The sequence below is a fragment of the Amblyomma mixtum genome, chromosome 2 (genome assembly GCF_055824585.1).
Source record: "Amblyomma mixtum isolate Tamu chromosome 2, ASM5582458v1, whole genome shotgun sequence".
Lineage (NCBI taxonomy): Eukaryota > Metazoa > Arthropoda > Arachnida > Ixodida > Ixodidae > Amblyomma > Amblyomma mixtum.
In genome coordinates, this window is record NC_143013.1 from 290,449,477 (window position 1) to 290,593,655 (window position 144,179).

Here is a 144,179-nt window from a genome sequence, read left to right on the forward strand (position 1 = left end):
ACTTTGGCCTGTGCTCTCTTTTGAAACTTCGTCACAAGCTTATTGTTTCAGCACCACAATGTATTAATTAACATGTAGTACGATAACTGCACCTCAGTGACAACCGCCATATTGCTAGCAGGTTTGGCTTTTCCAGCTTAACACACCCGCTTGCTCTAGAAAACAGAAAATATTGCCACTTCGTTTTTTTTTTTGTGACTGTATCAGCTTGTTTGTTTGATACTTATGGACTATGTTACCTGAAAAGCCTGGGAATCAGGAGCAGTGTGTCTCTCGACCCTTATTAATAAAATCTTGCAAACATTGGCTGTTGAATGCAACTGCAGGTGTATCCAGTCCAATTCGCTTCCCGATACTTTAATTGCTGTGGTCTCTGTCGCTATTGGCCTATTTTTCGTTCGAAGTACCCATGATAGACGACGGATCATGGTTTTGCAGAGTAAAGTTCCGAAAACGTGATTGAAAATTAAACACCGTTACTTTGAAAGAATGGAGTGCTTACGACAGGAGGCCGGGCATTTATAAGGTTTTTTGCGTTGTTCCTATTGCCTTAGTGTCGACATGATGCAAAATTTATCGTTTAACTGTTTTGTTCATTTTTCTCTTGTGTTGGAAACGGTGTCGGCGTAACATAACGATCCATTCTGTTTTGTTAATTCCCGTCGTCTATGTACTTTCCGTCTCATCCCTGGCAGAAGCGACACCGCACTTCCGCTATCGATGTGCTTGAGCCAATAACAAGAATCGAATGCGGGGCATGGCCTCACTTCGGCCTGTGACGAAGGGCGGGAAATATAAAAAAGACATTGAGCTGGTTTCAGAATTTATTATTTTTTTTTTGCTATAGCAGCCCATCTTGTGGCAGAGCTACCGCATTTCTCGTAGACAGTCATTGTCTGAGGCCTCAAAAATACAAAGTAAAGAGGTGGCACACAAAAACCAAAGGAGTGGTTAAGACACCCGCTGTTCCCTTAATAAGTGTCGTGCCAACTATCTCACTTTTGTTGCATTTCTCTCAGTTGTGTTATTCCTATCAGTATTTTACATTCCACTGTGTCGTTCAGCTTCACTTTCTATCGATGCAGCTTTGGAAGCAGCGAGGGCTTCCTTTTGAGGCGACAGGCTTAGTTACCGAACCACATCGGCCATAAGCCTTGAGATGAGGATCCTGCCCGCCGGCAAATTGGATTATTTTACGCAAAACATTAAACATGAAATGAATATACAAACAATTTCCTGCATGCACTGAATGTAGTGTTACCAGGTGCGGTGCAGTTCGTTAGGGACATTCTTCCGTGCGCAGCCGGTAAGGTTTACCTAGTAGCTATACCGGTGCTGGCCATCCCGCTTCATTTTTACCCTTGCTAGGCCAAAGCATTTTCACAGGTGAGATCAGTAACGAGAGCCGATGGAGATGACTTATGTGGAAGCGGCCTTTTACCTTAAGCGACTAAGAGTTTCGTCTTCGGTAGTCGTGAATAAACGTGCTGCCACCTGTAATCAAGTGTAGTCACGATCGACTAAGCTCGATACTGCAGCGCTGGTCTCGCAAAAAAAAGCCTATCACAAGAAACAGATGTTATTGCCACAAACCTGTAGCTGAGTGATAGTGTTGGAAGAAGCCGTTATGTTCGCTGCTCCTAGTTGTCACGGCCCGAATTGTGCGCTTTGAACCTGCGTTTTTCTATTCGCGGTCGTGTCGTGACTATTACATTAGCTGGGCTCCGAATAGTCCCGGTCAGTACCTGTTCGAAGAAAAACAAAGGGGGTTTCCGAAACAATTTTTATACCTTCAGGGGCGAATTCGAGGAAGGCCTTCATTGAGTCACCCGAACCGCAGCTGCTACAGCCAATGTCAGCCCCACCTTCCCCTCCCCACCAATACAAAGGCCTCGTGGCCGTTGTCCGGAAAAAACGAAATCCCAATCACAGATCAAAGTCACATACTCCATTGTCACAGTCACGTGACCTACATATATAGCATACCCAACTGCTCCGATCCAAACACATTCTCTTCTCACCTTTTCTCATCCCCCTTACCAACACACTAGGAGCATGGAAATCTATTCCCGTTGCTTGCCTTCGAACTTTTTTCTTTGGACTTTTGTTAATACTGGAGACATATGTTTAGTTTGAGGACGTAACTGTCCACATAAAACGCCCTGGTCGTAGCTGGGCAAACATATTCCCGACCGCTGCGATTACGAGTACACCGCATGCAAGCACATTCTCTTCAAGTGCATGCAAAGATTATGCGTAAAAACCAATGTTTCCTATAGAACAGGACCAAATAATTGAATTGAGGAAATCAGATAGAGCTGTACTGCCCCGTGGTGAGGGGATGGCAGCTATAGGGAATACAAAGAGCTCGGAACGGATACTGTTTATTTGGCGAACTTGCGTCACGATAGCAGCACGTTCAGTTTTGGCAATCGTGTAAGTCATAGCAATGGACCGTTCAACATGCTGCGCGAACTTACAAAGCATCATCGCACATTATTGTCCACTGGTGCTTATCGCGATACGTGTAGAAAACAAGACTGTATAATGTGAGTGTGCCTTGAACGCGTTCGCACGTCATAACGAAAAATAAACAAAACATTCGGCAACAAAACTCAGAATAAAGTATGGCTTGGAGTAACAGATAATACATCCTCTTAATATACAAAGCATTGCCACATGCTCTTATAACCTTAGCTCATAAAATTATTTATGAAATGCACGTAGCAATTAGAAGTTTGCTTTTTTATGTTGTATGCGTTATGATCTCCGCACAGAAAATTCACTTCACCTTACAATTAGCGGAAACAGTAAAGAATACTAGTTCAAAACGGTGGAGCACTCAAGTGTTCAGTGTTCAGTCTTGCATTTGAGACACCACGCTCCACATTTAAAGCGTCTGACTACACAACACGGAAAGTATGCTCCCTAATAGCTGCGGTCACGTAGCTCGTTTCGATATTACCTCTCAGCCTACTCCTTAGGTTACAGAGGTAGGAAGGTGTCATGGAAAACTCTTCGCCTGATGCGTGTGCTCCGTAAGAAACGCGTCATTCAATTTAAAAATACTAATAAAAGAAAAAGCTTTTGTAGCATATTTGGTTTGGTTTGGTTTATGGGGTTTAACGTCCCAAAGCGACTAAGGCTATGAGAGACGCCGTAGGGGAGGGCTCCGGAAATTTCGACCACCTGGGGTTCTTTAACGTGCACTGACATCGCACAGTACACGGGCCTCGAATTTCTCCTCCAAAGAAATTCAACCGCCGCGGCCGGGATCGAACCCGCGTCTTTCGGGCCAGCAGCCGAGCACCATAGCCACTGAGCCACCGCGGCGGCTTGTAGCATATTTGGTTCGACGTATAGGCAAACATAGCTTTCTTTTCACGTAAAAAATCTTGTTTGCCGTACATATTATGGCGGCTCCAGGAGAACATTTCTGCTGGTATTAAATATATTTTACTACAGTATAATGAAGCCTACTTAAAAGGTTTCGCAGGATATGATCTCATACGTTGCGAAAAGCAATTTTGTCCCTCATTAAAGTATCCACCTAGATGTTGTGGGTGGATAATAAATACTTCGCAGCCGCAACCAGCGCCCCCAGCAATGTCTCCACTCTGGCGCTTGTGGTAATTGCAGCTCCGGTGAACTTGAAGGATCTGTAGACGACCCGGTTGCCCAGGCTTTGCTGCTTGCGCAGGTTTCCGGCGACCCTATTCTTGCAGGTGCCGAAGTAGTAGTACAGGTTGTTCCGCAACTTCGTTAGCTGCAAGCACACCCCGTGGACAATAATTAACGACGGTCGACGCAAATGAATTGACGTTGATCAACCCTTGTTTAATAGAAACATCTGCTCTTCAGGCCAGCACAAATACGCGGTTCAAGATCGACCGTGTTCATAAGTACTACACAAATGCATGCTCGTGCAGGGCTCACCATGCGCTCCCTTCTTATTATGCCCTACGTGAACTCGCGAATATGTTTTTGAGCGCAAATTATATTTTAAAAATCTGTTCCTTTGCAAACAGGTCTTAATAGATGAGATTGATTAGCGCACTACGCAATCCACAACGTGAGAATTAGGATGCATGCATGTATGCCACGAAGCGTGCAACGACATCGATGAAATTATTTTTAATAACATTTAGTCCCATCAACTTAATACTGCGGGTGTACACTTTCCCTGCATCATTTAGCACGAACCAGCACCAACCAACTTGTCCAGCTTCCCATCTTGAATTAGAAAATTCTTCTCACTGCCATGTCTTTGCTTTGATAGTTTTACAAATCACAGGACGTAAGTGACCTCTGTGAAGGGTCTTCGCCAAGGAAAATAACTCATGCCAAAAAAAGCAAACAAAAATACAGGTAAAAATAAGGATCTTGCTAAGTCGCCATACAGACGAAGTACGACTAATCCTCGCCATCGATGTTCAAAGACTGCAGTGAGAACTTGTTCAAGCTCACTACCCAAGCAAGACCTAGCAGGGAAGCTGCTTACCTGCTGCTCGCCGATGAAAACCGCGTTGCTGAAGACCACAACGAGCGCCTTGTTAGTGCATGGAGGAAAGGTGAGCGAGCCCAGGTAGATGTAGTAGCTCAGCGTCGTGTTCGGGAGAAGGTAGGCCATGGGAATCTTGGTCTCGGTCGAGTTGCCCCGGGACGTCATGTGTTCCGTGGCATTGACGAGTACATCCAAGAGCGGGTTGGGCTCTTCCCGTTTCTGCATTCGGGTAAAAAACAATGTTCCTGGACGACTTCATCCCATGCATATACACGATTTTAGTTTCGATACTGGGGCGCCGCCATGTTTGTTTTCCTTGAGCGCCGCCTACCGCTGACGTCATCGTGGGCTGATAATTTGCAAAGCCACCTAGACTACTCAAGGCCTCTCCGCTTGCTCCGTGACGTCACGCTAGTTGTCCGACCTCCGCTCGGGACTGCGGGGGTTCGCCGGCAGTTTTAAGCGCACTTTTTTACTATCCGAGGTACAATGGCTTTAGAAGTGAGTCAATAAATATGGATTAGCGACTAAACAACAGCTTTTTAACCGCGAGCATAATTTTGCTAAATATCTTCCTTATTAATTTATAATTTATGCTATCTTTCGTGGCCCTTACAATATACTTCGTATTGGAGCTAAGTGCTTCGTTTCTATAGCTGCATGATAATACTTGTGACAGAGCATTGCATAGCTATAGTTCCTGCTCTTCAGTTCATCGTATTTAGTTCATATTAACTTCAAAATATTTTTTTCCTAGACAGAAAAGCAGTAGAATGAAGCAGAATGCATGACATGCAGTACCTGCTACATCTCATGCATTCGGTTGCTTTTTAAATAAATGTACGTTTTTTTTGTTATGTTCGAAAGCGGATGGCGTGTTAGACATTAAAATAAACAAAATGAATGAAGTCATGCAAAACAGAAAACATGAATACTTTATGGACATTTTATTGGTCAGAGTGCTCTGCATTAAAATATTTCAATTCTTTAATTTTTTTTTAGTTTCCTGGCAACTGCCTTCTTCTGACTGCTGTTCTGAATGGCGTCATCCTTCAATTTACAAAAATTTACATTTTCCCGACGTGCCCTCATGAAGGTGTAGAAGGAAGATATGATGGGCAATTGGGGAACACGGAAGGCACTGCACCCTTTTGAAGTTGAACACGATCGCGGTTGAGCTCTATGGTTCTTCCTGTTTGTTTATCATCATGTGAGAGCTTGGTGATGAAGTCTTGCTTATGGAAATGGAGCTCGCATACCTGCATGAGAAAGCTTAATTATTTACATCCGGTTCTCCCGAAACTATTCTTCAACAACTTTTAAAGTTACAGAAGGTTTTTACTTTCTACCTTGGAATGTACGGTTGGCGTAAAATCCTTGCGAGGAACTGCTCTCATCCAAGCTTTTCTGTGAGCTTCATCTTAGGAAAAACCAAACACTCTAACTTTTGGGCCACCAACATAATTTCCGCGGCACCCCGGCACACAGCAACGGCCCATGTTGCAGCGATTACAAATGTGCTTTTCTTTAGCACCACATCATGATTTCAACGTGCACAAGCCAGGAGAATACGGTATGACGCACTGCAGCTCGAAAACCTAGAAGCCGGAAAAGAGAAATGTCAGCACGTTCGCTGCCTAACCTAACCACAGGCCTGCGTTTCTATGAGCCTGTGCTGTGTTTCACCGAACTCTCACCGTCGTTCGCGGTCGGACCGGTCGGGCGGGTCGGGCAACTAGTGTGACGTAGGCCCCTGTGGAGAGGAGGAGCGAACAGGCCTTGTCTAGTCTAGGTGGCTTTGTAATTTGCAGCCCGTGGGCTGCCGACGAAGCGGCGTGTAATCTCTGGAAGTGTCATATCCACCCGTTTTATTCCTGCCAGGCCTAAAAATTGTGCGTGGGGGTTCGCCTCGTGTTCATTCACGTGCGTGCTATGCTATTAGCACTTGCAACAACCAACCGGGAGCAGACGACCATTCTACGACGAAGCGAGCGATCAGCACCGGTGAGTGCTATGCTCGAAGTTGACGCGTGAAATTTTTGTCGCCGGTTGAGTGTAGGGCAAACATGGCATGGTGTTGCATGTTAGAAAAATGAAAGCAAAATCTGTTGAAACATAAGATCGCGAAGAGCAATCGAATATCTTGTTTTCCGTGGAGCACAGTTTCTCATCTGCGCTCTCGCTGCCTGCTTGGCCATGGCGAGTGTGATAATTTCTATGCAGAGCTTGGGACAGAGTACCCCGTTCACAAATTCAACACTTTGGAAACAACAGCGAGCACATGACCGAAACGAATCCAGGTCTGAGCATTGCAATGTTTGTTTGCGGAGAAACGTGCGATGCAAATGAAATTCGGCCCCTCCTGCCGGTTGCGTATGGCTGTTCGTACTACGAGCGATACAAGATAGTTCACTGAAAGCAATTCGCATTCTCGCTTACTCCGCTCCCACCAGTATTCACTGGTACAGAAATCCCGAAAAATGTGTAATTACACGGTCTGATAGGTTGAACGCTAATGAAACGCTATTACCGCTTACCGACAGGCCGAATCGCCGCACCTGTGTTGAGAATTCCAATCTCATTCGGGTAGGGGCATTGCTCAAGTCGTTGCGTTTGTTGCACATCTGGCACGGTTATGCATAGTGAACTTTTTTACAATCCATTCGATTTGATTTCAGTCGAACAAGAGTTTACCGATCTGCGCATACCGTGTTTTTTCTTACGTTGCCGTGGCTGCATTTTTGCTCACTTTGCAGTTGGTTAAAACTCCGTGTCGGCCATTCCATTCATGCCTTGTTGTGCAAATTAAATTAGTATTTTTGTACTAACGGCACGTTTTTCTTTTTTTCAGTTGACGATGCCCACACGCTCCCGATATTGGCGAAGATGTGGGATGGCGAAACAAAGTTGCAGCCAAATTTGTGAAGTCCTCACATCGAGTGCTGCTGAATTAGAACAGTTTTGCCAAGGCCGTCCAAAAGCTTCATCTCTTTAAATTATGCACAGAGTATAGTTTTGCAAGCCAGGCGCTGCGCTTCGTTCCGCGCCCCATATTAAGCGCAGGCAGTGGGTTTGTTTCTGTATGCATTTCATTCACAAAGTGCGCTGATACGTGAGCTTGTTGTTGGCGCGAATATTTTTTGTTCAACTACGTCCACTGCCAATGCAACTCGGGGCCGCCGGGAAAGCGGTGAAGAAATAGAAATCGCAGACGCGCTGAGACCTTTCCATTACATGGTGTGTGTACCACATACTGGCGGCGTTTTTTTTTCTACTTTCGTCGAGTATTGCCGCAACCGGCAATAAATCATTGATGCCTAGAGGACGTTGGCGTTCTGTACAACCTTGCTGCTTTTGTTGTACAGACGCAAACACGCGCTTGACCGGTGGCTAAGCAGGCGGACGTTGCTACACGCGCCGGATTATCAGCCCAGGGGAGGACGGCAACAGTGGGGTGTCGCGCAGCGCGCGTGTTTGAGACTATTTCTCCCTCCCCTGCCCACTCCTCGTAAAATGGTGGATATGACCAGCGACGTTTTGAAGCCAGCCACATTACTCAATCTCGCTAAGAATTGCCGCATAGAATCAATAAGGCTGCATGCAGACCACAGCTTTCAGCTCCGGAGGCCACTTCAAGCCGTCTAGAAACTGATACCTAAATGGCCCCCCTTCAGTTTGAAGTTTTCGAGTGCGTTTGCTTCAGTTTGCCTTGGAGACAATACTATGTCGTAATGTGCTAAGCCATTCTTCGATTCCGCTACATAGTAACACCAATGGGATAACCTCACACGAATGTCTAGAGCACCCGCGTGAAAAAAGGGGGGAGTCACTGAGGCTAAAGACAGCAATGAGCAAACTGTGCCTTCACTGAAGTTCCATGAGTGAAAATGCACAGGAAGGGATAAACAATATACTATTTCTACAAACGGGTGTCTAGAGAAGTAGTAGTTGACTACTTATCGCAGCAGAAACACTGTTTTCGTACAGTGCCGTTCGCCCAGTTTCTGCACCGCATCGCACAATCATTTAACTAACTACTGCCGCGCATAAAACTGTCACTGTCCGAGTTTGCAGGTCGCTGCAGTCCCACTGAAACGCACATGCATAGGGAAGAAAAATGCAGGGTCCCGATTAAGGGCGGAAACACTTGGCCTGGCTGCTACCATTTAAACCTTTTATGTACCCAGTGAAGCACTCCGCTGCGTCCTCCATGAACTCGCTCTTTCCTTCGGTTTGTTGTTTCACACTGTCAAATATCCCCGAGAAATTCAGTGGAGAGGTTGTTCTCATTAGCGTGCATTAAATCAAAGAAGCCGATGGGTCGAGACGCAGTGCATGACTTCGTTTACGGTGCCACGATGGCTGGAAATACAAATGCACGTGGTATGCACTAGAATCAATTCAAAACGGAGCGACCAGACTCATTCATCCTCCCTATTCTTACGTCATCAGTGTGTCAGCATTGAAAGCAGAATTCGGCTTATTACCCCTCTTAGTTCGTCGCCGTATTGCCAGCCTCTGCTTATTTCATTAATTTCTCCATAGTTCACTTAGCTTCCCACTCTACTTTTGTGTCTTGGAAGTCGAATATGACACCGCTGCCGAATAGTAACCAAACTCGGGTTGTATATTGTCATCCGGCCGTCAGATCGAGCGTCCCGCTGGTCAACGACTGCCCGTGCAAACAGACCCCAGTGCACTTATATCCAGATGCAGGGAGAAGGAAAGGGCGGCGCCTTAACCCCGACGCGTGCCAGTGAGTTAGCTATTTCCTTATCGCAACACAGACTCTTCTCCTACCTTGTCCCGCCAGTCCGCATATCTCACCGCAGTCGTTGTCACTTGCACATCTCCTGACCACTTTCCCAAGCTGTTACTTCTGCCGCTTCATTTTTCTTTTTCTTTTTTGGTGTGTGTGTGTGTGTGGGGGGGGGGGGGGGGGGGGCTGCTGCAGACTGGAGCGACCTACCCAAAAACATCGAATCCATCACGTGCTCATCAAATTTCGCCGAAATTGTCACCAATCATCTTTCGCTCAGTTAAATACTTGTTCCTGATGCTGTTTGTACCCACCCCTTATGTAATATCCCTCACCGGGTCTTTAAGGTATTAAAATAAAAATCGGGTCTTTAAGGTATTAAAATAAAAAGAAATGAACGAAATTAGAAGCCAGGCCGGCCTACCTCGAAGAGGATGACGAACATAGCCAAGCCTTTGTCGCGTCGGAGGCAGTCAGTGGGCGTTGGCTTCTCGCAGGACATCAGGAGCTGGAGCTGCGCAGAGACGGCGGGAAAGAACGTTCGACTTAACGTTTTCAAACAACACCAGGAAGTGGCGAAAGAAGGGCATCTCTCTAGTACACGGAAAAGCGGTAGCACTTCTTGAAACAGCTCACGAATTCAAGAGCATTGTGGAGCGCACCACATCGAGTGACAACTAAGGCCCTTTGTTATGCGATTTTATTTTCTTTTTGGAATTCGGGAGGTTAGAAATACGTGAGAAATTTTCAGTTCAATTTTTTTCACTGATTTATTTAAGAAAAATTCCTAATCGTCATCCGTAATCCGGGTTTTCCGACTATTTTCTCACGCAAAAATGACTATTAGCGTTCATTTTTGTGTAGGACATTAGTTTTTTGCTCAATATTTTTGTGAACCATCCAGAAATGGAAGAGCACACCAAGGAACTACCTTTTTAGAAATCTAGAAATCGAACGTTACGTTTTTCTAATTATATTTATGTCGTCGACAACATATACTATTCCCAAATCCAGTACTTACCATTTCAGCTAGTCGTGTCTGGCGATGTACACTGCAGAAACATTCATTTCATACAGCAGTGGTCATTTTAAACACACAGCTGCCTCAGAACAGGGCTTCGTTAGCGTCGGTAGCACATAATAAAATGATGCCACTAAGACTAATGGCCAATCGCAGTTTTACGGCTTCTATCTCTTGAAAAAAGCTATCCGAACCTATTCCCAAAATAGGTCAGACCTAGAATAACGAACACTAAAAGAGGAAGAAAATAAACAACAATTACTGCAAACCGTACATTAGAGCTAGTGCAAGACATCCGCCTTTGAACGGGCGTTTTCCTGACTTTCTTGCATTGCGGAACTGCATTTCGTTGAATGCGAACTTTCGGGCAAAAATCGGGGCTTTACGCGATCTTTGAGAAATCAACCCATGGCACAAGAATCCAGTGAAGCAGGAAATACGAGGGTCCTTAGTTACTGCATAGGAACACCAACTGACCACTATAGCACCTTCTCACTATCCTCAGCTGAACCTCGGAGATGCCATACAGTTTTTCAATGAATGTGTTTTTTCGAGAGCTTACCTGGAAAATAAATCGTTCGCATTTTATACATGCAGCTTTTGGTATGCTATAAGTTGCAGGTCTGACTGGGAAAATACAATAGAAGTATTTTTCTTAACAACAATACTTGACAAAGTAATTTTCTGACGGATTGTTTCTCCCAAGGTAGTGCCGGAAAATAGCTGGTAGCCTAACTTACACCCGACCGTAGCTGTCAGTCATATTTCTACCACTATTTGTACGACCAACTGTGCCAAATTCATCTTCGTGTTTCGACGCGTTAATAATTGCGCTGCGTATAGTGTCACCTCGGCAGCGAAGTCACGCCCGTCGAGTGTGTGCTCCGATCCCTTCTCGCTGGTCTCGTTTCCGAAGCGGAAGACTCCCTTGGACAGCTTGTAGCGCGCCGGCAGCGGGCCTCCGTACGACTCGAGGTGGGCGTCCTCGGGCGTGATGTACACTGCGTCAGAACGCAGCAGGCGACAGCTGTGCACTAGTCACAACTGCTGCATGGTCACGTCGTGCACCGGCGAGCTATACTCCAAACACGAAGACGGCTACATGGGAGTGAAAAGGGAGAAGGCGCTTCACTAGCACACCTCATTTTATAAAAGGGAGTGTCCGTTCTAGAGGACACCTTGCTCTCTTTTCCCTCCTTTGTGTTTAGAGTGTAGTTACCTTTTCGTGCTTGATTTGAACTTTGCACATTTATATAGACACTGTGAACTTTGTGGTGATGGTGGTGTAAGTTTTTTTTATTTATTCATTCCTTGAAAAAATATGCCCTCCGGCATAAGATGGTTGTAGGTACATGTGCAGGCTAGTGTCGGCTATGAACGCCAACAAAGCCCGGCACTGGAGCCCACGGGGTCCAGATTCGAGTGTCTACTGGTCGGCTGGGGTGGTAACCCTGAATGCCAAGGTGTCGCATTCCGCACAAAGTTTTAATTCACACAGAGTAATCAGAAGTACACCCCTATTTCCGTACACCGGCATCTTCTTTAACACATTGTTGAAAACCCAATCTATTCTACACTGCTTGTTTTGCTTCCAATGCGAGGAATGTGATATGCAGTGTGCAGAGGACGTTTCCAAGACGTTGTAATTTATCGCCGTTCCTCCGCAGTCGGGTGAAGCTTCTCGTGATTGATTTTACAACATTCTTGTTGGTCGTTTTGCGCTTAAAAATGCCAGCCCACTATTTTAGACGCAGGTACCTACGGCAGTTGCAAAATGCCGAATTTCTTTCACGGCGTAAGCTCCCTCATTCAGATGCGCCGTGCTTTGAGAGAATGGGTCTTATGCCGGGCCAGTGTAATTAGTGCGCAGTGTATATATAAAATAAATCTGCCGAGACTTTTATAGCGACGCTTGGCTCAATTTCGCGGTAGTTGGGCATAACGACGGTTATTACGCGATCTAACTTGATCGTAAAGGCTTCCTGCGTATCTGACATCTGTAATATTCAGTGACAGGAGCAAGGTAACGGACTGTTCACATACTGGATGTGCAATGTATATTTTATTGTGTTCTTCGCAGTGTGCAGCCTTCGTCAAAAGTTCAGAGCCCATGGGGTTTGTTTCCGGGCCATGCTGTATGGCTCGTTCTGCATCTCCAGTGTTTCAAATGCTTTCAAATGATGCCAACTCTAGTGCTTACCCCTCCGAATGTGGGGACCTCCACGGACTCTACAAAGACGCCACAGTGCAGTTAGCAAGAGAACCGCTCGGACTCCCTACTTTTGAAAAAAAGCTGTACACAACAGAATTAGTGTGGACGCTGTGCATCATTTATATATATTGCCTTTTTTTAATGCGAAAGCATTATAGGGCTCGGCCGCGTCAGCAAAACACCTCCGCAAATTTTGTCCGCACGATTACGTCGTTCTCGTAAGATGAAAGTGTGAAAGTGCTATTGTGACAGATAGTGTGAGATAAAATGGTGCGTGGGAAAATTTCGGTTGATGAGGTGCAGTTAGCTAATTAAGCGCGCAAAAAGGCGAATAAATACTCTTCGGCGTCAAAACAGTCATGGACGTGGATGTAGTGCATGGACGTCAGAACAGCCAAGGACGTCGATATAGTACGTGGATGTTTTACTTTCGCATTGCTCCAAAGCGGGTCGCCGCCGTGATCTCAAAGTTTTTGTTTGTTTTTTATTTTCAATTTTTATCAGGTCCACATTTCTTTGATGGCTATCAAATTTATTTATTAGCACCAATGTTTTACTGGCAATATAAGTCTCTCCATTTCGTTGTAAAGAATGTATCAAGCGACACACGCACGTTCCATAAGTTCACGAGTGCAGGGGCTCATCTACTTACGCGCGTGTCCCCCGTTCTCGACCTTGAAGCGGAACGGCACGTTGTAGCCGAGGAACGAGATGGGGGCGAAGCTCTTGAAGCTCGTCTGCAGGAAGTTGATGTTGACGGGCGACTGGCCGGGGTTCCCGCACGCCTTCTCGAAGTGCGGCCACGCATCCTGGTCTGCGGGGAACAACGCGGCATGGCTTTTCTTTTTTTTTTTTTTTGCCGCCACGCGCACTCCTACTCGCTCCGCTCATTCGGTTGCCACCTTAAAACGTGGTCCATGCAGCACAATCAATCGGCACAATATTGGAAACGTATCGGGAAAAGTTGGTGCCACAAAGTCCCAGAGTGGAACCATCCGTTTGCAATATTGGGCCGATTACACGTGCTGCTTGGGGATTAATCACGCACTCGTTATGCGTAAGCATGCGCTGTAGTCAAGTCAGTGGCTCGTAAATATGTTTAGCGCTTCCGTACGAAGTTTTTTCGCCGTATAGGCATCCTGAATCTGAACTTATCTCGGAATAAGCTACTTTGGAATTCCGCCTTCTATGTGCAGGTGAATATAATAGGAAACATAAGATTTAGTTCGCAATCAACAGCAAAATATATTCTGCTCCTGCATCGAGTTTAAAAGATATACTGAGAAGATCATCCGTTCAGAGAAATCTAGTAAGAAAAAAAACTTAATTCTTATTAATGCTTGAAAAATAACCTTTGGTTGGTTGGTTTATGGGGTTTAACGTCCCAAAGCGACTAAGGCTATGAGAGACGCCGTAGTGGAGGGCTCCGGAAATTTCGACCACCTGGGGTTCTTTAACGTGCACTTTTGCCGGCACACTAATGAAGTGTTTATTTCTTGCTGATTCGGCCTCTAAGCAGTTGTATGGAGTTCATGATGTGCTTAGAACACAGCTGTCCGCATATTTTTTCTTTACTTATTATGAGTTGATTCATGATAAATTCGTTTTTCTGGAATGAATTAGCAATTAGGTTGGCTATGAAGGTTTACTGGGATTGTACTTAATCTCAGTAAAGAAATAAAACTAACCGTTCATTTTCTGTTCGTTTTTTTCTGGCAGGAAATGATAACGAATCGTAGAATCCACACTTTTCTCACCAATCGCACGTACTGGAATGGTGATGCCACAAGACTTTTAGAGACGAGTATCATCAGTGATGTTATGTACGCCTCGCATACCTTACAAGAAAAAAAAACCATGACATAAATGTTTACTTACTTTCTGAAAAATTGGGGTCCACATTCGTCACGTTTCCGCAGTACGGTGACTTGTGGGCCCATCTACCGCCATCGCAGTACTCGCGCCCTGCGAACAGTGCCCACAGTATCAGCAAAGATACACAGGGACATCCGATTCCATTACGTGTTGGCAATGCAATAGCACCAGCAGCTGTTGATGCCTTTACCGGAAGTGACGTCACTTCCCTCCTCCTGCCAATGGAAATGATCCAGTCTGGTGACATCACTTCCCACCAGCCAATCAGCGAACTGCTTCCGCCGATGCCTTTTCTTCAAATGAGGGTTCTAATGCTATCGCATTAATATCTTGTGGCAAATACAACAGCTCACAGAGCATCGTGACTTTAAGCATCACAGCTGCGCGCTGCCAGCGTCCCCTTTCGTAATGCTATACAGAGCTTTGGAATAATTCAAGCTTGATCTTTACGCGCTTAGTACAGGTGAAGCATGAATGACTCATTTCCGAATCCATTGCATAAATAATCATATCACTGTAACGACACAATCCTTGCATTAATCATTCTAGAGCGTATCAAAGCATACGCCACTCACATCCGGCCACCGGTATGATGTCCCCCATAAGATGGTGGAGGGCAACCCTGTGGTATAGGTCGCTGCCGAGAGCAGGCCCCGGTACGCATGCGCATACCAGCCAGGTGGTCACCAACGCAGGGCACGCTGGAGAACCTGGCTTCCGAGGCGTAGCCGCACCTACAAAAAGGACACAAAGCGTTCCCAGTTTTGAAGAGCAACGCAGGCTTGTTTCAAGTGTCCGTGACGATTCCCCAAAGCAGCGAACGTGACGAAATTCGCGAGCGCCTTCTCAGCGGCACATAGCTGCGTGGGGAATAAATGGGAGAGAGGAAGGGAAATAACCCACCTCCCCGCTATTTAAGGAGAGGAGCCAGTCTGACTCCCGCCAGCAACGTGTACTGAAGTTCACGGGGAGCCTTTTCCAGAGCCCTCCTCAGGGCACGTCGGTGACCCGTTTCGGCATTAATTTCAAGGCTCACCTACTTACAATACAGATGACAGTGTCCTAGGAAGTAAACTGGAACTTAGGTCCGTGAGCTGTCACTTCGCTTTTCGACACAAGCTTTGTTAACGGCAAATAACTTTTCTTTAGGATGTAACCATAATTATGAAGACGACGATGAGACCGCCGACGACGCCGGATTTTACACAGAACGGGAGCCTTAACGCTGTCGCGTTAATACGCAACTATTGTAAATGCAAATTGTAAAATGTGGGTTTCAACGTTCCGAAGCGACACATGGGCCATAAGGGACGCCGATATATTGAGTTCGTATGGAATTGTGAAGACAGTGTCTAAGGTATTATGCAGCCGTGATGGCTCAGTCGTTACGGCACTCGGCTGCCGACGCGAAAGACGCGGGTTCACTACCGGCCGCGGCGGCCGAATTTCGATGAAGGCGAAATTCTAGAGGCCCGTGTGCTGTGCTATTGTAAAACAGCAAATTGTGTTAGCTAGGTTAAAAGTGAATCTCGTGTCCACCACAGACAATAGATTTCTGCCTTCAGCAGCGACACGACAGCTATAAGCAAGCATTGCTGATTACACGGAATGGGCTTCACTTTGAAAACTAATTGGAACGAATATATTGTTGTTCCTCTTTTTTTTTCTACAAGAAAAATCCCTCTCCGAGTATCCAAACGCGCAAGATTGTGCGCGCAATTTGTTGCGTGTCAGTTTAAGTTTAAATATACTTGGATTGTCTTAGACTTGTTGGTGTATGTCTTCTTGAGAATGCATATATCTATCTTGTGCTTGTCACGGGTAACCAATTGATGCTCTTATGTCGTTTTAGAATTCTCTCTTTTGTCATAATTTCAGCCAGAGATTGTCAGCTCTCTCTACTCCGCCTGCCTCGGGCCGTCACCACTCATTTCTCACTGCATATTTGACCTATAATATATTTTAAAATTCTCAGAAGATATGTTTCCTGTGGTTCATTTGGTCCCAGTTATAAAATACGCCAGAAAACAATTAAAAACTTAGGCAGGCAAGAGCCACTTATTTTGTTGGTGTCGGTTGTCACAAAACGGCATATCAAGGTCACAAACAACTGATGTCATCTGTGTCTACTGCTGGCTAAGTTTATCTGTGCCAAGAAAAATATCAGACGCATGTCAACTAAGAACTGTATTAGGTCCGACGTTACGCTCTGACACGCACGTATAAAACTCGCCAGTGATGTCCGAAACTAATTTCCTATCCAATATTTTTAACACTTGCTTAAGTTAAAACATAATCACAGTTTTCGCAAAAATCTCTGCAGTAGGCCACTCAAAGCATATCGATGGGCTGCGTGTTATTCTGAAGCTCTGAATAGTCCTACGATGGCAGGCTGAGTAGATCTTGTCGCAACGTACGCCCACACAACCAAAAGCAGGCGTTAACGGTTCGATAAGCGATGATGAATTCTAGAAACTGTTAACGCTTACTTGAACGTCCCATGCTGTCGTAGAGGACGCCGTCACACTCGCTGGCTGGTCTCTGGAGGCGATGGAACGGCGACCTTAACGCCTTAACCGTCTTCTTCTTCTGTGCTGGCATGAGACAGAACGTGATTTGAGCTGGCCATCTTCTTTCTTCTTGTGGCATTTGACGCATATATCAAACACTGAAACTCATTGGACAGCACAAGCAGCTGGGCGGCAATAACAAAGAAGTGCTTTTAAAGCATATTAATTATCTATGATATGTGATAATATATTAATGTACACGTTGCGTGAAAAGTAAGGACAGCGAAGCAGTTCCAGTAAGAAACCGGATCAAACATTGCGTATTCAAGTTCACAGGCTGTTTTGTGAGTCGCTTCGAGGGCTCATGTTGGTACAGAGGGAAAATCCAGGGCAAAAGCGGCTCATCACAAACATCAGCACGGAAAAGCTCTGTGCCACGCGTGTGTCATTTCAGCTGTGTTGTTCCGCCTCTAGCTCTATTTCTTGTTTGTTTACTTTCTTTCTCCTAAAATCTTGAGAAAGTCATTGCTAGTAACGAAACATATAAGTTTATCAACACGGTTTAGAAATTTTATCAAAAACTTTTCCTTCACAGAGGCGTTTTCGTTTCAGTTGGTCTGATTGCCAAGCTCATTGCCGTCATCTCTAGCGCTTATGAGTTTCACATGGTTCAGCCATCTTCACTGCATTTGTTTCACTCTTCTTTATCCTCTGTCATTTCTTTAAGGTTATTAGCCCTTCCGCGGATGCGCGGCTCAAGTTAGGTTGCGGCGTTCCCTTTAAGTGGAAGAAGTAAGAGTTCCGCCCTGCTCAACTGCTCGCCGTGACATCAGTACACTGTGATCTTACTGTACTCAGTAGTCAGCTGGTTCAAACGTTCGTTTCAGAAGTTTATTCTGAAGGTCTCTGAAATATTCCTAATTGAATCCTCCAAAACTTTACACTTTCGGCTGTTAACAAAAATTCTACTCATTCGCGTCGCTCATTTAAATAATTAGCTCAAGTTCCTCTGACCTGCACCCATTAAACCTCTTTTGAAGCTGTTGTGTTCTTTTCTGTGCATAGGTTCACGCGAGAAAGTGTAGCCAAGCAAGGCCATTCAACCAATAGCAAATAAACTAAATCAGTATAATTTATGCCGCTTATTACCGCGCGGTTTTAATACCTTTCTCTCGCACGGGGAATGCTCGTTCATTTAAACGACATTAGAGAAAGAAGGAAGCGGTATTGCCTCGCAAGCCGCGTCGCCTGGCGATTCAATTAGATAGCTTGGCAGCGACATGTCCCTCATAACAATTACGAAAGCACTACACTAACGGGCTCCACGTAACGCATATGGAGGAAGTTCTTGTTCGTAATTGAAATCTACATAGAGAAACGCCACCCAGATAGCATCGTGCAGTTCTACAGCAAGATGAATACAGAATGACATTAGCGTTGAAGCTATCTTCGAGGCCTGCCAGTAAATTCGTCATTATGATAAGTGTTACCGGAGACGCTTAAAGAACTTGATTGCTTAAGTGTCCCTTCACCGTGAAATACCATTTTGATGTCGAATTTATTTCCATTCCTCTCCCGGTAATCATTACTACATTTTGATATATCACGTTAATTTTCACTCCTTAGGCTTGTTGTGTTTCGGTTATGAACGTCAAACTGGGGATGAATTTTTTATATCCTATTCAGCACTATTTACCTTTGTTGTATTCCTCGGCCGTCGCAAGCTCTAATCTCAACGAGACCGGCGTCATTTACAGTCATTTCATTCAACGTTAAGTTAACTTTTCATTAGCCGGGTTTAGTTACGACAGTTTCATATTATCCGTGCGATTAAAGAACCACATCGCCAGAACAGGTCTCCTCGATTTGACTGCACTTTCTGCACTAACTGACGGTGCAGCACTCTCACAATTGTCAGTGCAGCTAGCGCCCCTTGCAGTTTGGCATTCGATTTGACATCGTGCTGCACGAGTTCTTCGCCTGCCTTCCCGTGAGTTCTGTTCTCGAGCAAGCAGTAAGAGAGGGATGCTTGGCGTCCACCATGGCATGCGACTTAGGAAAAAGCCATAGAACTATTTATCACAAAGAACTAAAGTTAAACGGAGTTGTCTTTAAGATCCAAAGACGACATTAATAACCGTATAATTGCGTAATAAATTATGCGACTGAGTAAAATGCAATCTCGGTGCTACGAAAATCTTCCAATACGTGAGAAGACACCTGTGTCATACGAGAGATAAAGTTTATTTTCCGGCTCAAGTGAAAACCTGGAACAAACTTTTAAACAAGTAACACAAAAGCAACGTGCAAGCAATTTTCCTTATTACTGTAAAACAAGAATACAAAATTGAAGAGCTGAGCGTCATGTTACAAGCCAAGAAAAGATGGATGGTTAGCATGAGAACAAGGGTTTGTTGTTAGTGCGCAAAGCTGACTAAGCAGCGACATATAGAAAAGTACACTGGCGTATGTACGCAGAATAATGATGCTTAAGCTAAAGAAAACTATGCAATGTTCTTATAGCTATGCCGCGAGCTGATCTTGATACCAAATTCAAAAAATATCCTCCTCTGCTCAAAAAAAAAAAAAAACGGAGTGAGTGAACGTCGTAAGAAATGGGTACTTAAAAATACGAGCACTTCCTAAATGGTTTAATAGGGGAACCTGTCTTGCAGTGAAACACTTCTGAAAACTGGCGCGAGTGCCGCAGAAGGGCGTTGCAGTTAACGGCGGGCGAGCGACTCTCGTTCACAGAGCAGCTGTGAAAACATAAGGCCATGAAGAACGTTTTCTATTCGTCGATATCGCGGCGCATCTCCAGAAGCGAGGTGGTGTTACGCAGACCCCTTGACAGCGCCTTGTAGACGACCTCTAAGGCAGCGATGTCGGACAAGTCGACGGGCTCTGCACCAAGACATCCGGCCTTCGACTTGCAGGCAGCCGAGGCGCTGTCCGATAGCCAGGACCAGCGACCCGTTTGCACGATCTCTCCGTTCCCGTTCACTCGGAGGCCCGCTGTATCTTGCATCTTCATCATCTCCCTGGCAAATGAAAACGGCAGGCTTCCGAAAAACAGTCCCGAAGTCGCTTGCGGGCAGTACAAGGGCCTTCCGAGAGAGCTAATGGCCATGTCAATCTGGTTACTCAGATAGTCGTAGCTTCCACCATAGTGGTGGATGGAATTCCACCACCTTGTGCCCTCGATAATTCTCAAAGACCTGTTCCAAGAGCGCTAAAAAATTACGGAACGTCTCTACTCGTTCATCTTATTCATGCGGTAATAAATACGCATGCACATTAACTGCATTCGCCCTGCCAATCAATTCAAACGTCACCGGATGTAGGATTCGAACGCTTACGTGAGCGATCGCGCAAGCATGCCTCATGGAATTTAGGCGAACTTTAGTAATCCGGTCTACATTCCCTGGGCCCTGAACTGCAGCCCAGACTTCCACCCTGCCTACCGCGACGTGAAGCAACTCTGCTGTGCGGATTGGAGTTGAAATCACAAACCGATAGACCTTTCTCACCGGTATGGTTTAGAGCCTTTGCAGTGGTGTATATGGTAGAACGTGTGCTCTGTAAATGCTCTGCATTCAGTGACGAGAGGCAATCGTTGTGCTGTACACTAGACCTATTAACCTGCGCCCGCTAACACAGATGAAGATTCTCGGATTGTGACCACTGTCATTGTTGTGTCTGAAGACTAGCCAGAAACTTCCGTTTCTTGGGGGTGTCGTGGCTGTTTGAAATGCTATGTATATGCCGTACGTTCGATCCTTGCTTGACAGTCTTTAACTTAGCTGCTTTTACCCTTCCCCTTTGTATCCCTTTTCACTTCAGCAAACCGAAACCTTAATCTGGTTAACCTCTCTCTGTCTCTCTCTCTCTCTCTTTCTGTAATGTCAAATATATGAAGATATTCTACGAACTAACAGCAATAATACCAAAATAATGCTGTTTTCTCGTGCTTTTATTGCCTAGATATCATTAAGGAACGAAACAGCGCAACTAAAACGAAGGACCAAGAAAAAGAGAGACACGAACACGCGAACACGAACACACGAACACACGAACAGCGCGTGTTCGTGTCTCTCTCTTTTTCTTCGTCCTTCGTTTTAGTTGCGCTGTTTCGTTCCTTAAAGATGCAATACCAACTCGCCCACTATGCTATGTTGCTAGATATCATATACTCAAAATATTACAAAAAACGTATTCTAAGCAACATACTTCGCTGAGCCCTCCAGCTTTGTGTGCCAACTAAACAATTCGAAATTGGAACTGAAATGAGATGCAAAACCACTGCAAACGCTCTATATTAAATCCCAAAATTCTTCTCAATGTGCCACGTACGTCACGCGTTCTACAATGTCATGCTGGTATCAAGTTCTACACCAATGTGGTATCATGTTGCACACGGACTTAACTCTAGTCGGTATGCTCTTTGTCGATCTCCGCCAAGAAGTGCCAAGAGCGTAAAGTTTAAAATAGCCCTTCTTTACGCACAGTTCATTCTAGAACGCTTTTTAAAATCAAGACAACATGAAACCATTGCCTTCGCTGGACGACAGAGGACGCCAGGGACACTCTGAATTGACCTTGACGTCTGATTCCCGCAATCTGCGTTCCGAGCGTCATGTCCAGGTTCCAGCGCGAAGAAAAAAGAAGCAAAGATCTTTACCAGCCAGCCATGAAGGTTGCGCAAGCAAAGTCTCCATACGCTGCAATAAACCGCTTCCTTAACGTTTCGCCTTACCGCGTCGCCTTCCTCCGTAATAGTTACGGCTCAAATGGCGGGACTCAGACTGCGCCTTTATACGAGTTGGTGGCTCTGAATGCTAAGAAGGAAACGAGAGGGTCACTGGAATTCGTTACAGCGTGCGATAAAACGCGCCGAGCTGTGTGCATGCCTTGAGCGTCACGCTATGACGGTAACTTCACTAAAGTAGTGCGGAAAAATAAAGGAAAAACAATCAGTACTACTGATGCGCGCTTGAGAAGTGGGGCGGCCTCAGAAGCAGGCTCAGCTGCGCATTTCGTCGTCCAGAAACGCAGTGGCCCTTTGACGCCCTTGAAAGAACTTCCTTCCCGGGTGCTGAAAAGGAAATTACGACTTTTTGAGTGCAGGCGGCGACGGTGACGTTTTCTTTCGGTTCGACCAATTTTATTTGGCGCCTCTGAGAGTCCTCGATTCGTAGGCTTTTCCTCTTTGCGACCATCGTTCCTTCCATGGCGTCAAGCTAGACTAGCATAGTTTCCCGGCTTTATTTATTTTAAGGTAACTCAGTCGGTTAAACTCGTTCGAATGATTGTCATTTTAAGTGAACTGTCGGTTTTGTCGATTGTGGACTCGTAAAACTCCGTGGCGTCAGGAGCCACTCAAGGATTTTGAGAAACCGCTTACCCCGCACGCGATATGTTCGTCCTTCGCTTTGCGTTAGACCTGATACAAAACTCCCACGCGTGATAGCATTGCTCATACTCTACTCTAATACATTCACTGAAGGCAAGGGAAGTGTTCTTCCTTTCAGCGAGATGACCACTACTTCCTTTGAGTGCTTACTGAGCCTCGGGATGACGAAAGATGCGATCCGTAAAACATATGTTTTGTCTGATTGTTTTATTTTTTTTTTCTCTCTTGCTCTCCACTTACTCTTCTTTGCTTGACTCACGAGCGAAAATTTCTGCTGAGGTGAACTCAAAGCATAGCGATGAGCAATGGCAAGAAAACCAGATATGGATTTGATTGTCGCCTGACGGCCGACTGCTGCTTGATTCAAAACAAAAACCTTTTGGTATTCACCTTTCCGAAAACTATACACACAGGAGCTCTACGCATAACACGCCGGAAGTTATTATGCTTAGCCAACCTGTGATTGAGTTTTGCTGTATGTTTATTTTTCTTCGCGTCTTCATACCGCACTCTGAAGACACTTTGTGCTGACGTCAACGCTTACGTCACTTAGCCGGTTTTCACTCTCGGCTCGCCTCCTTGAGCATTGCCGAGGGCGAAGCAACAGGACGCCGCTCCTAAGAATGAAATAGATGAAAAATATATTCTGCTAGATTGTTAGGTCCTTCGTCCAGCAGCTCGAGGTTTTCGAATTTGACAGACCCTTCAGCTTCTCCTTAGGAGCTTCGTTCAGGCTAGTTGTGAGTACCTCTATTAGTTATCTTAACCTTTATTCATTATTTTAACCATCAATATTTTAGTGACAAAAGGGGGCAGTGGACAAAGAAATATCCGATAAAACTATATCGAACAACGTCGGCTAAACTTGGGTATTTCATGCTACCTCAAAAAGAGGTGGGCGAAGAGCCTGGAGGTGAGGTTCGTAGTAATCGCACATTTATTTTTTTTTTTTTTCAAAACTAGAACTTGAAGTAATCCTATCTTCTCCGGTTTTCCTTTTTTATCCCCACGTCACATTTTACAACGGTGGTAGACAACAAAAATACGACTCGCTGACTTAGCTATATGAGTCGCTAGAGAACGACAGTTACCGTGAGCAAAAAATGCGTCTACAGCACACGAAAAAAAATATCAAAACGGCGACAAGAACAAAGCGTTCCTTTCATCCACTTACAGTGTCATAAAGAAGTACTGACATTTCCCCCACCGTTAAGCCATAGGTCATAAAGTTAAATTCGTATTCATTGTGAAGAACCGTAACGTGTTGTGATAACGGCTGTAGTTTCCATGAGTAGTCCATAGAATTGCTCATAACGAATGGTGCCAGCGAAGTTTTACGGCTGTAGGTAGATGCATGCTTCTACTCAGGGTGTTTGTAGCGTGTGACATTGGCGCGCATTGGTGCGGGTAGGCCCGATTTTGCAATATCTGACTCGCCCGACAAGGTTCGGGAATTTGGACCAAAAGTCGGAACGGTTGGCAACCCTACTATCATAACGCAAGCCTGGTTATCTCGTTCCTCTTTTTGCCGCTTGAAGCAGTTTCACCGTCTCTCGCTCCGTTGACCATGTACTGCGTTTGACAAGCGCGTGTCGTGAGTTCTCACACGACTAGCAGAGCGTTACGCTAAACGCTGGCTGGCCAAGCTCGACTCAGCTATACATGGAGCAATGAACGAGTCTGATATCGGCACCCCAGAACGGCTCTGTGTGCGTTGGGCAAGCATTATCTGTGCAAAGAGGCACGTGGAGTTGCGTATTGAGTTGCAGCGCTTTAGTTGCTCGTCTTGTATTGCGCTAACGACACCCCAAGAAGCGTGACAACTAAGCTAGAAGAAATTTTGAATGTGTATGCAGACTCACATGTGCATTTTATGCGCGGAATTCAGTAAAGAGCTCGATAATAAAATAAAGGGAGCTTTATTATTGGATGACTACAGTAGCAATCGACCAATGATAGGCTGCTCGTCAGTGATGAGTGGTATTTATGTTTAATTTCTGTGTGGTCAGTTACAATATAGGGCAATGACCTCTTAGCGAAGAAATTCGAGTGCAACACGGGCTGTCAATGCCCGCCTAACCTCGTCTTGCATACGCACGAGCCCATGCGCCACCACAGTTACCCTTTCTGGTATTGCCACGTGTCCTGCTTTCATGTCATAAGACCGTGGCCGGTCGATGTTGTCATCTGTCTTTGTTGGCGAAATCGTTTTCGAGTTGTCTAGTTTGTTCCTTTCCTTTCTTTCTTTTTTTTACTTTCATGGCATTTTGCATGTCTTCCATACACACGTGCCCTGTGTCCGGCATGTCTGTGTTTGCACAGCGATATATGCCCTAAGGTTCTGGCTTTGCAGTGCAATACACGACGACGAGCCAACAGGTCGATTCAGCGGACGTGTCGATCGCAACAACGCAAACTGCTTTTGCCTATATTGGCCCGCCTAGGTGAGGTCACCGGTGTAGTGAGGCTTTTCACGAGGCGTAGAGGTGGTGCCTTTTTCAGTGAATTGCCATTTAATTTCGTTTTCGTTTCACATAAGGTCAACGCCCATGTCTACCTTTCTCTCTCTATCTCTCTATATATATATACACATATATATATATATATATATATATATATATATATATATATATATATATATATATATATATATATATATATATATATATATATATATATATATATATATATATATATATATATATATATATATATATATATATATATATATATATATATATATATATATATATAGAGAGCGAGAGAGAGAGAGAGAGAGTGAAAGCTCCTGGAGTTTCCGCAACCGAGAGAAGGCGAAAAACCAGTACGATGCTTTCTGTGATCGTATTGCTGAAGAGTTTTTCGTTTTGATTGCCTGAACAAAAGCACACATTCTGATTCGACCACTGCGGACGATATTGAGCGGCCTTACAGGTACCTTTGGTGTTGAAAGCAGTCACAACGGGCACATCTTGCAATTTACCGCTGGAACGCGAAGAAGTGCCAGCAGGTGCAATATTCTTTGCAGGAATGTTTTCAGCCGGCCCCACGGTCGCGCAATCGCGTTGTCAGCACTGGCGTGTTAATTCGAACGTTCGCCTCTTCCTACGTTCTGGCACAACCTGCTCGATATGAGCAGGTCAAGATGGGTGATGCGTCGGGTGAAACGCTAGTTCAAAGTACTAGAGGCGGCATTGTGACAAAACTGCGCCAAATTGTAATAACGGAGTTTCGCACATTGATGTATAGTCATACGTAGCGGCTCTGAACGTTTTATATTCAATTACATTCTATTTCAATTCAATTGATATGATTTCCAAGAACACTCGACGCAACCGCAGCGGTGGCCTAGTCGTTGAGCATCCGCCTCGCATGGAGGAGGTGCGGTGTTCGAACCTCAACGCCGCCACGTACCTACCGGTGATACAATGGGTGCAGGCTTTCCCCTGGTCTGGTGCTCAACTTCTTTAGGGTTAATTGCTTGGGAAATGGGTCTTTGACCCCACCTTGAGTAAAAACAATAAAATACCATGTGCCATGGCGCTGTTTGGCCACATACGCCCTTGCGCCATAAAAAAAAAAAAGTCATCATCAGAAGAACACTCGACAATCTGCACGGGGCCCGTAACGTTGCTATCAAAGGAATACGACAAGCCCCCGGGGAACCGTTTCACATGGCAGCAGTGGTCCTTTTCTGCATGTCACAATTTTCTTACATGACGCTAAGGTTAAGAGATGCTGTCCTCCAAAACTCTTTGCACGATACGGCAGCGAATAGGCATTCGCTAGGGGCACGCATTCACGTGGTCGAGACGCTATTCTTTCCAGCGCTACGTTGTGATGTTTCCTCGAAGCACTAATAACAAGGCAACAAAAGCAAGCTCTACATAGGTTATGTAGCACGTGTGGCAAGGTCAGGGCCATTACGACGGGAAAGCCGGCAAAACAAAGGCGCCAGAACTCGCCAAAGAATCACGGCAAATCGCCCTAAGCGAGTTCGGCACAGGGTGCAGAATGCGTCGTATCGCACGCTAGCTCAAAGCGATGACGTTAGGGCGGTAATAATGCAAGGCACGATCTGCACCTACAAACACGACGCCGCTCTACCAAGACCGCATGCATTGGTGCAGCGGTGCCTCATGAGAAGCCGTTCATTCCGTTGAAATGACCGTATACCGGGGCCGAGCAGTGGTAGCCCGTGATGGCCGTTAAGGCTCTTGATACGCGCTTTGTTGGCGCAGTCGGCACACTAAAGGCGCTCGGCGAAGCTCGCAGTTCGTGGTTAAGCGAGCAATGGCCATTTCCTGCGTCGCGGCGTGACCGTCGTCATCACCAAGTGCTGCACGTGGCTTTTTGCGTGATGCACATACAAAATGGATTGAGCGGCCATCCCAGCCCGGCAAAGGTCTACTTTTGTTTGTTCGAGCCAAAAATACGTTCATTCAGCTTTAGTTCTGTCGTGTGCCCGAGTAATATGCCCACCCTGGTACACCTCACTAGAGAACACCTTTCAATAGATAGATACAGAGAGAGTGTAAAGGCCGGGATGTTAACCAGAAAGGATTTCTGTTGGCTACCCTGCAATGGGGAAGGGAATGAGGGGATTAAAGAGGGAAGACAGAAGGAACGGGAAACAGTCACAATCAGTCAATCAAGGCAGTCTCTCTCAAAAAAACAAAACAGTGCCTTGTAAGCCTTGATGACACTCGACTGTTGTGGCCACGGACCGAGGATCTTGGCCTCTCTGAAAGGGCGACGATCAAAGCGGTCCAGAGCACAACGCAGCTAATGTCTTTCGGTCACAAAGAAAGAGCACTCACACAAGATATGAGTGATTGTCTCTTCACAGGCACAGCTTACACAAGGGCTGTCGGCCATCGCGACCCGGAAAGCACCGTACATGTTTAAAAGAAGTTAAAGCTCTACAGCTTAAAATGACCTAAACGTCAAATTTTTCTTTTTTTTCTTCCTGAAAGTTTTCGTCACTGTAGGAATTTTTGTCTTGGCGCTACGGCTGTAGCAACAAGGTTGTCTTTGGGATTTACATTTTTTCTCCTCACCGGCGTATGGTACAAGGCATATGAGATCTCGTCAGCAAGAACAGCTTCGACGACACCGACCTCACCGGTGGACCCAAACGGATATTCATTATTCTTTTTATAGCTGCGAAATAAAGTGCTCTCTCTCTTTCTCTTACTCTCGTAGCAACTAGCTTATTTATTTATTTATTTTTACCTACTGCAGCCCCTATTGGGGCTATTGCAGGAGTGGGGTTAACAATTTCGAAAAATGGCAATGTACAATACATGCACAAAAAGATTACATCTAACATGATTGAATACATAACGCGAACAATGAGTAGGCAGTAACTAATAAATTGAAGCAATGTACAATGAACACAAAACAAACAAAACATTATGTGGCACCCATAGCTGTTAAAAATGAATTTAATGGAAGAGACCGCGTTATGACAGGAATAAAGTTCCAATGTTCAATAGTACGAGGAAAAAAGCTGTTTGAAATTATTATTATGGGTGAAGTATGGCTTAACATTAAGGCTGTGATGTCTCCTGGTTGGTCAGGGAATATCAGGGGTAACGTAGACATTAGGTGCGACATGATAAAGTGAATTGACGATGCAGCGCAAGAACTTCAGTGAATCCGCCTACCGGCGCACGGACAAGGGGGTTAGATTCAAAGCGGACAAGGCACAAGAAGGCGAAAAATAGCGATCATATCGACGATGAATGAACCTGATAGCTTTCCTTTGGATGCTCTCGATTTGATGAATTTCACATTGTTTATGAGGATTCTAGACGGGAGACACGTATTCAATTACGGTACGAATTAAGGATTTGTGCATTAATAGCTTAGTTTCTTTTGGTGCTGTTAACTTTCTCCTTAAATACGACGGGAGACACGTATTCAATTACGGTACGAATTAAGGATTTGTGCATTAATAGCTTAGTTTCTTTTGGTGCTGTTAACTTTCTCCTTAAATACCCAAGTGTTTTTAGTGCTTTTGTATAAATGAAATTAATATGTTTCGCCCAGGTCATGTTAGTGGTGGGTATAACGCCGAGATATTTATATTCGAAAGTCCTATGCAATGGTGAGTTATTGAAGTCATAATTAAACAGTGAAGGGGACGTGTAGTTAGTGAAAGACATCACTACAGTTTTAATAAAATTTATAAAGTCATTCCGGTTAGAACTACTTAACAAGGTCAAGTAGCTTTAGTATCAGGCGTACGACTAGGAATTAGTACCTACTAAAGGATCCTGCAGCTAGCCGCGTCGTTATTATACACTCAAGGAGCTCCAACATTTATAGAAGTTAATTGTTTTTGCTGGAGCGGTCCATGTGACTGGAAGCCACGTGCAAAAATGATTCATGAAGACCACATGTGAAGGCGAGCAGAGCTGTGGTGATTCCCAATGCACTTCGAAGAGCCCACACATGGCAACCTCCGCCCCTATGCGAGCTTTCAGAGGCTAGGCTACGCTCGTATCATCGATGTTACCGCTTCAAAGCCCGACTAAAGCGTCCAGGGGTGCCCAGGGCACATCCGTTTTCTTGTTTCTGAATAATTTTAGTAGAAGTGTCATTATGAAGCTTGTCAGCGTTTCTGTGTGTTATTGCTCATATACTTCTGCATGTGCTGCAACCAATCTGCTAATTTTGCTGTTATTATTTCTTCATGGCGTAATGCTCTATCAATGGTCCTGGTAAAGTCGTTTGACTTTGGTACCTTCACATTTATAGTTTACTTACCGTAATAATTCTTGAACCAGTAAACCCTGGTTTGATTTGAAAAAATTAAAAACAAACTTGCAGATGTTGCCTTTAAATCTAGGAATGCCGAAGATGTCTCTGGCTAGAAAAGTTGTCATTGTTTCTGCTGGTCCTCCTTGGAGGCATTTATTTCTGGACGACTAGATGGTATATATTTAAGATTTTCAGGGCTTTCAGCTTGAGAAAGCTTTGAAAACTAATCTTTATACGCTGCCTAGAAAACGCCCGGGCTAGACATATGTGCAGCGCTTCTGCAAGATGCTGGAGTCGTAAACTCTTGCACGGTGTCCATGAAACCTATCTTTAATGCCGGCTGTAAGGGATCTTTTCCTACAAGTATGGAAGATATTCCATGCAGTTCTCGCGCAGAACATTGCAAGCTGGCTAGAAGACAAGTGGAAGATAATTTGGATAAAATTTTCACGTTCAGAATCATGAAAAAATCAAAAAATATTTATTGAAGTTATTTCAGCCCAGTTTTGCGCTAACTCAACGGCGTATATACACCTGCCGGATTGTGCTTCAAAAATGTAGCGTAAATAGCAACAGCAGTCATCCAGATAACTTTACTTATCAACAGTTTTCCCCAGTGATGATTGGGGGACACGTTGTAAGAATTCTGGTAGCTGCCTCTCAAAGTAATGCAGGAGATTCTTAAATGGGTTTGCCCAAAGCGACTCAGGCTATGAGGCACGCCGTAGTGGAGGGCTCCGGAAATTTCGACCACCTGGGGTTCTTTAACGTGCACTGACATCGCACAGTACACGGGCCTCTAGAATTTCTCCTCCAAAGAAACTCCACCGCCGCGGCCGGGATCGAACCCGCGTCTTTCGGGCCAGCAGCCGAGCACCATAACCACTGAGCCACCGCGGCGGCCTTAAATAACCAGTAGTATCCATCGAACATTATTTAGGTGGTCGTCCTGGTACAGTACTGCTAATGGATATCGCGATCTGTCTATGCACGCATTGTACTGTGCATTATGCAGTGTATCGAGGTGATCGGAAATGCACTGGTGCCTCTAACGCGTTATAAGTCCGGAAGAAAAGCCGAAAAGCACCACCCCCTCCCCCCCCCCCCCCCCCAACCAAAAAAAAAAATGCCGCCACAACTTCTCGCTTTCGGTGAAGGCCTGAACCACGCCAGGTGCCGCTGCTGCCTCGGCATGACATTCCATGAGCCCTATGAGCGCCAACTACAGCGACAGTTGCAATGTTACTGCTATACGTAAACCGGCCATGCCTTACGCGAGCACCTAAGTGAGAAAAATGAGCTACAGACAATAAAGGGCACGAAGAAAGCTGTGAACTTTACGAAAGCTTTGTCTCACTAAAGATTTAAAACAACATCTTAAAGCAATCATCACATGAAAAGGGGAATGATGGCTTAGAGATCCTCATTAGCACAAATTCTTGCCCGTGGAGCTGCACTTGCTCCGACAAAGGTGGCGTACACAAACACGCCAAGCCTATACTAAATGTAAGGCGATCACGTTCCAGACTATCCCCCCTCCCAAAAAAAAAAGTTAAAATTCAGACTTGGAACAACAGCTCCTCGTTAACAAGGAGACCGGCTGAGAACCGCCACCCTTTAGACGACGAACGCTTTTCGTGCTGACACTTTCAACACCACCCTTTTACGCATATATTTTTACTTTCGGCGTCTCAACAAGCTGTAAATGCCATCAAAATTGTGTCTAGAGATTTAAAAGACGTAGAGTAACAAAAAGCAGGAAAAATTCCATCGACGAGAGGGAAGAAATAACGTAAAAACTAGAATTAATCCTGGTAAACTTACGCTCATTACTTTTTACTGGGAAATGCATAAAACGGCGGCACCCGGCTCATTTTGATCATAACCATAAACCAAGCGCTGTAAACAAACCAGTCAAGGAAAGCAGAGATTAGCTGCAGTGTTTATTTGGAGCGCTGGAACGCAATGCAGGGCACAAGAAGAAGCCAGGAGGTTATGGCGGTTACCTGCGGAAAAGCGAACATGATCAATAAGTTATAACACGAAGATGCAGGCAAAGTAGAGCCAGCTTCAGGTCTGAGCCAGCCCTTTTCAATATCATGTCTTTTTTTCGTTACTCCTTTCATCACTTCATACTTGACCTTCAGATCTTCCGCTTTTTTTTGCTGGTTCAGTCTGGGTTTGAAAAACAAGTGGAGGTTTTTTAAAACTCATTCGAAGTTCAACTTGCTCGTGTACGAGAACTAGAGAGCCTAGCCCATCAGCTAATAAGCACTGCTCTCATTGCTCTTATTTTGCTTTTATTTCCTCTTCTCAAATGCAGTTTATCTCGTGTTTGGTGCAAGTGAAAAGCTCAGTATGCAGGTTGGTAACTCTCCGGATTACAAAAATAGTGGGGCACTTCGTGTATTCACTCTAACCTTTTTTTTTTTTCCTTTAATGTAGCGAGATTATTTTCTTAAGCGACTGTCGGTATATTTTAGCGCTGCTTTTTGCGCATACGCTGGACTGATTTCACGCAGTGCACAGTACATCCGCTAATACTTATAGATTTGGCGCCCTGAGGTTAAATAAGGTTAGCTTTGTAAAGACACTTGCTAATTTCCTGTAGTAGCGTGTTAGGCTAACAACGAGGCAGGCCTCTCCTGTATTCATTAAAGTCTCGCTCCTTCTCTCTCTCCTGCTCATTTGAAAATTATACCACGCGCAACTCTCCCAACGTGCACACCCTTCTTAAAGGCCTGTATGCACCTTCCAACATTAGTGCAGACAGTCAAATCCGTGGCAGGTTCTGGATATCTAGTTTAAACGGACATTATTCCGTGCATACGCTGGTATGTTAGCTTTGCAGCGCAATTTAATGTTGTGCATAAAGCCACAGTAAAACTAAAAGTTGAGCTAGCTGGTGCATATTTGAGGAGGAAAAGGTTGAGGCGGGAAACTTGATTAGCCAAAAAAGTAGTTGCTTGAACTTATGGATGGGGGGGGGGGGGGTCAACTGGCTTGAGCTGCCCTGCGGACCAGTTGTATAAGGGTCCGTTGGTACCCCAGGTTATTGCTGGTCACCAGCGCCTCCCACTGCTCGAGAGTCGTATTCTGCGTCTGTTGATTGTTTAGTTTGGCTCCACATCCCCACGAAATGTGCAACAGTGTAGGGCGGTCCTGGCAACAGGAACATGTGTATGAGATGTAGTCGCGAGTATGTTTTTGCAGGCTAGTTGGTGCCTAAGCATTGTGGGTAAGCATTGTGGGCAAGACACACAAGGATGCATGCCCTTTCCGAGTGATTGTTTCCGAAAAGGGGTCCTGGCAGCAAGCCGTAGCCAGGTTCTTGCAAGAGAAGTTGAGTGTTTTAGAAATTAACGATGCCTTTAGGGTAAAAAATTCGGACGAAATAATTGAGTTCTTAAAATCAAATAACAACAAACGCATGTCAGCCCTGTCAGTAGATATAAAGGACTTGTATTATTCCATACCTCACGATTGTCTCTTAAAAAATGTCCGCGATTGTATTGACAGCCATGGTGCAACAGCCTTCCAAAATAATGCAGGTTTATCGGTTGACAACTTCATCGAACTGTTAACAATGTACCTGACTTCTACGTATGCGCAGTGGAAAGATATGACATTCATTCAGAAACAAGGAGTATGCATTGGATCGTGCCTAGCACCATGTCTTAGTGACATCTTTTTAGCGATACGTGACAAAATGCTGCATGACTGCCTTCGCGACACTAACGTTTTAAAGGTTTTTAGATTTGTTGATGATTTCATTGTGTTCGTGGATTGTGACAAAGATTCTTTTTCGGCTAGTGTACATAAGCATCTAACGACGTTTTCAGAGTGCCTAGCACCATTAGAATTGACGCACGAGTTACCGGAAGATAATTTCATCAGGTTTTTAGATATAGGGCTTCATTTTTCAAGTGAACACGTATGTTGGGCCTTTGAGCCCAGAGGCAACAAGCCCCTGCTTCCCTTCCGCTCGGCACACTCCAAAGCCGTGAAACGAGGCATTGTGAAATCGTGCCTTTCCAACGCTCTGAGCAAGTCCTGCCTGCATTTGGTAGGACGCAGCTTTGACATCCAGTTGCAGCGCCTTTCGAGCGCAGGCTGCCAGACGGCCTTGCTGGCTTCAACTGCCGTGAACCTGCTGAAGAAACCAGCCAGCAAACCCGACCAAGTTGACCGGAAGAAAGTGGCGGTTATTCCGTACATTCACGGAATCTCGCATAGTATTAAGAAGATCGGTGCTAGGGCTGATGTTAGAGTGGTTTTTAACGCTCCTGAAAAACTCTCCAGGATTTGCAAGAGAGTGAATGCGGAGGATACGGCCGTCGCTTGTTCGAAGCGGCACCAGCAGCGATTCGTGGCCTGTAAAAAGAGCGTTGTATACTCGATACCACTTGCCTGTGGTAAGCAGTACATTGGCCAAACTGGCAGGTGCCTTAATGAAAGGCTGAGGGAGCACGCAAGAGATGTAAAGAACAAGTCAGGTAGCAAAATGATTGACCATATTCGGAATTGCCGCAACTGCACTCCCGCGCTCGAAAAAACTTCAGTACTGCGCCGGTGCAAGACACAACTTGGAAGAGAGATAATTGAGGCCAATGAGATAGAAAAATCGGGTAACTCGTGTGTCAGCAATCCTTCAATCTTGCTCTCAAAAAAAGAAATCAGTTATCTTGCGCAGAATTAGAGCTCGAAACATGCATTCACTCGTGCGATGGTGGGATCTGTGCTGATCTGATATATGTATGCTAAGTCTCTTCTTTCCCTTTTCGTGTTTGATAAGAGCAGCTGCTGTATTTAAGCAAATGTTATGTCAATAAACACCTGAGTTGTTAGTAAGCGCTTGTCCTGTCTACCTCGTTTCTTTGTGTCGTGTCGTTTGCGCAAAAAACCCACAATGAGATGTAGTCTATGGAGGTTTATGAAGGTGTTGGTCTGTAGCTGCTGCCAACACACGGCACCTGAGGTGTGTAATTTTTTATGAGGTGGACAGAAGTGCCAGCGTTGAAGACGCTGATGCTCGAGATGTTCGTTATACGTGATTACCACTCCACATCTCTGAATACAAAACCATCTCTTCTCCTTCCTTGGGATGGCGTTGCGCACACGAACAAACGTACACAGGAAGAGGCAGAAGACAGAAAGAGCGCAAACTATCAACTAGATTTATTGCTTTCGCAACAGAATATTCTCCTTCCTTCTTTGTCACCTGTCTATTTTTGTATTCAAGCATGAAGCCACCAGCTTCGCTACACCCTGACGTGCTCAACTGGCCAACAATTTCGGTATTATTAACAAAGACCGCTGCAGAGGAATGGTCCATTATTAAAGAATGTGTCGACAATGTCTATAGGGGAACGTTTTACTTAGTTATATGTGGCCGAAGCCTTATTATCAAAAATCTAACACATGTAAGTAAACGTTCAAATGTTATCTGGCAACGTCGCTGCTCTATATCGTTCTTCTCTCACCACTTCTTGGAACAAAGGTTGAGCGTAATATATAAGACAAGCACGTGAACAAGTAGACAGACAAAACGGGCGCTCACTCGAAAGACGGCTGGACAATACGAGGTGGGCTTAGTCTATGAGATCCCTTTCACCTGTGGCAAAGTTTATATAGGGCAGACGGGAATATGCGTGAGTAACCGCGCACGAGAGCATAAAAAGTTTCTCAAAAACAAAGGCACTTAGTACCTGCGTTTGCGCATTCAGGAATGTAAAGACACTACATGGCCAGATTAGAAGAAATTAGAATTTCAGGTAGAAGCCAGAATGTTGTTGCGCGCGAGCTCTTTGGAGTCCATCATATAAAAAAAATGACGCAGCGTGTTAGCTACACACCTGTACTGCTGCGCGGTAAGCACATCGAGCTCTTTAGAAAAGCGCTTTAGCCTTCCTGCTTCCTGACCGCACACTTTTCATTTTGTTTCTGTCTTGTTTGTCTTGCGCATGCATTGTTGCGCTCGGCCTGTCCCTTTATTACTATATCTTAAGCATAGCTTTCAGCATTTGTTACAAGAAGCAGTCAACCAACTAACACAACAGCGCACCTTACCTAAGTTCTTCAACCGCTACACCACAAAACTGCATCGCTGCAATGCATGTAAATATTTCAGTTTTTTTACAAGAGGCGAGCGCTTGAGCTGAATATATTTTTCGCAAAAGTCCTCGGTCGGCGCAATCGCACTCAAGGGAACCTGAGACACTCGTGGAATCCTATTTCCCTCATGTTTCGGTTCGGCAGCTATGAACTGGATGCAGTGAAAAAAAAAAAAAATGTCGTTTTTAAGAAGGCCGCAACGTAACTGCCTCCGCGGAAATAAGTCTTTTATTGTTGTGGATGTAGGGATGGCAAGCATTTGTGGTTGCCGACCACTTCAGAGCCATCCTGCGAAATCTTCACTTGAAGATATACTGCGGCATGTGTACCGCCGCCTGTGACCGGTAAAGGAGCTCTAAGAGGTGAGAGGTTTAACTTGTTCTGCAGATATTTTAAAGAAAATTCTGAGCAGCAACTGCAGCTGCTAGTGCCGCCTGTTTATCTAAAATGGGGGAAGATCTGCGTGTTCTCTTTTTTTTCTTCTGATTCTCCTCTTCCTCAGAGAGGGAAGTTTGCATGAAAAGAACCGAACCTGCACTCAAATTTACGCAACATAAGTTGTCAATCCGATGAACCGTTCCGACCATGCCACTGTTCAGCAAGGCGACGAATAGATGCAGGAGGTCCTCTTTTCTTTCATATTAAAGGCATTCAAATTTCTTTTATGCGGCAGGGCTTTCACACAAGGGCATGCTGAGGAGCAACCAGAATAGCTCATTTTTTGACGGTATGCGCTGTCAAAGCATGCGATTCGAAACTGCAGATCAAGGTCCCCGTTACGGGCCTACAACCCTAAAGTGTTTCTTTTGTAGCAGTCAATCAATATGAGAAATACGATGACTGCTGCCTAAGACAGCCCATAAACTACTATGCATAGGTCGACGCCGACACTTCCCTAAAGCCTTGCCTGCATGAAGCGTTTTTTTTTTTTTTAAGGCGAAAGCCTTTAAAGGGTCAGTCTACTGAACTTTATCGACCATATTTTCTTTGCGGCAACCGATAGCTCTTTAATCAAATTACCGTTTAGCCAGCTGTGGTGCCAAGAAGTGCGGTAGAACATTTTAAAATATAATTTATTGATGTGGGAACACATCTGTATGAGATGGTAGTCTCATCTGGCAACCATCTGGATTTCCGCCGCGCGGCGGCAAACATGGCGGCGCCCGTCGAAGCCGGACCTCTCGCTTCGGACTGAATTCTCATTGTTGCTGCCTTTTTCAGTGCGTTCACTGGCCATAAATGGGGCGCCGGTCTTTCGCTTCGTCTCATCTCGCCTATAAGAAAGTATATAAGAGATAAATTTGCTTTATTTTAATTATTAGAGTGACGATTCTGCCGCTCCTAGGCTTAAGTGGAGAGTCGGTTTGTTTACAGCAATGGTTCCCGTCCTGACAACAAGATGGCGCCACTATAGGCTGAGTTTATTTTTGTGTCTCTGCTAGCATACGCTGAACTAAAAGTGAGAATGTGCCTGCGTTTTGCGTACGTGTAGCTATAAATATTCATGTGATTCACAGGAAAAGCGAGCGGTACGCCTTCTACAGTTTATTAGAACAAAACGTGCGTTTCTCTGACATTGGGCCATACAAACGGTACGTAGTATATTCACTTATGCTTCTACAAAAAAAAAGACTACCACCTTCTTGAACAAAATGAACGTTTGGGGTCGCCACCATGCATTTTTACGCGACTTTTAACGCGGAAATAAAATATAAATTCCTGACTAAACCAGGAGCAGTTCCCTCGTTATTTATGTTACAGGGTGCCAACTATACCAGAATATGCCATTATTTATACACTCATCTCGGTGAGTAGACTGATCCTTTAAGCGCTCATACTCGCAACCATGACTCTGTCCGTCTGTCCGTTACGTTTGAAGTGAAAGTCGTAACTCGTCCTTGTTAGTCATGCCTGGTTAGTTATGACTATTTAGTCATTAAGCAGTCATGACTAGGCAGTCATGACTGATTAGTCATGACGAGTTAATCATTAACCAGTCGTGACCAGTTAGTCATTAACGAATCATGACTAGTTAGTCATCAACTAATTAGCCATGAATAATTAGTTATTACACAATTATGACTAGCTAGTCAATAACCAATCATGACTAGTTAGTCATGGGTCATGAATCATGCTAGCCAATCCAAGTCACCCCATAGCCGCGTCGTGCGTGCCTACGACCGTGCATCCAGTCACGTGGAAAGGCTTTCGCATCGCGCACTTTAGACCGTCAAAGTGCCCTCTGAATTTTTTTTTCGCGCTAGAACTTGCCGCGTGTTAAACGCACGCGGCCGCGCAGCCGAACTTGCGCTGTTATGAGCATTTATCGCGCCCCTTTTTTGCGCACATGATGGTGCAGGTTTGGCGGAACAGCCGCGTGCGTTTCATGGGCGGCGCGTTTTCGGTTGAATAAAATAAAATACCCCTCGCGGGCCAGGATTACGCCGTAGCTGCGTCGGCGTCGAGAAACATCGAAAGTTCAAGGTTGCATTCAAGGTCTGCATTGATTTTGACAGCAGTAGCCGCTAAAGCGCAGCGGAAGTGATCAATTTCATCGGACGCGTGAGAGGTTAGCGAACGGCGTATATAAGGTCACCAAAAAAGCGGAAACAACAATATTGTCTAACTACAGCAGCGAGTGACTTACTGGCCGGCCCATTGCTAGCTACGTCATTACCAGAAATGTTTCCACATTTCCTCAACCCAGTATAACTTTAAAGGCCAGCGAGCCAACGCGCACGGCGGAAGTTGGCCAACCACTCCGAATTCAGAACTGGGCCACTGTTTTTCTTCCTTAGATAATGTGCGGGCACACATTCGGCGTTTACTAAAGAAAATGTCTTGTGCAAAATTGTTTGGGCGCACCAGATTTTCGCCGTTAGCTCAATTGTTTGCTCTGAAAACAGGGGTGTATGGGGTGTAAATGCCCGTCGAACTTCGTGAAAACAGCCCGCAGGTGAGACTATTCCCGGCGGCAGAGCGCAATTCGAAGCAATGGACGGATGAGTGGACGAAACCATCGTGCAGGATGTGAACTGGAATGAGGCAAGGATATGAGATTGAAATGTCTAGTGGGGATACTGTTTATTTACTTTCCCACTCAGACATAGATGTCGAAAGTTCACTTCCGATGTGTCAACATCAACCTATCTCCGCGCTCAGAATAGCATCTAAATATAGGCTGTCGTCTATTTGCGGTTTCATTGCAGATTTAGTAGAGGACAGGGGCACTTCACTAGCATCGCAATGTTTGGGTTCACAGGAAAGTCAAGTTCCACCGGGCGCTGACAACCCTCGGACAGCCATGCAGCGCCTGGTACCCTCTTGTGTTGGGCACGTGAGTATTTCTTTCCCTATCTGGTCTCTCGCAGCAATTCTTCCACATTGTGAACCAACTCGCCCAGTTGAAAGTACGTCGCTTGGCGGCTGCATATGTCACGAAAAAAAATTCGAGATCACTGCGGTAACCCGCATTGGAGTAATGCTGAAGTAATGACGCCTCCTCATTTCTAGTTGCTTTCTTGTTATTAATTGGCTCCTTAAAAACCCACTGTATTCACAATTAATTCATTTTGATTCACCTTAATTTGCAATTATTCCACAGTTAATTCACTTTAATTTACCTTAATATGGCATTAATTTACATTTAAATCTCATTGATTCCCTTTAATTCATAATAAATCTCCTTAATTCACAATTAATGCATCTTAGTTGACCTTAATACACGCGACACTTCACTGTCCCGGAACTTCACTGGTGCGCGCTCGAGTTCTTCAAGAGGCAGGACTGTCTGCAAACAATGACTCTAGTTTGAACGTGTGGGTAACTAAAAACATTTACGCCCGAACCTTATGTGACTTTTTACACGCAACCGCGCTTCATGCACTTCTGTAACTTATTCTACCTTTCGTGACTAACACCACGTTTTATGCCGCTCGGCACACTCAGCGTCACAAATAAATAATAATTCACGCGACAATTTTTATAATGATTACTTATTGATTTGAATTCGATTAACTGCACATTTTCCTTCGTTTAATCTCAGTATTCATTCCGGAGTTTCAAATTTGGCGCTAGGCTCCGCCCACACTGCCGGTCACGTGGTCCCACACTTCCAGCATTTGCAAATTTGGCGCCACTTTTGCCCTAGCCCCGACTATTTTTTGAAGATTTCTGGCTCCAATTAATTAACTATTCATCCAATTTAGAATTTTTTATTTTTTTGCGCAGTATCCTCACATAATCTTCTTTAGATTACAACCACTCGTTTGACGCTACCTCTTCTGAGTTGCCCATAACTCCTGCCGATACATTTTGCGGACACGACCCCGCCGACATAGCCAAGTAGGAATTCGCATTAAAAAGAAATTCAACTTATTAGACGGCTGAGGATTTGTTAAAGAGTGCAAGAAAAACCACTTTTATACTCTCTTACGCGAATCTCCGCACGGTCAATTGCCGCTCGTCGGAGAAGCAGCAGCCAAATTCGCTTAATTACACTCATTTATGTTAAGTTGACTGTATTGTCCCTAACGACTCTTATTCTGAGGTGGGGTCACATACATTACAATACATGGCTATTTCTAAAATGAGTTGTGTTATTTCTTGAGAAAATCTTGAACAGCAGGCTGGATGACTTGAAGGAATTAACCAAGCAGCATTCGTAATTGGCCCAGTATAATGGATAGTTTCACTGTGCTCCTCTGTACGACCAGTTTTGCCAATACATTACCAATATTGGGTCTATTACCTGTGCTGCCCGGGTATAGCTGCGCTGACAGACGGAAAAGCGCCGCCCTAATGTTATGACGCGATAGCGTAATGGGTGAATGCCCATATATGCAGAATTGGTCATCCTCTACTTCGCATTCGTAGACCCCTGGGAGCCCTCACGCCACTTGTAGCGCAGAGGTGCAGATGTTGAGCGGTGGGCCCACGGCCCCCCTGCGATGGCAGCTGCTGCCACCGGTGAGCCTTGTGCGGCCCAGGTTGCTTTTCCCGAGCAATCTCTCGCAACCAGTCATTAATTTAAAAGCCACCAGTCGGCCGCCGCGGTAGCTCAGTGTTTATGGTGCTCGACTGCTGACCCGAAAGACGCGGGTTCGATACCGGCCGCGTCGGTCGAATTGCGATGGAGGCGAAATTCTAGAGGACCGTGTACTATGCGACGTCACTGCCCGTTAAAGGACCCCAGGTGGTCCAAATTTCCAGAGCCCTTCACTAGGGAGTCCATCATAGCCTGGGCCACTTTGGGACGTAAAACCCGCATAAACCATAAATCAAACCAAAAGCCATCTGCCACGGTGCCCAGTTCTCTCTGAATCCGGTGAGCAGGTGGCCTCCGGTGAATCCGGTGAGCAGGTGGTCAGGTTGCCTGACCTGGGTGGCCCACTTGCGTCCAAGATCTTCTCTCGGTATGTTTCGTCAATTTTTAGCTCACGATCAACGACCCCGACGCCGACGAGGCCGACGTCGACATCGGATTTTCTTCAACACGAGCTCCTTAACGCTAGCGTGTTAAAACATCATACATCCAAATGGGCCCGCATTCTTCTCCATTATTCTACTTTCATAGTAATTCTATGCAACACCGTTGCGGCCGTTTCCATCCTAGAGGACTTCGTGAGATATTTCCCTACTTTCTCCTTTTATATCAGGCTCTACGGCTTTACTTTCGCAGCAGCATTCTCGAATGTCTCTAGTTATAAATATGTGACTCTTCCTGCTTTGTATCCAACGGTTTTAGATGATGTTTATAGCTCGAGGCTTTTCTCTTTGTAACGGGCCGTTGCGACATACTTATTCTGACCGCTATATTAGCATAACCTAGGCATTATTGCTTGGGATGCCTTGATGCAGCGTTCCTTGCACCGACGCACCCCAAAGTTGGCAAAGGAAGCTTCATCCAGACCACAGTGATAGAGACAGCCTAAATTTAATAGAAGCCCCCCACCACCTGGTGGCCGCACTGAGAACTATAAGGTTTTGTTTCCTGTTAGGCTTTTTTTTACTATCTGAAAGAGAGCAGTCCGCTGTTGTTCATGAACAAAATCGCATTCTCACTGTGTTCAGTGCTCTGGGTACTCCACCACGACCCAACTGCAACCAAGGCTGCGTTCCAAGTGCCGTATGAGAACGACCGATGGGCTCGACATCTCCAACAGGGCCATGGTGCGCGACTGCGATGGCTCCGCTATGAGGTCACGGTTATGTTCCAAAGATATGTTGAGGTGACAATATTTTCCTGTAGTTTATGCATAAGCAAACGCATTCGGCCTTCAACGCAAACACATAGGTAAAGTGCACAGGACCAAGGCCTGAGCAATCGAAAAATGGTTTATCACTAAACAACAAGTATTTTATTGCGTAACAAAGGGAAAGTGGTTTCAAAGATCAGTTTCACTGTTGAACTCACGCTGTCACACACTCACGAGATAGCAGTTGGGCGTTTATTCATCCCGCCCTTTCCTCTTTTTCTGTCTTTACGACGGTAGCAGTAACGGGATCATTATCCACACTCTAAACACGAATGCGCTCATATGGGAGTAAAAAGGTAGTAAGTTGTCCTCTAGCGCACTCTCTTTCAGGAGCAGGGTATCCTGCCCGAGTACCGGAGTGTATTTCAATCACTAAATATCCGGAATGATCACTCTTGACAGCGGAGGTGTATAACCACTGCAAAGCATATTAGCTTGCTGCCGTTAGCAATAGGAGGCGGCTTTTAAACGCGTCATCGGAGGTCCTGAGGTTAGCAAATAGGAGAGGTTGAAACCTCGGTTAAAATCTTCGTAGCAGCTCGAACCTCGTATGTTTTGAAGAGGGAATCTGTTTCCGTTGCCAACCTTAAGTATTCTGTACTTTAAGTGATGGAAACCTATCACTGGGCTTGGGCAGCATACTCTCCAATTAAAGGGAGTAATCTAGAGGACAGGTTACTCTCGTCTTACTCCTTTCATGGTTAGAGAGCAGAGTGGACAGGGCTGCTCGGATACGCATTTCCCAATAGTTTGTAGTCAAAAGCAACGATGGGACGAAATCACATGAAAGTAGTATCATATGCGAATTTGCTCATACGTTGGCAGTAATGGGATACAACGATGCAATGACCGCCAAGAAAAAAAGGGCCTTTGAGGGAAGGAAATTACGCATTAACTATCTCACATATCTCGGGGACACCCGAACCGCGCCGTAAGGGAAGGGATGAAGGAGGGAGGGAAAAAAGAAAGGAAGAATGAGGTGCCGTAGTGGAGGTCTCCGGAATAATTTCGACTACCTGGGAATCTTTAACGTGCACTGACACCGCACAGCACATAGGCGCATTTTGCGTTTCGCCTCCATTGAAATGCGGCCGCCGCAGTTGGGTTCAAACCCGGATGCTCGGAAATACTTCATTCCGTGGAAAAGTTGTGTTTTTTTTCTCCTCTGAATTGAACTTTAACCGATAGTAACCACACAGGTATTTGTTGTCCATGAAGCACGGATTCATTTAAACCTTTCTGACATGAAAAATGTTCTAATGTCTAGAAAAATCAGAAAATTTGCGCGTGTATATTTAGAGCCCTCTATTACCGCAAAAACAACAGGAACGCCTCGAAAAGTTCAGGAATTCACGCATTTTCTAGGTAGCGGAATTTCAGCCATATTCTTCTATCAAACACATTTACGCCGGGTCAATTACTTTAGTTGGTTTCTTTACCATCCGAAGTATTTCCCGCAATGAAATCTCAGCTGCAGCGTCCTTTAGTAGAACAGTCCACCGCGTCAGAGAAGGAAGAAGTGATAGCATAACACTGCTTTTTCCTTTCCCTATTTTTTGTTTTGTACACATTCTAGCTCTAAGTCCCAAAATTATGAAAATACTCGGCTCCTTGTACATGAGTGCGTTTGTAACCGCTATGAGCCCTGGCAAATCCCCTGCCGTGGGTATAAGTCATTAAGACTGAGGAAATCATCATCATCAGTGCACCTCTTGGGCGCGCCGTAGTACTTCGATACGCCCATCTTTAGTTCTTGTCTTGGTGAAGCGATTCTTTTCGTAGCAAAAAAAAAAATGACGCCTTTAGTCTGTTGAGCAGGAATTTGAAATGTAGCCGACTTCGAAGAAAAATTTAGAAAAGCCGCGCGCACAATCGTTGGCGCCGTGCCGACAGCAAAGGAATATATCAAAATAAAACGCTAGCAATTTTTTTTTATACCCATGGATAAAATTGCGCGCTTTTTTTTCCTCAGCCAAGACGCTGTCGTCAACGTCACAACGACCATCATCAGGAGCACACATCCTCGAGCGCAGGGGCGTGGCCGCGAGGCGATTCCGCGCAGAAGAAGAATGGAAAAGGTTCTGAGCAGCCCGATTACGACTCAGGCGGTGCAAGTACCCTTATAAGCTATTTACTTATTGCGCCAAAATACTGCGCACTGTTCACGTGACTGTGATTCTGGTTTCTACAGAAGCACTGCACCGCCAAGCCAGATTACTGCACCGCCAGACGGGGAGGCAGAAGACTGGGATGAAGACCAACCAAAGTGAGCGTTTGTCCTAAATGTTGACAGAACTGGGGAGGGATGCTTCGTGTTTTGGGAGAGTAAGCGCTTAAAGAGCTGATGGAACTCAACCGGCGGCGTCTCACTTGACGTTATTTGCGCTGTATTCTTCGTGCTTTCATGTCAGAGACGATTGTTGCTGCATAGGTGTTCGTCGTCCCCACGAATGGATCGTTGCAGGCTTGCAGTGATGCGTCGGAAAGTGTCTAATAACAAGTGAATCTTCGTTGGCAGGGACGGGAAAGGATAACGACACCCCTAACTTGCATCGGAAGGTGTGTAAGGCAAATATGCGAGCTTCCGTTTCAGAGTGAGAGCTATACTCCTGGGGGGCAGGTTCCAATTTCGATGTGGATGACGCAATGCCCTTCAATGCCTCACAGGGTCAAACCGAACTTAACTGCGTGGTGGTATGGCCCAAGCTATGGCAGTACGACCACGTGATCATGTGCTTATGACCAATGGGTACCTTACCTTGACTCTTGACCTTTGACCTTCACATTTTATTTGAGGCACTGAGCACACATCGACAATGACCTTCAATGCCTGCCTCGCAAGGTCAAATTGAACTTAACTGCGTGGGGATTGACCCAATTTATGGTAGTATGACCCCGTGATCATATGACTATGACCAAGGGTGTATGACCTTGACCTTTGACCCTTTATCTTGGCATTTGTTTTCAGACAGCGGAGGCCCTGCTTAACAGGGCTTTCGCTGGCATAGCTAGGTTCCAGCTACGTTGAACACAAACCATTTCTGAAATTTCAGAAACGCCCACGCAAAAACGGAGGTGACACTCGTCGCACGCTCTTTTCAGTGAGGTTAGTTGAAGGTATACTTTAAACACAGCTCCTTCAAGAACTCGCACCGAGCACAATTCTATCGCAGGGCCTTTCGTAACTCTGTGAACGTTTACTCAGCACGTGAAGACGCTCCTATTTCTGAGAAATTCGAAGTGAAGATTACAATTTTTCCCGCAACCACGATTTAAAATTGTGACATCCGTTATAATGTCTGTGTTGATTCTTGACACGTTAACACTTTTAGTATTTCGAGTGCGGTGAGTTTTCAGGCGCTTAATTTAGCATGTGAAAACGTGCACTAGTATCTCGTATCTACCAAAGATTTATCTTAATACTCGGGCACGTAATTTTTTAGAGTTTTATTATATTCAACAAAACAGTTCGCTTCACATTACCGTATGGTGTACCTGTGGAAGCGGCCGGTAATGGCAACATCTGCCCTTCATCTATCGCTCCTTTCTCTCTCATAAGAGGTTCGTCTCTTCAGACCTGTTTTGATAAAGCGTTAACGCTTTAAATCAAAGCCAGCCTCAATTTGCTCTCAGGGTCTCTTTATTAAGGGAGATGTGTGTATGAAATCTGCTTTAAAACAACGCTAATATTTCTCAGGTCCAGAATCAAGCTCGAAAAGTACGTCCATGGAATAGGCTTCTAGTTCGTGGCTGCTGCCTCGAGACTTTCAGGCGGCTATTGCAGGCCGATGACCTCAGTGTCTGTGTGGTGAGGCTTTGGTGACATAGCGTGAATCACCTGGAAGTGTTATACCGTACGGGAAAGACTGTGGACCACCCAATGACGAAGGCGGTGTTATGTTTGCTTGAGCCCGCCCATGCCGCTCTTTTTAAAGGCATGGATATGTTAATCAAGTTTAACTTTGCTGGCTGACAACGGATGATTTCATTTCAAAGTAATGAAAACTTCGCCGCCGTATAGGTTAGAGGCATCGACAACGGCATAGTTTTGTTTGTGGGTGCTGGTCGAAAGGCGCTGGCTATGTCACCGAGGAGGAGGAGGAAAATTTGTTGTTTCAGAGGTTTCCCCGAGACAGATACTCAGTCTAGGAGTCCTTCGACCGTCCCTTCCAGTACGGCACGCCTATTAAGAAGAAGCTGGTCCATGTGGCCAGAAGGGCGACCTCTCAGGCGAAACTTTTGCGGTTAGGCAATGGGGGCACTCGTGTGGGGTAGGGGACATTCTCCCCACCCCACCCTAGACATCTCGTCGTTGGTGTCGTCTGCACGAGGTAGCATCATCACATAGTGAGATCCCATAACCTAACTAAAAGGGTCGCGTGACAAGCTATTGTTATTCGCAAGCTACTCCTGTCTTTCGGTTATTGTACGAGAAAGCCATTCTTGAAGGAGCATAGACACCTAATTTTGGTGGCACGTTTTCTTGTCTACAGTGATGCGGAAGACACTACTATGCATGAATCACCATGTGCTATTCGCCTCCGACCAATAAATAATTTATAATCGAATTTTTCTGCCTTGCTGTTTCTGTTTCCGTTTCAACAGCCAGATGATGGCTGTGACGTCACAGTGTGGTTATATGTCGCATTAGGCACGGAAAAACGCCCATATAATCGCTGCTTCATCGTTTTAATTCACTACAGTGCTGAAGCCAGGATTCCTCAAGAGCCGGAATGGCAGCGAGTCTAGAAGCAGTGACTGTTGCAGTTTTTCGTGCCTCACGTGACTTATAACCACACTTGAACGTTACAGTCATCGTTCGTCTGTTGGAACCGTAACAGCAAGAAAAAGAAGTTCGACTATAAAGTGTGTAGCGGTCGCCAGAGGATACCACGTGGAAATCCATGTATAGTAATGTCATTCGCATAATTACAAATAAGAAAACAACCCCCAAATGTTAGGTGTCAATACTCCTTTAGGACTCCCTTGCCTGTACACACAGTCACATTGCTGATCGCGCAGTATTTCCTGGAAGCATCTCATTCGCACGCAGGCAACTTCCGAAGCCGGGCCTCGCGAAAGCCAGGAAGAGCGTAAGCAGGGCACCTTCGAGGAGGCTGACCCCGGCAGAGGCCGTCCTAGCCGGGTATGTGTGTCCCGTCATCCTTGTGTATCGAGAAGCGTGGTCCGATTGAAGCACGTGTCGAGTAATCCTTTCAGCGTCGAACCATGCTTCAGCCGGAGCAGCATCGCTCATTATGCGTACAGCCTGCCAAATCTTGAGCTGGCGTGCGCGACGGCCGCTTTTTCTGTGCTCCTGATCTCTGGGATGAAGCAAACTTGCGGAAAGCTCTATATTAAGCACGGGCTTAGTGAGCCTCTGCTTAAATTTGATATTTGCGCAAGTTTGCTCCGTCATAAGCTACAGGAGCACGGAAAACGCGGCCGTCACGCACGCCAGCTAATGATGTGGCCGGCTGTACGTACTGGGAACATTTCTAAAGACGGTCATTCTAACGAATGCACCGAGGCATCTATTGTACTTCTCTATAACGAAATATCTAAAAAGAAATTCTCTAATACCCATTTCGTTTCCTTGAAATTTCCGGTCTCATTAAGAGTTGACACATGGTTCCGATGAAAGATACGCTGTCAGTAATACAAGTAATCGCGCTTGTGACGCTAAATGTCACTCGCCATGTGCCCCTATATCGAAAACTTCAGCACTCAGCTGCAGCAGTGTTGGCGTCATGACTGTCTCAATAAAATCGGTTCGTCACTGTAAACTGCATGAGCTCTGCTACTTGCTTCGTTGTGCAATTACGGCTGCGCACAGGCGCTGCTTTATTCCTCACCGAACGAATGTCACTTCCAGCGCTGTCTTGTTCCCGGACACTGAGGATGAGGCATGGTTCGAGAAGACCATCAGCCTCCCCAAACAGTTCGAAGGGGTGTCGCCGCCAGCAGTCGAAGTGTGAGTGGATCGGCAGACGGTCCAAAAGGCATCTTTTTTTTTCTTCTTTTTCTGTCTTATGTTCTGCGATGCCCGTCTCGTTTCGTATATCGACTTCTTAAACGGTTGTAGACTTCACTCCATACTCTAAACATATAGGAGTGAAAAGGGAATAAGCTGTCCTCTAGCACAGTGCCTGTTATAAAAGGGGCAAAAGATAGTAAGAACCCTGGAGGGTCTCGAACATTTTCAGAGGCATAAAAGGAAGTGCGTAAGAGCAGAGTTTACTGCATTTTTACTCCCATATAGGCATATCCCTGTGTAGAGTGTGCGAGGAGGGAGCCTAGGATCCTTTTGCAGAGAACAGAGAGCGAGGGAAGAAAGCTTATACCGCTGAAAGTGTTCGAGACCCTCCAGAGTTCTCGAACATATCCTTCATGTTCGGTTTTCCTGCCTCCAGATGGGACCCATTATTTATTAATGTATTTATTTACAATACCCCTAACAGCCTTCGTGCGAGGGTATTAGAGAGGGGGGTTCCTAGGGTGCCTTGATATCCGCGCGCCATACGAGGCACCCTAAGTGCTCCAGTATCTGCAGACGTCCGGGCGGCCCTTTCAATCAGTTTCCGCTCATCTTCAGACCGGTAGATGGACAGAGCACACTCACAGGAGGCAGGGATGGGGTTTCTATTGGTAGCGCCTTTGGTGAGGTGCAACCAAATTCTGGTTTTGAGAAAAAGGGATAAAAAATTCCGCAAATTTCGTCATCTCGCCCCCTTATATGTGAAAGCAACATCTCTCAGTTTAATCGTCTAATATAATTCCCACATCAAGAAATTGAATGCATGTTTAACGTATCTCGTGCAACAAAAAATTACACCGAGAAAATCCTTTTCCTAGTTACTCTTTTTTTTATACTGCGAGAGCAGTAAAAGTGGCAGTTGGCATAAATGCCGACGTTATCTGTGTAAAGATAAGGCATTCTCTCCGTGTGAAGCCTCGATAGGTGAAGCCTCTTCCCTCCAGAAACGCAACCCCCCCCCCCTCTCAACCCACCTATCTCTACCCTCAACAAGACCTCCACAAACAAGAAGCCCACACAGCAGAGGAAATGAAAAAGCGACGGCGAAATCGTATTCAGAACGCATTGAGATGGCCAGTTGCCCACCAGAAGCAGCACCCACCAGCCACCTTCCCCCGCCGCCTCCAACCACTCAGTAAAAGCATTCATTTGAGTAACACGGCCAAAGTAATCATCGAGGGTAATTGCAGCTGTTGTCGTAGCTTTCTCGCATTAGGTATCGTGATCGCCCTGCCAATTCTTGTAGCGAACGCTACACTAGGCTAGTGAGCGGCGCGTCACGGGCGGTCGTAGCAGGACAGTACTGCGCATGCGCCGCAACCATGGCAACCCTAGCAACCGGTTGCCATAGTTGTTAGGCACCGAGCATGTTACGCTTGGCGCCTAACGTATCTTTCGCTATGTATATCCTGGCCTAGCTGAGCTAAGCCACAGCAAATTTTTTATTCCTCTTGCCCTCAACAAGAACCATGTCCAGATTAGCGGAAAGCGCAACCGAAGTAGACCCCAATGCAAACTGGCATTTTGTTGCGGGAAAAAGAATAACAGAGGTGGAAAGTTAAGCGTCGATCCGTCGATGCAGGGAGGACGCTTCCGTGACTCCATTCTCGTACATTGTGTACGTCATCTTCAGCGGCTTCCTCGTGGTACTCGTGCTCATCGCTATCCTCGCCTACCTCATCTCTTTCGCGCGTGAGTGCCTGTTCTCCTCACTTCCTTTATTTGTAACTTTATTTAAATACGCCGTGTTATATTGTTTGTCCCTCGGTGTGCGATGATGGCATGATACGGTATGGTATGGCAACGTATGGTATTGTATGATAGGGTATGGTATGGTATGGAAAGGTATGATATGGTATGGTAACGTACGGTACTGTATGGTATGGTATAGTATGGTGTGGTATGGTATGGTATGGTATGGTATGGTATGGTATGATATGGTATGGTCTGACATTATATGGTATGGTATGGTATGGTATGGTATGGTATGGTATGGTATGGTATGGTATGGTATGGTATGGTATGGTATGGTATGATGTGTTTAACGTCCCGAAGCTGCACATGAGCTGTGACATACTCCGTACTGAAGGGGCGCTTCTGATCAATATCGACCACCAGAGGTGCACTTCCTTTACAAGGCATAACATTACATTACACTTTTATTGCAAATGAATTTGCATTTCGTATCGTCAGGAGACGCAGTGCGAACAGCCCTTGATGACAAGACGACAAAAGCTGAAAACTGCGGTACTCCCATAGCGATTGTTACAACGAGGCAATTAAAGAACCGACAAGACAAGTCAGTTGAGTGCTTACTCGTTGCATCAGGTCTTGCCCTAGTCACTCCTTCGTACTCTTTTGGCGCCTTTGTATCGTGCTGATTCCCGCAATGAAAGTCTCGATCTCTGAGCTACTGTTATCTACAAGTTCGTTTAATGTGCCGGCCACGGCGCGAGAATGAGTCCGTGAGCCATGGGCACTCAACACAAATACGTCCATATGGAAGTAAAAAGGGAACAAGCGGTCCTCTAGCGCACTCCCTTTTACAAAAGTGAGTGTGCTACAGGGCAGTTTACACCCTCTTTACTCTTTCCAGTTTAGAGTGATGGTTGCAAAATCCCCGGAATATAAAGAAGAAAGCCCTTAGGCCAAGGAAACGGGGAGAAGGGCATCTCTAAGAAACACAGTGCAGCTGTAATGCCTTAAAAGGTTGCTGCTATTGCCATCAGCATGGGCCCACCGTGAGCGAGCAGTTACAGTATACAAAAGGCTAACATGAACTGGATGCCCATCGTTTTATAGGGATTGTCCAGTCACCTGCATCACTGACTGGTTTTTCGCATACGAGCCAGTACAACTAAAAAACACTCTGGAACATGAAATGCGATAGGGAAATAAACATTAACAAATTGGAAATGATGCCTCTCCTTACTTGATCAAGGTGCCTCGTTGTGTAGAGCGAATAACATTCCGATTTAGCCTAGGTACATTGGATTAATCATTCCTTCAACTTTGATATCCTTAGTTCATACTCACGAAGTGACTAGCAACGCTAATGGCACGTTAAGGTTTTGCAACGTAAGCTCATTAGAGCTACTATTTCCTTTTAGTTGCTTCTGTGTACAAGCCTTGGTTGCCGCAAACTATACTGCTTACCTTAGATACCGGTAGCATTATGATGATGCTTCTGCGGTTGAAATGGTCTGGAATAATGCTATAAAGCTTCGCATTGTCTAACTATATTCCAACAGCCAACATAACATCAATGCGGTTTAGAGACTTAGCGTGTCTTTCATCACGTCGTAAACGTTTACTTCCTGTTCGTTAAACCTGCTGCAATCACCATTTGAATCGTGTCATAGAGCTCGTTTAAAGGTATATTAGCAATGCAAATAAAAGGCTAGACCCGAATGAAGACCAGACTACGTGGCGTCTCATTCTTCATTTAGGCTGTTAATTTACCTTTGGATGACATGAACCAACTGCAGCAGCTTGTCTTATTGTCACCTATTTATCGTTCCTCAAGTTCCGATCACGGACGAAAACCGCTCTTGCTAACTGCCGCGCAGACACCTTTTAAAAATCGCTCTTACGAAGTATATGCTCATCAATCAGCTGGATGCACATTCCCACAATTAAGGCATATTATGCGCATTTTCTCAGGCATTGTTCGCGCTCCTTTGAGATGACGCTATCTCAGTGCTAGTTTATTGCTTTGTTTCTTTTAATTTTTGCCGCTATGATATTGTACACCCCATTTATTCTGAAGTGTATTTTCTATTACGCATTCTTGCAACTACTACGCCGTATATTCCTTCTTATAGTTCACTGACCTCTCCAATGCTTCGGCGGCTGAGCAAATGTGAAATGCACTATCGGGTATTTTTCTCCTTGTGTTTTATTCGCAGCTTCTCCACCACGTAAGCATGCAGTCACTTCATTTTTAACTACCACTTTTTGTTTGATGATGGCCGCTTGCTTCTGGGAAATATTAATTTAAATAGTGAATTTGCACACTTTTTCTCGTGCTTATGCCTTGCCGAAATAATATTTCAGTATATATTTAGGGGCGCCTTATTTATTTTTAGTTCATTCCTTTGTTGCTAATTTAAACTCTCATGCATTTTTTCGAGGCCATTTACGAGAGGATAACGCAGGTAGCGCATTACTAAAATGAAAGTGACATTATACAGCAGAGTAGAATATTAAAATGCAACAAAACTCATTAACATAAATCTGTGGGACGGCAAAAATTGCCTAATGAAGTAAAAACTGACCCCGGAAAGTATGTCAATGTGGCTAACTAAATATATTTATACCAGGGAGAAAGAAGAGTATTACTTTCGGTTCTTCATCTTTGACTATCCGCAATACAAGGAATCAGCCACTCGGATGATGGTGATGATGATGATTATGATTATTTGATCCTAATGTCGCAAGAACCCCTCGGCCAAAGCGCGCCATTCCTAAAGTAATTTGGTCCGTACAAGTTGTCAAAGATCCATTTTTGGGAGCACTTTACACAAGAGAATCCGACCACCGAATCAGAGGGAACCTTTGTAGCCATTTAAAACCAGTCAATACCCCGCAAGAGAATGGAACAATATGCCACGCGGAAAGACGATAGGAATGAAATCAATCCGGAAGAACACAATCCTTATCATACAGCTGTCCAGGTAAAGCAAGTTTCTCTGCCCGTATCGAGAAGGCCTTAGGCAAAGTACAAGTGGCGAATGAATAAATAATGCACTTTCATTGCTTTCCAGTCCATCAAGTTTGAACAAACGCTTCTGTTTTACGCGCCCACCACCACGTGTTGCAGGGTGCGGAACATCGAAAATTGTCGCGGGAATTTTTGACCGTTTGGTACCAATCATTGATTTCCTATGGCTGATTGAATTAGTCGATGCGAGCGCGAAAAGAATTTTAGAAGTGGTATTGTGCAGCACATAGGTAGAGAAGGTGGCTCAAAAGCAGCGAGGTGACATAAGGTTAGAAGCGTCGCGCACCATTTCATCGTACTCTTTAGTCAAACACAAGTGAAAACATACCCATCGAGTTACGCGGTGTTCGCTACTGGCAGCCGACAGATGGCGGTAGTTGGTGATGTGATGGTATTGAACAATTGAATTGAACACCTCATAATCAAATGTGATAGAATCCATCCGGTTGTCGATGCAGGCACAGTCACTCTTCCTGAGGCCCTAGGGTTTAAAGATAACAATGGTCATGTAAATAGATCTGCAGTGGAAGTTAGCAAAAAGCGATTGGAGGATTGGTGGCTGAAAAGCAGAGATGTGACATAAGGTTAGAACTGTAGGAAACCGTAGGCAAAGATGATGGCGAATCTTAATGAGAATTGCCAACACAGTAAACAAAAAATAGTAAAGAAAGAAAAGCTGAGCATGGTGGCAATTGCCACCACCCCGTTTCAAAGGGGGCGCTCCCATCCATCCATCCATCCATCCATCCATCCATCCATCCATCCATCCATCCATCCATCCATCCATCCATCCATCCATCCATCCATCCATCCATCCATCCATCCATCCATCCATCCATCCATCCATCCATCCATCCATCCATCCATCCATCCATCCATCCATCCATCCATCCATCCATCCATCCATCCATCCATCCATCCATCCATCCATCCATCCATCCATCCATCCATCCATCCATCCATCCATCCATCCATCCATCCATCCATCCATCCATCCATCCATCCATCCATCCATCCATCCATCCATCCATCCATCCATCCATCCATCCATCCATCCATCCATCCATCCATCCATCCATCCATCCATCCATCCATCCATCCATCCATCCATCCATCCATCCATCCATCCATCCATCCATCCATCCATCCATCCATCCATCCATCCATCCATCCATCCATCCATCCATCCATCCATCCATCCATCCATCCATCCATCCATCCATCCATCCATCCATCCATCCATCCATCCATCCATCCATCCATCCATCCATCCATCCATCCATCCATCCATCCATCCATCCATCCATCCATCCATCCGTCCGTCCGTCCGTCCGTCCGTCCGTCCGTCCGTCCGTCCGTCCGTCCGTCCGTCCGTCCGTCCGTCCGTCCGTCCGTCCGTCCGTCCGTCCGTCCGTCCGTCCGTCCGTCCGTCCGTCCGTCCGTCCGTCCGTCCGTCCGTCCGTCCGTCCGTCCGTCCGTCCGTCCGTCCGTCCGTCCGTCCGTCCGTCCGTCCGTCCGTCCGTCCGTCCGTCCGTCCGTCCGTCCGTCCGTCCGTCCGTCCGTCCGTCCGTCCGTCCGTCCGTCCGTCCGTCCGTCCGTCCGTCCGTCCGTCCGTCCGTCCGTCCGTCCGTCCGTCCGTCCGTCCGTCCGTCCGTCCGTCCGTCCGTCCGTCCGTCCGTCCGTCCGTCCGTCCGTCCGTCCGTCCGTCCGTCCGTCCGTCCGTCCGTCCGTCCGTCCGTCCGTCCGTCCGTCCGTCCGTCCATCCATCCATCCATCCATCCATCCATCCATGGTATTCATCCGGATTTCGATACAGGCACAGTCACACTGCCTGAGGTCCTGGGGTTTAGAGAATGCTTGTGTGAATGAATCTGCGGTGGAAGTTACAAAAAGCGATCGGAAGTTTGGTGGCTCAAAAGCAGCGAGGCGACACAAGGTTAGAAGAGCCGCCGCGGTGGCTCAGCGGCTATGGTGCTCGGCTGCTGTCCCGAAAGACGCGGGTTCGATTCCGGCAGCGGCGGCTGGAATTTCTTTGGAGGAGAAATTCTAGAGGCCCGTGTACTGTGCGATGTCAGTGCACGTTAAAGAACCCCAGGTGGTCGAAATTTCCGGAGCCCTCCACTACGGCGTCTCTCATAGCCTTAGTCGCTTTGGGACGTTAAACCTCATAAACCAAACCAAACCAAGGTTAGAAGTGTCGCATTAAAATTGTGCGTAAAGAAAATGGCGAATTTATAGACATATTTAAAACACCTGTAAAGGAATATATAGAAAAAAGGCCGAGGATGATAGCAACTGCTGCCACCCCGTTTCAAAGGGGACGCTCCTATCTTTCATTCATCCATCGAGCATGTCCCAGAAAGCTGGCCGTGTTCTTTTATGGCGCAGCGCCGGATAACGCGACGAGCACGAGTCCTGCGGCTCTGTGCTACTACGACCCCACCATGAGCACCAAGCACAAGTTTCCCTTCACTCGGACTCAGCTGTGCGTCGAGTGTTGCTCCTACGTAGTCTACGACGGCCTCGACATCGACGCCACGGGGAGCATCCAGGAGCGGACAGGGGCCGCAACGCCGCCCGGTGAGCGCCGTGATATTAAGGCATACGCCTTTAATGGCTCATAGTGGCGGCCACCCATCCACATGCTACGTCGACTTCCAGCCAACGCATATGCAATGCTCCTTGTCGAGCGTAAGGACTCTGGAGAGCGTTGCGGGAAAGGCTTTCGCCTCACCGAACTTTAGATTACCAGAGTACCCCCTCTAAATTTTTCTGCGTCCGTATGAAGAACCTGACTCCAAGCGCCGGAAGCCACCAGCAGCACTCAACATATTACAGAACATTTTCATTGTAGAATTTTCTAACGTTTTGTGTTTTAAAGAAATAGCTGTAGCTGAGACTTCCTCCTGGGTGAGCCGAGTCACCATCGACGTAGGCTGCTGAAACTAACCTCTCCCTCGTTCACCTATTGGTCAGTGAGTTATCCAGAAGGTACTGAGACGAATAGGACATGTCAGAACTGGGTCAAAACTAGGTGGTTGGACTATCAAGACGCCTGTGGACAGTAAAATCGACAGCGTACCGGTTATAAACTCCGATATGGTTGATACCACTGTGGTGTCTGCCAACAAAAACTGATGAAACAGACCCAGTAACGAGAAGGCTAGATCCATCATCATTATGATCCACCTGACTACGCCCAGTGAAGGACAAAGGCCTTTCCCATATCTATCCAATTAATAAGGCCCTGTGCGAGCTGCGGCCGCCGAATCCCCGGCGACATCTTTACCTCAACCCTCACCACCCTAATTTCTTGCCACCCCCGCTACGCTTGCCTCCTCTTGGAATTCAGTTCGTTACCCTTAATGAGCATCGGTTATCTTGCCATCTCATTTCATGCTCTGCCCACGCCCAATTCTTTCTTTGATAGGTATTGTACTCCAAAAGAGAAATTAAAAGGTAAAACAAGGAGCCCATAGCAGCATTTTTGAAGTTAACGGAGACGAACAATTATAGTTCTTGTTTGACGTTCCCATGTGCTGTCTGTCCGCTAACCTCCGCGATGTGTTCGTACGCCACCGGTTGTGCAAAAATAAAGGCCTCAAGAAGGTGCGTACTTTAGGAAGTTGAACTCGCGGCCGCTGATTAGGAAGACCACTTTATGTGGAAGACACATAAAAACAACACCGGTGCCTGGTTCATTTTCTGCACGAAAATAGCCCCCAGGATATTACCTGATGCCGTATGATAGTCCATGAGCCACATGGCAGGTCATCTAATCGAGGTTCCCTTCTACACTCGCCCGATGAGATAGAGCCATCACAGTATACCACGCTGTACCACTTTACCACTGTCCCCACCCCTCTATTACGATTGCCGACCGGTTTCCCTCTCGCCACCCGTCTCCTCCAACCCGCTCATCCTCAATCCCTTCCTGACTTTGAATTCTGTCCCTCAAGGCTTCACGCGCCGCCATAGCTGGGAACTTTCTGCGCGCTTAGGCGTATTAATGCTGACGCATAAAAAATCTGTAGAGAGCTTTATCGGCTTTTGTGCTTAACTACCAAACTACTGTAACTATATATATGTGCAGTGAGCAGTAGCAGCTCGTTGGAACTAATCGTCGGCCTTGCCCTCGCAGTGGACGGCATCGCCGACTGGCTGGCGCTGAAGCAGACGGCTCACCTGAAAGTGCTGGCCGGTCTGCGGTTCGCGGCACTTCCGCAGTTCACGACGGCGGCGGACCCGCTCCTAGTGGGGCTCATCAACACCCTGCGCACCAGCTACACCGGATGGGACGGGGCCGTGTTCACCAAGCCGCTCGGGGACGTGGCAAAGGAGATCGTCCTTTACGAGGCAATGAGTGCGGCGCAGGCAGTGCGCGTGCTACTAGTGAATGCTACTAGCCGCATACAACTCAAGAACAAAGCTGCAGATGCACCTTAAAGTAGCCCCTCCAGCCAATGGCGTCGACCGATTCTCCCACTCTCCTCCTTCACCGATCCCCGTGGACCTACCAGAGTGAAATCGCATGGGGTGGGGAGATTAATGGGGATTAACCCATTGTCTGGAGAGCCTCTTTGAGGGTCATCTGCTGCTTCGTTCTTGAGTTGTATCCGACGCCTGAAGACTTTTCCCAACACTGTACTACCGGTCAGCTTTCTGTGGCACTGCATCAGAGGCTATGACCAGGAAAAGGAAAGAAGCGGGCCTTTCTCCTTATGTGTGGTGAGTGGGCTACCACAGTCCTAGCGACCCCGCACCGTCTCTCCAGCCTCCCTCCGAGCATCCGACGAGACCTTGGAACTCCCGCCAGCACCCAGGGAATACTCGGCCATACTACAAAACTATAGAGGCAGAAGAATGCGATATCCCCCGCCGCATAAATCTCTCATCAGAGAGGAAGCTGTCACTTGGAGGCAATTACAAACATGCTCTTTCCCAAACCTACATATACTAAACAAAATGCACCCTACGATATACGCGGACAAATGTCCCTGGTGCGACGAAAAACCTACTCTATATCACTTCACATGGGCCTGCCAAAACATAGACGTGGTCCCGAAAATACAAAACCCGAGTGCGGAGCAGTGGGAGACTGCTGTCCAGCGACCGCTGTGAAGACCAACAAGGTCTGGTACAGCGAGCTCAACGGGCGGCAGTGGCCAGCGGAGCCCTGGACTGAGGGCAACCGACCATTGGTTAGAGGAGGACGACTTCGACAGAGAAGGCTCCTGGGGATAGAACCGAGACGTCTCTGAAGATGCCCCCAAACCGCAGGAAAAAGCATTAGTGAAAATAAAGTTTTCCCTTCCTTCCTTCCAGACCCCCCCCCCCCACACACACCCCTCCGCACCCATAGCTCGAACAATGAACAATCCACACCCCACGGAGCGGGGACAAAGACCAGTCGTCTTCCCTTTCCTTTCTGGCCTCTGCTGTAGTGCCACAGAACATTGACCTGGAGTATAGACACCCTGTACATATGTTATTGTATATATAGAATACTTGCGTGCACTGCCTCTCTCCTCGCTATCATTTCTGGCTTTCCCCTCACCTCTTTCATTCCACTTCTCCAGTCTGCCAACAATCCCTTTATTTTTGCGCTGCCCCAGCTCAAGTGCTTCCAGTAGCGATGGCAGATGCCGGGACTAGCAAAAATCTTTCCTTTTAATTATTATTTTAATAAAACACTACTAATATAGACACGGAGAGTACCAAGACACACACACACGGACAACGACAAGGAACAAACACTTGGGCGGACTAGCAACTCTAATCGCTAAACAATGAGTAAGGAATACTAGTTGTTGGCGAAGGAATACTATAGTCGGATACAACTAAAGCTCGCAATGAAGCTTCGCCCACATTCAGGCGAATAGAACTCCTCCGTGACGGAACGTAGTCCACTGTTTAATTATTTGTTACCTAAACAAGAAGCTAATCACGAGTCGAAATTGTAAGCTTAACAAATGTGATGCTTCTGGCTTATTTGATACAGTAAAACATTTCAAACTAATTTAATTTACTGTTGTTAGTCAGCAGAATAATGCAGGGCGCCGCGACCCATGGTCCATAGTACTAAGTGCTGTTTTTTTTTTAAGTTTTATCCTACTGTAGACGTGCATCATACACGTTATCTGCGTGCATTTGTGGGGAAAGTGCCTGGTGTCGCTGTTTATGCGTTCTTGTGATATACGATCACATTTCCTATACTCACTCCCTTCCTCACGTATGACTCATTCACTCTTGTGCTCGCTCAGTTACTCACTCGCTAATTAGTTCACTTCGTCCCTTCATCTGTGACGCGATCCCGCAATCTCATTATCGCTTCTGTGGAGTTTCACGATATTAGTGACACACAGAACAGCTATCGCGGCTCGCACTCCCTAGGCACGGGAAATGATACGGACTCCTATGTCGTACGTTTGTAGGCGCTACACAAAGACGTCGCCAACAAGGGCTTCAAGATATGGGCTCACGTACTGCCAGCCTCCATCGAATCTTACGACTGGACCTCCTTTGGCGGGTTAGTAGCGGCTGATTTGCCTCTACTCACTTTGAGGTGTCGCCTGACTCACAGTGCTCTGAACGAAGAGCGCGAGGAATGAAGCGCGATCGTCCTAATCAATTTTAAAAAAATAACTTTGCAATCTGAGATGAGCCAGTGTTGCCATATTTACTACTCCTCAGCACCAAATTAACGCTTCCTGCTGCTTCCATCGGGGAATATTATGGCACCCAGCTTTGGTACAAATAGCGCCAGGGCAAACTGAAGACACAACACTGAAAACAAAGTATAGTGGATTGTTTACTGGGAGATTTTAACGCCCCGAATTGACTCAAGCTATGAGGGACGCCGTAGTGGAGGGTTCTTGGTTAGACTCTATGGGTTTCCTTAACGTTCATTGACGCTGCACTCCACGCGGGTTTTGTTTTAATTCGCTTCCGTCGAAATACGCCCCCCCCCCCCCCCCCCCCGTGATCGGGATCGAACCCACGACCTTGCGGTCAGCAGGATACAAAGTAGACGGGACAGGAGGCGGGACGGAAGAGACCATCTACTCTGAATCCTGTAGCGAACCCCAGGTGGTCGAAATTTCCGGAGCCCTCCACTACGGCGTCTCTCATAGCCTTAGTCGCTTTGGGACGTTAAACCCCATAAACCAACCAACCAACCAACCAACCTTCAGTTTGCTTCGTCAAATTCTATATGGCAGCATGTGTAGCATTCAAGCCAACAGCATTCTTCATTAAATTTGTTCTGCTGACAGCAGGCACTCCTGACACCTTTTGCTTTATGTTCATCGCTCAGCGACTTGGACGCCATCGTTGTGGAGACTCACAACTTCGTGGTCCAAGGAAGAGCCTACCCGCCTTGTATGTACGAGTCGGGCGGCAACATCAACGCGCTCAACAAAAACCTGGTGCGTGCAGCAAGCTCATCGTTCTCGTTCTGCTCGCGCCATCTCGCGTGCATTCCCGCCATGTCTTGGCTTATCATTGCGTTAGCATTATAACGGTCTCTGCAAGCGTAAATGGCGACCGCTGTCATGTTTGACACGTGACGTGATGCGAACCTTGTGACGTCATCACAACCTGTCCATCGGGTTGTGGGCAAGCTACCCACCGTGGCAGGCAGCCGTTAAATTAATGATTGGTCGCGAGAAGTTGCTCAGGAAGAGCAACTGAGCTTCACAAGCCCAACCGGTGGCTGTGTTTGAAACAGCCACCTGCCGGGGCTGTGGCGCATCGTTTAACCGCTGCACCACTGCGCAAGGAGTGTTACGAGGACTCTCAGAGATCTATGATACAAAAGCGGAGAATAACGAAATCCGCATGTATGGGCCTTAACCCATTAACGTTACCGCGTCCTACCCTGTAGGCTGAGCAACAACAAAATCAGCAGTAACAGGAAATGCTAACGCATTCGAATGATCCACCGAGAACAGCCTGAGAAGTTATAGCAAACAGATCAGTTGAGTGCAAAGCAGACTCCTGTAAGTTGCGATACACTGCTGAAAAGCAGCGCGATGTTGCCATTCAATGCCGTTTACAAATGGCTCATTCCAATCGGCGATCCGTAGGAGCTCTCCGAATCCGCGAAGGAGCACGATACCCGTAGCGGTCCAATCAGAACTCAGTATCAGGATCCAAATAGTCCGTTGAAACACGTTCTTCGGTTTCGCAAAACAAGAAAAATTGCTCCGTATCGTCGACTGGAATATGTCATAACTCACTAATATGTCACACTTGTGCGCTTGGAGCCCTTGTATAACTTTTCTAGCGCAAAAAGCAAACTAGACAGCCTAGATGGCGCACCAAGACTGCGAAAACGACCAATTTCCTTGCTCGTCGCACACGTGGGATAAGATTGTTTTATTTGTTCTAAATTATTAGCAGGGCTGGGACAAACATTCGGTGTGCACACATAGATGTGTTGCGCAGTGGATGACGTTATAGTCGAAAACCTATTACTGGGCTTCACAAAGGGATAATGTGCATGGCCTCTCCGGTGGTGTACCGGCGATACCAAAATGATGATCAGCGCACTTTATAGTTTTTGTTTGTCTGATGGCTGGACACGCGGCTTTTTAACGCATGCATACTGTATACGTATATACCTGCCTCTCAACGTCTACGGAGACCAGCCTAAAATTGCATTTACTTCTACGGAGTGGACATCCGAGCCATTTGCAAACATATTTACGATTCATAAAGTCAACCCTTGTCTGCACACTCTGTGAACCTGTCACTCAAGTTAGCAAACAGCGAGAAAGAAGCAACACACGAAGAAAAATCATCTACAGAGCGCAGATTGGTATTTGTCCACTAGTTTTTTTAGCTACTGTCCAACTCGTGTGCCAGCAGCTCATGCTCTCCATTTTTTATTTAATCCTTTTCTAAGACAAATGCATACCAAGCAGCCCAACTAGACTTTCTACTGAAGCTAGGAACTACGTTAAACAGGCGCAGCAATGCAGTAATTTTGCCAATCGTGCCTCCTCAAATGCAGCGCCCTGCGTGAGCAAATCGCCGCGAATGCTGCGCGCACAGGAAGGCTGTAGAAGCGCTTTGCGAGAGATGGCGGACAGTTGAGACTGTCGCATTTTACAGCGAAAGCTGTTAAAGGCGTGTTTCCCGGCTATGCGGCGTCGGCGTCCTATAGCAGCGCGCCTCGTTTATTGGTCAGCATGCAGCTTCATCACGCGTTACGCCACCGCAACGCGCTACGCTGACTGATCATCATGTTGTGACGTCATGCATGACGTCTCTGCAATGTACCATGGCAACGCACCACGCTGAGTGATTCGTACACAGTGATGTCATGAGTGACGAAACAGTGACGTCATGCACATTCTACCTAAAGAGAAGACCAATAGCGAATAAACGACAATATATTCACCGCAGCAAATAGCTGTTGCTAAACCTCACTTTACAACGGTAACTGTTCTGCGAGTTTCTCTATTTTTTCTACAGGTGGACGTCCTCAACCTCATCCTGGGCCCCGCACCGCACTTGAGCAGCAAGTTGGTGCCCACCGTGTCGACAGTGGGCAAAAAATACGTTTTCGCCGACCCAGCCAAGGAAGACATGGGCGACCTGGTTGTCAAGTCGACGCCCGACGACGTGCCCCTCGTCGTAGTACGTACTACCACGTCGCGTGTACAAACCTCGTGACGATCGACTGGCATAGGAACATGCGCTAATTTGGTCCGGACCACGTCAGGACGTAACATGTGGCCGCCATTTTCTTCCTTTCAAGAGAAGCTCAATTTCGCAGCATGGATTTTGTGAGCGTCTTCCCCTCGCGTCCCACCGCAGCGATCTGATCAACTGTGCACTCTAGTACGTCTCCGCTGTGCTTGACCTCTCTCTTTCTCTCTCCCTCGCACACGCACACGCGCACGTACACACACACGCGCACGCACTCACGCACGCACGCACGCACACACGCACACACCCACGCACACACCCACGCACACACCCATGCGCACACACACTGTGTGTAAAGTTTAATTATAGGAGAACGCAGGAGAATCCTCTCTTGTAGAGAGTTTTAGCTTGGCAAGAACGTACAGGTGAGGTAAAATACTACGAAGCAAGCTTCAGCGTTTCAAATTTTCTCGCCAGTTCTGTAGAGAAGATATGATGGCTAACGCACCAGCCTACCTCCTAATTTTTCTCAAGGTAAGGTGCAGCAAGAGTTCGATCGCCGATGCATGCTCCGTAATATTATGACCGGGACTGTACGCTTCTGTACATTGTGGACTGGTCTGGTGTTGTGCACATGCGTAACGGCGTGTTCGTCCCTGCGCGTGGCATCATGCCGGTCCGCTGTAGTACGTACAGAATGTACGCTAATACACCTGCGCTATGCTAAAACTCTATATTATCGCATGCAGCGCGGCATACTAGTTTTCACCGCAGTGACACAGTGAGGCGTGAATTTGTACGTGGAATCACAGCAATGCACGAGAAGTGGCACTGCTTCGAGAAAAATATGTTTTCCTATCCGCAGTATAGGTTCCGAGAGTCTAGGCAATATCGGAATAATCCCAGCCCTCAGAAAACGTAGCTAGTCCTGGTGGTGTCTGCCAAGTAAGCCTCGGTTACTCTGTTATGTACACAACGCCGAACATAACTGAAACAGCGTTTTTGAACATAACTGAAACAGCGCTTAGGGGAATTTAGGGGACCCTGAGCGTACGCGGTTTTGGTGCTGGAGCTCAAGCTTTTGCCTTTGAAGAAAGAAGCCTGAGATGGGGAAAATAAGCAACTTCAGCGTTGTGTTAAAACTCTGCCGACGCTGCCGGCTGCATATCAATTGTTCTTCGCTTTTGCGTGCTATATTTTTGCAAAGTCTCTGGCTAGCCACTTATTTTTCTGCTATACCTGCAAGTTTGCTACGCCTGCCTGCTGTGCCCGTATAGGGGCAAATGCGTGACTGATGAAATTATAGCTTGAAGGAAACATGGATCCCCCAGCCTGTTTTTGTGGCCTAGTCGGAAACACTGCAGCTCAGCACTTTATACTTTTTCCACCCCACCTCGTTCACTAAATGACATTCTGCGCCGCGAGCCACGTAAAGAATGTCGCATATACGAAATTTCAGTAAGTAACCATATAATCCACCTTTTTCACAAGGCCGCCGTGCGCAAGCGCGCATCTTCAACCCCAGCTCCACTGGTTGAAAATAAAACCGCCAGCTCCTATACTGCGCTGCGAAGTTCATGTTAGTGACAGGTGCCTGCGACAGATGGCGGCAGCTGTCAGGCACACAAACTTGCCACTTCGCAGGCTCAGCTGCCGCCTCGTGGAACCAGATCGCACCTGGGTCTCCCACATGTATTTGCTTTCAACCAGTAGTAAACGAGTTATCACCACTCCCCACGGGGCGCCACATCTTGTGAAAAGGGCGGATTCAAAGGGGCGTAAGGTGGCTTCGTGCTCACTGGAATTGCAGCACGCGAATACCTAAACCGCCGGGTTCAGAGTCTGACGTAAACACTACTTTCTTCCATTGCACAGTTTTGCCAAGAACTGGCATCGTGGACGTTGAAGTGGGAAAATAATACGAAATGTGATACGGCCTCCAACAGCAAGCATGAATGGATTGGCTTCGAAAGCGCGAGGTCTGTCGTCCTTAAGGTACGTCAACGCCAACGTGTATAAACGACCGTTCTGTGATAACGGTGCGCAGTAATCAAGTTAATAGGAGGAAGAGCACGATTTATTGAGGAAGGAACACGTAACTGAACGATGGTTACCGTGGAAGGAACTGGAGGACGGTGTGGCGAGGGCGGAGGGTGTTTACCATGGAAGGAGAAGAGTTATTGTAAAAGCAAGCATGGCCGAAAGTAGGCTATTGTGGAAATAGGAGGCATGTCGAGAGCGGAGACATGTGCCACTCTACCTCTACGGCATCTGCTACAAAACTCACCGCCCAATGTGAGGCTCCTGATTGTAGAGGAGTGCTAGTCTAAGAACGAGTATGACTGAAAAAACTGGTGTCCAACTGGTACATATATGCATGTCGCTCTCAAATTCTTGACTTCAATATATCGCGAAATTAAAATGCCTCAACATCTGTCATTCAATCTCGTGTTACACCATGGTAACCGACCTGTGAGATGCTTTGTTTGGTTTTTCCAGTACCCAGCTATGAACAGAGCTGTGATGCTCTCGCACACTCAGCCGTCCTGATTCTCGAGTTGTTTTTTTATTTGTTTTTTGTATCTGTGATAGCTCAATTCTCTCCCCAGCATAACCGCTTCATTTTTCTCTTCCATCGATCCTCTAATCCCGTCTTACTCGCTTCCAGTTTCTCAAAACTAACTGCATCTTAACTGTAACGTAGCTACCCACCGAGCGTTGGTCCCTTAACCTTGGCTTTTATAGCTGAGCGTAATTCACTGCGTCTTTACGTAAACTCTGTTGGCACAGCTGCTATGGTGATTAGGTCTCAACGTGGTGTCTTGCTTGCGTGAAACTGCAACCTTTCTCGCAGACAGAACTCGTCAAAAAGAAACACCTGATGGGCCTCGCTGTGCTCAACGTGGAGCAGGATGACCTGGCCGCCTGCAGCCAGGACACGTCGTACCTTCTCAGCGCTGTGCACCGGGGCCTCACCACCGGCTGAGAACCGGCGCGGCCGGCGTTTAAGAACAGTTCCTCCGGAGTGACCTCATGATCACTTTGAAGACTTTTTAGATAAAAGTTCTTCCTTCCGCCGAGAAATAAGACACAGAAAACTTTCGTCATGCACAACGCGAGTAAAATACTACGCAAAGTGTCGGAAGTCGCTCTTATTTCCAGGTATTGCGTGAACTGCTTCTGTACGCACGCTTATTTATGACCGGTATGCAGTTACTGCGAACATAATACCGAGAGTTACTATTAAATTTGCTCTCCATTTTTGTGCAAAGTTCCCCGTACTGTACCTACTCACCTAACACCAGTCGCACCCTTTGTAGACTGTAGGTGACATTCGCTAAGTACTGTACCTACTGTACCTACTCACCTAACACCAGTCGCACCCTTTGTAGACTGTAGGCGACACTAGCTAAGTACTGTACCTACTGTACCTACTCACCTAACACCAGTCGCACCCTTTGTAGACTGTAGGTGACATTAGGTAAGCCAAAAAACTTTTAATGCGTTAGCATCAGAGCTCCAAGTTAGTAAAATCTGTCCGTACGTCCGTCTGTAGCCTCGGTTGGCCAGCGGCAAAGTTAAGAGGGAGAAATCTCCACTTTCAGAGTGGCAGTGAAAAAATCGCTGTCCATGTTCAGTAAGTGTACTAAGTTTTCTTCCCATGGAGGCAAACATTAAGAAAACTTCCACAAGCTCCTTATGTTTCATATCCTCTGTTGAGAATCTATCCGTAGTTGTTGAATGAACAAAATAAAAATTTGCAGTTGAATTAACCGCATTTTGTTGTAATTTAGTGCACGTTAGGAACTATGGCCACTGACATTCCCTGCGGCCCCGCTGATGCGGTGAAACAGGTTAAACTCGCGAGGTCACCGTATATGCACGAGATGGCGCCACAGGCTTAGTGTCTCCACCTCCCGCTGGGAGCGCGGGCTTATCGGTGTTGTCGGCGCGCTGAGACAACGAATAAAAGGAGGCGCAGTTTCACTTGCAACCAAAGCACTCGCATATGCACACAGTATTTCCAAGAGGCACGTATCAGGTTCGTGTCCTTAAGAGAATTTAACATTGCTTTTGTTCCATGTGATGCCGAAGGTTCGCCATGCCAGAAACCAAGTACACGCACCGTTCACCTAGTTAGATTATTTTGATGGCATTGAGATAGCATTTGAAGCAGCTGATGCCTTTACCAGAAATCACGTCACGTCGGGTCTGGTGACGTCACTTCTCATCAACTAATGGGAATTATCCGGTCTGGGGACGTCAGTCCACTTCATCCAATCAGCTAATTGTTGTGACTGACGACACATTTTTTTTTCAATGCGACTTCAAATGCTCTCGCATTAAAAGGTCTGGAAGAGAGCATCAACTCGAGGGGTGGCGTATATGCTAGGCTTCCCGATGCTAAACGCAACTTACCAGCAGAAACGACGCTCACTAGTCAGATCGTAAAGGGAGATCTTAGAAGTAGTCGCCTCCCGCACCACTGATGTATCGTTGAAAGAGGAGACAACAGGCTACGATACATATAAACTGGTTATTACCAAAAGGTAGTTGGCGACCAAAATACTTCAAAGGTGTATTGTTGTCGGGAGAATGAGGAATTAAAAGAGGAAAGAAAAGTAAGAAAAAAGAAAAGTAAGAGAATACAATGAATAAGCCACCAGCGACTCTCCAGCCAAGGAAACGGCTCGCGCTTTCGTCAACGGCAGATTGTACTGCCGGAAGGCTTAAAACCCTATTTATGGACCACGCGACTGAAGAGTGCAAATGTGGCTTACCTATGACCTAAAAGGAATAACAAACCACAGAGAGCACGTAAAATATATATCAAGCAGGTAATTTTCACCTTAGAACCCAAAGTTGATTGGCCAACCACGTGGCCAATTTGTGAGGACAGACGGCAGAGAAAGTGCAGCTCAGAGCTTCCTAAACTATGTTATAAATCGCTAAGTAACCAGATTTCCGACATAGAAGGTTGAACACACCCAGGGATAGTTATGAGTGAAAAAAAAAATTTCGCTAAAGAATAAAGAATCTATCTGCCGTCCCAAAGCGATTTTGGCATAGTGGGGGAATCGGTCATATCCACCCAGGTTTGCCGGAAAAAGTGGTGATACATTCTTAGCGTTCTTAAGCTCTTGAAATATGCAGGTTTGTGTGCCCCTCTTCATGCCATAACTCGTTTCATTTGTCTAATACTTGCTCTCTGAACTGTTACTTTATATATATAAATCCCTTAGTAACCGGAACATGACGATGTTTCCTTCTTCTCAGCTAATCTGACTGGTATATGAGCTGATACGTTTCCCCTAATCCCACTGTGCCCATTTGTATAAATAACATTGAATTCATTGACTTTTTGAAGCTTCTATTTTACCCAATGAATGAATGAATGAATGAATGAATGAATGAATGAATGAATGAATGAATGAATGAATGAATGAATGAATGAACGAACGAATGAATGAATGAATGAATGAATGAATGAATGAATGAATGAATGAATGAATGAATTATTTATTTAGAAAGGGAGGCTTGAGGCCGTTTGTTGGAGATATTTGTTTTTTCAAGGAAAACAAATACGCGCGTGTGTGCGGGTGGGTGGTGTCACACATAGAAAAAAAAAATAGACTCATCGTCTTAAATAAACTAAGTTCGTAAAACGCAACCAAACGTCTACGTCTTGCATCCACGACATGCTTTCGCATTCCGACACGTAGGCAGTGATAAGTGTCTCTCCGAATTTTTTTACTTTACCTTTGTTCATTTCGAAGCGCTCCTCATTATTTCTCCTCTGCCAGCCAGCTAATCTAACGAGAAAGAAGAATAGCGGTGTCCGGTACCGCGTGTGCAGCTCTTAAGAAGAAGAGAAGGAGGAAGAATGGATCAGCCGAACAGCCCCAACAGCTCTTCGCCTGTAGTGTAAGCACACTTTATTTTATTCAGTACGGCCAGTCTGCTCGTTTTTTCTTGCTTTTTCCTTTTCATTAAGTGTGCCGCTCTTTCCTTCCTTGCATCGCAGGAGCGGACAACAAAGCCAGGACACCCCCAAAGATATATTTGTCGACAAGAAGGGGTAAGCATGCGAACGAGTAGGAAGGGGTCAACATGCGCATGCGTTAGAGGCATTTTCAAGCATCAGATAGTACGGCGCAGTAAACTGTAAAGTGAGCCTCTTGCTGTGCGCGCTTTCCCGGCATCCCTGCGTTTCTTGTCGCAACCAGAGCCCGCTGTGGCAGCTCAGCGGCTATGGCGTTCTAGTACGATGGATTTTTAAGTGTGCCGCTCTTTCCTTCCTTGCACCGCAGGAGCGCACAACAAAGCCAGGACACCCCCAAAGATATATTTGTCGACAAGAAGGGGTAAGCATGCGAACGAGTAGGAAGGGGTCAACATGCGCATGCGTTAGAGGCATTTTCAAGCATCAGATAGTACGGCGCAGTAAACTGTAAAGTGAGCCTCTTGCTGTGCGCGCTTTCCCGGCATCCCTGCGTTTCTTGTCGCAACCAGAGCCCGCTGTGGCAACTCAGCGGCTATGGCGTTCTAGTGAGATGCAGTTCCATTCATGTCGCTTGAGTCTGTTTGGGCGAGTTGGTTTTCTCATCACCCATAGAACAGCGCGTAGTCAGCATACTTATGTGGCTCTGTAGCGGTACTTGTGTGTGCTGCTTCTTGCCGTCTGCTTCCCTCGTGCTGTTCTACAAGTGCTGTTATGCTGTTCTGCTGCTATGGCGCTCTGCCGTTATGGTGTTCAGCCGCTATGACGTTCTACCGCTATGACGTTCTACTGCTATGGCGTTCTGCCGCTATGGCGTTCTACTGCTCTGGTGAGGGTGGCTTTGTTAGTATATTTCGCCGGGAACGAAATGTAGAAAAGTCTCAGACTTCCGATTTCCTTATTTCACTCCAAATTCCTGCCTTACCTTACGGTACGGTTCGGGTGTCCACCGAAATGTAAGACAATTACTGCTCCATTTCCTTTTTTTTTCAAAAACTAATTCTTGGACTTCCCACGGGGCAAAAACAGAGAGAGAGAGAGGTAACTTTTATTGTAAGCAACGAGACCGGAGCGGATTGTGGGTGGAGTCCTCGGTCCAGATTTCCAGTAGCTTCCGTGATGGCGCCTAGCGCCCCCTGGTCTCCCAGAGCGCCGCTGTCCAGCGTCACCTACCACAGCACCAGCGCCGCGTTGGGCGACTTTAAGAGGTTGACTTTAGTTGTGCATTTCCATGTAATGTGTGTGAAAGTACGAATATCACCATATCATGGGAATGTATCTGAGTACAATGTATAAAACGTACAAAAACTTAAAATGGCGTGAGCTGTGCCACACCCCTACAATACATGTCATTGACTTAGATCACGACATGAGTACCTTCTTCTCTTCCCATGTAGCTCTCAAGTGTCCTTGCGCATGTGGTTAGCGCTATCACTGGGAAGCAGATGGGCTTGGGCACCAACGTTCTTGGGTATTTCAAGTGTTTTCTACTTTTTTCCTGATGGACTCGCCCTTGTGCGTGACCAGGACCCTGCAGATCGGTGTCTCAAAGGACGGCAAACCTCCGGAACCACCGCTAAAACTGACGCCAGCAGAGGCCGTCCTAGCCGGGTACGCGTTATCTTTCTAGCTTGGGAGCGCCTACTCAGTTACAGCTTTTTTTCTGTCATGGCTACTTAATGCGCAAAACGATTTACGTTGGAAACTGCACGGCGTTTAGTTATAGGTAGTTGTATTGTTACGTAGTCATGTAACATGCGCAGGATGTTTCGCGTAAAGTAACTCAACGCTTCCAAATACATGGTACGCAAGTGAAGGTAAAGCATGATTGTTCACTCTCACAGTATAACTTTATTTCTTGGCTATATTACGCTAAAGCTCCCTATATCGTTTGCGTTGCGGCTGCACACACCACCTAGTGCACTATTCTAGAGATTCATCATCACCATCATCATCATATCCAGCATCGGCCACACTAAAATCCACTGCAGGGCGAAATCATCTCCCATTAATCTCCAATTCCAGTGAAATCATATTTCCGGATGAAGAGGAGCCATGGTACCAGCGCACGGTCAGTATGCCCGAAGAATTCGAAGGAACCACACCGCCGTCATACATCGATGCGTGAGTACCAAAGTTACACGTTCGGGTGTCCCTCTCATACGCCTCAGTCTCTGCGTTGTTACTAGTATCAGGAATTTAAGAAAAGTGCTTCTAGTTCCTTTGGCTACCACGACGTGGCGCGTAGCTTTGAACATTAAACAATAATGCGTTCACATCATCCGTGACGAAAGAAAGAGTGGCCGAGTGGCATGCAGAGCTGAACGTGATAGGCCGCTAGGCTTAGCGGTACTGGCTGGGCGCTGTCCCGAATTCCTGGTAATGAGGTGGTGATTTATTTTCTTGGTCAATGCATAACGTTGTGGAAGGGTTGCTTGAGTACTTCTGGTGCTCACGGTGAGTTATGCCACTTTAGTGTCCGACCTGTATGCTGTGCTCGACGCATTCTCTTTCTTTGAGCGCGTCATGGTGTCTTCTTGTGAAGGTTACATTCTGACTCTCTCGTTGTGCACAGGTGAACAGTTCACCAAACTGCTTTCGTAGCAGTGTATCCAACATTCCTTTTGGCTCCAGATGCCACTCTTGCCTTTCTTCCGCGGCCTTAACTATGTACGCCAAATATGCAAGCCAAGACGTGTGCCAAGAGACGTGCCTTCAACACTGTCAGTAGCTAATTCCCCGCCGATCTCCCTTTCCGACCCCTCCCTTCAGCCGCCTTCTACTGACCGCACCGATTCCATTTCAGCATTGCGATTTTAACTTCACGCATCGACAGAAGCTACAACACGCATCGCATCGACAGTAGTTTACTGACTGGGGTCCTTGTGGGTATATGTGTGAAGTGGCGTTCGCACGATTACCAAAGAGTAGTGTAGATAAATCGGGAAATAGAGATCCTTACAGGCGCCAACGTTCTAAGCGGACTTTTAGCTCTCTGGCCACCCGAATATTTATTAAGCCTCAGAGTCGAGCGCCACCCCTTCTCTGCCGCAGGGAGGAAATGTCAGTGCCGCCGTTCACATACATGGTGTACGCCGTCTTCAGCGGCTTCCTCGTGCTGCTCGTGCTCATTGCTGTCCTCGCATACGTTATCTCTCTCTCCTCAGGTGAGTGCTTTTCGCAATATTTCTTTCGTAAATAAGTGCAGTTTCTTACCCCGTTTGTCCCCGCGTATGTTCTTTGTTACATGTTCGCTTCATCAAAAGAAAATGTGCGCTATTTACAAGGAGCGTGTCCCTTTAATGACAAGAATTTATTTATGCTGTAAATGATGACTAGCTGGTAAAGTGGCTATAACGATGTCCTAGTCACCCGCGGCAGCGTTTAATCATGTTATGAGGGGCGTCTTATGAAACTTTTGTTTGAAAAATAATGTAACACTACAAGCGAAAGCAGTGATCGAACGCAGGCGCCTTTCTGCAGGTGTGAAAATGTTGATTCGCTGGCAGAGTAATTGTGGCGCATCGCCGGCGCTGTGACCAGCCAGTCACGAAGCACGCTCATGTACCAGCGGCCCCGTAGACTCGGCATCCGGTTCGTCGTCGCCAGCCGTAGCTTCCGAAATGATGTTCAGTAGTCTGTTGCACGTGCACTTTTAACCTCCCTCCTCTTCTATAGGACGTCTTCAGGTCATTCGTGAACACATGTCCCTCTAAAACATACGCAACGGTTGAGGGACATCAGAAACCGACCTATACCGTTATAAATAAAGAACTTCCTGAACGTTTTCTGATAAAATGAGTTTACTGCGTACAATCGTAAAATTTTGAGAGGCACGGCCCGCTGCATATGTCGTGTGATCGACTGATATGTGGCGTCCTCTCTGTTTATAGCAGAGCAAATGCAGGGACAAATGGTATATATCTGTAGGTGCGGCAAATGACGTCACTGTATTGGTTTCGCCCGACGCTATAGTGAACGCGCTGCTAAATGAGGCCGGAGCAAAGGGAGCGGAACGCGAACTCAGAAGCGTACTCAAAGGCGAGGAGCGCCAGTTGGCGTGGCACCCATCAACCGTTAAATTAATGCCCGCATTGCCTTGTTCCGTCAATACAATGACTGCCACCTTTTTACGACATAGTGCACAGGCTACTTTTGTAATTAATCGTGTGGCAACTTTCCTGTGGTATGCCAAAACCATATATTTATTTATTTATTTATTTATCATCATACCCACAGCGCCATTGGCTGGCATTACAGTGGGGGGGTAGAAGAAAAAGTACACAAATGCCACCGCGTGCAGGTGGTTACAAAAAAAAAAAGATAACAATGAGATAGAAAGAACACGGAATTATTATACACAAAAAAATGTCACAGCATGGAAGAAAATGAATCATTTGATAATATGGACACTACTTCCTCAGGCAGCTTGTTCCATTCCGAAACCGTTTTGGGGAAAAAAGACATTTTAAAAAGGTCAGTCCGGCACCTGTATTCTTTAACTTTAAGTGAATGATCTCTACGTAAAGACACGTAATCAGGGTTGGCTATATATTTGGTTCTGTCTATTCCAGTTCTAGAATGAAATATATTATGAAATAATTTTAAACGCAGTACTTTCCTACGTTTTTGAAGTGAGTCCCAACCCAAAGATTTTTTCGCGCTCGTTACACTAAAATATCGCCCATAGTTATTGAAAACAAAACGAACAGCCAAATTCTGAACTCTTTCTAGCTTTTGAACGTCAAGCAAGGTTTTCGGATCACACATATACACATGTATTCTTGTGTATTTCTTTAGACATGCACATTTGCGCGTCATTATACTTCGTCATTTTACAGGTGACCGTACAACGCGTAAGTGTCTACTCTTCCGACCACGCTCTCTACTCTCGCTTCATTCATAAATGACTCGCAATGTTTCACCCTCCCCTAGGCAAAAATGTGACAGCGGTACCTACTCGGCATACCCCTCCCATGCCAGATTGTTTACCGGAGGCCTCCCTAGACAGCCTTGGATTAGGCCGCCTGAGTCACATGATCATCCCACGGCTCACACTCCCCTGAGCGGTCTTTCCTTCCCCGGCCCACAAGTCTCACATGGACCGCGCAGCCACTCATGAAAAATTTCTAGTCTATCTGCTTCCGGGTCACCTTGATAACATTGTGATTAGCTAACAAGTTAACGCGGAAGCCTCCCCTAAACAGCGTTCGCTGTGAAAGTAGTTAATTCCGCGAACAGTTGGAGCATCCTTCAGTATACAGCAGTCTGGGGTCGGCAGTGTTTTCCAATGGATAATATCTCGCTCATCGCGCCGCCTCCCTCACCCTTCCATTAATTCCACCCTATACTCTAAAATACACAAGATGGGCACTACACTTGTTTCTGGGGATTTTGCGTATATTCTGTCGAATAAAAACTCACCGCCTGAAAACTAGATGCCCTATCCTATTACTAGCGCAGAGTGTTCAATCCGTGCTTTAACATAACCTGATAAGAATTCTTGCATAATTTTGCTTGCACGGTGAACGCAGTGCCAACTCCGACGCCAAGTCCCATGGTGCTGTGCTACTTCGATCCGACGATGAGCACGACGTTCTCGCCCCCCTTTACGCGCTCCGATCTGTGCGTCGAGTGCTGCTCCTACCTCATCTACGACGGCCTCGAGGTCGACGTCCAGGGGAACATCAAGCAGAGAACCGGCACCGGAGCGCCGCCTGGTAGGAGTCACGCTGAAAGCGGAGCAATTGTTAGGAACTGGGCCGTTGCTCCTGTAGGACGGCTGCACAGTTTCTAAATCATGCTCGTTACACTGTTTCGAATCGAAATCTGCTCACAACTGTAGCAACCGCAGGCTAGCTTCTATATAGTTAGCCGACAAGGGCGCCGCCTGTGATGTGAGAAGTCAGCTATACTATACAATGGCGCCACGTGATGTTTCTTTTACCACAGTAATTATGAAGCACTAGGCTGTTTTTTGTTCACTGGGATGCCGCGAGTGGCGCAACAGTCAGGTGCCCTACGGGACGTTTCGCAGTGGCTGAGATCAAAAACATCTTGACTGCAGCAAATAGACGGCGTGCCATTCAGTACAGAGAGCAGGCATAGATGGGAGCTGTAATCATGTGTTTGTACTGACAGACAGAGAGACAGACAGACGGCAAGCAGAGGCGTTTTAGTGACACACCTGCTCCTTCTATGCAACTCCTTAGCGACTTTCCGAATGGCCACGCAGTCGGTCTACTATACGAATACATCGGCACCCGATCAATCATGCAGTTCATTTCCCATGATAGTCACCGGTGCCGAACTTTCACTGGCCTGCAGTTATTTTTTGGCCCATTTTCCATACAAAAACGGCCCGTCTATGGAAAAAGCTGTGGCCTTTTATTATGATCTATACACGCCCAAAGCGGTACTTATTGCCAGCTATCGAAAAATCTATGCCACTAGAGCTATAGCTTCGGAACCATACATATGTTTTTAGTTGTCTTTAGAAAATTATATCCGCCTGAATCTACAGGTGTAGGCAGCCATAGGAAACGTTTCTGGTTTTGGTTTGGTTTTGTGGGGTTTAACGTCCCAAAACGACTAAGGCTATGAGAGACGCCGTAGTGAAGGGCTCCGGAAATTTCGACCACCTGGGGTTCTTTAACGTGCACTGACATCGCACAGCACACGGGCCTCTAGAATTTCTCCTCCAAAGAAATTCTAGCCGCCGCGGCCGGGATCGAACCCGCGTCTTTTGGGCCAGCAGCCGAGCACCATAGCCACTGAGCCACCGCGGCGGCTGGAAACGTTTCTAGTTATTTGGGCCAAGTACCAATAGCCGGCCATAGGCAGTGGGTGGAAATATCCGGGTGTTTCCGGTGCTGCGAAATTCTCGGCCTTTTGAATCGTTGGTTGTTCTGCAACGGGGCGTACGAGGCCGGCACTTTGCTCATTCCTGGTCGCCCATTATTAAACTGCGCATACACCGCCGCTTTCTCGTAGTGGACACCGTCCAGGACTGGCTGGAGCTAAAGCGCGCGACGGACCTGAAGGTGATGTTCGGCCTGCGCTTCCAGCCTGCACCTTCCGCGGGTGCGGCGGACCTGCAAGTGGCGCACATCCCCCAGACGTTGCATAGCAGCTACGCAGAGTGGGACGGCGCCGCATTCATATGGACGACCGTCGACGCTCAAAAAGAGATCACCTTATACCGGGTGAGCCGCGAAAGTGACCTTGTGCATACGCGCACCCACAGGAACCTCGGTGGACTGTAGGGTGCCTTGATACCGAACACTGCGCAGAGTGTGTGCGTCGCAGTGAAGCGCGCAGCAGTGGTCTACCAGTTTCAACGTAACTTCGCATCCGAGCCACACGTTTAGTTCTGTGGAAAATTTTTTAACGTTGGAGTTACACGCATGGCCTATTCAAAAGAAACTGGAACTACTAATTGCCTTTCAAAAACTGTTGCCAGTGGACCGCTTTATGTTCAGCCCACAAGGACCACTATAATGAATGTGCTTCGTTGCCATGTAAAAAAAGTTTTCTCGGGGTTTCAACTGCTTGCTCAAATTTTATCGTTCGTGCAGATCAGCACGTCTTTTGTACACTTTCTCTTGGCAGTTTTGCCTTAGGGCTGCGCTTTGGGCCGCACACTGTCTTTGCAGGACAGAAAGCCTGCACCCAGAAACAAATTGAAATGCACTTTATCAGAGCGAGTCTAGGCGCACACGTTATTGGCTGTAGGCCGGTAAACGGTTGTTTTACTTTCCGTTCCGCTTGAGGCTTGCGGACCATTCTTGCAGAACCTACAATCTGAGGCCTGTACATAACGGCGGAAAAAAAAAAGATACGATATTTATCATTGCGGTAATCCGAAATTCAGCGACAGCTTGAAATGCCGATGCCTGGCGGAGTTTTCGGTAACTCTGGGCGCTAAACAAGCACGGTTACACAATGTCCCCTTTTCCTCCATCCATATCTGTTCATAAGGATATGGGTGGACTCATTAATCAGAACGTAATGACGTCACGTTATTGTATTATTATCGGACCTGTCAGGTATTGCCATTCTGACCGGTCAGAGTGTAGCGAGAGCATGACCTCGTGCGTGACGTCACTCCGTTCTCACTAATGAGCGCGATGAGTTGTACCTGGCGTGTGATGTCAACGGCACCGACACCGACACCGTATAAACATGAAACATGGCTTAACCGATGTAGCTGTAAGAAGCTGAGAGCCGGATCGTAACTTACACTGATTAAATTCCGTGTTCATGTTTTGTCCTTCGAATCCGCGGTGGCTCAATAGTTAGGTCGCTCGGCTGCTGAGAACGAAAACGTGGGTTCAGTCCCGGCCGCGGCGGCCACATTTCGATGGAGAGGCCCGCGTACTGTGCGACGGAATTGCTCGTTAAATAACCGCAGGTAGTTAAAAAACAATCCGGAGCCTTCCACTACGACATCCCTCGTAGACCACGTGTCGCTTTGGGACGTTAACCAATATACCATACCATTTACTCTTTGGTCAGCTACTTCTTGGCGCCTGAGCTGGCGAATCGCCAGCTTACTGGGCTATAAGTTACAAGGCATCAGCCATAACGTCACAGGCAGCAGCTGGTAATGATAAACGTTTTTCGTTTACGGGGTTTAACGTCTAAAAACGACCCAGAAATTTCGATCACCTGGGGTGCTTTAACGTCCACTTACATCGCACGTACACGAGCCTCTAGCATTTCGCCTCCATCGAATTGCGACCGCCGCGGCCGGGATCGAACTCGTGTCCTTCGGTTCAGCAGCCGAGCACCATAACCACTGAGCCACCGCGGCGACATTAAATGATAAAGGGGGGAGAGTGTGTGAGAAGTGGATCACCATTCGTTTCCTCAAATAGCAACCTTCTGGGCACTCTAACGCTGAGTTTAGATTAAACAGCGTACTTATTTTGTGAGTGCGAAACTGTGTATAAGGAGCGTTTAAATTTGCAACTGCACGGGAGCAGCGAACCGGCGAAGCGGGCGCTGTAAATAGACGCGGACGTTACACTTGCAGCGAAGGGGTGACGTTATGATAGATACAAATGTGTACTCGTTCTGTTACAGGCGGTGCGCAAGGAGTTCGGCGACGCTGCTTTCAAGATAATAGCCCACATCTCGCCGACTGTCATCTACGCCTACAATTTCACCGCCTTGAAAATGTAGGTCGACGCATGACGCATGCATTCACTATATCGGTTGCCACTTCATGGCAGACTCGCCGGCAGGTGCGAAGCGGTAAAGGATATACACTGTCTTTGGACATCTGGAAAAAAAAAAAATGGCGCACCGTGTTTCACTTGTGTTCCGTAATATATGAGAAGACATTCAACTTTCCGGGTAGGCGTTGATCAAACCCAAGTTCATTCATTATTTCCTGACGCCCGTCGGTAATCACCAGCCTCGACAGCTGTTCGATATTAAGAAAGTGATTTTGTATTGTTAATCAGCCTTAATCACTAAGGCATTAAGCGCGCGGCACGCGCCTCATATGTGCACTAGGCTTAGTGCTACTTACAGCCACAGAAGCTTGGCATGTTATCTGTCACTTGTTTTTGTACAAAAGAATAGCGCTTCATGCCGTATTTTCTGCTCGATCTCGACCTCGATCTTTTCGAACGCAAGAGAGTGATTTCTTTCTTGTGTCTCGTTTATTCCTTTAAAGTTTTAAACCCTCGAGGAAAGGTGGTTTGGTTTATGGGGGTTGGACATCTCAAAGCGACTCAGGCTATGAGGGACGCCGTAGTGAATGGCTCCGGAAATTTCGACCACCTGGGGTTCATTAACGTGCACTGACATCGCACAGTACACGCGCTTCTAGAATTTCGCCTCCATAGAAATTCGATCGCCGCGGCCGAGATCGAATCCGCATCTTTCGGCTCAGCAGTCGAGTACCATAACCACTGAGCTAAACCACCACGGCGGCTAGAAACTGCGCGCATCCGAATTGTTTTTTTTTTAAGAAAATTGTAAAAATTTGAAATGTTGTGCTAAAGCCAAAGCTAAGCTGAGCTCTCCTGTGATCTATACTTGCGTCCCTACCGCTCAGATACGCTGACGTCATCGTGGTGGAGACGCATAATTTCGCCGTCCACGGAAGGGCGTACCCGCCGTGCATGTACGAGTCTGGCGGATTCATGGACGTCTCGAACAAAAATCTGGTGCGTACCACAGTGTCATCTTGAATGTGCTGGTAAGTTGCCCCGCATTTAGAGAAGAGCGACATCGTCTATACATCTAACTTTTGGATACGTGTTTTCTTCTTTGTAATGAGGCGTAAGGCATTATTATATACCGATTACCAAGTGGTATCCTCCTATTTATAATCTAATTTCTTTATCGTGCTGTTTTCGTTTCGGTTTCAACAGCCAAACGATGGCTGTGAAGTCAAAGAAAGGTTGTAGGTCATGTAAGGAACAAAAACCGGCAATATAATTGGTGCTTCTACATACGTTGTCATTCCGGCTCTTGAGGACGGCTCGCTTCAGCCCTGTAGTGCATTAAAACGATGAAGCAGCGATTATATCGCAGTTTTTCCATGCCCCACGTGACCTATAACCTCTCCTTGATGTCACAGCCATTGTTCGGCTGTTGAAAACTAAACACCATAACGGAAAAATTCGGTTATAAATTATTTAGCGGTCATAGGAGAATACCACATGGTAATTACTGCATACTAATGTCTTATGCATCATTATAGAGAAGAAAACATGCCACTTAAAATTAGGTGCCTATACTCCTTTAATGCTGGTGAATGCGGCGACCATTGTGGATTCGCTTTCTCTCAGCGCCCAGCTGCCCCGGGAAAGCCCACCTTAGAAGAATGGAAGCCATGCACCCATCAAGGTCGTCTATTGGGAAATAATTTTTCCTAGTCCTCACTTTCGGCACACACAACTTACACGCAGCTTAATACTCGCATAACAAGAGAAACCGGCATGCGTATATGCAGAGAAGTGGTCACCACGAATCGCATCCTACCCTTAGAAAAATGGTCTGTGAACCTCCTGTAGATTTCCTACAAACTCTGTTGCCTTCCTATAGACCTTTCCTTTTGCCTATTAATAGTATATAGACTGCCTATAGAGCGAAGTCTACTGAAAAAATGGGAGAGGACACTTAAGCTAGTGGGTAAGGCTCTCTATTCTGAGAGCCTCGTGGTGACACTTTGAATGGAAGATAACCGCTGGTCCTTAAGGGTAACGGAGTGGATTCCAAGAGAAGGCATGAGTAGCAGCGGGCGGCAGAATGTTAGGTGGGCAGATGAGATTAAGACTGCTGGGGTACGGTGTCCGCAGCTGGCAAAGGACAGGGTTAATGGAGAAACATGGGATAAGCCTTTGGCCTGCAGTTGTCGTTGTAAAGGTGATGATGACTACGATGAACGCATTTTTCTTTTTTCAAATGTTTCAATTCACTTATTGATCAATTACGCACTCTAATTCATGAATCAATTGATCATTTACGCACCTATTGCAGAAGCACATTCGTAGAACATTAACGGAGTTACTTCTTGTAACTCTTCTTGAACTGCATAATTTTTTTCCCAGGGACAGTTGATAGAAAATACTATCAACAAATAAATATATTTTTCCATATAGACGGCTGAAGAAACGGGAGTCAGAGTAATGGGTGCGGAGGAAGTCAGATGTGGATCGGCGTGTCGGGGCAGAGGTTAAAAAAAGCAAGCTTCTCGCCACTACCATCTTATCTTTTTTTTTTTTTTGGAGTGAGCTGGTCTTGTGCACCGTCCCCGATTAACACTATACCTCCCTTGGACGTCCTGAAGAGTTCTGAACGTCCGCAGGACTTTTAAGGGAGTTTCGATGCCCATTGGAAACTATAGCCCCCGTCTCAATCGCTACGCTCCCTGTTAATGGCGGTCGGCCCTGCTCGTCGGCAGGTTGACGTCCTCAACGAAATCCTGGGTCCCATGCCGCACCTTTTCGGCAAGCTGGTGCCGACCGTGTCGACGGTGGGCAAGAAGTACGTCTTCGCTGACGCCACCAAAGTTGAGGTCGGCGACCTCGTCGACCTGTCCGTCCCGCCCCAGAATGTCCCACTCGCCACCGTAAGACAGTTCATTTGTTCTTTTCGCTTTGTCTCCGTCATTTCAGTTTACACCGAGAGGTGTGTTGGCAACATGCGACAGCTTTAGAAGCTGTTGATGCCTTTACCGGAAGTGGCGTCACTTCCGGTCTTTTGACTTCACTTCACTTTGGCCAATCAGCGAATTTTATGGCAGACAACACACTTTTGACATATAAAACCAGCGGGGAAAGCCTTTGACGATAACAAAAAACATTGATAGAAAAAAAAATGCCAGACTGACGTCGGGTGATCTGCAGGTATGTTGAATGTTAGTGAAATCTTACATTGTATAAAAAATTGCGTTCATTAAAGGTTTCCCGCTCAAAAATGCTTTTGCTCGGAATGGCAGGGTATGGATGCTCCTAATGTTATCATTTAATAAATACTGCTTTAGACATTAAATACATGGGTATGCACGGACACACTAGCATCGAATGGGCTTTTGTAGTGTGTCATAATTATCGTGTCCTGCAGTCCGATTCGATTTTTAAACGGAGGTCCCTCACCCGCATTTCGTACTCTCCTTTCTGGCACCAAGTCAAAATCCGCTGCCTCAGTTGTGAAGCAAGACGTCCGCGTTACATATATACGCCTCTTGGTATTGACAAAGGGCGCCCTGTCGTGTTGCAGAAGCGTTTTCTTTCGTACATTCAGCGCACATTGAGGTTTTATTTCATGATTTCTTAACTGAATAAACTGCTTGACTGACAGATTAAACCGTTGCGTTCGTCTTAACGCATGCGAATTAAGACGAACAAAGCCGAAGTAGGCGTGCACGTTAAGACGATTATAAGGGTGAACGAGACAGAACATGCGCATTGAATATTCATTATGCAAATGCTAGAAAGTTGTACCAAACCGGCTAAGGAGTACTTAACCTTCTACTTCTGTAATGCTCATTTTGTTACGTGCGGTCTTGCGATCTTCTTTCTTTTTTTTCTTACTCGCATCTTCAGCAGAGCATACTGGTGTTACTTCTGTTCAGTGCTTGCCTTTAAATTTATTGGCCTACTTTTTTTTTGTTCTGTCCTTTCTTTTCCGCACAGCACTGTTACAATATGTTTTCGTATTACATTTAGTTATAGTACAACATTCTGGATAATGTTACTTGTTCTTCTGTAACTGTTAATGGGGATAGCAACTGCTGACGTGCAACTGTTGCAGCACCGTCGCCGCCCTCTGAGGCCAGAGCCTAGTCAAGAGGACATGTTGAATTGAATTGAATTGAATTGAATTTATTTTTTCAGAACAACTGGAAGGATTTCCAGGCAAAAAGCTGCTTTCGCAGCTTGACTGGGCCCGGAAAACCGTTACATACAGTGGCTTAGACTTTTAAGGTGATTGAAATAAACATGCCTCAAGGACAAGAACTTTGTATTACCTCAATAAACGAACAATAAAAACTTAACGAATTATTATCCCTCTCTCACAGGGGAAAAAAAGGTTCAGCCTTACGAGACCAAGCTTTTATTGACAGCTGTGCCCTAATACGACTAGCTTAGCCTTGACAGGAAGACAATATTCTGCAAACGCATTTGTATTTCGTACATGCGCTCTTAACGATAAGCGAAGCCCGAGCAGGGTTGGGGGTCGAAGGAACAAATCTGCTAAAGAGGCACAGGCTAGGAGCGTGTTATGGAGTCAAGTGCCATGCGCTATCCGAGGAATCACTGACCCGCTGCTAGCCACAGACGGTCAAGTATCAACCAAAACGCCGCGCTCCCTTTGAGGACGCCATGATGGAGCGGTCACTGTGTGATTTCTACATAGCTTTTTCCCCCAAGTCCGATCCACCCATTGTCTAAGACGGCAGGGTAGAGCTGATACTAATCATTGCTGCAGCAGCCGGTTGGCGCTGTGCAGACATATCACACACCTTTAGCATAATAAGCGCCGTGTTACCGTTGCCGGTACCGGCGTACCGGGAGCCCGCACGCAGCCAATGCGCCGTGGCCTCCGCGGTCAAAGCGCGCTGCGCGCGCCTGCGTTACCGTCACCGAAGTACCAGGAGGCCTGCCTGCGAGCCTCGTGGTACTTCGATGAGGGTAACACGGTACACGGTATGCTAAAGGTGTCTATTGAATACGAGCGAGACTCGTTTAACAACTTATTGTGTCTCTTTGTTGTCTGAGTTCAATGTAATTGTGTCTTATATGTGCCCTCTTTCTTTCTCTCTGTCTGCCAAAACGCAAAGATTTGTCAAAACAAGGCGGAGTGGACTTTTAAGCTGGAAAATAAAACCAAGTGTGATTCAGCCTTCAACAACAAGAAAGAATGGATTGGTTTCGAAAGCCCGACATCCGTCGTGCTCAAGGTAAACGAACACTGAACGTGCTCGGAATAATTTCCCTCTTTGTTTCGCTCATATAGGCTTTAAACGGGTACACACACACAAAATTTCTAACGCAAACAAACGTTATGATTTATTTAATGGGCGTAAGGAGATGCTTTCTATACCATGTTTCAGTCGCAGGCGTTAAAAGGCAAATAGTTTAACATAATTTTTAATGTTGTCAAAGAAGCCACTAGGAATTTCCACCTGCATCTAGTGATGTCAAAGTGCCCTTGCCCCAAGTATTGTTACGTCACCCAACCTAGCGGTTGTGTTCACTGAAACAACCAGTGCTTACCGGCGATGCCGACGTCATCAGGAGTATGGTAGTCCTGGTTGGCTGATCGACAGTGACGTCATGCCGCACTTCAGCTCTGGCACCGACAGGGCCTGCCGGTGCAGAATGGTTAGTAATTAAATATTAACGCTGTGCATCCGTGTTTTGAGTTCATTTTGATAATCACTTTGGCCGTAGACCTTTCTGAAGGCAAATAAAAAAATAAACGAACACCCAAAAACTTTTTACTGGTGGAAAGTATTGGATGACCGTTTTTTTTTTTTTTTGCCTTGAAAGAGGCCTTACGACCGTAGTAATCATGAATATAAACTCTAAAAAGCAGTGTGCAGTGTGAAAAATTAATTACAAACATTTCTGGAGCATCAGGTCCGGTCGGCGCCAGCGCTGAAGTGCGCCATAACGTCACGGTCGACCGGCGAACCTGGACTACCACATTCCTGATGAGGCCAGCGTCAGGCAAGCTCTGGTTGTTCCTGTTGTTTCGGTGACGTCACTATAATTGGGGTACATGCACGTTGACGTAGCTCGATGCTAGTGGAAATGCTTAGCCGGCTTCTCGGGCAACATTCAAAATCACATTAAATTATGTTCTACACAACGCTGCGACTGAAATTGCTAGAAGGCATCTCCTTGCATCCATTAGAGCATGCTCGATATCAGCACTGGGCGCTGTGAGCGTCACACATCGAGCCTGCCGTGCAGAGATAATGTGTATGGATAGTTGCATGCAGCGCTGTCAAAGCCTTAGTAGCAACAGGCTTCGAACGACGCATGCCCCTGCACTTTATATCGCCTTTCTTCAATGCCCCCTTCACTGAGTCTTCCATTTATAAGATTCGGACTTTGTACCGCGAACACATTTGGGTTGGGACTTCTGTATCGCGCAACGGCGGGCACGCGAACACTTCTCAATGCTCAGTCACTGCAGAGCTGCACGGAATAAATATAGCTTCCTGGAAGCGCGCCGACGGAGTGTGGACATCGATGCACATCGCAGGGCTCGGCTGTTCAAAGTGGTCCACTGGCGACATCAGATTATAATCTGCGGTGGTGATACACGATGGCTGCAGTAATTAAGTTAATAACTATAATCAGCATCCACAAGAGCGCTGCCATTCGGCTACGAAGGAAAGCTGCACCGCTTTCTCGTAATCTTCGCAGTTAACCTCAAAAATGACCCTGATCTGGAGGTCTTCCTCAGCTGCGAATATTGTAAGAAAGCTGCTGGTGCGCGAGCTACAGTCATGAACCATTGTTACAGTTGTTGCGTTGCTAGGTGCTCTAATATAGTCCGGCCCCGTCTTAGTGGCGCAAGCTGTCACTTTCACCTCAATGCCGGCAAAGTCTCTTCACAGCCCACTTACGTTGTGCAGATTAAAATGACAAGTTACACATCACGGTCTCAGCTTTCCGAACATCAGGGCAGATTTAGAACAGATCTAAATGTTGCTATGCAGTGGAGCATTTGCTCGCAGAATAGTCGTAAGAATATAATCCCTCCATTAACTTCCAAAAACCTCAACCCAGCTCTAGGAATAGACTCCATACACATGTAACACTATACATATCATTACCTATTCCCGTTTTCTCCGCCCTTCCCCTTGCAGCTGGAGTGTTTGGCTTTATTCGGACTCTATGGACAACCAATGGGCGATACCTGAGCAGGCGCTCCCTTCAACTAGGCCCTGTAGCTCTGGCCTCTAATGAAGTTATCTTCTTCATCACTGCTCTTTCCTCACGCAGACCGAGCTGGTGAAGAAGAAGAGGTTGCTGGGCATCGCCGTGCTCAACATTGAGCAGGACGACCGCAGCGCCTGCACCGTGGACAGCTGGCCCTACCTGCTGGGCGCAGTGCAGCAAGCCCTGCGCTAGGACACCCACAAAGCACAAGAGGGGTGCACAGTGTATGCAACAGCGATGCACAGCAGCCCTCGTTTTAGATAGCGAAAGCACACCGCTATGCGCTACGGACTTTTGCAATGTGTAGCTCGCCGTCTGAGGAAAGTTGCTGGCACAAAGGGGGCCAGCTAGGTCCTTGTCCTGGCACCTAGAAGACGGCGGCGCGGTGAAATAACAAAAGAAGAAGAAAAAACGAAAAATACAACATTAGCCGTCTCTGTGCTCGCGTGTGTTCACTTGCATCAACAAATGCAACGCCGGACACGTGTTGTTCCTGCAAAGTAACTGTTTTCCATGTCCGACAGACGAAACTACAATATACCGGGCGTTTCAGCGAACGCTTTAAAAAAATTACAAAAATAAGCTTTTTTGAGTAAAAATATGGTTTTTCCGGCATAGTATTACCAGTGCTGGCGGACACTCGAAGACCGTTGAATCGTCTTAAGTAGTAAGCTGGTTAACTGATTTTTAATAAGTTTTTAACTAGTAGAGTTAGGCGCTTAGTTGCAATTAGAGATTTGTAGCCGATCGTTAGTCATAGCCATATCAGTTTTTAGAATTTCTAAAACGCGATTACCCTTGGTGCTGTGCGCTGGAGGGGCTGCTTTGCCTGCATGCTTTCGAAAGCGCTCGTATTTTTGCGTGATGCAGCCAGATTTTGTCGAGCCACAGCGGTCAGGGTAATAGCGTTTCCGAAATTCTAAAAACTGATATGGCTATTACTAAGTACTAGCCTGGTTCTCTGAAAAAACTCTGAGAGCAGCGCCAAGGAATTTTGAGCAATAAATTTTCGCTCCTTCGGGTCAGTATACCAGCCCGCACGACTGAGCTGCGCAAGATCCTGTAAACCCGTGGTCCTTGTTAAAACGGGTCCTGTCGGTGAAGCACATCGCAAGTACTGCGCTCGCTGCCTACAGACCGCTGTCCTCGCGGACCAACCGAAGCGGTAATCTCTATACAGGCCACTGTCATCACCCACTATACGCATGACTTCTGAGGTTAGGTGCTGTGCACGGTTTCAGTCCGTCAAGTGAGAGTAGTAAGCCCACTAGACGGCCTACATTCACCCATTTTAGCACTTTTCGGGTTACAAAGAACTCGCCATGGCGTGAGCCGCGAAAACCACGAAAGGTTATTTTTGTAATTCTTGGGACACTTGCATTCGTAAGGCGCAATTGATCAGCAGCAGCAGCAGCGTCCTCTCGATGATTGAAAGCCCAGACCAAACTGATGAAATACGCCAGCCTGTCTGTCCGGGATTTAGCCGTCGAAAGTCGTCAGTTCCGCATCTTGATGCAGCGCTTTGTGCATGCGTGTTTACAGTCTTTCACAGTTCCCGTGTCTACCGTAAGCGCGTCTCATATCCACCGCACTGAACCGACACTAAGGACTCGCCGACGCTCTTGACGAAATAGCAGAGAATAAAGCCGCTAGAGAAACGCGGCCGTCGATAGGCAAGAGATATTTCGAAACAACGACTTCCAGCGTGGATGGCTGAGATGGCGCAATGTGACAGAGTGCAGCAGATAGCGTGGCTTCGTGTACTGTGAGATCCGCCGGTGCACTTAGTGTAAATGGTCGAGGGCTAAGTCTGCGCGCCCCTCACCGTCTGGTCGATCACGAAAGCGCAAAAAGCAGGTGGTGAAGCTCTGAATACTGCTCTAAGTCTTTTCAACACTGTAATTCAAGGAACAGACACCTACTCAGCTCTACACTTGATCGGAGCAACGCTCAAAGCAACTGTCAGCCCAGCAAGCTCCGACTACACGGAGAGGTGCTTATTGCTACTTTCGCGCCTGGCCCCCTCTTCGATGACTCACTGTCAAGGCGCTAGTTTGCTCGGAAAAGCTTTCATATATCATAGTTGAAGCACTTTAAAAGTACTTCATTTTCCATTGCGTCTGTTTACTTTTTTCACGCGTCAGAAGAACGTGCGCTCGCCTTAAAGCCAAAGGAGCATATTCTGAATAAAAACTACCAATACTTTTAGTTCTTCTCTCAGATCCTTTATGCTAAGAACGTACTGAAATCGCAGCATCAGAACAATGCATTTATAATGCAAGTAATTGCAACGGAAAGCAGAAATCGCACCAGCAGCAAAGTTTCTCGAGTGTGCACTTTCTTCAAAGCCGTTGAAAAAGTGCTCAACAAGCACATTTTGCGTCTGGGTGCTAACAACCTTTACTCACGGTAGATAGTTTACTTAACGTCTGCAACGCACTAGCAGTGTGTCTGTTCACTCAGCGTCTAACTTTATCTCTTTATCGTTGACCGGCGTTGTTTCTTGCAGCGTTTCATCAGTGCCAGCTCTTGCGCTGTTTGTGCTGCACCTCCCGCGGAACCACTTCACCACCAAATGTCAAGTATTTTGGGACGACGACCTCTCCTTACCATATATCCACCGCCCTCGTCGTACTATCTCAGCAGCATGTCCTTCTTTCTACAGCCTCAGAAAAGTTGACGATTCACCGCTGGCAAATTGTGGCAAGTCAGTAACATAAAACTCCCCACTGAAAAGTCTGAAACCATCAGTTTATTTGTACATTCAGGTTCCTTGTCATACAGGGGCTACGACAAGAAGATACTTCCCGATGAAGCCGCTTTAATTAAGTTGGGCTCAAAATTTGGGAACTGTTTACAACACCGGAGAAATTTAGAGCAATAACATTAGCCGTATTCTCGTACATACTCCATGCGAGCCATGACACTGCTTGCTTGGTTTCATCCTACAACTATTAATGTTTCCCTTTGAAAACTTTCAGGTAGAGATAGTGAAGGGGGCTTTGGTGTGATCCTTCCCTAAAGGCAACCTCCTGTGTCTTTCAAGAATTACCTTATTAGCGGCGATGCGCATGCCTTAATCATCTTGCACTGTGTGCCATGAGGGTTTACAAACTGAGCCGCAAGCAGTGGCAGAAATGGTCATGAAGTTTTAAACCGATAAGGACCTTATATGAGAGTTGTAGAAATACTTTTTATTCCAATAAAGGGACTGCCTACTGACTTATTTTACTGCATTTTGTCGCGATAGTCGATAAAAATGATGCTGCCAGCCCAAATTAACGAAAACCCCTGACATCTGGGACGTGACGACTTTCGCGCCTTCTAGGCGGCGTGCTGGTCTACTAATAAGCGTGAGATCAGTTGAGGTGCATATGTTTTAATGGACACATAGTCAAGAGTAATAAAGCGGTATTAAAATACTGTAAATCTATCTTAAGTACCAATAACCGTTTCTGCTGGCAGCAGAGCTGTCGATGGCAGCGCCCCTGGCAGCATCATAGCAGTCTGCCTCTTCAAAATATTTTAAGAAATAATGAGGAAGAAGGATTAAACCAGGCCAAAAACGATGATTAGTTGGAAAAGAAGAAAATTATGGAACTGAATGATTTTAGTGAGAAAGCGCTACTTCACTAGCAATCCCGAAAAGCGCCTAGTGCGCTCAATTTATTCGCAAGTAGTGGACGGAAGACATGCATTGAATATAAGGCTTTTACGACACATAATTTTTTCATCCAGCTTTGTTCTATTCCTTCCAACCGCCCGTTTGTTTGACTGATTCGAGCGACAAACACGTCATGGGGCAATTAAAGTGAAAGAGAATCCGAAGGAAATTTAGTTCAATATAGTCTCACCCTCACCCCATTCTATGCGAATGACAAAGCGCCGTATTACGATACGCGTCTGCCGTAATCAGGCCCGCATTTTTTTAATTTTTTGCATACTGCAGCTCTATTCGGAGCTATAGCAGGAGTGGAAGGTGTGCATAGTCCAAGATAAGCTGTACAATGCAATGAAACAAATAAGAAAACACCAGAATTCAACAAAACAGAAATTTAGTTACAATTTAAGAGGCTAATCAAATGTCTGAATTTTAGTGACAGTTACGTCAATAAATTCATGTAAAGGAAGAGTGCGGAATGGGCCAGGGATATTCCAAGCCTCTATTCTACGAGGGAAAAAGCTGTATTTAAATGCATTGGTACGAGCTTAATAAGGGATGAGGTTAAGCTCATGGAAATGTCTTGTGATGGTGAGTTGAGATGGAATAATAAAGAGATAGTCAAGCATACAACTATTCGCGTTTGAAATGTGTCCTTAGACACGTGCGCCAAACGGTGCTACTTGACAAACAGCGCCACATAATCACGCAGGATCAGTGACGCCTAGGCAAATCATATTTTATCTAGAGTCTCGGCGCCTCATGTAGACTGCGCTATCATGGACCTGCAAGGGTCAATCAAAAACGCCGAAACGTCTAGTTCCAGTGCTCTCTCTTCATTGCTGGCACCAGAAATCTCACGCAGTGACGCTCAGAAAACGTTCTACGTATTAGTGTGAAAACATTCTTGTAATAACACTCCCAATACGTATTTACATAATAATTTCAATGCAACAAAATTTATAAAGCATTACCACTCACAAAATGAACTCCAACGAGCGCCTAAGGAAACGGAGCTGAAAGCTTGTGCTCCTGCGCCGATCTTTCTTGGACTAGTTCGCAGTGCCACCGCATGGTGGCGTCGACTTCAAGAAAGCCGCCAATTATTTGAGACAGAAAAGTAATACCGCTAAAGCGAGACAAACTCAAGATCGACACAGGACATGCGCCAATTACCTTCCACTTAAACAGCTTCCACAAGCTAACATCTACTGCTGTTAAACGCATGGTGATGCTTCGCTACCGTCGCGGGTATAAATAACTGGATAAAGGCATGGCGAACATTAAACAAAGCTCGAAACAAGCAAGAGCTGTCAGCTGCTGCGAAAGACGCGAGGCGACAACAGCTCTGATATTGCGCGGACAGGCGCTTCCAAGAAGAGGACGCGGCTATCTCGGAAAGTTACTTGGTGGCGGGAAGCGCACAGCACGGCCGTAAAGTAAACAGTGCGTCCGAGTTCAGGAGTTCCTTGTACTTGAGTAGACTTCCGCGTCTTTCGAGCGTGTCTGATGATGCTTAACGGAGCTTCCGCGCCTGTCCGTCGGCTGTCGTGGCTGCCAGGCTTTCTTCGCTACGATACATTTTTTTTTATTTCCTTGAACACTTGCGCAGCTCGCAACTGTGATATTGTTACCGTAGGCGGTTGTCGTTGCAATATAGGCAACCGGACAAGTTGAAAGGCTCTTGCATAAGATTTCATTGACAGCGTGCTTGCTTTCGGTCATAATCGCAAGGCGTTGAAAGGCGCCTAATGGTAGGTCGCGGAAGCTCAGTATAAGAAAGAACTGCACTATCACCCTTCGCCATTGTTTCTCCGGACGAGGGAGTGAATAACAGCAGCCGTATTGCCTGTTTTCTGTAGTTCGAGGAAAATGTAAAAATAGGAGTGGCGGCTTCATGCTGGTTCTTTCTTTGAGTTGCAGGCTCCCAATAGAAAGCGGTTAGGATGGAACTAAAAATAATTCCTTCTGTTTGCAGACTGACCGGATATATCGAAGTGTTTAAACGTGCAGTTTATGCGTGGTACCGTGTTCTGAGTTAGCTGTCACAAATTCTTTTTGTTATACGTGATTCACTGGCCATCTTTTCTTCCTTTGATATCTCAAGAACAGTTCAATTCGCCCCACCCTTTATGCAATGTCTCACTTGTAAGGTGGGTCGTCACGCGACTGAAGAAGTACCCAGTACAATATGCTGCAAAACATTAAATCAGACCAGTCGGCCATAATCCACAGTTTTTATTTATACATCCATAGAACCGCGAAATACCTCCAGATACGGAATAGTCGCTCGCGTGGGCTACCAGCCAGATGGGATAATATAATGGTTTTGTTTGATATTATGAGTTTTAATCAACGTCCCAAAGCATCTCAGGCTATGAGGGACGCCGTTCAGAGGAGGGCTCTCCCTGCCTTACTTTCCGGCACCCCTGACTACGACTCCCTTATCTGCGAGTACCCTCAGCTAGTCTAAACCGAAGCTTCCCTTTGAGTATTGCATATTATATAATCCGGCCAAATTCCCTCTTTTTCGGTTGTTCTGCTTTACTTTTAATTTACTGAACGGCCCATCGAATGTTGACTTTTCATGCACGTTTTTTGAGGCATTGAATAAAGCAAACTGTGGCACCGCTTCAAAACTGGCAATCGCGTCGCAGTTAATTAGGGCCATTCAACCTAATGTGGGGGGCTGTACTTTACGGGGCCTTTCCATGTTAGCAAGAATGCGTCTGAAAGAGTAGTTACCCTGTACAGAGAGTGCTAAATTTTTAGTTAAAGCTTGATTTTTTGAAGAAACATGCTGCTTTTCTTTTCCTTCTGAATAGAATATAAAATTATCGTAAAAAAAAATTGAACATGGTTTCTTAATCTACTCTCGTATATTAAAGGAAAATGAGAGGGGCTGTTGGCAATTTTTCGAACTGCCAAGAAAAAAAGTGAAGCCTTGAAAGCTTTTTTTAACAATGAACATTTTTGTCTCGTTGTCCTAGTTCTACGCACGTCGCAAACTGCGCGAGGAATATCTTTTAGCCATTCCGAAGTAAATTCTAAGCCAGCCCGTAATCTGAATGACCTCTACAGCCCTTGGAAATTGGTCAGTAGCACATATTCTAGTTCCAAACGCCGCAGTAAGTTTTTCCGGCGGATGAGCCGGAGGCCCTATTATGCGGCGCCATTGCATTGACTCCTGTTTGATTTCAAGGTAAATTCAATGAAACCACATTTCCCCAACGGTCCGTAGTACTGGCGAAAATTGACAAAATGTAGTTTAAAATCCTCTGAAGTATACTTCGTCGTGTTCACTTGAGGTTCTGTTTGTCTCCCTGTGTCCGTGTCTGTTTAGCGTTATGTGGCAAGTGAACCGTCAACTCGCCCAAGCTTCCATTCTGTTTTATCGGCTTACAAACCATCCGTACCCTACTTGCCTAAAACCTCAACTACACCCAGGTGCCAGTGGTAAACAGTCCCACAATGTTCGTCGATATATGTAGCATGTCGGAAAATGTTTTGTCTTAACTTCAGAGATCGGCCAAATTACGGCCTTGGCCATGGCCGACAGATTGGAGAGTTAGCAGTGTTGAAGGTCTTCCCGACCTACCTGAATCTTTTAATCTTTCATGTCGACATCTGTACTCAGGAAGTATTTCCATCATTTATTTACCTTTAGGTACGATACGAACTTTTTACTGAACGGTTACAACACAAATTTATAAGTTTTCTCTGAAAGCCTGGTCTCGCCGAAAAGTTTCAACAAACTTTCGCAAGTTTAACAAAAAACAAGAAAAAAGCCAAACGTCTGAATCACATAAACAAACGGATTAAGGGGTCCGGGTCACCAGCTGTAGAAGAGTAGTCCACATTTATTGAGGAAAGCCCATGATGCTTGGTGAAGAAAGCGGCGGTGAGCTCAACGACGCGTCAGCTCTGCGAGGCAGCCGTGGACGTTCACTGGAAGCCTCTCACTTCATCGTCTTCTACACGCTGGCACGTGAGGTGGTGCTAAAGGTCAATGAAACAACTCAGTTTAGGAGGAAATATGGCACGTGGTATATTAGATTCTAAATAGCCCCATGGTTCATAGCCTATTTTCACACAACGATTACCCAGAAGAAAAATCGCATATTTTTTGCTAGACAGAGAAGATTGGCTTTAAAAAGGGACCGGGCCTCTCGGCACAGAACTATAACCCAGAACCGCGTCGAATTTATTGCCTGTGCTTCACCTAAAGAAACGCATCTTGAAATGAGCTTCAGTCGATCGCGAGGCAGAAAATGGGGCCCGTTTTATGCAAACCGGACTATTCAATGATCTCTTGATATCAGTTTTCATTAACACATACGGCACCTTCCTTTCAATCCCCTAAACGGGCACATTGCAAAAACGAGCGCTTCAAAGAAGTTCTGTACTTTAATTGGAGCGTATCTTCGGATGCTCTTAGGACTTTTATCAATGCAGCATAGCTATAGTTCTCGCTAAATGAGACATCAGTTCTCTTCCGCTTTCTTCAGCATCGATGAATGAATATATTGACAGCAGACACGAATAATATCTAAAACATTTTCACCAAAGCGTTGGACTCGGACGCCATGAATTCAAGTATTTATTCGGGCAGCAACACGAACGTAACAGACAGAAACAATTCATTGGCTTCGCCTTATAAAGACAGCCTGGGTGCAACCGAGGCATTCCATTGGCCCGCGATGCAAATGCACACGTGAACAGTAATCGCGAACATCAGATACGCGGCGCACAGTAGCAAAGTGCAGCACACTTGATAAGCGCTACGCCGATACAACACAGAGCAATGTAGCCGGTACAGTTAAAATTAGGCGCCATGGCCCATAAGCAAGCCGTGATTCACGAAACGTCGAACCTCTGCTCAGTATTGCGAACTGTGTCAGAAGAAAAAATTGTAAAAGAAAGATGCATAGGAGGAGAAGGGAGAACCTTTTTAGTCTTCAGAAGGAAACTGGTCTCCAAGCAGCACTGGTAATAGGCCCAATGTTGCGAATGCATGGCTTCAGTTTGGTCCTTTATAGGAGCGGCCGTTGCCAACGCGTTTCCAGTATTGGGCCAATTACGTGTTCTTCTTTGGTCCGCCGCTGCAGAGTGAGGCACTCATTACAGGGCTAAAGCAGCCTGTGCCACTCTTCGTGCACTGTCCACCAGGCGAAGCCGGTCATCCAGGCCCGAACTGGTCAGCGTTTAATCTGTACTTGATACGCGTTCGCATTCAAAAACCAGGTGGGTAAAAAAAATAATGGATAAAATATCAGTAAACGCATTTGCCATATCGCGTAACTTATCCAAACTTGTAGACGGGCTTGATGGCGCATAACTTTTTTAGAATGAAATAAAGCGCAGAAAGACGCCCTCACAAAGGGGCCGAGTAAAACAATTAAACGCGCTGTGTCCTTGTTTTTCACGGCCTTTTTTCCAGTGAAGAGTTGTCAAACAAACCTTATTTTCAAACTTCATATATTGGCTTTTTGGAATGCTGGCAATACTCCCGTTTTCTGACTACTTCCTCGGACAAAATTTCTTCCTATGAACCAATCGACTTCAAAGAAGCATGGCAAAAACTTCAGCCGAGTTTGGAATGCTTCACTGGAGCTTGCAGCAATAATTGAGGCACAGATCGCACAAAGCTCCGGCCGGCATTCAAAGCGTCTTCGCACGTAAGCGAACATGCAAAGAACGAGATAGAGATAAAAAGAGCTGCTCAAAGAACGCAGTAATAAGCTTTCTACGTGCGAGTACATCACGGCTTCTGGACAAAAAGTAAATGAATGCGATGTATCGTGCTAAGAGAGAAGCAATTTTGGAAAATAATTTAGCACATCGCCCTCTTTGCGTCCTTGGACAAAGAAGTTCAGAATGTATATTCACTACAGCATTTATGACATTCGTGGATGATTGAGTAACGCTTCGTCCATGGAGATGTACGTCGTGGGGCATTTGAGCGCACGCGAGCTTTGTGAGGGGGATGCGCGATTATGGTAACTGTATTTGCCTGACGTTCTTTTTTTTCTGTCATTTATGAAAGATTCGAAATTCGCTCAACCTCGTCATGAGCATGCAGAGCAGCGTCTTTACTTACAAGCTATTGACGACGAAGTGAAATTTTCTCGTTTTCGCTATTTCGAGACTGCCAATGTTGTGCTTATTGGTTTACACAGTCGTTGTGTACTGTACCATTTTTCTAAGTATTTTAATTTCCAACAGCATCAAAATCCGTTATTTTGTAGCTCAATAAATCGATTTGCAACTTGCGATTTTCTGCTGGTGTAATCTTTGAGGCGTGCAACACGCACAGTAACCATAAAACACACTTTATGTACATAGCATTGTAATTAATATCCACGGCAAGCTGAGGTCTCTTACTTCATAGAAATTGGTTTCCTTGGTGCCTCACGATACTTCTTTTTTGATCCTTGTCTTTGAAATTTCATTCCTTCCTTAAATTTTCATAAGCCCCTCTTTTTCTCATTCACGCGTGTTTAACTGATCTCCTTTCATCTTACACGCCAGATCTTTCAGATTATCGGGACCTAATCTTTTAATCTTTGGAGATGTTTCGCAACGCTAACAGTAAGGCACGGTTTCGTCAACGCTGCAGTCTAATCCTTCACGTGTGGATATTTTTGTTTTCAGTATATTGCTGATGCTTTAATCTTTAACCTTTGGATGGAAATGTAAAATTCGAAATAAGACGAGGCACTGTATGGGAAGGCAAGGGGCTTTAATCGCCCCACTTTAAGTAGACGCCTTGGCCACGCCCTTATAAGAGAATGGATCAGAGGGTGAAAGAGTTAAAAAGTTGGAAAAGAGTGAACAGAATGTGTGCAGAGTCGATATAGGAGCTGTTAAAACCACGGCTGACTTAAGTGGAACCACAGTTTTATAGCACTTTGAGATTATGTACCCTTCAAAAGCTATTCGTCACCGGCAAGTTGCATCCCCGGCCAGAGTGCAAAAACCAAAATGGTCGTCATCAATTCTCGTTTTGTTAGCACGTTGCCACTCAACTCACTATTATACCGCTGTTTACTCAAGTACAACAAGTTCATTGCCACATAATTGTTCCCAGGTAGTTCCAGTTTTGTTTATTCTTTCTACAAAAACTAAAGTTTGATTTTCTTGTATTTTTATTTGGATATTTCTCAGACAGCTTAACTTAGTGTTCTCCTTCTGTGTTAAATTTTTGTGTAGTTTTCAATGTTTATAAATATTTAATAAAATTAGAAAAGCAGTATATCAGACAAAGAAAGTAATCTAATACCATATGAACAAATGGAGGTGCCTGCAATGGTGAGAGAAGAGGGATAAAAGAGCTGCACTTAGAAGGCTAAGAGAAAGTCGACCTCGAACAGAACTTAGTGAAGCTGGCAAGAATATGTTGCCGCACTAAAAGCAGATGAGTTTGACAAAAATAAAAAAACGAGGAGTTAAAAAATATTGAAGAGAATCTGTCGTATTCTTGCTTCATATTAAGAATTGTGAATGGAGAGTTTGCGAAGAGAACGTATTTAAAAATCAAGCATGGAAGACAGCGTGGAAAAAAGCGCATTTAAGAGGTCAGGATGACCCTTATCAAGCAACTTGCGAACTTTTCTACCGCAAAGGAAACTGTGTGAAATTAGGCGAGATGGCTTGAAGGTCACAAATAAAGCATCTGCAGTAAAGCAGTTAGGTTTTGGGTTGAGTAGGCCATAGAATAATTAATAAACATTGCTTCCCATTAGGTCATGACTTTCAGCTCCACAATCCTGTTTATCTTGGTATATTCTACTCAAGAGTTATCTCACTAATGTTCTAAGGATTTGTGTCATACTTTCTTTTGCTCTTCTGGGTGGCCTACGCCTTGTCAGCTTCATGATTTAAGTCCTAACCTGTGTTGCGTGATACGCTTGAACTCTCGCTGTTGCCAATATGACATTTTCATAAAACCATTCAGTTACGCCTTCATGGCAGGATGTGTGGACGAAGTCTTGTATTGCTTAAAGTTTTGCCCGTTACTAATGTTATTAATGGAGCACTGAGGACGAACTTAAGTTGGCCTGTGTATACAAGTAATTAAGTTTTAATGATAGACATATACAGACATACATTTACTGAAGATGGAGCTGTCAGATGTTCGAAGAGATAATAGAACAGATAAGAAAAAATGAAATGCAAGTGTCGCTGCCATCTACCATTTTTCAGGAGCGAACTGCAGTAACATCCCGATTTCTGCTGCGGGTCCCTCAGGCTGGGTTGCATCGCCATTCGCTTTCAAAAGCTGATCACAGAGTCCTTTTAGGTCTATGCGCCATGAGTTTTAATCGAGTTTGAATCGGGTAAAAATGCTATATTATTAAATTCTGCTGTCACAATATTACATGTCTCTTTTGCTGCCGAAAAAATATCGGCATCGCCACAAAGAGACAAAAAACCCATGTTGACTAAGAATAAAACTTCTCTAGAGTTGTCAGCTGGATTAGCATACGTGGCGCGCTCGTCCTAATGACGACGAATTTTTCAATATTTGCAGGTATGACGTAATAAAACAGGTCACAAGACTGCGCATACAGCATTATCATTCTCGCTAAGACTAGAGCTCATTTCAGAGTCGGCTATTGGGTTGCCGTTTTTTTTCAAGTATATGCTGCCTATAAAATGGTTTCGTCTTCATGGACTTTATCGACTTAGGCTGGGGTCTAGTGCTGTTAGTACGCGATACTGAAACTTCTCTGCACTGTACACCGAGACCACCGACATCTATCTGCGCAGTCGCATATTCGTACATACAACATGAAGATAAAGCGTTGTATATAACTGCACCTCCACCTCTTTGTATCTTTCGTGTGGAATTTTCTAATTTTCTTGATGGGTACTTATCCATATAACTCCCTCCTTTTTTGATAAAAGCAAAAGAACATTGGAAAAAAGAACCTGCCAATTCTTATCCGATCAAGAAACGGCTAAAATCAAGAGGATTATAGTTTTATTGATTTTTTTTAAGTAATCCAGTGCTACAATTCAAGACGAGGACCAAAAAATAACTTGACAGTACGGGCTGAATATAGTCTTAAATTTAGCATTCTGTACCAGCCAATTGATCATAGCGATATAATAGCGCAGATTAAGACAGGACACACGAAGAAGACACGAACAACACGAGCGCTAACTTCCAACAAAATTTTTATTACACACATGCAACATATTTAACACCAAAACCACGTCATCACCTGTGCTATCAGTAACGTTGTCTGAGAAATGATAGCTCCTTATCCGATAAAAAGATAGAAGGAGTGCTTATACATGTCTCTCTCGAAGAATTTATCTTCTCTGCTTCAATTATTAACCGCGTAAGCATGTCCCTACTTTTTGCAAGGACAGCAGTTTTCGCAAAAAATGGTTTGCATGCTTTTGATTCGCATAAATGAATATGATCAACAAGTGATTTCTCTTTGCCGTTCTTGATGTCGCGTGCGTGTTCCATTAATCGTTGATTGAGGCATCTCCCCGTCTGGCCGATGTAATGGCCCCCGCATGATAACGGTATTTTATACACGACACCTTCAATGCATGGCACGTACGGCTTCTGATGACGAGTTGTGCATCCACGTGTTCTGTTGCTGTTGCTTTTCCCAATCTTGCACAACGAGGCAAGTTTTTTTGGCGCCGAAAATACGACAGTTGCGTTTGCCCGCTGTCCAATCCTTTTAAGATTATGAGAAATCTTGTGCAGATATGGCAATACAATAAAGCGCTTCCTTTCACCGTGCATCGGGGCCTGTTGACATTTATCTTCATTCAGTTTTCTTAAAAGCTTCTCGGCAACAGACACCTGGACATCGGTGGGGTACCCAGCATCAGTCAGCCTTTTAGTCTGCTCCTTAAAACTTTCATCCATCCTGTGCGTACAAGATTTTCTCAGGGAGTTCTGAAAACACATGTTGACGATGGCTCTTTTTACGAGTTTGGAGTGTGCAGAATGATAAGGTAATACATGCTTGTTACTACGAGGCTGGTAGGTCCAGCAAATGTGATTAGGATGAAAGGTGAAGTTGAGATCTAAAAACCTGATAGAATCATTTACTGGAAATTCAGTGGTCAAAACAAGTGGGTCAAAACAATCCTTCATGATAGTCAAAATGTCTACGGCTTTTGATTTTAGTGAGCCAGAGTCACTGCTAACAAGGATTAGGAAATCATCAACAAATCTGAAGATTTTCAAAACATTCATGCCATCAAGGCGACTAATAACAGTCTTGTCAAGTTTGGATAAAAACAGGTTACTTAAAACCGGGGCTAAGCATGACCCGATACATATTCCGTCCTTTTGAAGGTACGGTTTTCCTTTCCAGTTTATAAACGTTAATTGCAAATAAAATGCTAAAAGCTCTAGGAAGTTGCCCACTGAGATACCCGCCGTGTTTTGGAAGGCAATGTACCCGAAATCTTCAATATATTCCTCAACACAGCAAAGTACCTTGTCATTTGGCAGCGAATAATATAGGTCCTTAATATCCACTGAAAACGCGTTAATATTGTCACCACGCCAGTTCCGGACAAACTCTATGATTTCACCAGAATTCTTAACAGCAAAAGGATCGTCATTCCGTAAAAGGTTCAACTTTTCTTGCAAATACATGGAAACAGTTTTTTGCCATGTGCCAGTTTCCGAAATTATAACCCTGAATGGTTGTTCTGGCTTATGGGTTTTAACGCTGAAAAACACATCTAGAAAATCTTTCTTTGACTCACCTATTAATTTTGCAAGCTTGGTAAGGTTGAACCGATTACACAGCTTCTTTGCTTCGGCCTTTACTTTTGATATAACTATATCGTCACGAGAGACAAACACGGAGGACACGGCTACGTCGGCCTTAGAGAGTAAAGTTCGAAAGATGAAACCGCAAATCCACCATCTTTGTCTGCTGGAAGCACAGACAGTCCATGTTCCCGTATGTATGTCTCGACGCGCTTGAGAGGTATCTTAGAACAACCTGCCTTGGAACGGTGCACGACGTCGACTCCTTCAGATATGCACCGGTGCTGCTCCAGTTGCGTTGCATGCTGCGACACTTGTCGTACCATCGAAAGCAGTTGGGCTGCTGACGGCTTCGGCTCTACGCTATTATATCGCTATGATCATGCACCAACAAGCCCAAAAAGCTACGCTTTTCAGCCAATTGAGTATTAAAAACAGGCTACCGTTCGTTTGTTTCGACGTCGACAAAGCATTCAGTCACACACCTTCACCCAGCTTTTTTAAAAGGGAGTTTTATTTTGTTTTCAGTTCATCTTTCATAACTCGTGAAAACATTTTTGCACCTTTCACGTTCACCCAACGGCGCAGTCTTGTGATTCTACATCACTCTGAAGGGGATCCTGCGTGCGCAAGAATACTGTTTAGATCAATCTTCGTGAATAATTATCCGGAAGAAATAATCGCAGTCATTTGAATTATATCACCTCATTGCCGTCTTTTTCTCCTAAAGATCTAGTACTTGCAATATATCATTTTATTATTTAGTCCTTTCGTTTAAATTTTATCTGACACAACAGTTGTAGTTAGTTTTTCTTTGTTTGAGGGGAGCAAAAAAAGACGGAAGGGGTCTTTAGTGGCCCCTCGTGCCCCACGTGTTATTTAGGCGCTTTACAACATTCAAAATTATCTTAAGAAGCCCGTGTCGCAAAAGAACAGGCGTCGTCGTCAGCGTCGTTCTCGTTGGCCGTGAACAAAAATCCACAAACAAATTCTCAGACAAGCAATCTGTGTGGCCCACCTAAGTCACTTGACCAACCTGCCCGCCAGATTTTGAGCAAACTGCCCACTTTGACAGACGGCGCTTAAAATGCAACCTGGGCTCGCACAAGCCCCACCGGTAGCAGCACCTGCCATCGCACCAGTATGGCGCATCGCCTAACCGCTGTACCACTGCTCCAGGAATGGTATGAAGACTCGCAGGGATCGACTTAATGTAAAATAGAGTATGACTAATTCCGCACGTATGTGAATTAACCCGTTAACGCTGGTGCGTCACACCCTGAAGGCGTACTTTAACCGTCTTCTACAATTTTTATTAATCCTTTTGCAGGCCATACGCGTCCACCCCTGAAGTGATTTTCTTTAGACGCAGATTGAAATCTTTTTAGCGTTAAGCACGTCTTCAACGCAACCAGACAATAAAAGTTATTCTGAAATGCATCGAGGTGTGATGAATTCCGGCGCTTATGTTTTAGGTTTACGCAGAGATGACGTGCGTTAATTTATTTATTTCTCAGATACTTTGATCGTAAGTAAACGCAGGAGCGTCATTGAGAATTCTTCAGTGAATTGCCTCACAAAGAGTGACAAAAAAAATGTTTTAGCTAACCAATACTGCCAACGAAACTCTAAAAGAACACCGTATCTCACGCAAAAAGCAAGGGCGAAGATATTTCGTTTACGTCTGCAAAGCGCGTTGTTTGCGTTTATTCATTATTTGTTTATTTTGTATCAATAAAACACCTGGGAATAGCTTTGATATACAAGATTCATTGAGGCGTGGTTGCTGAAAGAGTCAATTTTCGTGTCCATTTTTTCTTCTCGCATTCCTCCTACGTTTTAAAATCAAAGCCATGTATTGAATCTCGACTTTTTAAGCGGAGGTGTATTACATGCATATCCACAAATTTTAACTTCACTTAAATGTAAATTCCAACATGTGCTCCCGTATGTGTGACATGCAATAAATGGCACTCAGTTATATTTCGGGGAAATATTTAAGGAAGAACTATTGTTGAAAACTTCCGTACACGATAATTTTCTATTCTATTCCGCAGAAATATTTTACGAACAACTATTGTTGAAAACTTCTCTGCACGACATTTCTATCTGTAGAGAGCGCCATTCAACGCTACTGCTATCTAAAAGCGTATGTCGAAAGTGTTGTGCTCGACAGCCGCGCAGTATAAAAATATTTCATCTCTGAAAAAAAAAGACAAACACGATGAAAACTTAATTGGGAGCTCGTAGCCCATCACTACGGGAACTGCCATCGGCTGTTATTTGTCGCCGTTCTCAACATTTCCCGCCGCACGGATACGGCCTTGGGTGCGTCTGTTCACCCGCCTTGATTCGACCTTGCCTGTCAGCCGCATGCCGGGCATCGTTACACAAAACTCCCCGCATTACTCTGCTAACCACCTACGCGCCTCGTTTTTTGCTTTTTTTTTGTCACCCTCCTCATGGCAGGTCATATGCAAGGCGCAATCTTGCCCTAAGGACACTGGTTACAGCCGTCCGAAGCCAAGACTCCTAGAGCTCGGCACACTAGCAGCGCATTTTTTCTGTATAGTTTTCCGGCTTCATAACCCTGCAGGGCCGCTGGATAAGCTTCGGTGTTTTTATCTTTGTGCCCTTTTTTTTGTTTTCACGTACACTACTTGCTTTTTAGAGAGTGCAGATGTTATGTGAATACGTGCCTGCTTTCAGATGTTTCTTTTCTAGCGGCGTAAAACTTTATGCGATAAAAGTGAAAAAGTAGACCTGTTTACAGAAAGGTTTACGCAAATAGCTGGAGGCGCGGAAGCGACAGATAAATGGCTCTAATAAGCGTTAACTTTTAACTGTTCGCAAAGGCGATTGAGAGCCGAGCCGCCGCAGAGAAACAGGAAGAAAGGGACAAGCAGTGGCATATATATAAATCGCACCATTACATATGTTGCACCCTATAGCTGGTCGCAACTAGTAAATATGTTCAGCTAGTAAAAATTCATTTTGGAGCGCGACTGATGTGGAGGTGATTTTGAAATCTACGCTAGAAATGCGTTGTTCCTCTTCAGCATTGTATTTAAAGTAGTAGCTGCAATGAGAAGTGCTTATGGCTTGAATTAAAGGACAATTTTTTCGCTGTAAACACAGCTTCAGCTTTTTAGTGTGCGGCGATCTTGATTTAACGAAGGGTGCCCTTGACTTACTTAACACAAACCAATCTGATTCTGTAATTTCTCTCAAGTCCGCCAATTAAGTCGCCCCGCTACGCCAGAAAGCGCCTGTCTAAGAAGGTTATTTATTTCCCTTGGCTTACGTGGCTGTTATCATTTCTATTTGTTTTTAAAAAGGGCCACGTGTACATCAAAACGGCAATAGATTAAACACTTGCAATTTGGTTTGGCTTATGAGAATTTAATGTCCCACATCCAATTTGCAATTTCATACATCGGTTCCTGCGAAAACGCTTATCCTACATTTATTCTCCGAGGGAAAGTTCGCCTAATAGAACCTCTTCTACATGTCATAAGCATCAGGCAAGGGTCTACTGATTGCACTGCTAGTAGCCTTACTGTTTTTTTTTTTTGCTTTGTCCACAAGATTCTTCTCCTTTCTGACCTGTCATGACGTCGATTAAATCTAATCAAAGAGACAGAAAGAACATACAAAAAAAAACATTAAAGGGTCCACTTCGTTCTGTAACCATGAAGTCCACTAGGAAACATTTTAGGGGGCGTCCAGTAGATGTCATTCACTTTCCCCGTACAAAAGATTTACTTTAACCGTTATTTCAGCACGGTTTCCACTTGGAACGACGGCATCGGCTTTTTTTAAAGTGGCATGACAAGCTTCCTTCAGGACTGAAAAAAATGCCTGGCTTTGTGCAGCAATACGCACCCTTTTTTGCAATATAACAATTAGTATAACAATTAGTGGTCTAGTGTTGGTATTCTGATTTAAATAACCTTATGTTCGGCGCTGCAAGCTGGTGCAAGCTTAATTATTTTGTATTGTTCTGTTTCTCCTGTATGTGTAGGTGTGTTGGGGAGGGGGGGGGGGATGCAGCATGCTTTTAAGTGATCAAGTTGAAGCTCACTCCATTCTTATACTTTTCACGTACAAGAATTGTACGTTTTGCGTACTAAAGGAGGTTATTACATTTTAATCCGGAGAGAAAATTTGAACAACTTATGACTTACCCTTTGCGAAACAAGACAGGCACTTTTGCCATTTCCTTTCCGCCTGTCTGGTTCTTATGCCCACTCAACGGATTAGTCGTACCATTCCAGAAGAAAAATTTTCTTTGCAGGAAGTTTTGTAATTGCTTTTCGGCCATCTCTCGAACAATCTACGCCAGGTCAAGATGTCCATTGTGTGCTGCACAACCTAACTCAAAGTTCGGTTGAATTTCCTCCTCATAAAATAAGGGCCAGCTCGTATGGAGTTGTTTTTGCACCTCTTAATAGTCATTGTCACTTTTTCGCTAAAGAACCATGCGACAATGAACCTGAACCAACTAGCCCAAACAGCCATTTTGTAATGGAAACGAAGTTACCGGCTGAACCGAAACTATGCACCATAGATAGGGACGAAATGAAAAAAAAAACAAAGAAAGTCTATGAAAGTGTAACAGAAAATTTCGTTCAACGCATTAAAATCGCATCAGAGGCGTTAGAAACAGTTCCGGGTTTTTGTTTTAGCCTATACGGTTTATGTTCTCCTCTGTACTTAACATATACTCTACGAGATTTTCGCCTACCAAGAGCGCGGTGGCTCGTTTCCAAAGTACACAAAGTAACTTTTCATGTACGGAAGCTGCCTGCATTTCTGAAGACGTAGACACTTTTTAAACCCATCCTGAAAGTTTCTACTCTCACCAATTTTGCGGCAGAGTAAGATGGATGCCGCCAGGGAGGACAGGAAGGTAAGAAAAAATTATTGAAACATCCCCAGCTCGTCGCCGCTGTACCCACCGTCCTTTAATGCGCCGTACGTGTCGAAAACGTTGGCCTACTTTTCTTTCTACAGCTCTCACTCTAGCCTACATCACTTCTTGCATGTGTATGTGCTGTCTGTGGCCCGCCAGTGCATTTACACCTGCAGAATAGTATAATCGAAAACACGACTAACTGAATGCTTCCAACGAGTAAGTACCTAACGAGAAATATTAATAATGCTGCCATTAGCAGGAAAAATATCCTATGTCTGGCCGAAACCACACAGAATAGGTCTCGTGCGGCATTTCCCGGAAAATCAAAGTGCTTAAATTCGTAGTAAACTTGGACGGTTGCACCAACTACAAAAAACTGAAGCTAGAGTAATGGCGTTGCACAGTGCAGAGCAAACACATGTCTGTTATTTATTACTTGTCTTAAGCAATCTTCAAATCCTTGATTAAATAGGAAGCACGAGAAATACAGTATCACCAACTAAAGTTATTTTGAGAGCAGATTTAATAATTTCATCATTAATAATCAGTAAATATTGTTAGCATGAAGAATAACTCCAAAGATTAGGACACATAAAGACGGACATAAGTGCGTCTGTCTTTCTGCGTCCTCGACTTTTTCAGCACTTTTTTTCCCATACCAAAGAGCCAAACCCTTACCGTTTCTGAAAAAGAAAAGAACCCTACTTCTTGTTGCCGGGCTACCTGCATCGCATATATCGACAGCAACAAAACTGCACTGTACTTATAAACACCAAAGACAGAATCGAAAAATAATTCTAAAAAAAAATGATTGGAAGTTAATGGAGGAGATACGCCCACCAGGACCCGTGTGTGAAGATAATGTACGTCTACATCAACAAAAAATCAGCGCTACTGGCGCCAACGGCCTGAGTACCGAGCCCGGAACGCGATGGCGGTGACAGCGTGTTCGGTCGTGGAATCCAAGCCCTCGGTGGCCGGAAATTAAGAAAGGCCCCTGGGACCGCATTGGGTGTCGCCCATGAGTGGCTTCTCGCACGACCCATACAATCCCTTGAAGGACATCTCCGCCCACAGCACTTGCCGTCCACAAGGCTAGGCCCTCCCTCTTCCCATCATCCGTACCTACCAATCTTCCTAGCCGCCAACGCTTTAATACGTCCTTCAGACTGCAAGGTCTTCCATTGTTATGCAATACCACAGCAACCTAGCTGAAGCCTTTTCAACTGGCTTCTCATGTTCCACTGGCTGGTAGGGACGCATGTTTTCTTCGTTTTGGTAACTGAGTATTTTGCTTCCGAATATTCATGTCCAGAAATTTCGAACAAAAAGTTTTAAAATTGAAAAATTGTAAGATACTTTTACGGAAATATTGAAGGTAATGGTTCATTTCTCTGTTATGTAGTAAAATCTTTATTTTAAAGTGTTTCCATCGATCCCATTGAAAAGTTAAGACTCCCATAGAAAACCAAAGGTTTTGACGATAGCAAAAACGTTAATATAAAAAAAATTAAGACAGCCGGCGGGCGATCTGCCGTTGTTTTCATTGTTATAGTGAAACCTTACGTTATCTCAAAAAATGGCGTTTATAAAAGGTTTCCCGCTCAAAATGGCTTTTGTCCACAATTGTGCGGTATGAACCGTAAATTCAATGGGGTAGTTCTCATACCAGACAATGCTAAAAACAACGGCTACTTGGGAGGACGAAGAAAATGTAGATTACCAGTGCCGCCTAAAAAACGGGAAGCTATTACCAAAGTAGATTTCTTGGCGAGTCCTGCATCACTTCGCGTCGTAGTCCGGCGTCCTAACCGTCACATAAACCTCCAAGTTCTCCACGTATGCCCCAGGTCATCCTTCCCAATGAACATTGATGAATGAATGAATGAATGAATGAATGAATGAATGAATGAATGAATGAATGAATGAATGAATGAATGAATGAATGAATGAATGAATGAATGAATGAATGAATGAATGAATGAATGAAAAAGAAGTTACTGAGTGCCACCCTTCTCCGACTTTAATGATTCGTATAAAAATACGGAGAGTTTATAATGTACAGTAGAAAATTTCTGTCTCTAAGCCAAGAGCTTGCTTATTATGCAGTATGATAAAGCGACCCATTTATTCTTCAACAAACTTATCTTGCGTATTTTGGGTTCAACCGTGAGGTGACGCTCTCTACCCCAAAAAAGGATGCAAGCAATATTCATGTTCGTCAATGTGTGACCTATGAAAGGATAATCTGAATGCAATCGCGCACCGCTCACCGGTTTCCAACCCTCTCACTGAGTAACCACAGCTGGCGATCCGCCCATGACTAGAACATCACGCCTCATGCAGTACATTATATGCACGTGAAACCGAATCCTATCTTCCGTGTTACGGTTCCTGTCAGAGCAGAAAAAGCACTCATAATTATCATATGGCTTAATCTAGCGAGAACTAGCGTAACTACTAGCGTACGCTAGTAGCGTAATCTAGCGTAATCTACTACTAGCGTAATCTAGCGTAACTTAAGAAAAGTGAAGTGCCGACAGCAATCGCCGGCCGCCGCCGCAGCTAAAGTCAGTAATCCCGGAGATACGGACTCTTTTTTTGCCGGGTGGTGGCGTGTCAGCCTTCGATCTGGCACAAATTCTGCACCTGAAATAAGGGAAAGAGCAGTTGACAGGCCAGGTTTAGGTTTACATGGTAGCGTGACTAATAGTGTCATTTAAAGACGGGGGGAGGGGGAGCGAAGGTTGTCTACATCCACGGGGCCTGCATTTTAACCATTTACTGTCCAGAGTCGCGAATTCTATGTACTCATGCAGCTGGAATACAAAATTTTCAGGGCAGTGCGTTCTGGCAATGAAAGTAACAAATTTTCATCGCAGTGAAAGTAATAAAGTTCTCGCGTGCGCCTTGCGATTTGACCGTTGTTTTCCCCGTATCTATTGTGACTGCCTAGACGTCGTGTTTGACGAACGCTAACGCGCCGGTCGTTCTCGCAGAAATCGAGAAAGATATGCCAATACAGTTCATGAATTGACCAAAACGTTTTTCTGTTTTTTCACTGAGACCGAGGGTTCTGAAAAATTTGAAAAACAAACAATAGATATTACGAATAATGCAAAATGATGCCCAGCTGTGGCAGCTTCTGAATGCCGATCTGTTTTTGCGAAACCTGCTTTTCATTTATCGCTTCGCACTCTGCAACCTGCGAAATACGCTATTATTCTGGCCAACAGCATAATTTCTGTGCTGCTGCCAAACAAGTCGTCTGACTCCGCAGATAATGTGCCGCCTTTTGACATTCCTGCAAAAGCAATATGTAGCGTATACATCGTGCTCAGAATTAAGAAATGTCTGTTGTGTTTAACATTTTACTTATTGGGACTTTTAATGCCATGTTCCTCTGCTATGGTGGTCGCCTATGCATTGGAGCGCCTGATATTTTGTTGTTGAAGCATATTTAACGATACTTATGTTCCTCACTTTCGTAATTTTTTCGTCACATATTGTGAATGAGCATGTGGTTGCCAGACGCAAACTAACGCACAGCAAATGATGTATGTACATGCTTCCAAGGTATTTCGAAAGACCACCTCACAAGACGACCGCGTGTTCGCGGCCTGCGTAAGCACATTCGAGTGACTTCTATGGTTCGATTGAAAGAAGGAACTTTGTGCACTAGGTAAAGAAGAAATACTTTGTCGAGCGTCAAGGGTTTCACAAGAATCATCTCAACAGAACTATTGCGCTGTTTAGCCACATTTCCTTTCCCTCGCTTGAAAGAAAGAACGTGTGCCAGTGAAGGCACACGTTCCAAGTAGTTTGAAAATGTTTACGTCCGTGCATAAAAGTGCCAGCCCCCAAACATAGCTCTTAATTTTGCCACGCTAAGTGAGCAACAGACAGACAGGCCTCGTCTTACTTCAGACGGAAGCCCTCAGTAAGGCTTAGACGAGTCAGTCGAGTTCTGGAGAATTCTCGCTCGTATTCGAGCTCTTGCATAACGCGAGGAAGTCGGCCGTTTATGCAACCACGGTAAACAGTGAGCTAAGCGACAAACACTGCGCTGAGCACAAAAGAGTATCTCCTCTATAAATATCCGGCGCTAGTCTGCATGACACTACAGGTGCGGACTGGAGTGTGGCGAAGAGAGACGCGTGGCGCCGCCGCGTGAGAAAGAAGCCTACTAACGGGGATTGACAAATATGCTCTTTGAAACTAGTCGAGCGGTATGCGCGCGTTAAAAGCGGCGACCATTGGAAACAAAATGTAAATATGACGGGCAGGAAGGATGACGTACGAAGATAGCATAATGTTTGGAAACACGTACAATGTATGCTCGCACTCAGGCCTATTTTCTCTCCCGAATGCGGTCGGCAGGCTCTTGTTTTGGAGAAGCGCGCGACTTTTCTTTGTGCGCACAGGAGGCGACTTATTACAAAACGCTCAACACATTTGAAAATAGTGGTTGCACAAGGCTCTGGCCTGGTGGCGGGGATTACGCGTGTCACAGAAGGCTTAAAAGTGCCAGATTCAGCTCTCGTTCAACTTATTTTTGTAAATATAAGCTGTACTTCCCTCTTCCTCGCTTTATTTGTGTTTTTTTCCCTGGCTAGTGCCTTCATTCATTAAGACTTTGTCACACTGTGGTTGCTAACGGTAAAATACCGCTGCGGGGCCCTGTAGCCGCCCAGTTGTGCCTTTCTGCCTTGGGCTGTTTATGTCCCGTTTTCGCGGAAACACGTCTATCAGTGACAACTGCTTCACGGAAAGCAATGACGCACAGAAGAAAACAAGAACAACGATTGATGTTGAAATATCTTTCTTTTTTTTTATGCGTTCATTAAACGGAGCCTGTTTCGTTTAATGTAAGGGCTACAAAATTACTTTTTTTTTTTTCAATTCAGGTCTGCCTAGTTCTGAAGTCACTCGTTGTATACCTATTTGAACTGTCACTCAAAACCTCATGACTTGCGTCCACAATCATTACGCGCGTGCAAAATTGAAGAATCGAGCAAGGTCTCGAAATAGAAACCATTAATTTCAAGCAGATTCACGCAGATAATTTATTGTGAATCCGGCGTTCAGCTGCTGGGGCTAAGGTAGCGGGATGTAATCTCTGCAGCGGCTGCAGAATTTCGATGGAAGCGAAATGTGAAAACGTGCGTTTGCTGTGCGATGCCAGCAGTCTTTAAAAACCCCACTTGAACGACATTCTACATCACCCAGCTGCTACACTGATGCATAGTTGCTACATAGATAAGGATACTGATAAGAACATGTCTCTGTTCCCAAATCAGAAAAATCCGGAATATTTGACACCCGCCGTGGTGGCTCAGTGGTTAGTGCGCTCAGCTAATGAGCCGGAGCTCCTGGGTTTTAACCCGGCTGTGGCGGCCGCATTTCGATGCAGGCGAAACGCAAGGGCGTCCGTTTGCTGTGCGATGTCAGTGCACCTTAAAGATCCCCAGGTGGTCTAAGCCTCCACTACGGCATCTCTTTCTCTCTTTATACTTTCTCCTCCAACCTTCCCCTCTTCCTTCACGATACGGCTCCGGTGTGCACCGAGGTATGTAAGGCAGTTACCGCGCCATTTCTTTTCCTCAAAACCCAATTAAAAAAGACTGGAACGCTTGCGCCAGTCTTAAAAACTTCATGAAGCGTTGTTAAAGTACGGCGTTGATATAGTTTCAAAAGGGCTAAAGAATCCTGCTCACCTGTTTCTCATGAGCGTACTGCGCGTATTTTATAGACCCAGGCTTGTTGTATGGTTGCCGAAGCTAAATAAACGCCAAATGTATCAAACCTATAACGCATATAGGAAACATTTTGCAGTATTCTCTATTTAGCAACTTATTTTTGCTTTCCTTTTGATTTTCAACCTGCTGTATTGTGTTTCTATTTGGTGCCCAGGCTTGGAGGCCTATGTAATTTGTGTTAGTCTCTATAGCTGCAAACGTTACCACCAAGTATAAGCAGTGTGTAGCATTTATAGACAGTCGGCCGATCATCAGTATTCAACAAAACCTTATTATCGGTACGCATTCGGACAGCAATACTTAGCGAGATATGAAGATGTAGTGATTTACCAATGAAATCATACTTCACTCGTTTCTATATCATGGACAACCTTCGACACTACAGCTGCGTGCAAGTGTTACCATTTGTTTCTAGTACTGCACGTTTCCTCCTCATTAAAAGGGGACAACAGTCTGAAATTTTTCATGCCGACGCGACTTGCTCTCATAGCGCTCATAACTTCAAACATTACCCAACTTCATGATTCCACAAATACATCATCTTTTCATGGTGCCTTCATGGCTAGTAATCTAGTGAAACCTTCGAAAAGTCTTTCAGCAGAATGCCACCATCAAAACACGCAGGCTTTGTTTCAACAGCCCACGTGTGTCCGTTTCTTCGTTGAGAATTGCTTGCTAGGTTTCGCAACGCAGGAGTCGCACAGTTGTTGTGCGTACGTGGGATATGAAGTACTCCATTGATTGTAGAGTTCCTCAGCACTCTTTGCGAAGAAATGAAATATGGATGTCATTAATTTCGCCGCGCACTGAGATCACGTGTTAATGCTTACAATAAAGGATCATGCGCTCGCCTGCTAATCACGTCGTGCAGGGAAAGCAAACAAAAAAAAAGAAACTGACCAGCCCGAGCTACTTAAGAGTGCGCTCACATCCTCGTCATTACCAGCAAAGGGCACGTGTGTGCTGCCGAAGAACTGCGCTTTCTAAGCGAGCGCAGACCTGTGTAAGCGTCCATAATAACGCTGCATGCCCTTTCCACACTTTAAACACTTTCAATTGCACCTGCATATAGGCGCACCGCAAGACGTCATCAGCACGACTACAAAGGTGCGAGGAGGCCTATTGTTTCGTTTCGGATAAAAGACAATGACAGCGTCGCTAGATACCCGTTGTCGAGAGCCTGAAGCGCCCGTTCATTAAGTACTCTGCTGTCAGCAATACCGCTGGAGAAGCCTCCAATTAGAGGGGAGACAATTAAATCTTTGGTGCTTTGAAACTCATTATTTTTTAATAAAAGCATGTGAATTTTTCTTCACACCGAATAAATTATTATGGTGCTCAGCACCATAGAAATGAGTCAGTTGCTGATATTTTCTCCAGCGCATTGTGGGCCGTGGATCTCATTTTCGCCGTTGAATAGAAGTTCTCGGTGCGCCGCTTACCCAGAAAGCTTTTGTCATGGCGTCGTAGCAACGCAAACAATGCGCTGTGGTGCTCGCCTGTGGATTATTTTCAGTTAACCCATTGGCCCAACGCGTGCTTCGCTTGGTGCTTCAGGGCCTCAGTGGCTGTGCTCTTAATCGCGATTCGAATCTAAGGCGCGTTCTAGAATCGGTGTTTCCGAGAGCATACAGCCTGAGCTTTAATAAGAGCCAGAAATATTTTATAATTTTGCTCCTCTTCAATATCTACTTGTTTTGTTGGTGGACGGAAATTTAGTAGACATTTTAACATGAGTATTGTGCGACCCAGGTATTTTGTGTTCCTTAATTCGTGGCCTAAAAAAAATAAGAAAAGGCAGTGTATAGATGAACAGAACTACGAAGAGCCAATGGGTTTCCGTTCAAGTTCTGCCATTCGTACTGCGTAGTTCTATGATGTTTCATCTTCTTTGATGCACTCCTTTAGAATTGAGACAGCAGCGTCGAAATAAAACCAACGGTAGCAGGCGTCCACACGACAATAATAACTTCACCTACGCGACTACTGTTCTTGTGACAATATTCCGTGAGCGTAAACCGCTCATGCCGCACGGAAAGGTTCGCTCAGTTTAATTCCCACAGTCCGCCATGTAATTGTGTTGCGAAAAAATTATTCAAAGGCGACTTCGCTTCAGAGAAAAAATAACTTGGACGAAGCTTAACCTGCCTTGAAAGGTACATTGCGATACCATCCTGACAGTGGCTCTACAGTGATGTATAGATGTAGCGGGCCTGCGTTGCGGCGCATACTGCAGCTGTTCGACTCCGCTTGACCACTCTTTTTATTTTTTAGCACAACTACTTTTCTTTCCATGCCACCAAACTCCCTTTTTTTTTTTGTTGTTGACACGGCTGGTTAGCTCCGGCTTTTCTCAAGAATGGTAATCCTAATGCTATCTCAAAATACTTCGTAATGTACTTTGTATTTAAGAGTTAGAATTTGGCTCCAATGGGTGGTTCTCTGTGGCTGGTTCTTTGTGGTCACGTGACACCTATGACGACATTACCGCCTCTACCAGTCTGGGAATTTCGCGACGCCGAACACCGCTACGTTTTTGGTGTGACACTAAGAAAAGCGCAAAAAGCAGCGTCTCGTCCATACTTCGGTTCTTATGCACTTAGTTTGGTTCCCTCTCTCGGCAGCAGCAGGGCATGTTTCCACAAGTAGTTACCCCTCTACGTCGCCCGTAGGCGCCTCAACGGCGTGCAAAACTTTGCGCATAATAGTCTTGTAACTGTAATAAATTTTTACAAATCGTGCCAGACGTAAAACACAGACATGTGTGCAAAGGATGTGTGGGCAGTCACGCTGTCGCCCGGGAAGCACGATGAATCGACTCCATTTTGTCGGCAAGTGGGTGTTGACGTCTCTTTGTTTTATTTAAATTTCGAGTGCATGATCGCAATTTAAAACAAATTTTTCAATCATTTGGAGCTTTGAGTTTATGCAAAAAAAGAAACAACCCCACGCATCGAACAACGCGTACATTCCGGCAACCTGTGAGGCTTGGTGCAGAAGCAGGATGTTTTAAGTTAGGTTTGGTTTATGGGGGTTTAATGTCCCAAAGCGACTCAGGCTATGAGAGAGGCCGCAGTGAATGGCTCTTCAAATTTCGATCATCTGGGGTTCTTTAACGTACACTGACATTAGGGACAACGATGAAAAATATTTCGCCGCAAGTGAGCCGGGAATTGAATAACATACCGCCTACCGGAGCGAAAATTCGATGAGGGTGACGAATCGCGGCTAGGGCCGCTTATCTGTTTTTTCAGCCAGCGTCCGCTCCGGCGGACGCGGTTGTTGCTGCGACGCGCATCTTTGTTTTTTTTTCCTTCGCACTTTCCTCTTTTAACTCTCCTCTATCTGCACGTGGCAGCAGTGGTGACTCGGCTGGAGCCAGTTGGCAGGCCCGCGCAATTTCCTTTTCATTCTTCTCTCAGTCGCAACAACAACAACAAAATTCGATGAGAAGTTAAAAAAAAAACTGCTGTCCTTCAGGCTAAGTAGAATGAGCGCTTTCTCAACTTGACTTCAAGGAATCGGTGCAAAGCGTGAGAGACCTGATGGGTTGAAAATAAAAAAAAATACGAAATAGAAAGAAAGAATAATGAAAGGACAGGAAGGATAACCATGACAGTGGCCGATTTGCGACCCTAAACGTCGAGAGGAGGGTAAAAGGGGTGAGTGGACCTGACTAGTACCAAATCTTTGGATCACTGGCAACACAAGGGGAGTGCAGTCTTTCGCGCATAAGTGTGGGTCTTGTAGACCAATACTCGAAGGCCAGTTTGGCGGTGGAACTAAAAACGACAAAAAACAGGCCAGCATCGGTACGAAGTCGACCTACCTGTCTTGTTACTCTAGCTTGAAATAGCGGCATGTAGCTGCAGCGAAACTAATGCTACCTCAGAAGTCAGCTACGAAGAACGCAACAAGAAAAACTTTCCAAGCACGCCACAGGTACTGGTCAACTCTGTTGAAGCAACATGCGAAACCGTCGCGCCCGCTTCTGACGAGTCTAGTGCCCTCAGGCCTAGCTGCCATCATTACGGTGTCCCGCATAGAAGTATCTCCATACTTAACTCTTAGAATGCGTGCCTCCTCGTCTGGCATTCGCTCTCTTAGCAACATCCATATGCAGGGCAGAACTTTTGCGAAATCCGCCGAGACGCGAGGAAGTTTATTGCGGGAAGACACGGAGGCTCCGTCTGCGGGTTTCTTTATTGATCGCCGGGACGCAGCGCACGCCTGCTAGTCAGCACGTTGCATCATCTTTTGCATCTTCTAGAATGCTTTAGTATACCCGCCTGGCTGTGTTTCAACGCTTCTCGAGACTTATATCGCTGCGAGCGCGCGCCGTACGTTCGCGTGAGCGCTTCAGTCGACTCGTCCTTTCACCAGGTCAATGTTCTTCTATGGAGTGAGTATTGTAACATCCGCAGCCCAAGCGACGCCACTGTGTGACCGGGCTGATTTAGCGAGCTGCTTTAAACTCGCCGACGACACTAAAAGCCGTTCCGCACTTTCGGCCTGCGTTCTTCGGGCTTCGCTCGCCCGACATCGTGAATCTCCGGCGCGGCGCCTGTGTGGCCCCCATAAATACGAAGAAAAGTAAAGAGGCGCACCCAATGTAATACTCTTGCTAAAGGCAGTCCAAGACAAACGAGAGAGCCTGTCACAGTGGGCGAAAGGTCCGGCGCTGATGGGGATTGCCGGCAGTTACGGCCTTTCATGAGCATAATGGATCGAACGCGGCCGTGTCCCGCGAGAGCCCAGAGGTACGAAGCCGGCGGTCGTATGTTCGTTTCCCGTTCCATATTCTCTGATCGCGCCGTTCGCTGTGTTGTGTAACTATTATGTAATAAGCTGCCGGCGACCTCATGCGTCCCACGACTTCCCGGCATGCCACGCCCTCGTAGCAACGATAAAAAGCGAAAAATACAGAAGAACCACTCCAGCAGTTGCCGGATTTTTTTGTGATCCGGTGTGGTTTCTGTGAATGCGGTTGTGATGGACCGGTTTCTTAAATTGGCCCTGGGTCCACACTGGGCACGAGGAGATTGATGCACAGACTCCAAGAAGGATTTTAGAATATGATTTAATTAATGGATCTGGCTTGATGCCGCTTACGGGAAATGCAGTAGGGCTCGTCCATGTCGGGGCTTATACCCCTGTTACACGGGCGTTTTCAACGGCAGTTCAGTTGACCGTCAGTTGAACTGAACGGCAGTTAGCAGTGTTACACGGCAGCACTAACTGCCGTTCAAATCTCAACGGCAGTTGAGTTCGACTGAGATCGGGGGTCCCAGTTGAACGCCGAACTGACAAGATGGCGTCCAACGGATAAAAAAAATTCCCGTAGTGGATTGCCTTGGCTGAGAGTGCTGCGGCATGCGCAGAGCAGCAAACTGAGAAAACACACACTCCAAATAAAACTGGAGACGCATTAAACACAGGTAGACATAGCGCGTGCGTCGAGCAGTCGAAGTGAGAAAACACACACAAAAAAAAACGACGACGACCATCGAACCGACCTACATCGGATAGTCTTGGCTACGAACCGACATCATCATGCAAATTTTTGCACAAAAACAAAAAAATATACACAAAATTTGTCGCTATAGGAAAGAATATCTACAAGGCGATCGTTTACTACACACAAAGAAAAAATGTATACGCTGTTTTTCTTTATTTTCACTTTGCTCCAGACGAAATGTCACGTGGTTAGTGTGCTAACTGAACTGAACTCAAAGTGCTCGTGTAACAGCAAGCGAATCCAGTTGAGTTCAACGACAGTTGAAATACTCAACTGAGGGTTAACTGAACTGGCGTTGAAAACGCCCGTGTAACACGGGTATTAGTCAGCTTGTCGTGGCACGGGCTCGACGAATGGCTGGATGTCTGCTGCGGCCGGGCTGGGGATTCTTCGCGGCTGTGCAGCTCTCGTTCTCGGCCAGGCGTTGGAGGAGCTGCTGGTGTGGAAGGGTGCTGTCGGAGGTCGAACGTGGGCGAAGGCTAGACCCCGGGCTCCCTGGTCGATGCGCGGCCCCGGTCTTCTGCCTTCCTCCGTCTCGTCAGCTCGTTCGAATCGTCAGCTCGTTCGAATCGTCAGCTCGTTCGAATCGTCCCTATCTGCCCTTTCCTCCCATCGGCTCCCCCTTTTTAAGCATTTTGCTTCTTTCTTTCTGCAGCCTCCACCTTCGCCGTAGCCGCTGGCTGCTTCACGCCGCCTCCGCGGCGCCGCCCGCTCGCCGCTTCCTTTTGTTCCCTCCGCGCAGATCTCCCTCCTCGTGACAGCGTCGAGCCCCCCTTCGTGGCGACGCGACGCCAGTCTGCCGCTTCCCGGGAAAGTCGCTGACCGGGTCCACTCCGCGCAGCTCTTCCCTGGAATCTTCGTGTCAGGCTTAATCCCCACCGTAGGAGTCGTCGACGGCCATCCTATGCGGTATGTGGCCTTGCCCCTCCGTGGAGACACGCCGCCAGGATGGCGCGGTCTGCCGCCTCCCGGGAGTCACTGACCGTGTTTGTGCGGCCACTGGTGTACGCGCACGAATCGTCACACGGTGTTTGCTGAGAACATTTTTGTGCACGTCCAGATGTGTCCGAAACCAAGGACACCACAGAAATACGAGGTTGGGCGCGGATCACGCCAGCCATTGCTCGAAATTTGTGAACTACACACTGGATTATTTCTGGAGATTATGCAAAGAACTCGTCTCCGGGAGTTGCCATGATTGCCGATTCCTATCTCCTACTCCTTGCAATAAAATACAAACGGTCTTAAGCGCTACTTCAGTGTACCCAGCGTAACACGTCCTCAGAAGGCACAGAGCCGCAGGCGCTCCAGGATCCCAGTATACCAGCTTCGATACTTCGAAGATCTAATCATCATTGCTGGAAGCTACTCATCAATAATTGATAAAAAAACAAGGACTTCATTGGGGAACGTGAATGACATCCTTTCTTCCAGCGCAGGATAGCCAATCGCAACACTCTCCTGGTTATCCCTCCCGCCTTTTCTCTTCCATTCTCTCCCTCTATCTCTACTACTTAATGGGAAGAGAAAGTCAAAAAACGTCGATCTGTCAAAAGGCATTTTCATGTATCGAGCACATCGCTTTTGCTTGATGTCTGATGATTGATACGTGGAGCGACAGCAGCAATGAAGGAAGCCGCGCTCAGATTCTCGGGTAACGGGGTTTCGGAAGCGAGTACTTAGTTGCACAAGATCCGGATGAGCAAAACATCCAAATGCCGCCGCCTTGCAAACAGCAAGAATGAAGAGCAGGGATGTTGATGCGTGCCCAGCGGAAGCCTTCGTTCTTGTCTTCACTTTCTGCGAAGTGTCGCCAATGTGCAGCACATGCTTTCAGTGGTAGCAAGTGGTAGAAGGAGCCCTCATGATCGAATTGCCGCAGAGTGGCTCCTTATTGGTAGCGGCTAATTCCCGGCATGCCCGTTAGTGTCTACGGGCCCGCAGGGTATAAGGAATGGTGAATGTTGCTACGCAAAGTGTGGTGATCAAGCAGCGCTTCATTGAACGGCTCGTAAGCATTAATCGCTGTTTTCAAGCATCTTTCTCGGGAATTTAACAATACGTTTTGCTGGGCAAGTTGGAAGCAATTCATATTATGGACCAGCGCAAAATGAACAAAGGACCAAGCAAAGAGAAGACACAACACCCGTGTCGTCCTCTCTTTCCTTGGTCCTTTGTCCGTTTTGCGCTGGTCCACAATATGAATTTCTCGGGAATGTCTGGCTCTGTTACTTTCGATTACTTTTCACAAATAAATAATATTCACAAGAAAATTACTGATACTGGCCCTTCGCTCACTTGCATTCTTTTACCGATTTCATAAGACAGGACTTCAGCACTCATGGATGCGTAATTCTAGAATCCTCAGATTAATCATTTTAATGAAATAGTGTCTTCTCAAGAGAAGCTACTACTAAATATGGCAGAAAAAGTGTCCAGCCTAATCACTTAAAATAGGTTTTCACCCATATATGCATGGCGTACTATATGTAGGACACAGCCTTTTTGCGAAGTAACTATAGACTTTGAAAATGTAAAAGCTCGCGCCCGATAGCGTAGATTCAAGAGGCTCTAAAATTTTTCTGCGCAGTCGTTGCGTTGGACGCGTTAAGTTCTGCGCGTTGTGTGCGTTGAGAAAGAGCCGCCAGTCTCCTCTGGAAGCAGTGAACAGATTGCACCACTTCGACCTCATTGAGATTGCGCATGAAAAAGAAATAAGATTTGCGCATTCTCATAACAACACCACCGCGCATGATGCGAAGTGTTATTTTAAAACTGATGCGAAATGGTTGAAGCTCTTCCACTCGTAATAGATAGCGCGTTTAAATAGTATCTTACATTTTGCATGACAGCTCAAACTTTGAGGCTGAGAAAGATATTTGCATCAATAAAAGGATCCCCAAAGTTTGGGCGTATATAGGTTAACAAGTGGTCGTTATGAAGTCATGCCAGTCTCTTACTGCAGTGGGCTAAGTGGGGTGCACCTAAATTTTCGCGGACGCTATGCGCAGCGCGTTCATGCCATGCTTCGCACACCTATGCAGGCGCGCGCGGTAAAGACATGCAGTCCGCTTCAGTGAAGGCTCATAACTCAGATGATGTGCCGGCTCCTCCGTACCGCACACTCACTTTCAGCCCGCTCGGATAAATAGTTTCCTCAAGACCCAAGACCACATATTTTTCTAATGAAATAATGTTGGGAATAATGTTGTATTGTTCTGTTGCCGATAGGCACGCAGTGCACTGCACAAATAGAGCTTTATCTTTGTTAAGGAGCCCAGTGCGCCCCATAGCATGCGAGGGGTCCAACAGCGTGCAATACGTGTGGCCTGAATGCTTCGACTAATTGCGTGCACTAAATGTTATAAGAGCTGATGAAGAACGGTTTGGACGTTTTGCGAGAAAAACTTGCCATTCAGTATACGCAAGGCCTCACGACCGCAAGCGTACCGGAAATTCGGAATATGGGTTTGCATTATTTTAATCCATAAAGCATGGGTAGAAACACTTGGAAAATTACTGATCAATAAACTTTCTGTCCGGTGTTTACAAGGTTTTAGAATTAGAAGGTTTTAGAAGTAGGAGGTACGAGAAGTAGAACTAAAGCAACCTGAGACGTCAGGCAGCCAAAAGGCCCCAGCCTGGCTTTCAGAAGGGGCACCATCAGTCAAGTGTTGTAGAAATGTTCAGAATATTAGCATTCTTTATATATAGCCTTCTTAGATTAAGCTGAAGCTTTTGCCTCAGACAAAACCTCAGCCGTCTTGCAGACATTGGGTAATCATGGTCTGGCGGAAGTATCTCTCAAGTTACCGAAAAAAAAAAAACATTATAGGATGCGCATCGACCATAGTTCTCATCGGGGAAAGTGATAAAAGCCACATCAGGAGGGGTGCCAGGCATCTAGACACGATATATCTAGTAATATTCACCACGTGTTTACAAAAGGTGTTAATAAAATTGGCATTGAAAGCGTTAGGCATACAATTTAAGGGAGAATTCTTTATAACCTGCGATTAATCTGCTCACGACATTGCCCTGCTAAGTAACTCGAGGGATGAATTGTGAAGCCATAAGTAGGACGTAGACAAAGCAAAACGGTGGGCATTGAAGATAATGAGAAAAAACTAAGGTAATTTGAAAGGCATGGTAAGGGTAGAGTTTACTATAGGCAGCGAAGCATTCAAAGTGGTAACGGACTACATCTACCTAGTAGAAGTAGTCCCTGTATATCTCGGCCATGGTAGTTAAACTGCAACGAAGATAAGAATCGGGTGGAGTGCATTTGACAGTTACTATAAATCATGACTAACCAGCAGTTAAACAGATTACCGGAAGAGGAAAGTATACAATGGTTGTAAATTGGATGCAATAACCTAGGCACAGAAATTTGAAGGTGAACAGAGAGGCTTCAAGTTAAGTAGAGAACAGCACCGCAAGGTATGGAAAGCCAAAGGGCAGATATACATTAAGAGACAGGAAGAGAACGGAGATGGTTGGCGAATAAGACGTACATAATATACTAGGTGAAATTAAGCAAAAAAGATGGGCATGGGCAATGTCTGTAATGCGAAGAGAAGATAATCAATTATAGCTTAGGTTATCGGAGTGTATTCTAGGAGAATGCAAATGTATAGACGGGGGGTGGCAGAGCCTAAAACATTTCGAGCGTATAAGGAGCCAGCATCTAGCGTATGACATGGTTAATAGGAGGTGAACTGGAGGCTCCTTTGTTGCTCAGTATTCCTAGTTAAGTATATAATAAAATTCTGCGGTTTTTCTGTCCGTTAAACAGTTTTGGAACAGTAGGAAACATGCGGTTTTGCCCAATTCACAAACGACACTCGCTCACATTTTTCTCGCTCTACATACACCCGGTTATGGTGTGACCCGATGTTCCACGAAGCAAACCATGCACTCGCCCACGTTTCTGCCAGTTTTGAATTGCGGCGAAGGCGCAGTGAGCCAACAGCGAAAAAGTGAGCGCAAACCAAAATGGGAAAATCTCTTGATATGATGAGAACTGTTTACCAACCCTTAAATCTTCAATACCAGGCTTTCTGCGGTAACTGAGCAGCCATAGCAAAATTCTGCCCATTTCTTTGTCATCTTAGTTAAAATTGTGTTTACAGAGCGCTGCAGATGTCTGCGCTTGCTGAGTTACCTGAGAGTCTAGCGCATTTTGCTAATAGACAGGTGTGGACTGCAAAGAGTGGAGTAACGAATCATTACGGTAAAAGCTGAATGTGCCGCTGATTTGGTGGGACTTCATGAAATGGCTGTTAGCACTGTCCGTCCGCTTTCTTTCTTACTCACTCTTCACACGTCATTACGAAAGTGCCCACTATTCCGCGGCTTGAGCTGAAGCGCAGCGTCACAAATCTCGCGACGGAGATGTGTCAACATAGCCTCGACGACTGCATTGCAACAGATACGTTAATCTGCAGAATGCAGCCGATGTCGACTTTCTGCCATCCTCGAATAACTTAACCGAAAGACTTACACGTGGAAAGTCACATAACTTTTATGTTTTTACCTGACTGCAGGGTGTCTGTCATACATCAGCACTCCCCAGCTCAGATGACAACACAACGTCGAAGCTACTCGCCGATCGAACAAATGGCTAATGTAATGTAATGTCCAAGCGATGGGATGTAACGCCACCTTGTATTGTCCAAGCGATGAAAATGGCGGATTAGAGATGTGACGTTCCAGCAATTTTCCTTTGCTAATCCCTGCATCGCGGAAATGATGGACTTATCAAGAATTTTTACTGAATTTAATTTAGCATAAGTTTTGTTGAGCACTGCACAAGCCTGACTCCTAACTCCAACCCCATAACTGAGCCGAGATAATAACCGAATTATTGGAATTAGCGACTTATAATATTTTCATAACGCGTAAGAACGAAAATATTGGCCAGAAATATCCTCCCTCGTTTGTGAGGCAGCTGCTGGGCAAGAAGGAGCCCCCACTGGCCACATTAGCTCGGCCGGAAGCTAATTGGTTGGATTCACATTGCATTATGCGTCTGGCTACGCAAAGGCTGGGTTCCTTGAGCACCACCTGGCTGGGGCGAAGCGCTGGCGGAACGATCCCCCATCGTATCCGCCGCTCAGACGTGGGCTGCAGACAAATGAGACCGTGGGTGAATGGGGAGGAGCCTCTGAGTGGGTGACACTTCATCCTGTGCCTGCATAAGCCAGTAGCGCAGAAAGAACTTATTACGCAATAGCATAGAAGCCTCGTTGGAGAGAAAACCCGAGGACATCTATCGCCACACTTGTCAGACCTGCCACATGCCCCGCCGGTCACCTGCCAGCCATAAACCTCTCCCCCTTATCCTTCCTTTCACCCTCTCCCTCTGCACTTGTAGGGAAAGGAGGGAGATGCCAGACTAAGAACGATTCTGCTCATATATAAATCACTGACACGGATGCAACAGAAACTAATAAACAAAGCGATAAAGATCAGAATAGAATCAAGACTGAAGCAAAATCTGAATTTGAATCTAATAAATGTCGGAAAAGATCGGTGCGTGAACGAAAACTGCTCTTGCAATTCTTCCGCATCAGTCCAATAGATCGCCCCTGAATTTTTGATACTTTTCTCCAACCCTTCTATATGGTGCTCACTGCACGCTTAGCCATATAGTTTGATTGTGGATAATATGATGCTCTTCTAGATGGGGCATATGGGTCTGCTGCCTGCAGGAAACGTGCCATCAGCGCGCTCGTAAAATGCCAACCACTGTAGCAAACAACACCACGGAGCAAGCCTAATCGGGCGAAAATATCACGCCGCACTTCAACAGTTGTTTCAGCGGTCGCAGACTCCAAAGATATCACTTCGATCCGCTTGAGTTATGCGTGTGCAGGAACGACGATCATAGACCCGTCAACTCATCGTAGAAGTCAGCTACAAAACAGGTCACATAAGATATCGAAAGCAGTTGGCTTCTGTCAAGTATTGAAGCGAAAAGCAAAACTCTATCACAAGCCAAACGCCTTAGAAACGGTAAGTAAACAACGCCCTAAACCGTACTTCGCAATCAATCTTGTGTACAGCCAGATGGCCCAAAAGTAACATTCAACAAGGCTTTGCACGTGTCCCCAGTAAGTGACCTGATTTTGGAGTATGGGAATTGAACCCGTCGTCGCCTGTCCTTTATATCACTTCTTCACAATGATTCCACGCCTCAAACTTTGTTGATGCTCGCTATAGAAATGGCGCGCTGCTAGATTGTCTGGAACCCGACACAGCCGGCAATGTGGGAATTGACCCCGTTCTACGGCCTGCAGTTGAAGAACCGCTGATAGTACATTCCAACTCCCAGCGAGGTTACACGAAAATAGCCCGCAAGCGACGCGACACTCTGCCGCACAAAGAAGTCAAAGGGGTTGAGAGTAAAAAAGTGAGATCGCTGAAAATCTCGCGTGCTTTTTCCTTCTTTTAGGTCATCAAAAAAAAATGGCCCACAGGGGCTCTTGCCCATTTCCTGTCTTCGCAAAGGTTGAACACGTGCATCAACTCTGTAAAAAAGAAAAAAAAAGCAGAACTGAAGACAAATGAAGCCCATTGATGTTGGGCTAGTTATGAACCTGTCTACTAGGATATAAATGGCCAAAACACACCCTGTCAGAACTGCCTTAGCCACATTAACGGCATGAAAAAAATTGCATTTATTTTTAGGATTTCTACAAACAGTGGTCAGCCACATATTTCCCGGCCGCGGCGGCTGAATTTCGATGAAATTCGCATAGCCTGAGTCGCTTTGGGACGTTAAACCCCAATCAACCAATCAACCAACATATCTGTTATAAGCAATGCACCAGTAGCCACGCTTAGTAAGTTGTACTAGTGATGAGTCACATTAGAAGAGAATTTAAAAGAGAATGGTAAATAGCTTAACATAGTGAAAATTCATATATGGCTTCATGTACCTGGTGACTTAACCTGTGGTTCCATACTCTGTATGAATGAGCTACTTTCCGACGCAAAACAAACGAATAGGTAGAGGAACAACGCGCGTGACATGGCACTCCCTGATCGCCGAACATCATGACGCTAATTCCTCAATGCGCCTGTTCATTTAGGTGTGCTCCATACGTGGCGGTTCTAACTTCACAGGAGATCACAGCTGTTATAAGTTTTTGGGCAAAGGCAAGTGAGAAAATTAGAAGGGACACTAAAGCTCCGCCTTAGGGGTATGACGCGATAAGCGTAACGGGTTAATTCTCATATATGGAGAAGATCCTTCTCTACTCTATAGATCCATGAGAGCCCTCATACCTCTCCTGGTACAGGGGTGCAGAGGTTAACCGATGCGCCACTAACCTGCGATGGCAGGTGCTCCCAATGGTCGGCCTTCTGACTCTCACGTAGGTCTTCCCGAGCTGGCAATCATTTATTTTTACTGCCACCTGTCACGGTGAGCAGTTTGCTCACTTTCCGATGGGCAGGTTGGGATGACGCCACGAGGTCACATGACCTGTGTGGCCCAACTGCCTCCTATGTTTTTCGCTGGTCGCCACCTGCCAAAGCCGTGCTTGTAATTGTTGGCTCCAAACTCCTACGACGACAGCGCCGACCCTGGATTTTCTGAGGAACGGGGCGTTTAACGCTATCGCATTAAAATAGATCTACAAATTAGGTTACGCACCAATTTAGTATAATGCTATACACCACAGAGGGGTACGCCGATACGCAGAGACAGTCTTAGTGTACAGCAGAGAGCACTGGGCTCGTATCTCGCGCTGTAGCGGAAAATATCATCCGGTGAAAGAAAGCAACTCCGTATGAAATGGGAACGAGGCCCGAAGAGCTGCTTCATTACCGCGGTCACATTTCGATGGAGCTCCATCAAAAACGCTTAGCTTTGAAACGGTGGCTATCTAGTAGGGGGATTTGTGTCACAGTGCTTCATTTGTGACGTTGCAAGCCCTGAAAAAAAGGTACCCAATCAGGGTACCCATGGATTGAGGAAGCTGTGGCGCTTTCTCCTGTTCTGGTAAAACAGCTGACTCGGTGAGCCTTCCTGCCTCTGGGTGCACTTTGACTACCATAGCTGAATGTCATCACAATTGCTGGTTTGGCCTGATTTAATAGTGTTTAACGTACAAAAGCGACTCAGGCAATGGCGGACGCCTTAGTGAAGGGCTCCAGATAATTTCGACAACATGGAGTTGTTTAACGTTCACTGATATCGCGATGAACACGGACCTCTAGCATTTCAAGCTTCCAGTCCTAGCGGATCAGCAGCTTGCGCATAAAGAGATGGCTACGTCCAACTCGCGGCCACATAATGATGCCGTAGTTTTAAGGGCCCCGTGTCGCAGAAAAACCGGCGCCGTCGTCGGCGTCATTGGCCGTGAACAAAAATCTACAAAAGAAATTCCCAGAGAAGCAACTTTGTGGCCCACCTAAGCTACTTTACCTTGTGACGTCATCACAGCCTGCTCACCGAATTTTGAGCAAACTACGGTGTGCAACTGTCACATCGCTTAACCGCTCCACCACTGCACCAGGAGTAGTAAGAGGACCCTCAGGCATCTATGAATATAAAAGTATAGAATAGCCAATTCCGCATATATGGGAGAAGGCTGAGAGGAAGTAGAGAAATAGCTCGCCACAAGATGATTGAGGCCAAGAAGAATCAGATAAGGTGTCAGGCAAACAAACGTAATCTCACTGGCACCTATCCACGTCAAGTTTACATGGGTCATTAACAGGTTTAATTTCGAACAACTATGTTTGACAGCTAATGGCAATTGCCTTAGTACCTTCCGATTTTATGACCCTATTGTCCAGCTAGGTAACACAGGGGATACATTTCAACATGTGGTTGAAGTCTTAAAGACCAAAGTACTATGGTAGACTCGGAGAATGAATGAATGAATGAATGAATGAATGAATGAATGAATGAATGAATGAATGAATGAATGAATGAATGAATGAATGAATGAATGAATGAATGAATGAATGAATGAATGAATGAATGAATGAATGAATGAATGAATGAATGAAGCATTTATTCCTCAATATAGGTTTGAGAAGAAAAAACGACTGCATGTCAGTTCATATAATAGGGTTCTCCCAAGGAAGGGGACGCAGACGGCGGAGGCCGAGAGTCACTTGTAGCATAAGGTTAGGGAATCTGTGGGAATTTGGTTACCCCAATTTTTGCAGGACTACACAAATCGTACGTACTGACAAGAGGCCTCCGTCCTAAAGCCGAAGCGTCCTGGGTGATGATGACGAGTACCACTACTTGTGAAACAAAGAAAACAACCCGCTTGTGAGGAAGAGGTTACTTGCGCACCATCTCATTGCTATCAGCGAATGCTTACCCTGTGATAAAAGTTGACCTTTTAGAACCAATTTCTGGACGTCTTGTGAGGCGCTCCCGATGAGTTCTGCATATGTCAGGGCCCTGTCGTTACGAAACGAGCTGTGTCCCTTTGTATCGTATCATAGCGCAGTCACCATAAGGAACAAGAAAGGCATTTATAATCGCGCTTTCCACGAACGACTCCTGCTTCATATCAGAGAGAGCACCGTAAAATTTCGACATTATTTTTAATATTTATGCGCAGAAGAAGAGTGAGAAACAGTACACAAACTTCAGCAGCTTATGAGCGTATCGCCTGAAGCTTGTTCATTGCTGACATGCTAGATTAGTATATATGGTAGTAAGCCAGTTGATGGTGTTTATCACGCCAGAGGTCTTCAGTTATAAAATGTGTCATAAGATCTTAGCTTGCAACACCTTCTGCCCTGCGTTTTATCGCGCGCGGTAGCACGACGAAGTCGCAGGAATTTTAGGTCCGACGTCCAAAAATCAGCCCACGAGCCTTCCCTTTAAGATATAAAGCAACGCCTGTGCACTTCTTGAGCTCGTGCTCAGCGCGCTTAAGCAAGCCAGCTCGTTGAACAGGCCGACTAGAGAAGAACATCCATTCCTTCACTTTGCAAAAGTGTCCGGCGTAACACGGAGCAGACCTCTTTGCATACTGCTTGGAAGTTTCCTGGTGTAATGTGGTTACTGTAAGCGCACTGCTGGCGTGCTTGCAAGAGCATAGATTTCTGCGTCTGAGAGCAAAGTTTCGTTAGGTTTACTTCGCGCATAAGAATTTTTTATGAGTGCGTCTTCATTTTCAGGTGAACCAAAAAGAAAAGAACAGACTGAGAACAGCCATTTCTTAGCCTCGATGTAGATATTTAGAACAGAACTGACTGTTCTGATGCAAGAAAAGCTATAACGATTCCAATCGAAACCGCTCTTGCTTCAAATTTATCTACATCACTGCCTCTGCGTGTTAGAAAGCTTCTTATTACCAAAACGAAATGCACAATAAAAAAATATACTATACTAGGTGCGCGAAACAGAACCCCAGTTTGGTTTTATGACGTCCAGCAGCTCTCGGATACGTTGTTCGTTTTCATACTGCCTTATAGCGCATCATTTCCTGAATTTTTGCTTTTCGCCTGCGGCTTTTTCGGCGGCGCGTTCTAACAAGATTAACAGTTCATCAAAAGCGTCGCTTCTACAGCGATCCCAGCAAGCTTGCTCGTAAGCCTCAGTCCTTCACCTTATTTTAGGATTTGCTTTCTCACTGAAAAGGGCCAAACGGCGTAACACAAAACTTCCAGTTCTCCGGGGCAGTGACACATGCATTCAGTTTCTTTGTGCCCTGTTCATGCTCTGTAAGCTAGTCCGTAGCGGTCTCTACTGGCTACCTGGCTCACAGTCGAAATAAATTAGGTGCCTAAGGTGCGTGTGAAGGCATAAGGGTCATGAAAATTAGAATGAAAATGACAAACCTGGTGGTCTTGATATATTAGCTCTGCAAAGTGTTCGCTTTATTTGACGGGGCTGTTCCACTAAAAATCTACTTTCGTTTACCGTCTAGAGGCATTGACAGGTAAACTCACGTAGGCAGTATGAGACGTTCGCCACCAGGACAACGGAAAGAAGGAAGTCGCTTTGCTGCACTCAACTTAATGCGCGTGAAATTCGATGCGCCCCGAGAATGCAATCTATTTCACTCCCCTTCCTCCTCCCCTTCAAAAAATAAAACAAAGTGCTGTCAATTTTTTAACTTGGCCTGCATATACATACATGATGAAGCAGCCTCTATATACATACAGGACTTCTTAATACCTAACTACTACCATTCGTTGTTTGCAAATATAGTTGTTCAACATGCATTGTTCAGAGTTATGCCATTTGCTTGTTCGCTTTCATGGTTTCGAATAAAGAAAGGAGGTCATGACAAAAGCGAGACAGCTGCAACTGTTGCGCACAGTAAAAACTCCGCTTTTGGGCACTCGAAATCGGTGGTTCTTTGCGTTTCAACGAGGAAAAGATCATAAAGGCCGTGTTCAGAGCGCCTCAACGACGAGCGATATTCCTGCTACTGGAGCATCCATATAACTCACTCTCGCCATGTCACAAAAGTTGCAGCCCCTCGCAATGCGGTTAGGTTTAAATGCGACAGAATTTTTTATTTCATCTCTGGTAGTTCATTCAAGGGAGGGGAACTGATTTATTAAAGAAGGTGTAAACACATCTGACGATTTACATGTAGCGCACCAAACAAAAAAAAAAGTGCTCGTTTTTTACGGAGGATCACTCCTGAGAGAGAGAGAGAGAGAGAGAGAGACTCTTTAATGAAGAGCAGAGAATTTAGCCGGCGCTTAAAAATCGCTGGCATGCTACTCTGCGTAGGGAGGGGAATTTGGGAGATAAAGACAGAAGGAGAGCAGAGTGGAAGAGGTAAAAAAAACGAAGATAAAATGCGGCCATGAAATGGGTACTAAGGATGCAATGGCGAGAATTGATGTAACCTATGGAGTGATGGAGTGCATAGTCCGTCAAATGGGCTGACGAATTTCACTGCATGAAGAATGCATGAAGGTGACGTGCAAGTGAGTTTAAAGCTTATCAAGATGTCCAATGTCTTTTAAATATGTGAATAGAAAAGTCATTGCAAGTCTCTGTTGCCTAAGGCAGGCTAAGGGACCTAAAACTTTGTCCATTGTAAGGGGCACTGAGCAGAGCTTCTGCATGCAATGTTCATAGTACGCACGCTCGTTGGCATATGCAGGGCACTCAAGCAAGATATGCTCCACAGTTTCTATCGCGGCACAGTTGTCACAGTGCGGACTGTCCATTTGTCTAAAGCGGTATCGTAAGCCGTTTGTATATGCAGCATTAAGACGAAGTCGATGATAAAGTGTTTCCAGATGTCGAGGAATTCTGGGTGAGAGTCTTGATCTAAGATGTGGGTCAACTGAGTGAAGAAATTGGTACTGATATGTCGGCAAACTCCAAAGCCGATACATTTCTTCGGAAGCAAAACTTTTGGCCACCTGGGACGCATCAGATTTCGTAAAAAAAGTTCTAATGTATCTCCGATGTTGGTGGCCCTTACGGGCCGCTTCATCTGCTTTTTCATTAGCCTGAATGCCACAGTGAGCAGGTACCCACTGAAATGTTATGCAGTGGCCTGCGGCAATAGCTAAATGACCGAAGCCTGTGTCCACTCTACTCGCAGTTCAGACACGTCGGGACGAAATTACGCTCTACGGCATATGCGGCCTCCTGTCAAAGGCCTTGCGAACTGTAAAACATCGGAGTAGCGTGGCCGCAAAGTGTTTGCAGAATTCGCGATCCTAGAAAAACTAGGGTTACGACTGCTTCTGGCAGCCTCTTTCTACACTGACGCACCACCTGGCACTGAAAGAGGTTGAACAGCGGCGTTAATTTTGGCTAAGGAGGAGCACTCGAGAAGAATTGAGAAGGGTGCCGCAAATGGGCAGTAGGAAAAAGAGCGTTGCATATGCAGAATACCTTTTCGTTATCTACCCTCAACTGTGTACATTTGTAGACCATTAGTGTAATGAGAGTCTCAGTTTAGATTTTGTGGAAAATGTGTACTCGTTCCATGGTGAATGCTGTTTTTCTCCGTGTTTTTGTAATATTGGAATATTTTCTTTTTGTGTTCTGCGGCAACCTCCACTAAGGTTGGGCTGAAGGGTTGCGGAGAGTTCGCCAACCGAAGCTGGTTATAGTACCGCTGTATGTGACAGTGCTCGTGGTACCCGCTTCGACGCCGCACCACTGGCGTCCTCTTCAGCATCACCCCTCACATCGGCGACTCCTAAGCACAGCTATAATGAGACATAAAAAAGAGCCCGTTCCAGGCGTCACAGGAAGAATTCTACTCGGCAGCTTATGGACACCTCAAAAGAGGACTTAGCAATAAGCCGTGAGCGCCCAAGGAGAAGAATAGGAAATTGGGAAAACATTAATGAGCTTTGCCATTGCCCTGGGTTGCCAAGCCATTGCACTGTAAGAGAAAAAAAGTCTTATGCTTGCCGTACTACAGAGCTGCTTCACTGCACTGAACGACCAACGAAACGCGAACGGCAAATCAGAATAACCGGTATGAGAGTAGGCAATGAGTCCTTGTCTCCTGAAGAAGTTCCATTGGACAAAGAATAAAAGGCTAGTCTTTAAATACCTCGAGACGACAAGTTTGGCACCCCATACCCAGAAATTGTAGGCAAGCGCATTTTTCAACGGAAACTGTACATGACAGCAACTTTTCAAGTATCGTAATATTGTACAGTAACAATCAACATATCAGCAGGTCTTCCCTCGGGTAGATTGCATTTTTCCACTTTTAATGTTTTTGCTCTAATCAAAACGTTCCACATTTGTTTTCTACGGCAGTCTTAATATCTCGATGCGAGTGGTGGACACAAGTACTTTAAAAGAAATATATTGCAACTCATCGGGAGAATGGAATCTTACCTTTAATATTTCGATAGCAGTGCCTTACGATATTCTACAACTGCCTCAACGTTAAAATTGATGTCTAAGAAACCTGGACTTCAGCCGTTCTTACAGCTTAAGAGTGCTTGCTTTCAGCCACTACTTCGGCATGCGCAGTTATGACTGGTCGGATTTAACGGGGTCGATGCGTCCATAACACACGTGAGGAATGTGCCACGTCTGAGGTTCTCCTTGCAACCTCGCTTAGCTCGCTGCTTTCGAGATCAATTTTTTTCTTATAAAACTCTCGTTTCTTCATCCACCCTCGTGAGTGATGAAGAAGATTTCTTTATTTTTTATTTGCACTCTGGTATTAATCTTGCCTTGCGTCATACTATCAGCGTTTAAACCATGCCTAATTATTTTAACCAGCAACGTCAAGTTCAGCATACTTTATTTTGTCAGCAGTTGCAGTGCCATTCATCAAAACGCGGTGGCGTGAAGACCCCATCCCCCAGAAGCGCCCCCTACCGCCTGCCCACCTCTACCGTTCAGCAACGGCGAGCGTCAAGCAAAACAGTGAGAGGGCCCCACTTACATTTCACCCTCCACCAAGCAGCGTGAACAGAGGGAAGCCAAAGCCGAGGCCGCAACGAAAGACTGAGAGGAAGCCAGCACCAACTAACCCACCTTCAATCTGCCGTTCACCTCATAGCCACCCTCACCTGGCACCCGCTCGCCTCCGGCCTCAGGACGCGATCACTTGCCAGAACACCTCGCTGCAGCGAAGGGTATACTACCATATATCGCCATAAATTGCGATATATTGCCATATATACCGCCGTACATTGCGCTAAGAAAACACGTTCGCTCGTGATTAACACTGCTCTTTTCCTGCCCTTGCTTCTGTATGTTGAGATCAGCGAGCCTGATTCTGTGTGTTTGCTTCTTCTCTGAATGTGTACTGCATCTGTCGTGTTGGCGGGCCACGTGTGCTTAATTTAGCGGGAGCTTTCCGTGTGCACAGCATTAAAAGCTCAGGTACGTCCGCGGCATCCATCCAGCTCTGTTATGGCTGTTCGGAGTTTTGTTTTCTGAGCACTGGTTAAAAAGGTGTAATGCGCCTGTTGGAAGCAAACACTCACGACAGAACGGACGCAAATGCCAGGTTGTGTTTGGGAGTGTCTCGGCCACTTTGCCATTACGTGCCTGCAAAGGATCGCCCCGTGTGGGATTTGGCGGAACAGAAATAACCTGTTTGTGTAGAAATCACTTAGTGTGGGCCTGCCTTCGCGGTTCTGCTTTCAGATTGCCGTCTCTTCCATTGCAGCTAGGTTTACAATTTAGAGCGCCGCAAATGATATTGGTCTACGTTTTTTTCTATAAGATAAATATCTAACATAATTTTCCTGTTTATAGAATGTTTTTCTATACGTCCTGCATTTTGTAATGAACTAACCAACGTTCAATTATTCATTAGTTGTGCTTGTCGTAAAAAAAATGCCGCAAATATTTTCAGTTTTGCAGCATGCAGAATTTTCGACTAAACATTTTATTTTAAAGTACGCAATAGAGAGAGAGAGATAAAACTTTATTTTAACGAAATGTCAAGCGTCAAGGATGTCTTATATGTATCAGCAGCAGGGTTGCCAGATGGCTCCAGCCTCTGGTAGCCAAATTGGTCTGCGTAGTAGCCCAAACGTAGCCAAAAGCGAAAATTTTGCGTAGCCCAAAAGTAGCCAAAAATATTTGTTTTTGGGACGACATTTCTTAAGCATATTAAATTAATTTTCGGCAAGCATATTTACATATTAGATTTCTTTTCCGTCTGAGGTGGTGCCCACGGTGTGTTCTTTCCGTTATTACGTTTCGCATCCCTCATGCGAGCCGATACGAGCTAACCAGTGCGACTAACCAGGTGCGCTAGCCAGGCCCTGAAGATGGGGCCGCAGTTCCACTTTCAATGCGCGGCAGTAGGCCATATCACCTGAGGCGGGTTACGACAGCCAGCTCTAGTTTATAAATATTTCACCTTTTAAATGCTCGCGCGCTCATTACACACATCGACAGTGAAAATACCTTGCTGTATACTTACGCAGCCTCACCATTCAATTTTATGCATTAAGAGAAAGGTTCTCGCTGAGAGCGTCACCTCAAAGCACCTAGCATGCGCCTTCTTGAAGCTACATTCTACGATATGCATGAGCTCAGAATAAATTAAGGATATGTGCCATTAGATAATAATCTATGTCGATTTCATCTTCAATCTAACAGTACGTTCACAATAATGAGAAAAACATTTTACCCTTGAATTCCGGCTCCTTTTTCCATTTCTTTTTGTAGTTCCGGATGTACATAGCCAACTTGCCCATTCTGATTAACATGTCATGCCACTAACTTCCGCCGTCCTCGTTGTTACAGTGGGTTCCGCGCCGCGCCAGAGGATGACGCCATGGCACCGCATGAGTGCACGCGGATTACGCAACGGACACTGCGCTCTCGCGTAGCTCGCAATGAATCTCGAGGGCTGCACGTGTGCCGTTTGAGGCTGCAGAAAAAGCGTAGGCTCTTGCGAGTGGCGCGCTTGCTGTGTCCACCACGAGATTAGGAAGAAACAGAAGAATACCTTATTAATATGCGTAAGCATTACTTGCCTCATGCGTATCCTGAGCAGAATGTGTCCGCAGAACCAGAATAAACAATACAAGAAAAGAACATGCCTGGCGGTGGGTTTCCAACCAGCCACCTACCGCAGCCGAAGCGGACGCCCAAACCACTAGGCCGCGTCTACGGTTAACGGTTAATATGTGAGGATCACGAAACCGCGCAACAGAAGCGAAACAGTAGCATTTAATGCTTACGCATTCGCACCACGTAGGGAGATTTAAGTTCTCTTCGTGTTTTACCTCTATTCTGGCACCATGGTCACCCGTGGTGAACCGTCAATGGGAGAACGCTCACGTGTGCAGACGGCAACAGTCTATGTTCGGTGGCGCGCGGGCGCGGGTGGCGTTAGTTCGCGAATTAATTGTGGAATCTATAGGCCGTGAAGTGTTTCCTGGGGGCAACTTTCACGTAGTGTCTACTCTTTATAAAAGAAATCGAAAGGCCATGACCCTTGGCCGCCTAACACACACTAGTTTTCTCGAACACAGCGTTTACACCAACATGCCTTTTATTTCTCTTCCTGCGTTATTGTAACAGAGCACATTATAACTACTTTAACTTTTTTTTTCACGTATAAAAAAGATGTAGCCCAAAAGTAGCCACATAGCCAAAACGAAATTTCTGACGCCAACTCGGACGAAAAGTAGCCCAATTTGGCTATTAATAGCCCAATCTGGCAACTCTGATCAGCAGCGCGAACACAAAACAGGAAGGAAGAGAAGATAGTACAGAACGCTGATCTTCTCATCCTTCCTGTTTTGTGTTCGCGCTGCTGATACATATGGATCGCAACCAACTAGCCCGGCAGATGGCGTTATTCAAGGATGTCTTGGGCCAGGGTAACCAGGGCCAACTGGTCCGCCAATTAGTCAGAGGCTAGCCAAGCCCGCCATGTTGGGGGAGAAAGGTATAGGAAAAGATGGAACTGAATGGAAACGGGGTAGGAGAAAAGGCAATGTTTCACCTTAGCAAGCTAAATGTTACCCGGATAAGATGCACATTCACCGACGTCACTTCTTCGTTCGCGTTAAGCCCGAGAAATCTGGAAAGTCTTTCTTCGCTCTCTTGCGCGGATTTCACATGCGCGCCGAAGAATTTCGGTGATTTAAAAGAAAAAAAGAGACTCCATGCTGCACGTCTAAATTGAATGTCACCAAAACACGCATCCAAAAACGTCATCCGCCCTTCTTACACAAAGTATATCCATCCTGCCCACGGGTTGTTTGCACCACTTGTTCACGGCAAAGTGAACGGTGTCATTGCCTCACAATCTGTGTGTTTGTCTCGAGAACGCGTAAAGGGCAGCGCTCTCGTAGAAGCCGCCGCCTTGAGCCCGTAGCTGCCACTCTGCTACAGCAAGTAGCTCGACAAAGCATGAAGGTAACGTCGCCAGCTGGGCACAGATATAGCAGCAGCCGGGGCAACGAAGACGAAGCCCCCTCGACCCACAATCTTTTGCTTGTATGCGAGAGTAGCGGAGGGGGAGGGGGGCGCTAAGGTTTCCCGTTCTTCTCTTCCGTAACCGCCCACAGGATCTGCAAAACGCGTGGGCGCCTGCTTACATAGAGACAACGAAATACGGGAGGTGGATGGGAGGCGAGGTGCTCTTATACAGTATCATTTTGCTTTTCCACCTCGCCGAAAAAGAACAGAAAGCGTTCGTGAAAGCGCCATGGATTTCACGTGTCAACCCTACGCAGCGAGTGGGGAATAATGTAAGTCGTTGTGTGTTTTCCCCAAATACTTTGCCGGTTCTTTGACGAATGCTTCCTTAACCGTCAGCAAGAATATTCTGCAGCAGTAGGAGTGCGCAAACTTGAATCGAATGTTGCCCGTTTCCTGCAGCTTGTGTAAGCACAACATTCAAAAGTTCAAAATAACTGCCTCTCTTCGCGTGCCGTACAGGAGCACGATAGCGGTACAAATGATAAAAATGACTTATAAACATATTGAGTGAGCAATTTTAAGAATTATTCCAAATATAAAGACCGAAATTAGTGGCACTATACCAATGCAGAATGCGGCGGTTCTTTGCGCAGTTGTGTCAAATTCTTACTACGTCTTCTACTATCTTTAGAAAGAGAGTGTGCTTGTCCGATTTAAAGGACTGCGTTGCACTTCCAGAAGACATTAGACAACTAACCAGCTAACGGACAGTAAGGAAGAGTGGTTAATCGGTTTAATTAATTTTATTGTTGTATTGCATTTTGCATTTGCCTTCTGCAGGCAAATGCAGAAGACATAACAAGGGACGAATTTAAGAACCAAACAAAACACTCTAAAGCCGAATTGAAGGAGTGGAAATAGTTCCAGCAGTGCAGGAATTCAAGATACGTAACCCGATGTGTTTTTTGTTAACAAAACCTGTATTAACGGTTTTTTTTAAGGCAAATGCAAACTCAATTCCTTTCCTCTGTACCACTGTCTTTGCGTCCTGTCGCTGTCACAACTGCTAACCATGATCAGTCTTAATTTGCCTTACACGGGCTTGGGCAATGAGGGCATATTTCTCCCGATTTCTCTTTCAAAACGCTTACCACCACTGAGCGCTTTCAAACATCATTTCCAGTGAATCGACGTTCCATAAAACAAGTGTAAACCTCATTATAGCCTTGTCCCACATTATTAGACTGCAAACTTGATCGTGCTGTGTGTCGAGAAGATAGTCACGACGGACGTTTCTTCAGCAACCCTGCAGCTTGTGGCTTTTGCACATTTACACCTTTCTCGTAATCGTGCCATTTTTTCTTGCTACGTTGCCTCATCTTGACAATCAACGTTAGTCGTACTTTGGGTACATGTTTTGACACATTTTTTTTTTCACTGCATGCCTTCCAACACTGTTGATTGCTGCTCTCGTTTACAGTGCTCATTTTTATTGCATCATTCCCCGTGAAAGTCCATATTTACGCAGCAATTAGGCCTTTCATTCACTTCGCTCATCTTGACTCACATGGGATATGTATTGAGCTTTTGACACTAAACTCTACTTCATGTTATCTGGTTGGTGCTCACTGATAAGATGATGAAAGCGTATTGTACTCATTTAATTTGTTACTATGTGGATACTTCAATGCAGTTATCTCTCGAGACAAGAGCTTCGAATGCTCATAGCTATATATTATGACGCATGATTCAAATTACGCTAAATGCAACTAGCTGTAAATCAGATTTCCCCCAATGAAAAGATTATGAGCTCTATACACAGCGAGAAAAACACGCTTGTTTATTACTTTACTGTAGTTTATCAGATTTCATGACATCAGTTCTTTTACGTCGATCACAAACCACTTTCTCTCGGTCCTATTTTTGGGCCTGAATAATTACGCCCCTCAATTTCCTGCTCGTTCAGGTGCTTCTTATATTATAATTATATTCGTGTGCATAAATATGAGTGCAGAAAAAATTACACTTCTATTACAAGCCTTGACGAGCTCAATCGGCCTTCGTAGAAAACAAGAAATTACGAACCATCAAGGACAACGACGTTAAATATAATAGAGGGATGTGGAGGGAGGGGAACCCAGGGATACAAGTAGCGGCAGATCGACTTCCGGCCTACTGCTAAGGAGCGGAAATTTTCTTCCAAGAGAACGAAATTACCTAGTCTCCAACCGCATGTGACGACTACATAAGCCGAAAAGCAGCTTAGTGAATATCGTGTGGAATGTAAAATTTAAGAGCGCTTTCTATTGTGAGTTTACCCTCTCTGACAGCTAGAAGTGCCTGCATGGGTGGCATTCGAAAAATTATCAGTATGGGAAATTCCGCCTGTTTATGTCAACTCGATCAGGATCTTAAATTCATGCGTTTCAAAGATACCGTACAAAATCGACCAAGGGCAGCAATTTCTTCTGAGAATCTTGCGCGGTTCGAGCCTTGCACGAAAGCGGGAAATAATCAATTCAATTTTCCAAGAATATCTCGAAGAAATTAAGTTGTAATACTATGCAGTCTAACGCTACATGCAGATCCTAGTTCTTGGCATGTGTGGGGTTCGTCATCACTATCACTGCCGCCGCTTCTGGACCTGGCTCCTCCTCACCACCCTCGTAAATAAAGTCATTGTCATTTCTAACCATCGCATTCAAAGTTGTCTTCAAAACTTTTACCAACATTGACCGCGGACACCCCGCACCACGAATTGGAAATTCACGAGCAGGCGAGGTGAAGTGACACTCTTCATAGCCGCCCTGTTCACCCAACTTCTTGGTCTTCCGTTGCTATCCACATAAAGCAGAGGCGTCTGAATTTTTCTTTCATCTCATTTCCTCAATACTCAAATTATCAATGAAAGGCAGCTCCACAATAGTGTATCCTCGGAGATGGTGATGAAGGTGATAATAGTAATAACAACACAGTAACAGAGCAAGCAGCTGCCGTTATATGCAAGCTAACCTGGAGAGTGTCACACAATAAAATTTATACGCAAGTGTTACGATGTTAGTCTTGGCAGGATTTTTTTTTCCAAATTATTCGCTCTTAATTTTGTGGCATACACCCATACACAGGTGCGGCTCTTAGTCGAGCAAGATTATGCTTAGTGGTGTCGAGCAATCTTAATCAGGCGGCAGCACGCTCGAGCCTGCGTTGAGTTCTCAGCACAGCCCGAACTGGGTGATGTGAGTGGGCCTCAGAGACCGTTGACGAAGAATCAGTGGCTCTTGTAAAGAAGCGAAACACTCATTAAACTGATAGAAATTGTGCGCACTTGGAAGTGCTTTTAGCCAGTTTAGCGTCTCTGCCTCATGCCTAACCAAGCACTTGTGACAAGCTGCGACCACTGTTGGAGTTTCTAATAGACAGACAACTATCCTTGGCCACATTAACGGCCCATGTCCGCTGCAGGAAACCATGGTGTACCTTTATGAGTTCGTTAATTTGTTCTAATGAATCTCTGAGCCCAACAGGGGCGACATTAGGCGAGCGTCAGGGTCGTGGCTGATTAAGTCGCTGCGTGCCTTCTTCGCGCAATGACAAACGAGGCACGCATTTTTTTTTATTATTAAAGAGATCTAATTATATGCTGAGTGTTCCCGGCTGCTGAGCTGCTCTGATTGCAACCGCCTAGGGTCACTGCTCCAAGAGCTGCTGTGACCAGAGCAGGATTTTGAGCGAATGCTGTTTATTCTCGTAAAGCCGCACGCTCTCGCCGCTATGTCATCTTTACATATCTCTCTCTCATGGATGTCTCCTATAGATTGCGCAGCTAGACGTCGAGCAAGAAGCACCGCCGGCAGATTAGGTCTTTGCTTCGTTAAGAGGGTATTACAGCTCTGGTCATTGCAAAATGTATGCAGAAACCACGTGGCTCAGACTTATTTTCGCCGAGACAAAATGACAGAGTGGCTGCAGAATCAGTCCCCACGTTGCGCTGTTTCACAAGCTAAGAGTGCCGATCACTGCGAAAAGCCAATGTGTTGCAGCAAACGCTGCAGTGGGCAGGGGTAATTGCACTTGCGTTTATTTTTACTTATTTGCTTAATCATTGGACGTGCGTTAAGTGCGTGTATACATTTTAAAGGGAATGTGCCCGATGGCTGGTCTGAAACAATTTACTTTGTGGTGAAGTGTGCGCCGCGGTGACATCGGACAGCGAGTTCAGCCAGATCACACTATTGCTGCATGTTCTACTAAATTGAGAATAGGAGCGGAGGTATAGGCCATAGTTTTTGAGGCTGTGTGCATCTACGTTCAGTGCATTTGGCTCATACTGAATTGTCACTATGGAAACAAAGGCAAACTTGATCAGCTTGTAAGACTGCATATTATGTAGGACGAACTTCCGGCACTCTTTTGTAATATCGGGATTCTAGAGGAGATAAAAGCTTAATCATTTCCCGGCCTACATGACGGCCAGTGGTAGGAAATTCATTACGCCTCCCCCCCCCCCCCCTTTCCCCCATTTACGGTATTTTGCTCAGTTGTCGGCGAAACGGGAATTAGCACTTTTGGTCAGACAGCCTAACATCCTTCGCTGCCGGCGTCAGTCCAACTTATCCCCACTTTGCTCTCTCGAGAAGAGTGTGGACATATTGGTGCTAGAGTGCTGCCGAGACCGTGGGCAGAGCGGCGACAGGTGTGCTGTTCGGCACACAATATTCGATAAAAAGAGGACTGTCTACTCACGGCAGCTTTGAGTTATGGTAATCCGTGATGACAGCGACAGCGGTTAGACTCCGACAATTTCTCGTGAAGTGTGAGCGAAGAGTTTTACATACATGCGCGGGAATGAAAGTGAGGCTGAATAGTTTGGTCGCCGGATGCTTAGAAGTACTATAGGTACTTATGCATTGCGAATTACTTACTCAAATTAATTATGCAACTAATAAATTGTTCAAAGTAGTTGAAAGTGTCAATTGCGGAGAAGCAAGTGGTGGTAAGAAAATAGGACTGACGTTATTTTTTCAATGGTAACATTACGTGAATATATTTTCCGAAAGGAACATGCATGGTTTTAGATACCACTGGCGGAAAGCGCGCATTTCACACTTGCACGTTGTTTCGGTAGTGACTATGATAGTGAAAATATATTGGTCGCTGTCGCAGCATCAACTGCAAGCAGCATTTCTTAGTTATTGTTCGAATGTGATAGTTTGTTCTACCACTTGGCAAATGTTCCGTAGGTTAAAAAATACATAACGAATAATGTTTGGCGTATCGGGAAGACTTGGGGGTGGGGTTGGACACGGGGCTTGGCGTGGACGGGGGGGGGGGGGGGGGAGGAGGTGTTTATAAACCATTGTCTATGCAACATGTGACGTTCAGCTTTCCAAATTTTGTTGATAGGATCTATCCGAAAAGTCAACTGCGTGCTCTGAAATGGCCTTGAAGAATTCCGACTGCGCAGTGTTTTGTTCAGCAAACAAAACAAATGGAATATCACCACCATTGTCACTATCTGCTACAAGGATTCATTTCACACGGCATTAGCTAACACTGTGTACGCAAATATGTTCTACTTGGTTTATTTCTTTGTTCATTGCTGCGCGTTCTTGTAGCCATTCCTTATTATAATGTCTCAGGGGTTGAGGGTAGCTTAAATATGTATGATGCTCGAACGAAGAGTGTAGCACAAAACATCAGGGGCGAGCGGGAGCAGCGACCCCTTTTCAAACATTTGCGAGAATATTCAGGGCAGTGGGCGCCTCCCTCCCCCCCCCCTCCCCCCGCATGACTAACAGAACAGTGCTCAGTGTAAAAGTTGAATAACCTAGGGCCTGCTGGCGACGCAACTCCGTACCTTTGTTAGAGTTACAAGACTTCCACATAAAAATGAATTCTTATAAACATATCCATATTATAGTAAACGAATTCGAGTCTAGAGAAAATAAAACAAATAAAAACCATCCTGTTCAACTCCGCGGCCACTAAGTAAGGCACACGGCCCAAAGGCATAACCAAAGTACATTTGTACAGAGGGGAGCGATCCCAGCTTCCATCGGTATACCACTGTATTTCTTAGCTGAACAGGTAAAGTATTGATAGGCTAAACAAGTATATTTCAGGCAAATTCTTTCTAATTAGACGTCTGGTGCGAATAATGTCATGCTAGAGGTGCCGAGTGCTACCAAAAGCTAACTATAATTTCACAAAAAATTTCTGATGTCACGGTTTTGTTAACACACCTGGTAGCACCCATACAAAATACACTTAAGGTAATCACAGTTCAGCATGCAATGTCCACGCATAAATTTCGGAGGCGTTTAAGAAGATGACATATTTTCAGAGCAGCGGGACACAACACTCACACACGAACTGAATGTACAGTGCTACCACATTGTTGCGGTGCGACGAACTGTCTAAAATTTTTATCGAAGCACCCAAAGTGTCAAATCCCAAAAAATTTGACCGCCACTTCATTTCTCGCGAATCTTTCGATACCGCTGAAAACACGTGGTACATGCTGATGTATGAGGCTGCATCATACAGGCTCACGTGTCGGGTACGCTGCTGTCTACCGAGTGCAAAAAGCAAAACTTAGCCCTGCATGGAGAGCGTGTACGACTACGTCAAATTCTTGTCACCATAATGAGTGATGCAGAGCTACAGCAGTTTCGGGTTTCCTGGATTGTATTTATCTTTCTGTTCAAGCTGTTCAAGCGTTAGAGAATCTTTAACATGTACTAAAATCTTATCAGTGCTTTTTCATTCTTTCCGTGCCAAAATTTTTGTGTTCTTCATGTTTACGTCTTTTAATTTTCTTTTGCCTCTGATGGAGCTCTGATGTAGCGCGAAGATTGCCGCGGCTGCCGGTTGTCGCCGCACAAGCCCACTTGTGGCTTCGGCGCTTCCGTTTCTTTGTATGTTCAGATTATGCTGAATAAAGATTATTATTATTATTATTATTTTTGCATGTGAGTAGCGAAAATTCACAAGCACCCCGTAGACTAGTCTGTCCAGCGAGTCAGCTGTCTACGAGTTCAGCAGAGAAGTGCAGCCCCGACAACGGAGGTCGGAAGGCGGCCCGCTTTGCATGATTTATGGAGCTGCTCTAAAAGCAGATCACTCCAAAAAGCGTATACAGCTCCGAAAGATATTTTTCGATATTTTCTGGAATATTAAAACCTGAGGCTCTAGCGTGTCAGATATCTCGTTTACAACGTTTGTACTGCCGAGAAAGAGCTTGAATATGTATGAATACGATTCATGTGGTCCAATGTACGACAGGAAAAAAGAATCATGTGAAGAGGGCTGCTTGTTGATTCCTTCATGGACTTGAAGGATCGCAGAAGATCAACTCAGAATGTTACGGGGTGATGAAACAAGCAATCGATTTTTTAGCGTCGCAGATTGCCTCTGTTTTATTTTTTTTTAGTCACGTTCGACGCCTTCGGCGCAAACGGGAGCAGACGACAAGCGCCTTAAGGACGACAGTTATTTCAAAAAAACGTCCGTATCTCACCTGGCTTCAAGATCTCAGACGTGGCTTGGCTGGTGCGCGTTACGACACTCCGCAAGGCGTGGGCCAGATTACCTGCTCCGGGATGCAGTTTCAGTGTCGAATTTCGTGCATTTTAATGAAACCGAGATTCAAACACTGCCGTCAGCATAAATTTAGCTTGGAATGACATTACAACCGAACGCCAGGTGCCACAAAAGAAATTCTTTCTTGAAATTGGTAGTTTACAGCGATGGTTGCACACAGGGCTTTCTTGGTAGTTAACGTTGCCGCCACCTGGAGCATTGATCGTTAACCCTAGTATTGACTAGTTTAGCAATAGTGCAATGGCCATACGAGTCAACGTTCGGCGCCCTAGGGAATGTGCCATATAGGGTAATGTATTCCAGGTTAACGCATTTTTTTTTTTTTTGGGGGGGGGGGGGGTAGATGCAGCTAAATCTCACTTCATGGAGCGGTTGAAAGGATGAAGGATTTGATTGCTTTTGTTTGCATTGTCAATCCTGCTGCCAGCTTCGGGCTCTCCTATCTGCTGTAGCCCAGCGATCTGTCAGTTACTGGTGCACCTTTTGCGTAAGAGTAGGCTGCCGGATATAGGAATGTGCACAGGAGGTTGTTTTGTTAATAGTTAGTTTTTATTTCTTTTGTTCTCGCCCTAGTGAGCATGCTGTTTCGGAACAATGGCGCTAAATTGTTTCAATATTTCTCAGTGCAACAGTTTGTACGTGTTATATTCTACAGCATAGTTTACATCTCAAAGGATGCAACTTGACATATAAGCGACGCTTTATGGAAGCTTCTTATTATATTTGTGAATCTTAAGCATTCAGGACTTACAGTCCAGTTTGAGCTACAAGCACAGCCCAAAAAGCAGCACTCATGGAATAGCCATACGCCTAAAAGAACATATTGAGACGGCAAGCAGCAGCGTAACAAAGACACTCTAACCTAAGGAGCAACGAAAGCGTGATGTGGTATAGAAACCTTAACGAATCATAGCATTGAGTGAGTGAAGCAAATACCGTACTCCCCAAGCGCAATTTAAAAATTCCGCTTAAGAAATAACGTATCCAATTGGGCGACTACATCAGGATCACATATGAAATTGATAGTTTTGTAACACTTATTACGGCGTTGTATGATGTGCATCGTAAAAAGTTCAGACTGAACGTTCCGTTGGCTTACTTTTTAGATAGAAATGAATAATTTCTATCCCTCTTGAAACATCCATTTGTAACCATTGGCGCGCATCATTTTCACTTGCCACACACGCACCCACTGACACTATTTCTCGAAGCACAGCGCGCTCAAGATTGAGACAGAAAAGGCGCGAGCTGTAGCTCCAAGAACTAACACACGATGTACGGCAAAGGTCGGCAACCAAATACGGTGTTGAAGTGTACCGAATGACCAGTCGCGTACTTGCACACCAGCGCCGCCTTGGGGTCGCCACATCTGGCGTGGCAAAAGCGCCGGAAGAATAGCCGATCCCGAGGTCCGGTGTCCTGCGGTGCCTCCTCTTCAAAGTCGCGCAGCTGTCGTTTGGCTGCTGTGAAGGCTACATCGAGCGCCCACGGCGCGAATAGCATGGCATCCACAGTGGGGTCGTCCTTGGTGAAGAAAATGGCTTCGGAGACCTGAAAGCATTCGCTCACTTATCCATTTGTGGGACTTCAAATGCGCAGCTACAGTCGTAACTGAAGGAGTGATTGATTTTTACCGCTCAACTCATCAAGGCCGAGGGACCACAGGCTTAAAAGATTTTATGCATATAAGTATTTGAGGTTCCGAAACTTCTTCCTAGCATGGTGCTCGAACGCAGTGTCACCGCCTGTCCGGGGCAGTAGCTCTATTAACCAGGCTAACCAATATGGATAAAACACAGAAGCATGAGACGGCATAGGTGAAGTTATAGTAGGAGTGACTTTAGTGCAAATGCGTTCCAAGGGAGACCTATTCCAGTTAAGGGGATTCCGCTAAAACTCTTTCAGTCTAATAGGCTGGCTATTAGACTTAACTTTGCAATTTGGAGAAATTATAGGAAATTTCCTTTGGAGCATTTGTAATAGTGTCCGCGCCCTTTATACACCGCCTTTAGTTCTCTAAGTTGCTGTGTCCTAGCAGAGAAAGCACTGACGTATTTATCGTCGGCAAAGGCCGCCACCTGAGAAATAAACTTTTTTTCTGCAGGAAAGATGTGATGGGAGTCCCATGTCTAGAGGCGATAAACAGAGAGTCGCACTGAGATATTGGTTATCTGCAAGCTGTTGCACAACGTAGTTTAACCTCACTGTCCCCTGAATTATTCATTCTGTAGCATTTTTTTGGCAGGCCAAATATTAGGACACAGATCGACAGACCTTAAAGGGACTATCAAACAAATTAATTGAGATTATGTAAAGATAGGCAATCCATCACTCGTCACTCCAGAGCAAGAATTTTTGAGCTAGCATCAATAACAACGAAGTTATAGGCGATTAAAAATCACCCTCCTCCTCTCCCCCCTCAACTCGTACAGTGTCGGCAGCGTCGGCAGTGTCGGCAGTGTCGGCAGCGACTTCGGTCGAAGCTTCAGGTGCTTGACATTCATGCCTGACTGTCGAACGAGCGCTGGGTTATAGTAGTAAGCGTCAGGTGCGAAGTGTCGACCGGCGGGGCACCATAAAAAAAATAAAGAAAACAGCTCCTGGACTGGGCTCCGCCCATGAAAACGTCATTCGATGACGTTCGGTTTACAACTTCCGGTTGTCGCACCCCCGAGGAGCAGCGTGCGTCGGCAGCGTCTCTCCGATCTCGGCGCTTTCTTGGATTGCGGCGCGCGTCGGGTTTCTTTGCTAGTTGGAAGAATGGACCCGGACCTGTTCCCGGCTCACACAATGTTTTATTTTTTTGTGCGCTGGTTCGGCCGTCACACCGATGCTGCCAAGTCTTGGCGTGAAAC

General features: G+C 45.7%; 4 protein-coding genes across 4 annotated transcripts in view; 2 read left to right on the top strand and 2 right to left on the bottom strand.

The window, feature by feature from the left end:
• Positions 1 to 3,550: 3,550 nt before the first annotated feature.
• Positions 3,551 to 19,918, bottom strand: LOC149364417 (carbonic anhydrase 1-like). The gene is made up of 8 exons (XM_089568690.1): positions 19,726 to 19,918; positions 14,947 to 15,105; positions 14,375 to 14,461; positions 13,149 to 13,310; positions 11,134 to 11,285; positions 9,688 to 9,777; positions 4,502 to 4,723; positions 3,551 to 3,766 (listed from the first exon to the last, which is right to left on the bottom strand). Exons 1-8 carry the CDS (start codon positions 19,916 to 19,918, stop codon positions 3,551 to 3,553), a joined length of 1,281 nt encoding a protein of 426 aa, XP_089424816.1.
• An 18,562-nt stretch (positions 19,919 to 38,480) lies between these two features.
• LOC149364418 (uncharacterized) lies at positions 38,481 to 64,836 on the top strand. The gene is made up of 13 exons (XM_089568692.1): positions 38,481 to 38,513; positions 40,511 to 40,590; positions 43,625 to 43,699; positions 46,487 to 46,579; positions 47,309 to 47,407; positions 49,053 to 49,162; positions 54,582 to 54,773; positions 56,287 to 56,549; positions 58,628 to 58,722; positions 59,509 to 59,620; positions 61,674 to 61,838; positions 63,726 to 63,845; positions 64,705 to 64,836. The coding sequence occupies exons 1-13, from the start codon at positions 38,481 to 38,483 to the stop codon at positions 64,834 to 64,836; spliced, it is 1,569 nt and encodes a 522-aa protein (XP_089424818.1).
• A 2,898-nt stretch (positions 64,837 to 67,734) lies between these two features.
• On the top strand, positions 67,735 to 84,535 carry LOC149364419 (uncharacterized). Its single transcript, XM_089568693.1, has 13 exons — positions 67,735 to 67,775; positions 67,876 to 67,929; positions 68,162 to 68,215; positions 69,379 to 69,462; positions 69,877 to 69,975; positions 70,906 to 71,018; positions 73,386 to 73,571; positions 74,845 to 75,056; positions 76,939 to 77,033; positions 77,921 to 78,032; positions 79,775 to 79,942; positions 82,157 to 82,276; positions 84,336 to 84,535. The coding sequence occupies exons 1-13, from the start codon at positions 67,735 to 67,737 to the stop codon at positions 84,462 to 84,464; spliced, it is 1,467 nt and encodes a 488-aa protein (XP_089424819.1). The 3' UTR covers positions 84,465 to 84,535.
• Positions 84,536 to 142,587: 58,052 nt separating this feature from the next.
• LOC149364420 (uncharacterized) overlaps positions 142,588 to 144,179 on the bottom strand; it is an 8,928-nt gene continuing 7,336 nt past the window's right edge. The window contains exon 5 of the mRNA XM_089568694.1: positions 142,588 to 142,875. Within this exon, the coding sequence (XP_089424820.1) occupies positions 142,588 to 142,875 (288 nt within the window). The remainder of the gene's footprint in view (positions 142,876 to 144,179) is intronic.

What these genes read in the sequence shown, in the direction of transcription:
- LOC149364418 (XM_089568692.1), top strand. Translation starts at nt 38,481, where the DNA reads ATGCAGCGCCTGGTACCCTCTTGTGTTGGGCAC. An exon ending in AGGAGATCGTCCTTTACGAG is followed by an intron (nt 56,550 to 58,627) that starts GCAATGAGTGCG and finishes GTACGTTTGTAG; the next exon opens with GCGCTACACAAAGACGTCGC. An exon ending in ACGCGCTCAACAAAAACCTG is followed by an intron (nt 59,621 to 61,673) that starts GTGCGTGCAGCA and finishes TTTTTTCTACAG; the next exon opens with GTGGACGTCCTCAACCTCAT.
- LOC149364417 (XM_089568690.1), bottom strand. Translation starts at nt 19,918, where the DNA reads ATGATGAAGATGCAAGATACAGCGGGCCTCCGAGTGAACGGGAACGGA. An exon ending in CATCATACCGGTGGCCGGAT is followed by an intron (nt 14,462 to 14,946) that starts GTGAGTGGCGTA and finishes CACTGTTCGCAG; the next exon opens with GGCGCGAGTACTGCGATGGC. An exon ending in GGCGTGACTTCGCTGCCGAG is followed by an intron (nt 9,778 to 11,133) that starts GTGACACTATAC and finishes GTCTCTGCGCAG; the next exon opens with CTCCAGCTCCTGATGTCCTG.
- LOC149364419 (XM_089568693.1), top strand. Translation starts at nt 67,735, where the DNA reads ATGGATCAGCCGAACAGCCCCAACAGCTCTTCGCCTGTAGT. An exon ending in AAGAGATCACCTTATACCGG is followed by an intron (nt 75,057 to 76,938) that starts GTGAGCCGCGAA and finishes GTTCTGTTACAG; the next exon opens with GCGGTGCGCAAGGAGTTCGG. An exon ending in ACGTCTCGAACAAAAATCTG is followed by an intron (nt 78,033 to 79,774) that starts GTGCGTACCACA and finishes GCTCGTCGGCAG; the next exon opens with GTTGACGTCCTCAACGAAAT.